The 144,179-nt window shown below is 39.2% G+C and overlaps 5 protein-coding genes across 11 annotated transcripts in view; all 5 read right to left on the bottom strand.

The window, feature by feature from the left end:
- Positions 1 to 614, bottom strand: part of cxcl8b.3 (chemokine (C-X-C motif) ligand 8b, duplicate 3) — a 65,848-nt gene extending 65,234 nt beyond the window's left edge. Inside the window, exons 1-2 of the mRNA XM_082162510.1 lie at positions 399 to 614; positions 12 to 150 (exon numbers count right to left, since the gene is read on the bottom strand). Coding sequence (XP_082018636.1) covers positions 12 to 150; positions 399 to 462 — 203 coding nt within the window. The 5' untranslated portion in view covers positions 463 to 614. The remainder of the gene's footprint in view (positions 1 to 11; positions 151 to 398) is intronic.
- Positions 615 to 7,222: 6,608 nt separating this feature from the next.
- LOC309493334 (growth-regulated alpha protein-like) lies at positions 7,223 to 8,575 on the bottom strand. The gene is made up of 4 exons (XM_082162508.1): positions 8,429 to 8,575; positions 8,216 to 8,342; positions 7,665 to 7,733; positions 7,223 to 7,526 (listed from the first exon to the last, which is right to left on the bottom strand). The coding sequence occupies exons 1-4, from the start codon at positions 8,496 to 8,498 to the stop codon at positions 7,493 to 7,495; spliced, it is 300 nt and encodes a 99-aa protein (XP_082018634.1). The 5' UTR covers positions 8,499 to 8,575; the 3' UTR covers positions 7,223 to 7,492.
- A 9,710-nt stretch (positions 8,576 to 18,285) lies between these two features.
- On the bottom strand, positions 18,286 to 19,574 carry LOC309493335 (interleukin-8-like). The gene is made up of 4 exons (XM_082162509.1): positions 19,416 to 19,574; positions 19,203 to 19,329; positions 18,712 to 18,780; positions 18,286 to 18,552 (listed from the first exon to the last, which is right to left on the bottom strand). Exons 1-4 carry the CDS (start codon positions 19,483 to 19,485, stop codon positions 18,519 to 18,521), a joined length of 300 nt encoding a protein of 99 aa, XP_082018635.1. The 5' UTR covers positions 19,486 to 19,574; the 3' UTR covers positions 18,286 to 18,518.
- Positions 19,575 to 24,253: 4,679 nt separating this feature from the next.
- LOC309484368 (protein mono-ADP-ribosyltransferase PARP14-like) lies at positions 24,254 to 49,421 on the bottom strand. Of its 2 annotated transcripts, none has more exons than XM_082150598.1 (15): positions 49,179 to 49,420; positions 48,896 to 49,023; positions 36,729 to 38,231; positions 36,087 to 36,320; positions 35,741 to 35,962; positions 35,593 to 35,650; positions 35,268 to 35,414; positions 35,106 to 35,165; positions 32,935 to 33,111; positions 32,655 to 32,837; positions 31,707 to 32,122; positions 30,880 to 31,117; positions 30,612 to 30,748; positions 30,067 to 30,247; positions 24,254 to 25,980 (listed from the first exon to the last, which is right to left on the bottom strand). In XM_082150598.1, exons 1-15 carry the CDS (start codon positions 49,345 to 49,347, stop codon positions 25,700 to 25,702), a joined length of 4,134 nt encoding a protein of 1,377 aa, XP_082006724.1. In that variant the 5' UTR covers positions 49,348 to 49,420; the 3' UTR covers positions 24,254 to 25,699. The 2 variants fall into 2 exon arrangements, with proteins under 2 accessions (XP_082006724.1, XP_082006725.1); XM_082150599.1 differs by lacking the exon at positions 24,254 to 25,980 and adding an exon at positions 29,759 to 29,886 and having other exon boundaries at positions 49,179 to 49,421.
- Positions 49,422 to 50,206: 785 nt separating this feature from the next.
- Positions 50,207 to 141,622, bottom strand: LOC309493214 (B-cell receptor CD22-like). 6 transcript variants are annotated; one of them, XM_082162360.1, is made up of 11 exons: positions 141,577 to 141,622; positions 93,102 to 93,137; positions 92,698 to 92,946; positions 92,291 to 92,548; positions 91,813 to 92,063; positions 74,465 to 74,719; positions 53,502 to 53,763; positions 51,654 to 51,905; positions 51,268 to 51,546; positions 50,590 to 50,685; positions 50,207 to 50,466 (listed from the first exon to the last, which is right to left on the bottom strand). In XM_082162360.1, the coding sequence occupies exons 1-11, from the start codon at positions 141,605 to 141,607 to the stop codon at positions 50,423 to 50,425; spliced, it is 2,013 nt and encodes a 670-aa protein (XP_082018486.1). In that variant the 5' UTR covers positions 141,608 to 141,622; the 3' UTR covers positions 50,207 to 50,422. The 6 variants fall into 6 exon arrangements, with proteins under 6 accessions (XP_082018486.1, XP_082018485.1, XP_082018487.1 ...); XM_082162359.1 differs by having other exon boundaries at positions 50,590 to 50,706; positions 51,274 to 51,546; XM_082162361.1 differs by lacking the exons at positions 91,813 to 92,063; positions 92,291 to 92,548; positions 92,698 to 92,946; positions 93,102 to 93,137; positions 141,577 to 141,622 and adding exons at positions 75,033 to 75,290; positions 75,445 to 75,480; positions 77,301 to 77,368 and having other exon boundaries at positions 50,590 to 50,706; positions 51,274 to 51,546; positions 74,465 to 74,742.
- Positions 141,623 to 144,179: the final 2,557 nt, after the last annotated feature.

Raw genomic sequence — 144,179 nt, 5'->3', positions numbered from 1 at the left:
ATCACACTCACATGATCTGCACATTTTTGCATTTTGCTCCTGCAGGAATCGTCTCTATGTTCTGAATTAGTTTGGGATTAATTGGTTTTCCTGAATATATTCGAATACACGGGCAGCGCAGCTGTGGAGCCATCAGTCTAGCAGCGAAGACTTCATGAAAAGAGAGAAATAAGAGTGAGCAATAATTCTTTCAACACAATTTTAGAGCTTATTTACAGCATAACTGAATTCTGTTTGCATCACTGATTATTATTTGTAACAATCTGTATTGTATGAAGTGCTTCATAAATAAAGGTGATTTGACACATGACAATTTTCAATCCTTTAAAAAAATAAAGACTTAATATTATCAAGTACAATGATATTGCCAATGACATGCAGAAAATGCCTCTGCTTACCTTCTTTTGTGGACAGCAGTGCCATGCAGGTCAGAAAAAGAAAGGCTGCTACGGTGAACTTCATTGTTGTGAAATTTCCCACCGAGCAAACAACGTGTAAGTATAGGCTATATAAGCAGTAAAGCTGCCGGAATTCACTTTACCGTCTGTTGATAGTGTTTGCACATAGTTTGGCAGGACCTTCTCTTTTAAAGTACCGCACTACTGACATCATGCTTGCTTAAAGTGATTGTGCAATAGGTCTTTCTTCAGTTAACCCAAATTCTGCTGAAGGCACCCATGGAGATTTAGCTTTAGACTCATTTAAGCCTTTGGCATTTTTCACAGATGACAAGCATTTTCAGCAGAAAGAAGAAAAAGATCAAATGGGGATTGTGAATTGATGAAAAGCCAATAAACATAATGTACTATACACCTAAAGAGTGGATTTCGACAGAAGACATTTGGAAATGTCTGCAAACATGGTATGACATTTAACCACAGCTAAGAGATGGACTGATGTTTTGGAAAGTCAAGCACAATTAGCACAATTTATTTGTAAATGTAAAAGTTTACGTTATATAATAGATTGAATTGCATATTATAATGCAATGTACACATCTTTTGAAATATGTAATAATGACAATTAATTGTAAGGAGCATCCATTGGCCCAACGTCGGAATCCAACGGTCTGGCGAAGGTTTAATGCGTGTATGTCTTTTCAGCGCTCCAGTGAAGTTCACTTAATTTATTGGAATTTAGTTTTAGTATTACTTTAGCTCTATGCGTAATCTGACTCCAATTTCAATGATAATCATATTTAGATTGTGTTTCTGATTAGAAAATAATCATAAATATTGATTATGAATTAATTTAGATATTTGATTATTCTGGGTATCTCATAATTTCAAATATTCGTTCATTACGGACCTAGTGTCACTTTGAGACGTCACGTCGCGAATGTGCGCTCACGATCACAAACTAGCCAGTCCTGAAATAGTCAGAGGGTGCAGTGCAACTATTTTACCCTAAGCGGCCGCTCACTACTGACCCATAGGTGTAATTTTTTATAATAGTTGCAGCATACAACATGCTAAGTCAGGGAATAGTCAGAAATCAGAAGGTCTTCCTCAGATGTGCCCCATGCTCCATTCAAAGTGCCTTCAGTTTGATCTATCCTGGACAAAGATTTGCGGAAACACCACTTTTAATCTACTAAAATGAATGATTTCTGAAACTTCTCAATAAATCAAGATGTAACATTTATTTGTCAGGTAAAAATGTATCATGCCAATTACAGAAGTAGCCTAAATGATTAAAAGCCAATTCAGAGAAATACATGACATAATTTACTCAAAGACGACTCTAAAAGTAAGTAATGTTAATGTTAAATAAAAAAAAATTAATGCCGCTATACTGTAAGTGGAGTGTGATCCTGAAAAATAATTATACTTTTACAGGCTACATCACTACTTCTCTCTTAAAGAAAGAGAACAGTACATCACCTTGTCCAAACTCTTCCCTTTCGTTCAGTCACTCCGAGTTACGTCAGTGTGGGTTTCGCGAAATGGGGGTTTCGCTTAGAAGCCTATCACCTTCGAGTTCTAGAAAACGAGCTAATGGCAATGGAAATGCCATGGGTCTGCGGAATTTGCATAGCATAAATCCGCCCGACCGCGTGGGTATAAAAGGAGGACGCCGGCAATCTCGCCATCATGTTTTTGCTTCGGAGCCAAGAGTACCTCTTCACTCCCTACAAGCCTGTTCTGAGTTCTTCGTGGTTCTACGAGATGAGCGGCTCTGCAGTGTATTGGTGTAACGGCGCGTTCCAGCGAGATCACATTGCCTGCTGCTGATCTGTGTAGTGATCTGCCATCAGTGTGTGCGTTTCTCCTCGGGCGCTTCAACACTCTGCGGAGTATTTCCTCTCATTCACAAAAGATCTTGCACGTGGTACGTCTTTTTAAAGATGTCTCGCCCATGCACTTCTGGATGCAGTCGGCCCGTTTCATCCTCTGATGGGCACAGTCGCTGTCTAGTGTGTTTGGGCTTAGATCACGCTCAGGCAGCGTTTGTGGATGACTCATGTTGTCATTGCGGGAACATGACCATCGCGGTGCTCTGGTTGAGACTCGATGACCTCCGTAGAGGTAGAGTCCCCTCTGCCACACCCCAATCTATCCCCTCCGCCGAGTGGTGGTACTTTGGTGGTGGCCAGGGTGACCTGAGGGTGACGGTGTGGAACAAAGCCCAGACGATGCTTCCTCGGGCCACACCCCCCTCTTGCGCACCGCAACCCGCGAGCGTTCAGAGTGAGATTGCGGGTCAGTCTTCGGACGCTCCCCGGGTCTCATTCGCCGCTCCAGATGATGAGACCATGTCCATCGCCACATCATAAGTCGGGCTGGAGTCTTCTGGAGATGAAGACTCGGCTGTGCTGCCTCCTCCAGAGTCCGATCCAGAATTGACAGCCATGTTCTCCCGGGAAGCCGCGAGCATCGGGCTGGAGTGGAACCCTCCGCCCTGTCTCGAGCACTTGCGGCTGGATGATTGGTTTTTGGGGCCCCAATTCTTCCCGGAGGTGCATGAGGAGGTCACGAGGTCCTGGAAGTCACCATTGTCTTCCCACGATCGCTCGGCAGCCTCCTCTGCCTTCTCTTCCCTTGATGGGGCCGCGACTAAAGGGTACACTGATCCCCCCCCGTGGAGCGCTCTGTTGCGATGTAGCTGTGTCCTCAGAGCGCTTCAACCTGGTGTGGTGATCCTAAGCACCCCTCCAAAGGCTGTAGATTTTCGTCTACCCTGGTGGCAAAGTCTTACAGAGCTGCGGGGCAAGCCGCCGCCTCACTGCATGCCATGGCCATCCTGCAGGTCTACCAGGCCCGGATGCTCAGGGATATGGACGAGGGTAGAGCTGACCCAGGGCTCATGCAAGAGCTGCGTGCCGCCACCGACCTCGCTCTCCAGGTAACGTAGGCGACACCCAACACTTTTGCACTAGCGCACAGCTGGCCACGGGGCCCAAGAGCCTTCTTGCACAAGTCCTGTGCAAGATCAGGGAGGACGAGGAGCGGGTCCTTTTGGTTGCGCCTCATTGGTCCAACCGGATTTGGTTCTCCGAACTGGTGCTCCTCGCAACAGTCCCTCCCTGACCAATTCCTTTGAGGAAGGACCTCCTTTCTCAGAGACGGGGCACCCTCTGGCACCCACATCCCGATCTATGAAACCTCCATGTATGGGTCCTGGACGGGACGCGGCAGGTTTGAGTACCTGACCACCTCAGGTGGTGGCTACCATCACTTTCGCTAGGGCCCTTTCTACTAGACACCGAGAAAACCCCAGAAAATTCCTGATTGGGTACGTGCTCTCCTTCCTCCAAGAAGGGTTGGAACGAACGCTGTCTCCTTCCACCCTGAAGGTTTACGTGGCTGCCATCTCTGCGCACCACGACCTTGTGGAGTCAAAAACGGTGGGACAGCATGACCTGGTCGTCAGGTTCCTGAGGGGGGCGAGGAGACTTAATCCTCCTCACTCTCCTCTTATACCCTCTTGGGACCTCGCAGTGGTCCTATCTGCCCTGCTGAGAGCTCCCTTTGAGCCATTGTGATCAGTGGAGCTTAAATTCCTGTCAATGAAGACAGCGCTCCTGGTCGCTTTGGCCTCCATCAAGAGGGTAGGGGACCTGCAGGCATTTTCGGTTGACGAAGCGTGCCTGGAATTCGGGCCGGCTAACTCTCACGTGATTTTGAGACCCCACCCTGGATATGTGCCCAAAGTTCCCACCACTCCTTTCAGGGATCAGGTGGTGAACCTTTAAGCACTGCCCTTGGAGGAGGCAGACCCAGCCTTGGCACTGCTCTGTCCAGTACGCGCCCTCCATACTTACGTAGACAGAACGCAGTGTTTCAGGACCTCAGATCAGCTCTTTGTCTATTATGGTGGGAAGCTGAAGGGAAAGGCTCTCTCCAAACAGAGGTTGTCTCACTGGATAGTTGATGCCATTGTCTTGTCTTACCAATTGCAAGGTTGACCATGCCCCCGAGGGGTGAAGGCACACTCCACCAGGAGTGTGGCTTCCTCCTGGGCTCTAGCACATGGCGCCTCGCTAACAGACATCTGCAGAGCTGCAGGCTGGGCGACACCCAACACTTTCGCGAGATTCTATAATCTCCGCTTTGAGCCAGTGTCCTCTCATGTACTCGCTTCCACTAGCCGGTAAGCAGGACCTGCTCGGTGTCATCGCTTGCTGCGCCATTCCACTCTGACTGGACTGGACACGGACTGGATACGTGCGCTAATTCACTCAGATGAGTTCTCCTTAGACCCTGAGTTCCTCCTACACTGTTGATGCCATCACCAGAGTGAATGCCCGGTTGGTCAGCCCTCATGATTGGCTAGGTGTTCCATGCGCATGGTTCCCCCGTTGGGCGACCCCCACATGTGTATTTCCATGGTAAGCCTCCTCCGAGCACGTGTTTTCCCTCGGCAAGTTCCCTCTTGCCATCTCGAGGTTGAAACATTCTACCCTGCGGGCTGGACACCTCTGAGTTTTCCATATGCATCCCGCTCTCGGGTTATATGTGTATTCTAAGTCCTCCCTTCGGGTAGGTGCTGTGTTACATATTCCACCTGGGATAGGCCACCCAGTGTACCTTGGTATTCCTGCGTTAAGCCTAGCCCTTCATCCGTGCTAGTCTCACGAGAGGGAGCTCAGTCTTGCGCAGGGCACTGGAAGACAGCCGCTGTGGTGTGAATGAATTGGAACCCCCATTTCGTCATTCACTGACGTAACTCGTAGTGACTGAACGAAAGGGAACGTCTCGTTTACGTATGTAACCCTTGTTCCCTGAGGAGGGAACGGAGACGTTATGTCCCTCTGCCACAACCGCTGTACCAATGGAACGGCCTGGAGCTCAGTCTTGGCTCCTCAGCGGAAAACATGATGCGAGATTGCTGGCGTCCTCCTTTTTATACCCACGCGGTCGGGCGGAGTTACGCTATGCAAATTCCACAGACCCATGGCATTTCCACTGGCATTGGCTCGTTTTCTAGAACTCGAAGGTGATAGGCTTTTAAGCGAAACCCCCATTTCGTCATTCAATGACGTGACGTCTTCGTTCCCTCCTCAGAGACGTTTTTTCCTTTTTATGTTTGGTATCATTTTAAATGTCTCAGTGCAATTGGTAAAATGGTCTTAATTTCATTGCAATCATTGGTATTATGAGAAAGATCGAAAACTTAGGAGAATTCTGTTCTCATTTTTGGAGTGTGTCTCTTCAAGATATCTGATAATTCTCTCCTCTCCCCCGAAGCCAGGTGTACATGGGGTATACATGAATAGAGCCAAAACGACTCTAAAAAATATTTGTACAATCCTTTTGTTCTGGTCTGCATAAGGATAAGTGGCAGAGCAGTATTTGGGAACCTGTAACCAGAAAACCCCCCATGCAGTGCTGTGTCAGTGTCTTCCTGAGGCTAACACTTTGAACACACTCACACACACCACTGTGTCTCTGTCAGGTGCATTTCTTACTCTTAGAGTCATGTTTTTGAGCAATTGATGTCATGTATTTATTATTTCTGAATCGGATTTTAATTGTTTACTTGTGTAATTGGCATGATACTCTTTTACGTGACAAATACAATTTTATATTTGATTTATTTTGCATTATTCTGAAATTGTTATTTCTAGTATAGATCAATGTGGAGTCTGGCGTTACCTCAAATCTCCATCCAAGATAGATCAAACTGAAGGCACTAATGAATGGAGCATGGAGCACATCAAGGAGACCTTCTGATTTCTGTCTATCACTGACTTACTGTAGCACTTTGCAGCTCGCGACTATTAAAAATTACACTTTTTGTTATGAGTCAGCAGAGAACGACCACTTAAAGGTAAAATAGTTCACACTGCATCCTCTGACTATTTCAGAACTTGATATTTTATGTCCGTGAGCTCATGATATTCGGCCGACATACAGTCTCAAAGTGTTACTGGGTCCCTTAATGAACGAATAATTGAAAGTATGAGATACCCAGAATAATCAAAGATCTAAAATTAAATCATAATCAATATTTTCTAATAAGAAACACAATCTAAATTTGATAATCATTTGAAATTGGAGTCAGATTAAGTGCAGAGCTAAAGTAAGATTCAAAACTAAATTCTACAAATTGAGTGAACTGAAAAGACATACACATTATACTTTCGCCCACAACGTTGGATTTCGTCGTAGGGCCAATAGATGGCCTTTACAAGATTTCTCATTTTGTGTTCTGTAGAAGAACGTCTTTTACGGGTTTGGAATGACATGATGGTGAATAGCTCAGGGAATAATACTGAATTCATGTTGTAATCTACAGTAACCTGGTAATGTTTTGCGAGATGACAAAATGGCACAATAAAAACCAATTGTTAGAATATTCTTCACACTAAGAGAAAATGTTTTCTTTTAAGAACTGTTCACTGAAAGGTTCTTTGGGAGCCAAAAATGGTTCTTCTATGGAATCGCTGTGAAAACCCATTGGAACCTTTATTTTTAAGAGTGCATTAAATGAGAGCAGATGCCATGAGATTCAATAACTTGAATGGCTTAAGATGTATGCATGTGTTACGTATTCCATTTTTATGACATATTTATGATGCTTTTGAAAGCTTTAAAGTCAGTCTCAGTTCACTGTAACTGCATGCAAACAATTTTCAGATTTTCTTATTTTGGGTTGACATGACATGACATGATGGTGAATAACTTAGGGAGTAATAATGAACTCATGTTGTAATCTACAGTAACCTAGTAATATTATGAAAGATGACAAATAAGCACAATAAAAACCACCAAAAATATCCATTTTGAAAATTAAAACATCTTTTATTGCTAGTATAAGTGTCATCATTAAAAAACAATGCAAAACTATGATCAACATATAAAACTATAATTTAGTGAGACAATAATAAATATGATTAAAAGGTCAGAAAAAGTTACATAAAAAAAAAATAATTCACAGTTTATTAAACAAAAGCATGTTTTCACATTCGATACTTCAATTATCACCAAGAGATGATAAATTAGAAAATTCTATATTACAGTAGTAATTGTTGAATTAATCATTTCCTTTAGTTGCTCTTTGTGTTGTTCCTCTTGTTAAACCTGCAAACATGAAGAGACATACACTACATTACAATCTGAAGGATGAAAGGTGTTGCAATGTCAAAGTTATAAGCATGATTTGATTTCACTTTTAAAAAGCAGATAATAAAAGCAAAACATTATCATAGACAAACTTACTCTTCCTTGAGTGAAATCACCCAGTCTACACTAGGATTGAGACACATAATTCCTTTCTTCATTGTAGCACTGTAAGAAAACAAATGTATGATTATTTAAAATCTATTATTATTTTGAAAGACCACTGTAAGGAAAGAATAGGTGACATTCTGGTAAATCATGATTTTATCGTTAAATTATGTTCAACCCCCCAAAAAATTGACATTCTACATTTCTATGACTTTTTTTCTTCTTCCGTAGAACACAAAAGTAGTTATTTATAGCAGAATATCCAAGCTGCTCTTTTCCATATAAAGCAAGTTATGATATAAATATAAAGCATCAGTTATGAATTTTCACATGCTACCAGCCACTCTAATGATCTTAAAGACCTTTTAATATGAAGGCTTAAATCATTCAAATTAGTGAAAAAAGCATCAACAAGTGTCCACCACACAGGTGAACTCATGATATGATGAAGAGAAGAAGAAGAAGAAGAGTGTGGAACCTTGACAGATGGAGCAATAATGTGTCTGTATTTGAAGTGTTGTTTTAGTAAGTTTCACACTCACATGATCTCCTCCTTTTCGCAGTGTGATCCAGCAGGAATCACGTTCAGCGAGAGTATTCTTGAAGAACGAATTGGTGGGTTTGAACGTGTTTGAATGCACTGGCAGCGCCTGCTCATGTAAGGCATTCCTGCAGTGACAGAGAGAGAGAGTTGGGGTAAATATCTGCAAATGAATTGATTTAAAACACCATTATGAATGTTATATTCTGCTTACCTTCTGTTGTGGACAGCAGTGCAGCGGTGCAGATCAGAAACACGAAGGCTGTTACGGTGAACTTCATCATTCTGAATCAGTGTTGTGCAGAGAAATGCCAGTAAACGTGTGAAGTGAGCGTCTGCTGTAGTCTAACACAGGCCTGCACTCTCCCTTTTATAGAGAGAGACTCCCATACGTCACGAGAGTGTTGCGCAAGTATCTGACTAATCTTCTCTTCCAAGGAACTCTCACTTTCTCGCTCTCTCTGCAGTGGCTATTATTCTATTGTCATTTCCGATCAAGCCAGCAACATGATAAAAACTTTGCTGAGACTTGCAGTTGCACACAATCTAATACAGTCCTTCTGTCGTCTGATTAATTGTTCATACTATTTTTGGTAAGTTAAAGGCCTTTTAGTGTAATTGTAAAAATGTCCAGCTTCAGCTTGTGGTTCTTTTTTTGCTGTGAAATCTTTACTGATTTTTTATAAAGTAAAAGAATAAGAATAACTAAGCAACTTAGCTTTACTTGAACTACAAACATAGCTTTGATCATAAAACTAAGCATTTAAATATCATCATATTATAAGACATGTTGGGAGATATCAAGTGAAAACTGATATTTATATGCATTTTATGTAAGTCTGCGATACTGTTATAAAGATCTCATTAATTTACATTACAAGCTTTCAGAATTTCGAAATAATGTGAATGTTGCGCTCACGTGCTATTGGAATTATCTTAAATACAAGTTTCCGAGTTGAAAATTGGACGTGAATACCCTTTCAAGTAGAATTTTTCTACTGGGAAACTGGGATCATTTTGATACCCGAGTCATAAACTCTCCTATTGCATTTGAGTCTTTTGACCCAGAAAAGGTAAATTTATTTTTAATCCATATGAAATCTTGTAAGTGTGTTAAGACTGTCAAAATAAACATCACTTCTTTTTTTCAGATTTATAAACAACCTTTTAAACTAAATAGTTCGCGTCCGGTTTGACCTGAAAGTGAACTGTGGCTTTACACATGAAATTATTAGTTAGATTTGTCTGAAATTACTTCTGTAAAATACATCTAGCCTCTTTCCTAAGCTCATACACACATTTGTTCCTTCCCTCTGGTGCTGCGTTTTGTTTAGAAACATACTGTATTCATGATTACATACAATAATTCTGAAATTAAATTAAAATGACAGAAACAAATGAATGTCTAAATGTGTTTCTAGAGCAAAAGGGCATAGGACCAACATTTAAGAGTAATAATGATGTTGTTAGAAAAAAAAGAATATGTAGGTTTCATAAGATCTGGATCCAAAATTGGATATGAACGATCAGACGATACTCTGAATGCGAATGACAAGTATGTGCATCTGCAGGAGAATGACTGAAATCTCGAGGGGAGTAGAATGGTGGATGTGGCTGTAACAACATGGACTTATCGCACTGCAAATAAGGAGGATTAGACTGACTCAGCTGCGAACCACGGACATTAGCAGCTCGGCCAGGAACGTGTTGCGGTGAGTCATTCGCACTATTAGGAGGTTCAGTATACTGAGATGTTGACCGGCCTGAATGTAATTGGCTACCACTCAGTCCACCTGCTCTATTTAGACGATTAGTAAGATCTTAAATAAGAAGATGGCACGTACTCAGATTGACCTGGATTTCGATCATCCTGGTGAGGCCAACATACTTATAGCCATCGGTGTAGAAGATACCCCAACTTCCGCACTAAGAGATTGCTGTGAAGGTGATGAAACATGTAGTGGAACTAACATAGGGGGACTAGCGATTATATCTGAGATGCGTTTCACATCTTGCCGCTGCTGCTTGCTCTCCTCTCTCATTTCACGAATACACACGAGAACATCAGCATTCATTACCGTATTAACCTGCTCATCTGCAAATGTGAGGTGCCTCTGAGGATGACTAACCTCATAGTCCTGAGGATACAACGGCTGTCGAGTAATTCTGTGTGGCCGAACCACCTCATCCTCTACCGTTCCCTCTCTGGGTCTGGATGATCTATGTGATGCAAATAATAATGTTTTCTGTGGAAAATTCCTTTCCAAATAATAGGTCTAGTCCTTCTTTCTGCTGCACGCTGAGAGACTGAACAGAGGAGTGGTGATACAGAGGACACGAGAGAAGTTCATTTTCATCATTTTATCTGGAAGGATAAATCTGCCAAAAAAAGGAACTAAAAAAACTAAACGGTCAGCATTAGTTTAGTGGCGTAATGCATGAAGAAAGATTTGCTAATAAATAAAAATTCAAGACAAGTTTCAGCACATGTGTGTTTAATGGACGCCACTATGACTTCCATGCAGGAGGAAAGTCATTTGATGACAGTCAATGAATCTTCTAGTATTACATTAATCATTTATGCACTTCAGAAAGAAGTTCAGTGGAAGATATGCAAGTAAAAAAAGGATGATTTTAAAATCACAATTTTCCCAGGCATCAAAATATAAATAATCTCAGCTCTTTATGTTTTTCTTACTTGCTTTTTCTTTTCTTACTATCACAAATCAGTGGCTCAAACTATATATATATATATATATATATATATTCCAAACAGAGTTGTATTGACATTTTTGCAATGGGAGACAACATATGTTTGCATTGAACACATGCATTTTTCACAAGTCTCTAAGAATAGAATAGAATAGAATACATAGAACAGAACAGAACAGAATATAACAGAACAGAATAGAACAGAATAGAATAGAATAGAATAGAATAGAATAGAATAGAATAGAATAGAATAGAATAGAATAGAATAAATCTTTATTGTCCACCAGGGTGGACATTTTTCTTTGGCTCACCAAACATACTGTAAGGACGGATTTCTACTAAGACCTGCAATAAAACAATAAAACTCACTAATCTGAAGAAGAGATCTATGGGACAGAGAGCACAACACAACTGGCCCAATCTCATCTCTTCCCCTTCATGCTGAGTTCCTGACTCTCCCCCACAGGTCTCATTCATCATGCAAAGCTCACGAACCTACTGTCTCAGGCTGTTTTATGAGAGGTCAAAATAAATACTTCTGGTGCGAATGGTAAAGGAGTTTCATTCCCGCAGCAGCAGAACAGTCAGAAAAAAGAAAACAATGCCTGTTCTTCTGATGTGGGAGATGCCCCAATAAAGATCATTGATAACCATTTATCTTTATCCCCCAAACTCAGGCGTGACCACTTGGGGCACGAGAAAGGGTCCAACGAAAGCTGAATAAATATCTGGGTGCTATATGTTTATTGTTCTTTTGTTCCACTTGGGTATTTAAAGGGAATTGGCAAACCACTCAAGGAAGGAAGCATCTGTAAACAGAACTTCCCACACTGTTGCTGTGTGTCTCTATTGCCAGGTATGCTGACTCTTTTAAACTATTTTTGATATTGCATTTTGAATTATGTTTGTATTTTATGCTGATCAGTTATGTATTGTGAATTCTGTTTAATCCTTTTAATTGATGTTTAACTCTGCCTGGCAAAATAAATGTTTCATCTTGATTTATTCTGAAGTATTCTGAAATCATTATTTTAGTAGATTATAAGGAGGCTGGTGCTACCGCAAATCTTAGTTAAGGTTGGTCAAACTAAAGGCGCATGTATGAACGGAGCAGTAGGCACGTCATCTGAAGACCTTTTGATTTCTGTCTATCACTGATTTAGCAAGTTGTACGGAAGTGGCTAAATAAACTACAGTTTTTTTGTACGAGTGAGCAGTAGGCAACCGACTTAAGAGGTATTAGCTAACCCTACATCCACTGACTAAAGTCAGAACTGACAAGTTTGTGTCCGGGAGAAACACGATCCGGCCGACGTGATCTCTATGCGGCATTGGGTCCATAATGAATTAATAACTAAAAGTATGAAATGCCCAGAATAATCAAAGATCTAGATTAAGAGCTTTTGATCAGCTGTTAAGACAGAAAATCAGTAAAAATTAAAGAGTCATTTCAATCTGGAGTCAGATTTAATTATTTATGGAGTCAGAATTAAAATTAGAAATCAACTGTTTAATAAATTAAAGTGATTTTTCTAGAAGCGCCCGAAAAGACATACACGCTTCTCTATGTTCTGAATTAGTTTTGGATTAATTGGTTTTCCTGAATATGTTTGAACACACGGGCAGTGCAGCTGTGGAGCCATTAGTCTAGCAGCGAAGACTTCATGAAAAGAGATAAAGAGTGAGCAATAATTCTTTCAACACATTAGACTTTAGAGCTGATATACATCAGAAGTGCAATTCAGGTCAGAAAAAGAAAGGCTGCTACAGTGAACTTCATTGTTGTGAAATTTCCGACCGAGCAAACAACCGGAATTCACCCTACAGTCTGTTGATAGTGTTTGCGCATAGTTTGGCAGGACCTTCTTTTTGAAAGTGCGCCACTACTGACATGTTTGTTGAAAGTGATTGTGCAACAGGAGCTTCTTCAGTGAACCTGTACATACTGTAAGTTGAAGGCTTCTTACGTGTACAGCGCATTGCCAAATGCAAAAAGGTTCATCCAATCGGCGAGCATCTCATTTGGCCTGTCAAAGTTGACATGTGGAATTATTTGGAGCAGAGAATGCAAAAAATAAGTACGAAAATGGTTTCCAGGTCAATGTCAAACATGGTAGATGACATCTAGGCACAGAAGTGATGGATGGATTGATGTTTTGTGAAGTCAAGCACAAGTAGCACAAAATGTTAAAGTTTACATTATATAATATATGAAATTTCATATTATAATCTTTTGAAATATGTAATAATAACAATTAATGATAATAATAATAATTTGTTATATTTATATCGCTTATATACTTTTATCAGCACTCAAAGCGCTTTACATTTAAAGTGCCCCTATTATGGATTTTTGAAAATGACCTTATGATTCTTATTTAGCAGATGCTTCTTTCCAAAGCGACTTAAAAACAGAAAACATCACAAGCAAATTTGTCATGAGAAACAACAATATTAGCAGTGCAAAATGCCAAGTTTAAAGTATAAGGCTATTAGATTATACACAAGCAGGAGCAGATAATTGAATAGGTGTTGGATATTGGTTGTCAGTTATGAGGTAACAGTAAGTCAAGATACAAAATGAACTGAATCTGACCACCATGAAGGGTGATATTAAGGAGATGTGCACTACTAAAACATGACTCATAATTACTACAAACACATACAGCAAAGTTCCGCCTCAACTCCCAAGCAGGCCAAACCAAACAGACTATCTAATGCAAACGGTACAAACCAGAGCCACGAGCTGTCCAGAAACTCTCAACCCTTCAATGTGACTGGCTGAAACCTACACTGCTTCCAGGACTCATGCAGGTTTTTAATCTTTATTATAGATCAGCATCATTGACACATTTTAAAAAGCAAACTTAAAAAGCCTTTATTATTTTAAAGGGCTAAAGCATTAAAACACCAACGCGTATCACTGGCTTTCATCAGGGTGTTGGTAACAAACAAACAGAATCAAGCCATACTTATAGTTGCATTGATTTCAGGTGTGCCACTCTGGCACTTGCAACACAATTTCTTTGCCACTAGAGGCAGTAGTTCAGGGGCCTGTACCATGAAGGTAGCTGAACAAACTCGGGGTTACAGGATTAGTTTTGAGTTGACAAAACCAAACCGATGCAATCAGGCTTTATTGGTACCATGATGCAGCTCATCAACTTTCTCTGTCAACTCAGGCTTTGATCCTTAAGCTATGATTACTCCACGCGCGTGTGCACATAAAAGAGTGACGTCGACACTGAACAACCAATCGCGGGTAGAGCGTGAGCGATATTTTTTCCCGCGGAGGAGCAAGAGATTACGATGAATTTAAATATATATTTCAAGCTCGAAACAATACGGTCTCTGCTGCCAAAGCAAGAGAAGACTGTTGGAGAAAGATTGCTGATTGTTAATGTGTAAGTTAAACAAATACGTTCTATATTTATGTAAAATTATGTATGTATGTGTAGCCTATATGTGTAATATAGCCTATAGCCTATTTTTATAATATATAAAAAATGATACATGCAAATTTTGTATATATTATAAAAATAGGCTATAGGCTATATTACACATAGGCTACACATACATATATACATAATTTTACATAAATATAGAACGTATTTGTACTACTAAGAAAGCTAGGGAATCTTATCATAAGATTAACAGAATAATAATAAAGATTTAAAATAATTCTTCACATGTATTATATTGTATAGTACATTTGTGCAATTTGCTTTTTGAAAAAAATAAAATAAAATGTGTTCATGTGATGTCACCCTATCAATATATCTTACCGGCAATTTTATAAAAGCCCTCTTTTATGGACATGGCCGATAAATGTCCGGGGAACACTATTAATGAAACTATTCATGTACTCCTGCAGAGCGAGGACCACCTTACGAATGGTTCGACAAACCGTGTTTTCCCCGAGCTTCTGTGCGTCACCCACCGTGCAGGAATGTACCACTTGCAAAAAAAAAAACGCAACGCAATATTTGCGGTACAGTAAGTGCATGAATTCGACGTGTTAAATTCTTTATGTGCGGCTCAAGAAGTTCGCAAAGATAAGACATTCCTTCCGCGGAAAATCTGTATCTTTCATACAAGTAACTATCAGGAAAGGCAAGGGGATTTTGTCTGGCTAAAAACTCTTTCTCTACGAAGTGCTCGTCAAACAATTTGCGCTGAGATGTCCACCGGATTTGGAAGAAAAGGTGAAGTCATTGTAACAGACACTGGGAATAAGTTACGTCACCTATATGTTTCTTTGCTCTCAGCTGATTGGTCAAACTTCAGTCTGAGATCTTGAATCCAGAACATAACCTGCCCCGGAGCAGGTTAGCCGTGCAGCATAAGATACCATGGCAACGAACACCGATTAAAGCCAAGCTACTTTCATAGTACCTAAAACCCAGGGTTGGCGGAAACTAAACTGAAACATAGCTGGCTAGCCACCTAAACCGGCTTCATGGTACAGGCCCCAGGTCATGTCTAATACCAGAGGTTAAAACCAAACAAGACCTAATGAGATATCTCCAAGTGGAAAAACAGGAGTGACACTACTGCAAACATCCAATGTACTCCACACAATATGCACCAAAAGTCAATAAACCAGTTCCACATCATAATTCTTAATTCATAGTCAAGATGGTTCTAAAACAACATGAATAGTGTACAAAAATGGCAAATGGGTCTATTGCATTCAAAAACTAGTCATCATTTACGAACAGCAATATACTGTCCCTATAGAGACACAACAATTATAAAAAGGGTGAAAGGTCAAAATAATCATTGAGACCTGGATAACTAGTGGCCCCTTAAGGAATAGATCCAATATGTTTCCCTCTGTTTAAGGCGTTTGATTATATCCCCACCCCTGGCATCAAGGCGAATAGCCTCAATGCCCACTACTCGTAAGGTCGAATCCCTCCCATGTTTTGCGTCTATATAATGTTTGGCCATTGGATAATTCATATTTCCAGTCCGGATGGCATGCCTATGCTCAGCTACCCTGTCTCTTAGTCTCCTTTTAGTGAGGCCTATGTAAAAGCATCCACAAGTACACTCTAATCGATAGACAACATGGGTAGTATTGCAATTTATAAAACTTTTAATAGTATAAGTCTTATTGCTGAAAACATCCATAAATGTAGCAGTTTTAGCCATATTCTCACAATAATTACAATTACCACAAAGAAAGTTTCCCTTGGGTTGACGAAGCCAAGTTTCACGTTTAGGAGCAGGGAGGTAACTTCTTACTAACTTGTCTTTAATTGTAGGGGCCCTCCTAAAGCTGATCCCAGGGGGTTCAGTGAATATTTCCCGTAAAGTCGGGTCACATTCAATAATGTTCCAGTTTTTCTTAATGATGTATTTAATCTGGACAGCCTCCTTGCTATAATGAGTGACAAAGTAGGGTTTCTGAGTTGACACTCTTTCGGGTCTAGACTTAAGCAGGCTCTTCCTTTCAAGTGATTGTGCTCTATTATGAGCTTGAACAAGAGTTAGGATATCGAACCCAAACTCTTGTTCACTCCTGTTTTTCCACTTGGAGATGTCTCATTAGGTCTTGTTTGGTTTAACCTCTGGTATTAGACATGACCTGAACTATTGCCTCTAGTGGTAAAGAAATTGTGTTGCAAGTGCGAGAGTGGCACGCCTGAAATCAATGCAACTATAAGTGTGGCTTGATTCTGTTTGTTTGTTACCAACACCCTGATGAAGGCCAGTGGTCCGATACGCGTTTGTGTTTTAATGCTTTAGCCCTTTAAAAAAATAAAGGCTTTTTAACTTTTGCGTCCTACTGAGTGCCTGGACCTGGATTTTTTTCCAATTCTTTTTTATACTTAATTATCCATTTTTAAACTAATATAAAGGGTTTAATTTCGCGATTCAAATAAAAAATGGATGTGACGATTTCCAACGTAGGCTATTGGATGAAGACGGCGTGCGAAGAAGGTGGCAAGGTGCATGTCAGAGCTAGAAGTATCAGCCAGGTAAGAAAATATTAAGTTAATCTAAAGGCAAAGTCTTTCATTTCTGTTTGCATCTCGGAAAGTCTGTTCTGGGATGCTTTTAATATCATCATGTTCAAACTTTTCTCCTTCCTTATCTGTGCATCTCTCTCTCCCTCCTCCCTTCCTTTCCCCTGATTCAAGTCACTTAAAGTTCACTGAGAATGTCTATATATCACATATTATGCATCTCGTGAACCTATTGTTTTTTCCTTTTTATGTTTGGTATCATTTTAAATGTCTCAATGCAATTGGTAAAATGGTCTTAATTTCATTGCAGTCATTGGTATTATGAGAAAGATTGAAAACTTAGGAGAATTCTGTTCTCATTTTTGGGGTGTGTCTCTTCAAGATATCTGATCATTCTCTCCTGGGGTATATATGGACCCAAAACTACTCAAAAAAAAAAATTTGTACAAGCCTTTTGTTCTGGTCTGCATACATAAGGGTAAGTGGCAGAGCAGTATTTGGGAACCTGTAACCAGAAAACCCCCCATGCAGTGCTGTGTCAGTGTCTTCCCGGGTCTTGCACTCGGAACACACTCACACACACACCACTGTGTCTCTGTCAGGTGCATTTCTTACTCTAGTATAGATCAATGTGGAGTCTGGCGTTACCTCTCAAATCTCCATCCAGGATAGATCAAACTGAAGGCACTAATGAATGGAGCATGGAGCACATCAAGGAGACCTTCTGATTTCTGTCTATCACTGACTTACTGTAGCACGTTGCAGCTCATGACTATTAAAAATAACACTTTTTGTTATGAGTCAGCAGAGAGCGACCACTTAAAGGTATTATTTGAGGTATTATAAAATAAGGTATTACCTTATTTTTGCAGTTCACACTGCATCCTCTGACTATTTCAGAACTTGCTATTTTATGTCCGTGAGATCGTGATATTCGGCCGACATACAGTCTCAAAGCGATACTGAGTCCCTTAATGAACGAATAATTGAAAGTATGAAATACCCAGAATAATCAAAGATCTAAATTAAATCATAATCAATATTTTCTAATAAGAAAAACAATCTAAATTTGATAATCAGATTAAGTGCAGAGCTAAAGTAAGATTCAAAACTAAATTCTACAAATTGAGTGAACTTCATAGAAAACTGAAAAGACATACACATTATACCTTCGCCCACAACGTTGGATTCTGTCATTGGGCCAATAGATAGCCTTTACAAGATTTCTCATTTTGTGTTCTGCAGAAGAACGTCATACGAGTTCGGAATGACATGATGGTGAATAACTCAGGGAATAATATTGAATTCATGTTGTAATCTACAGTAACCTGGTAATGTTTTGCGAGATGACAAATAAGCACAATAAAAACCAACAAAAAATTCATTGACAATTAAAACATCTTTTATTGGTAGTATAAGTGTCCTCATTAAAAAACAATGCAAAACTATACCAACATATAAAACTATAATTCAGTGAGACAATAAATAAAATAAAACATATATTCACAGTTTATTAAACAAAAGCATGTTTTCACATTAGATACTTATCACCAAGAGATGATAAATTAAATAGAAAATGATATATAACAGTAGTAATAGTTGAATTAATCATTTCCTTTAGTTGCTGTTTGTGTCGTTCCTCTTGTTAATCCTGCAAACATGAAGAGACATACACTACATTACAATCTGAAGGAAAAGTGCTGCAATGTCCAAGTTTAAAAGTATGAATTAAAATGATTCATTAGCATGATCTGATTTCACTTATAAAAAGCAGATAATAAAAGCAAAACATTATCATAGACAAACTTACTCTTCCTTGAGAGAAATCACCCAGTCTTCACTAGGATTGAGACACATAATTCCTTTCTTCATTGTAGCACTGTAAGAAAACAAATGTATGATTATTTTAAATCTATTATTATTTTGAAAGACCACTAAGGAAAAAATACGTGACATTCTGGTAAATCATGATTTTATGGTTAAATTATGTTCAACCCCCCCCCAAAAAATTGACATTTTCTCATTATTTTCTCACCCTAATGCTTTTCTACATTTTTATGACTTTTTCTACTTCCGTAGAACACAAAAGTAGTTATTTATAGCATTTATATTATGAAGGCTTAAATCATTCAAATTAGTGAAAAAAGCATCAACAAGTGTCCACCACACAGGTGAACTCATGAAATGATGAGAAGAAGAAGAAGAAGAAGAAGAAGAGGAGTGTGGAACCTTGACAGATGGAAGCAAGAAGCAATAATGTGTCTGTATTTGAAGTGTTGTTTTAGTAAGTTTCACACTCACATGATCTCCTCATTTTTGCAGTGTGGTCCAGCAGGAATCACGTTCAGCGAAAGTATTTTTGCAGCATCAACTGGTGGGTTTGAACGTGTTTGAATGCACTTGCAGCGCCTGCTCATGCGAGGCATTCCTGCAGTGACAGAGAGAGAGAGTTGGGGTAAATATCTGCAAATGAATTGATTTAAAACACCATTATGAATGTTATATTCTGCTTACCTTCTGTTGTGGACAGCAGTGCAGCGGTGCAGATCAGAAACACGAAGGCTGTTACGGTGAACTTCATCATTCTGAATCAGTGTTGTGCAGAGAAATGCCAGTAAACGTGTGAAGTGAGCGTCTGCTGTAGTCTAACACAGGCCTGCACTCTCCCTTTTATAGAGAGAGACTCCCATACGTCACGAGAGTGTTGCGCAAGTATCTGACTAATCTTCTCTTCCAAGGAACTCTCACTTTCTCGCTCTCTCTGCAGTGGCTATTATTCTATTGTTATATCCGATCAAGCCAGCAACATGATAAAAACTTTGCTGAGACTTGCAGTTGCACACAATCTACTACACTCCTTCTGCTGTGAAATCTTTACTGATTTTTATAAAATAAACATAAGATGAACTTTAGTGATATTTCAAGATGAACATTTACAAGACTGATGCAACTAAGTTTTACTTAAAAATACATACATTTAGTTAAAATGTGAGTAAAAAGATCTATCATGCTTTTGAGGAATGTTTTATTTGTTCATCTCTCAATCATTATTGTGTTGATACAAACTACAGAGCTTTGATTATAAAACTAATCATTTACATATCTAATTATAAGACATATTGGGAGATATCAAGTAAAAACAGGTATTTATATGCATTTTATGGAAGCATTTTGATGCCATAAACTCTATTTTGACCCAAAAAATTCAATTATACATTTTTTTAATCCATAATTTTAAGTATGAAGATGAAATCTTTTAAGTGTGTTAAGATAAATATCACTTATTTTTTAACAACCAATTGTTACACCTTTTGCGTTCTGGACCGTTTTGACCTGAAAGTGAACTGTGGCTTTGCACACTTTTTTCATCTATTAGTTTGGTATTCTGTAAAATACATCAAGCATCTTTCCTACGCTCATACACATGTTTGTTCCTTTCCTCTGGGTCTGCGTTTTGTTTAGAAACCTATTTGTGAATGCACACAATCATTTTCACGAATACACACAATTATTCTGAAATTAAAATAAAATAACTAAAACAAACTAATGTCTTAATGTGTTTGGTGTGTTTGTAGAGCAAATGCACATAGACCAACATTTAAGAGCAATATTGATGTTTTTTTAGAAAAAGAATGTGTAGGTTTCATAAATTGACTTCCATAGTATGAAAAATGAAAAATACTATGGAAGTCGATGGGGTCCATCATCTGTTTGGTTACCAATATTCATCAAAATATCTTCTTTTGTGTTCAGGAGGAGAAGAAAGAAATGCATGCAGGTTTAGGTCTGAACATCTTCAGGGTGAGTAAATAATGACAGAATTTTCATTTTTGGGTGAAGTTATTATGAATGTTTTATAAGCTTATACATTCCACTGGTCCAAACATACATTAAAACATATATATGTATATAATTCTGAATGATTTGCTTTTTATTCTACTCTAACATAAATATTGGTAGTCTAAACAGACATGCTTGGAAAAACCTTTTAAAATGATATTTTCAGGCGATTGGTTTGTTGCATCTGCCAAACTTCAGTTAAGCAGAAGTTTTGTTGCTTGTGTCAGTTTGCTCTTTCATCAGTCCCTTTTAGGAAAAACATTGCAACAATGCAAAAGTAGTGAAACTGCTGATGACTAATTGAAATAGTCCAAGCAGTTAAAAAAAAGAGAGAAAATGTCAGAGGTGAATGTGTCCTTAAAGGAAACATGACATTTTCAGATGTGAATTTTGGCACTGCACAGCTGTACAATCAGGAATTGGACGGGAATTTGATCGTGGTTGAATTCAGCAAAGTGTTTGTACTGACAAGATCAGCTCCGGTGTCTTTTGTATAATTTTAAATCTCAACATCAAATAACAAAGTTTGCACAGACAGTGCCAATTTCTGCTACACAGTTCATGAGTAAGTGGCGGAAAATGTGTAAACAGCAGTTTCATCATCTTTCCACTGAATAACTTCTCTATGGCCAATACAGATAAAAGGGAACTTTCTCACCACCAGTTTGTTTATTGCGCTCTCTGTTGGGAGAACTCCAGACTTCCAGAGTGGGACGAGTCTGATGACGGACATATCAGGAATCTAGGCATGTGAGAACAGATATCAGAGATAAGATATCAGAAAATCATGTTCAAGACGACTAGATGCGTCACTAAATCACACGCTGCCTACACCACTAACTGCAACACAACGGAAACATTATCTTATCTACATCAATTATTAGTTTACCCACAAATTAAAGTTTAGTCATGTTAACTCACCCACATCCAAATATAGATGTTGCTCTCCCATGGAAAACAAAAAGCTCGGCACAGCTTTAATCCTGCTCATCATTAATCAAGCAAGTATATTGCTCATGCCTGGGTGAAGTTTTGTTTAAGTTCAGAGACGTGCTCCAGAAAAAAAGTTTGCGGAGAGGCAGAAAGCATACCCTGTTTATTTTCTTTATTTTACAAAAGCACAATGTTTTGTTTCGATTGTAAGTGGACACATAAAAAAATAGACATTTAACAGTTTATTTTTCAGCTGTTTGACAAACACACTGTCATAGCAGCTAAAAAAGACAAAAGATAATTTAAGAGTTAAGAGCCCAACTAATGGAAACACTAATGACTGTTATGGTGACTTCAAATGAAACACATTAGAGTTAAACCTCTGTTAATTCTCAATAAAAACATTTGTAGAAGTCTGACAGAAAGTCAGTCTGGTTAGTAATAAGTGAAGCTGGTAATGCTGTTTGTGGAGTTGTTTAATCCTCCTCTGCTGAGATCTTCAGAGATTTATGTCTTCTTTTCTCTTCAGTGAATTTCATCTAAGACTGTGGCTGAAGTCAGTTGTAGTTGTGTTTCTGCTCGTCTCTTTTTCTGTTCTCTTCTCTTCTTCAGTGATTCTGCTTGTTAACAGGCCTATTAAGGCTGAAATGACTCCATATTTAATATACACAGGCTTTGTGGCTCAGATAAGGTCCAGTTCTGGTTTATTTCTTTGCTCTTGGCTGACATGTGGCATTGCTATGGCCTGCTTGTGGCCCAGATCTGGCAAACAGGAGTGGGCCACCCAAGGGCCATCATTCCACGCTGCATGTGGGCCAGATCCGCATTCCACAAGTGCCAGATGTGGACCGGATCTGGGCCGAAACAATGTTGTTATCTGGGAAGTTATCGCGAGAACAGATTTAGATCAGGCATACTACTAGCATACTAATAGGGTCCAAAGCTCGGACTCATCTCTTCAATAGGACTCATTTGTTCACCACACCGGTTAGACATTTTGTCCGACTTGATACAGCGCCGACGCCACGTGACTGTGACGTATGCCATCAAAGTACCGCGAGAGCGATTCGAGAGTAGCCGGAGAACTCAGCCAGCGCAGCTTCTCAAGAGCGGCTGCACTGGGCTGCACCAGCTCTGATGACGACACAGCTGTTCCATGATTGGCCGGATTCACCGCATGACAACGATCACGTGTGTTTCGTGTTTATTCAAAAACATTTAGTTCCTCTAAAGCTCACAAATCTATTTATAAAATGTATAACAGTAAACACTCTTTTCATGTAGTTGCAATGTTATATTGTGCCATGTTTATCAAATTGAAACTGATTAAAAAAAGTAGACTCCACTTCATTGATAGTAGCTTATGTTGAACGAAAATGTCTCTGAAACATCTGTGTATTATTTGGCAAATATTGCATTTATTTCACTTTAGCTGTGGTGGTAAAGTATGCAAACACCACATGAGTTGTCACTACGGGAACCAGAAAGTGTCCGACTTCATGTCTCCGTTTGCAGCTCCTCCCCGCCTGCTACTCCCGCCGATCGGTTACATCCAGCCGCAGCCTATGTCGAACACACCTAATGTCACGCAGTACCACAACATCCAATAGGAAAATTCAACTGCAGTAGCCACCGTTCAACCTGAAGAGGGCAGCACTCAGACGTTTTTACACCATATATTGTAGAATTAAAACACTTTAAACCCAAATGTCAAAAAAATTACTCGAATCAATGAACAGCACTAATAAAGTGCAAAGTCTTACAAATCATTAACTCAAAAAAGTTGTTTTAGGGTTTAGTTACCCTTTAAATAACAAACTAAGATCAATTTTATTTTTTTAAAAAAAGGAACACTTAAACTTACATCAACATGATAAAAACTACCTAAAAATGACAGAAAACCTCTAAGGAAAATCTTTATTTCAAGGGTGATAATTTGGTTGTTTAGTTTGCCTCACGTCCCATTAGACTTTATGGAGAGGGCGGGTTTTATGACCTATACTGGGACAAACCACCTGGGGGCGATCGAGACGCTTTGGCTTCTCTTTGCAGACTTTATTGTGCTGCACCAGAGAATGTCTAATAAGGGGAAAACTTCCACTCTCAGTAAACTTCCGGCTTCTGAACTGGTTGCAGTTCCACTCTGGGTCCATATGAGGGCACTCACAGGACGAGTGCAGAATGAATGGAGGTCTATGGAGCTATACCCCTCAAAATCCACTTTTCTCAGGATATAATTTTTTGTCTAGTAATTTGAATGTTGTATTCGAAAGGAGATGCAAAGAAATTACACATTGCTGTCATACACATCGTACGACCAGAGATACTGCTTACAGCAATCCAGTCAGTTTGTTGCTTTCACGCTCTGCACTTTCTTTTCTCTCGAGAAATAGGACAACCCTTTGCCCACTATTAGAACAATTTATCATTGCACACCTGCGAGGCATTTTTCTCCTTTTTCAATTTTTATTGATATTTAGCACTATTGAGCGGGACATTTTTTTTTTTTTTTGGTGGCAATACTATACCATATCCATATGTATCCTGTATTTCCTAACACAAGAATAACACAACAAGTACTCAAATTCAATTTATTTTCCGTGTAAATTTCATAGTACATACATAACCATAGGCAGATAAAAGTGCCAGCAACCAAAAAAAAAGTTTCTGCGCTGAAAAAAAAAAACGTGGGCGAAAAAGTCTGCCTTAACATTCTGGTCCCGCTTCGGATTCCACGATGCCATCAAGTGGTATCTCTGGTCGTAATCAGTCCTTCACTGACCATAATTAGAATGCTAGCGTGTTATGGGCAACAACAACTCAACCTGTTAGAAATTGAAAGGACATAAGTACTCGTTCATTCAACTTTCGACCTATAACCCATGTTGAACTTGCAAAACCTACAATCAAATCTGAGATTTCTCAACGGCAATCGGGTGAAAGAGACAAATTTAGCCGTCTAGCTCCATAGACTCCCATTCATTTTGCACTCATGGTCGATCGCCCCCAGTGGAACTCTGGTGGAACTACAACCAAACTTCGGTACAATAGGACTTAATAGGGAGTGGCCAGGCTCTCCGTAGACGGGCTCTGGCGGCATGCTTGTAGTAATGAGAAAAAATGTAATTTTGACATGAACATTTTATCGTTCTCGATAAAGATCATTTTATTGTTCTTGTGCATGTAAGAATAATAAGCGACTCAACTTAAACCAAAGTGCTGTAAGGACAGGAAAGCAAAAACTAATCACAATTCAGTATGCAAATATCACAACAACATCATCGCCATTGGATGGATTTAGAATTGTAGACATTTTGAAAGTTTATAAGTCAATAGATTAGGCTTCCTCTATAAAATAGAGGCTGATCAGTCTGTTCTGCAGTTTAAGCTAAATTAATGGCAGAAAATGAAATAAAAATAGACACTGAGTTAAATAAAACAAGAAAACAACTCCTGTTACAATAAAGACTTTTTCTTGGGTTCATCCATGTTGCCCTTAAGTATTGCACTGCTGTGACAGCAACTTAATATTGCGCAAACTCCTACATTTCATTCGAAACAACGTCAATATGTTTCATAATGATAATGAGTGCCTGAAGGGGACATGGGAACTGAGAAAGAATAGTTGACATTTGTCAAAACCTTTTTTTTTTCTTTTTTTTTAGTAGTGATTAATAGATTGCCCTGAAGCTAAATATCACTTGAGTGGTTTGCACAAGTCAGAAAATACCTGTGCGATTCTCTGAAGTATTTCATCTGAGTAAATGTTCCATAATCCATAAACAGCTTTGTCAATTAATATTGCACTTTTTCTGCTCTTATATCATTAAATTGTGTAATTTGAATTATATTGGTGGTCACTAAACACTATAATGAGCATGACATAAAGCTTAAAGATGTATCTATCTGCTATGTGATAACTAAATGTAACCTTTGAATAAAAGTGATTATATTTAAATGTAAAGCAACTAAGTAAATAGCAATGGTTTATAGATCATCCAGAGCTCATCCGGTTGACTTGAAGTTCATTTAAATGTGATGAGGTAGTCTGGATAAGCCTGGCAGTCATGGAAAACCACAAACATGGAAGGATTTTGGATGTTATCCACCACGCTGTCATAATTGTGGTCAGGTGCGAGGCGAACAGGGGGCGTCTTCATGCCCGCCTGACCCTGAGCGTAATGACCCGTAAGCACACGAGCCACAAACATGAGCTGAGTCCCGTCTGCTGCAGGAACCGCGTAGGTAGGATTGGCAGAATAGCTGGCGTTCACAGCAAAGTACGTCCCATGACCATAGACAGTGGCTGAGAACAAATAAAAAGTCAGTTAAAAATCAGTTGACCGATTAGTCTTCAAATTGAACAACCAAAGAGATCCTCAGCTGATTAGTTGGCTAGATTATTAAACTATAAAGAGGAAGTTCATCAAATAAAATAAACATAATGTTCACCCAAAAATAACAATTCTGTCATGACTTGCTGTTCAATTAATAAAATCCTAAATTTGGGTTTGTTCCTCCCACAGTTATTGCATGACTTCAGAAGAATATAAGTGAGTCATATGGATTATGGTGCTTTTTGTCATTTCTGTCAGGACCACTATCGTCATATATGATTGACAATTAGCATACAATTTGGATTGGCGGTATGGTTCCGTTCTGGGCGAGAACTCCCTGCGCATCCATGCAGCCTAGCATGGATAAGAGCAGGGAGAGCAGCAATAACCCCCCTTGGGGTAAACAGAACAGAACCAACATGAATGTATTGCAGATATCCTTAATTCAAGATTTTAAAGTACGACATAATTCGAGAATTTATTCTGATTCGAAGGGAATCAGAATGCCAAATCCTGACTGATGAGAGGAGGAGCTGGGGATGGAGGAGGGTAATTCGCTCCTGAGAAACGCGATAGTTGCGGATAATACTGAAGCAGCTTATATATGTATACGGTGATAGGCGTCGTATTCCTATAGGTAGATGTGGATCAGCTGATAGTCAGCTGATGCGAGCTTGACTAACGTGACCTGCCAGAACTAACGCTACGCTTGATTTTTTGACCTTGACAGTCTTAACTTTTTTGGAAAAGAGCTGCAATTCTTCAACAAGAACACAATAAATAAATAAATATATAAGTAAAATATTTAAATAAAATACTGGTCTCAGGTTGTTGCTCACATGGACAACTAATCAGTATTACAGACAGAACACCAGTACTATCTGCAAGTTTTTATTTTTGCAGAGACAAGTATTGTGTAAAGCGTCTTGTCAGTGAGTTCGCCTCACTCTCGTCACGTGATAAATGAAATCTGACTCCTGCTGCTGGACTGTGCTGCGCTTCTTCAAATTTCATTTGAAAATGAAAATTATTTTTATAATTTGACCTTGATATATAAAAAAGTAAAACATATTATATCCATATTGTGTTCATATATCGCCCCCCCAGGTCAACTGGGAAGCTTTGTAGAGGAGCTGGATGTGCTGCTGTCCTCTTTCCCTGAGGATGGCACCCCATTTGTAGTCTTTGGTGATTTCAACATTCATCTAGAGAAGCCGTATGCAACAGACTTCATCTCTCTCCTAGCCTCATTCGATCTCAAACGGCTCATCACCACAGGTACTCACAAATCAGGCAACCAACTGAACCTGGTTTACACACGCACAGACATCACATTTACATCACATTTACATCACACTTACATCACATTTACATCACATTTACATCACAGACAACATTTTGGTGAAACCTCTAAAAGTTTCAGATCATTTCCTCATTACTTTCAATCTACAACTTCCTACCCGTGCACCACCAACCCCCCTACCCCTTTCAGACGAAACCTGCGCTCACTTTCTCCCTCCCATCTTTCTTCTGCCGTGTCATCTTCTCTTCCCTCACCCTCACAATTCTCATCTCTGGATGTGAATACCGCAACGGACACCTTATGCTCCATTTTAACTTATTTTCTAGACAATATCTGCCCTCTCTCCTCCAGGCCAGCACGCACTACTCCCTCTAACCCCTGGCTATCTGAGGTTCTTCATGAACACCGGACCGAACTCAGGGCAGCGGAGAGGAAATGGCGCAAATCAAAAGACACATCTGACCTGAGTATTTATCAATCTCTCCTCTCTTCCTTTTCTGTTGATGTTCATGCTGCAAAATCTTCTTATTTCCACAACAAGATCAACAGTGCCTCCAACACAAACACTTTTCAAGACATTCAACTCTCTCCTCTGTCCACCTCCACCACCACCCATCTCCTCTTTAACGGCCGATGATTTTGCTAACTTCTTCACCAACAAAACAACAACTATCAGCAGTCAGTTCTCAGCTCCACATACACAGGAACCCGTACCAACCTCTCCCACAGACAATAACCTTCTCTCCACTAACCGAGGAAGAAGTTATAAACTTCTCCTCTCCAGTCATCCTACCACTTGCCCTCTAGACCCTATCCCCTCACACCTTCTACAAGCCATCTCTCCCACACTTCTTCCAGCACTCACACACATCATCAACTCATCCCTCCATACTGGCACTTTCCCCACTGCATTCAAGCAGGCTCGGGTAACTCCACTGCTTAAAAAAACAACATTAAACACATCACTTGTAGAGAATTACAGACCTGTCTCTCTCCTACCATTCATTGCGAAAACACTTGATGAGCTGCTTTCAACCAAGTAACATCCTTCTTGTCTCTGAACAACCAGCTGGATGTCAACCAATCCGGCTTCAAGAAAGGGCATTCAACTGAGACTGCATTATTGTCGGTCACAGAAGCCCTACGGATCGCAAACGCTGCTTCCAAATCTTCAGTTCTCATTCTCCTGGATCTGTCTGCTGCCTTCAACACTTGGCATCACAGGTACTCCTCTCCACTGGTTTATCCAAAGCACATCAACTGACCACAGAGGTTCCTCAGGGTTCAGTTCTTGGACCCGTCCTCTTCTCCGTCTACACCACATCACTGGGACACATCATACAGGCATGTGGTTTCTCTTACCATTGCTATGCTGATGGCACACAGCTCTTCCTCTCATTTCAACCAGATGACCCCACAGTAGCTGCACGGATCTCAAGCTGTCTGGTGGACATCTCGGAATGGATGAAGGAACATCACCTGCAGCTCAACCTGGCAAAGACTGAGCTTCTCGTCCTCCCTGCCAATCCGTCGCTACAGCACGATTTCACTATCCAGCTAGATTCATCATCAATCACCCCATCAAGGTCGGTCAGAAATCTTCAAGAAATATTTGATGAGCAGCTGACCTTCACAGACCAAATTACAAAGACAGCTCGATCATGCAGGTTTGCACTGCACAACATCAGGAAGATCAGGTCTTTCCAAACTGAGCATGCAACACAACTTCTCGTTCAGGTTCTGGTTATTTCTAGGCTTAATTACTGCAATGCTCTTCTGGCTGGACTTCCATCATGTGCAACTAAACCTCTACAAATTATTCAGAACACTGCAGCTCGTCTTGTCTTCAACGAGCCAAAAAGGGCCCCCGTCACTCCTCTGTTCATCTCTCTGCACTGGCTACCACTTGTTGCTCGCATCAAGTTCAAGGCATTGATGCTTGCTTACAAAACTACCACAGGCTCAGCTCCCTCCTACTTTCACTCGCTCCTACGAGTCTACATCCCTACCAGAAGCCTTCGATCGGTCAACGAGCGACGGCTCGTGGTTCCATCACAGAAAGCCACAAAATCACTTTCCAGAACATTCTCATTCACGGTCGCTGGCGGAATGCTCTCCCCACCCTCATCCGGAATGCAGAATTCCTGACAACATTCAAAAGACAACTGAAAACTCATCTCTTCCGTGAGCACTTAACCTCATAAAAAAATAAAATAAAAAATAAAATAATCCTTTTCCTTTAATCCTCCCTTGTCTGGCATATGCTACTCTGAGCAATGCCTGAACTTTGTATTTTGAGCACTTCTTGCGTTGTTTTTGTCTCTTCATGATGACTCGCTTATTTTAGTCCTAATTTTTAAGTCTCTTTGGACAAAGGCATCTGCTAAATGACTAAATTTAATGTAAATGTAAAACAGACAAAATAAAAAGACAAAATAAAAGTCCTGCTTAGTACACTTATTGGCCAAACAGGAAATCGTACATCCTTAAAAAATGGTGATTTATAATTTCCATTTTTGGATGCTTATGTCCAGGATGCAGTGAATATGACAGAGCACCCTGTGCGTCAGTGCTGTCAAAATAAAAGTCCCAGTTATCACTCTTATCGGCTAAACAGAAAAACCTATGTAATTAAAAAATGCCAAATATCAGCCTTGGTGATAAAAATCATCGCAAACAAATACTGACACAATTCCGGATTTTGGGTCAACTATTTATTTAAATTAATGAACCTTAAAAAAAAAACAATTACCATTTTGCCCAGCAAAACTGCGATTAAAGTTTGTCTTCATGATGGATGAGCAGGACGCCTCTGATGTGCCGTGATAAAGGATCTTCTCTCCTGCTCCGACAGGGAGACCGTTTCTGTTCTCCAGCTCTTTTTTACGTCCCTCATATAACCGCCGAAGATTCATGTTCTGGATGCGCTCGATCTATTGAAACACATTTGCACACAAACAACCATGAACAAATATATTTGATGGACATTACATTCATATCTCTTGTTCTTCAATCTTCATAGAAGCACTGTGAGGACTATACTGCCATACAAAATCAAAACATGGTACATTATAGACAAACACTTTCAAAAGGTTTTAAATAAAACAAAATGTATATATAGATGATGATGATGTTTAGTCCAGTAATCTAGCCTTGTTGAAGACACTCTAACCCAGAAATACAAGTTTTGGCATGTTAAGATATGATTTTGTTTAGACTTAATGTGGTTCTTTAAAAGGTTGTTATGTCGTTCAGGATGGTTTTTGTTAAAGCACACTTTGGTGTTGAGTGTCAAACCTTGAGCACTGTTTTTGGAACGGTCTTCTTGAAGTCTGCCTTCACGATCTGGTACTCCGTAGATTGCTGATCTAAAGCAATCACCTTTAACGGGTCACTGTGACTCATGTTGTCCCAGTTAATGGGCAAAGAGAAATCTGAAATGCAAAATATTGAGGGTTTTGATTCAGTTTGATTATTTTCAAGGATGTTTAATGTCATACTATAGATGTCAATCAGTGGTTTTAATCTGAGTTCATATTTTCATATTTCATGAAAGCGTCCTCACCTGAAAGGTTCTCCAGTCGTTTGAGAGACGTCACCTGTCCTGAATCACATGCTGTGGCCTCCATCTTACTCAAATCCACAGTCCATTTCACACCCTGTGCATCCATAATTCCATCTTTCACATCTCCTCTCTCAAGCTTATAATTCACCTCTACGGGCACCTTCTGCCAAACGCCCCGTGGTCCCAGAATGCACCATGTGACTTGAGTGAAGAGGGATGCCTGGTCCTTCTCTCTTACCTTAGAGTTTGAGAGAAAAATTTGCACATTTATTTATTTTGTAAATTTGTAAAGCCATGGTTTTAAGTTAGTAAGTTTATTAATATGTGACTTTTATATGCATATCATGCTCAGGTGATTTGCTCAAACTTACATTTAAATGATATATGCACTATATTTAATTATATTGTATGCAACTTATATGCATTATATGCTTAGGTGATTGTCTATAGTGCTAATTTAATTTTAAAGGGTAACTAAACCCTAAACCAACTTTTTTTTAGTTAATGATCTGTAAGAATGGGGCTTTATTAGTGCTGTTCATTGATTCAAGTAGTTTTTTTTGACATTTGTGTTTAAAGTGTTTTAATTTTACAAAATATGGTGTAAAAAACGTCTGAGTGCTGCCATCTTCAGGTTGAACAGTGGCTACTGCAGTTGAATTTTCCTATTGGAAGTTGTGGTACCCTCTGACGTCAGATACGTCACAGATGCACGCCCCCTCTCCACTGGGCTCTGCCTACTTTTCCAGCATTTTTCAAATATTGCCAGTGGGTGGAGTCAGGCTCTGACCAGGGGTTTAGTTACCCTTTAATGTTGTCTTTCTCACCTGTCTGCGAAGTGCATCTTGTATCAGTCTAACCACCTCATTCACACCATCCTTCAGCCCTTTCACTTCCCATCCTCCAGAGCTGCTCTGTTCCAGCTGCAGGTGTAGTGAATCGACTTTAGAGAGCAGCTGGTTCATCTCATCCTGAGTGAGACGTTCAATCTCCTCTGCGTGGAAAGTATGTTTGGAGCACTGGCTCTCATACGCCCGCAGAAGTTCTCTGCAGGCGTCAGACACTTCATTATCTGTGTGACCAATCACTAGATATGATGCTGTGTTCTCTGTGACTGGCAAAGCTCTGACTAGAGAACTCAAGTCAAGAGAGTGTTGTAAAGAAAATGATTGTGATCTGCGTGACATAGTTGATCCACTGCGCCCTCTGGAGGTTACATTTGTTGGTACAAGTGGTGCAGGAGCTGAAAAAGGTGAAAGTGCAATATTGTCAATATAGTGATGAAGGAATGACGTATTTTGGTAGGCCAAAACTAGGAAACGAGTTAGCATTTTAGCACTTTCCATATTTAATTCAATTCAAACTTCCAGGGAATGTTTTTAAATAAAGTCTGAAGAGTTGTCAGAAGCTTGATGATGGTCATGTTGAGGTCGTGTGACTGTGGTGTAGTGCGTTTATAGTCTAGCAATTGTATTTAGGCCTCAAAATCCATTAAAAGTAGTGTTCATTTGTGAAGATTATCATGATGAATGAAACGTTTAATAAATGTTTGTTGGTCACAGAGCTTATTTTCTGAAATAATCCAAAAGCCAATGGAAAAATCCTATTTGCTTTTTGACGAGGAAACCAGGGTGATGCTAATGTCTGTGTTGACTTACAAAAATATGAGTGTCTCACTGTAAAAGCATTAACAAAAACTAAAATATATTTATTTAAATGCATAACATGGACATATAAACTGTTATTGCCTCTGCATGGCACAGATTTATCCTCACCTGTCAACTGTGTATTACCACCAAAGATTTGCTGCGCCATCGCTTTAAACTCCAGGAAAACATTAATCTTCAGCAGAATGATCCGAATAGTTCGGAGATATTGAAGATTAGCTCCTTGAACACCGTCCTTTACTCCCTCTAGAATAGACTTGGCCACCACTTTTGGATCCAAACCTCCTTGTCCTGCAAGTATTTTTTTTCCAGCAAATCATACACCAAACTGACTTAAAAGACAAATGGTTTATTATTTTGCATTATAAGTAAAAATGAAGCTACTGACCAGCACAGATAGCAGGAATGGCCACAGACTGGTAGCGGCCATGTTCACATTGAACCACTATTTCTTTCGCCAAGGTCTTGATAACACTGGCGTCCCTCTCTCCACAAACATGCATGATTGTCTTACATGGGAATCCTCCTGGCGGCGTCGTAAAGATCTGTCCACTCGCTACCTGAGCTGGAGAACATATATAAGGGGTAGGGTTAGATGACATGTTGCATATCATTGCTGCCTTTTACATCTAAAGATACATCTATCTTTCATCCAAAGAGAAATCACATTTTGCACACCACACACAAACACACGGATAAACACACACTGATCAGCCAAAACATGACAATTCACGGGTAGAGCGATTGTTTGATCATCTCCTAACAAGGCCACATATTAAAGGGATAGTTCACCCAAAAATGAAAATTCTGTCATAATTTACTCACCCTCAAGTTGTTCCAAACCTGTATGAATTTCTTTTTTCTGCTGAACACAAAAGAAGATATTTTGAAAAATGTTGGTAACCAAACAGTTGATGGACCCCATTGACTTCCATAGTAGGAAAAAAAAATACTATGGAAGTCAATGGGGTCCATCAACTGTTTGGTTACAGACATTTTTCAAAATATCTTCTTTTGTGTTCAGCAGAAAAAAGAAATTCATACAGGTTTGGAACAACTTGAGGGTGAGTAAATTATGACAGAATTTTCATTTTTGGGTGAACTATCCCTTTAAGGTCTGAGTAGATTATATTAGTAAGCAAACAGTTATCGTAATCAATGTGTGAATGCAGGAGAAATAGGCAGGAATAAAGATCTGAGTAACTTTGACAAGGGCCAAATTGTTATGGAAAGGCATATATATATGTATTGCATATTTAGGGGCCCAGCACCTATTGCAATCGTTAGTGTTCTTCTTGTTCTTGTTCTTCTTTTTCTTCTTCTGCTCTTGAGTCTATGGCAGCCCAAAGAACTGTTTGTGGGAAAGTTGTGAAATTTGGCACACAGATAGAGGACAGTCTGATCTGTCCTCATAGCCAGTTTGAAGTCTAACTCAAAACCTCCAGTGCCACGGACTGTCCAAAGATGCTCTCATGTTCACCCTCCTGCCGTCTGGTAAACGATACAGGACACTGTATGCCCACACAACAAGACTCAAAAACAGTTTCTACCACACAGCAGTAGCACTATTGAACACCCCACTCTTTACATGGACCTAGAGATCGTAAACATTTCCTCACATATTGCCTCTTAGTGACATCTTTTACTGTGCAGTATTTTATTTTATTGTGTAATGTCCTATTTATCGCAGTGCAATACGACAACTAAACTATTTTAGCACTTGTCACTTTCTGTTTTATTACACATATTTTAATGTTTACATTTATGAACATTTGTTTTATTGTATTGTGTTATATAGAGTATTGGCATCTGGAGGTTGTTCCACCAGAGTTTCATTGTACATGAATTTCACACAACATCAATTTGGTAGCAGTACCACCTTTTGATCAAAAGTGATAAGAAATTCAATCATTTTACATGTGATTGTATTTGTGAATTTGACTAAAATAATCTAAAAACGTTTTATTTTTTAAGTATATTTTTTTTTATAATTTTTATTTTAGAGAATATATTTCATTTATAATCTAGGCTAGGGTTCTTTAATGTATTTACATTTTATATAGATATATATAACTTGGCCAACATTTTTTTTACACATTTGGTTGTCGCAATTATGCCACTGACTGTACATCAAACCATCTAAATTGGCCAATTTATTCTTTAAATATGTCAGCGGAGCTTTTAAAACAATCTGAAGGTCTAAAATGTCACCATTTCTTCACTTCTGCACTTCTAATTGTTTTTGCAAACAGGTTTGGTTAAGGGTATGCAGTTTCTCCTGCTTTACTAGAATCACACCGTCTCCAATGAAGGCATGAACTTCTGTTTTATGTGGGTTAGAAGATTTTTTATTTAATTAAATTTTTTTGCGAGAAATTGGCTTCCACAGTAAACAAATGTGGATATTATCTACCGATACTATAAAACTTTTTGATAAAAAATACTTCAGATATTTACACACAAAGGCCTTTTAAACTGCATTCAAACATACAGTATTTGAAAACTCTTTTAATAAAATAATAAATCAAAAGCTTAAAAGACTGTGGTTTATTTTCTTACCTCCTGTCAGTTGACCCTGGACATGAGGTCCTGCTTTGGTGAGGATGTCTTTACACACTCCTGTGACAGATTAGGTCAAAAGTAAACACTATCTTATGGTTGAAATAGTTGAATTTGATATCAAGAATCCTTTGGTTATTTAGAAATCTGAATCATGAATACCACTTGTCTGGAAGTCCTTAAAGTCAGTGGTGTTCACGATGGCATCAGTAGTCTCATTGGTGATGTCACCAAACACAAGATGGAGTTCAATCCTATCTACTGGCATGATGATCTCATCAAGGTCAGAGGTCAGTGAGTGAAACAGAGCTGTGGTGACAGTGAAAGACATGCAGATGAAGAAACCATTTAGACTTTTTGCAGATTTGTTGAGTGAACTTATTTTTCTTTGCTCTTATATTTTCTAATAAATTATTGTTGATAAGTGGAGAGAAGGGCATAATAGCATGGATCAATGAATGCAATACATAATTCTTGAATCTCTTGCCTTGTCCTGTGTTGTCCACCATTTTTGCACTCAGATCCGCACAGACTGTCTGGAACATCTGCAAAATATTTCCAAAATAGGTTTAGGAATAAACATCGCTGCAATACACTTAATTGCATAGAGGGCTTATAATATGTAGATTGCTTACTTCCTCAGAATGAGCGTAATTAGGCATTATGGCGATACAAATGGTCTGCAGGCAACCAGTGGATCGAGATAAAAATTCACAGATTTCATGAGTAAGAATATTAACGGCATCTTTGACCAGTATCGACAGCACTATGCCAGGTCCTATTACTGGCAGTGCAACTGAACCCCAAGAATTCTGCTCACATAGCGCAAACACTCGGCCAAGTCCGCAGCGAAGTGCCTGTAACAAAATATATAATATTGATGGCAAAACTACTAAATCTTTTCTGTAAATCTCATCCATTCAATCATCCGTTCAGTCAAAACACATCTTAACCCTATTTAAATGTCTTACTACTTCTTACTTTTTCGCTGTTGTGGTTTTTTCCTTTGGGCACACATTCTACGAAGAAAACCTTTGAGCATCCCAACGCTGGTGTGGCATCCACCTCCAGCACGTCTCCAGGCGTAAGTGTGCGCTTTCCCTTGGCATTGTTGAAGTTAGTCTGAAGCTGCTGTCCTGCTTTTTTCAACAAGGATGATCCAATCAAGGTTGAGGTCATGTTTGTTTTTATCATTGGAGCAACAAACACATCGGCCTGTATTAATGACACAAATCATAAAAAATTTGTAGTGCTGTTGAGAGGTATAACAAAGAATTACTGGTCTATTTTACTCGTTAAAGAGATACTTCACGAAAAAATGTAAAATTCATTAATTCACTCACTCTCATGCCATCCCATATAAGAGTATAAGTCCTTTAGATGAACACAAATTAATATTTTTAGAAAATTATCTATCTGTGCGAGTCTGCATGTGTCTCCTAAGATCTCCTAAGCTGATGCTTGAGAACCACACAAAAAGAAAATGACGGTAATCCATTTGACTCCAGTTGATGACTCAATGTCTTCTGAAGCAGAACTATATGTGTTTACTGGGCCTAAAATTAAAAGAATTAAAGAATTAAATATGATGGAAGAATAAAAAAAAAATTGGGTTAGCCTTACCTGTTGTTGCTCAAGACTACCAACCACAACTTTAATGTTTATCTCATTGTCATAATCCAGAGAGTATTGGGCAGATGCAGCAGCTGGCAAGCTCAGAAAAGGCATACTGTTCATGTATATGGGCACGTTACCACTTTTACGCCCATCATCGATGGGTAGTATGCAAACCATATAAGAAGTTTTCACTAATTTCAAAGTCTCTGTACCATCACTTTGAAAGAATTTTTGAACTCCAGGTCCTTTCACCTCAAATCGTTTAGTGACAAGACTCAGAAGAAATGACTCAAGGATGTCCTTCAAACTCTCAACTTCGTAACGAGGTCCTGTGAGGTGGACGCATGGGGAAGGCAACCTCGTTGACTTTATTTCCACACTGCTCTTCTTTACACCGGCCATCGACAAGATCTCAGGGAAGTGGTCTGCCATTTCTGGCTTGGGAAGAGGCAGGGAGTCATGATGTTTCTGATGGTTTCTTTTGTATTCTAGCACAATGTCCTTCAGCCTATTAACTTCAGTAGTGTAGCCCACCAGTTGCACTTTGGGGTCAAAACTTGATTCATCCAGGTATTTAAGCTCCACTTTGACACCGCCACGATTGGCCTGCTTCACAGCTTCACTCAAATCCTCATTCAGCATATTAAACGCAGATGATTTCTGAGTGTTTTCCAGGCGCACAGTCTCCAAACACAGGTCTCTCTGCACGGCAGCAGCCGCCTCATCTAGCGCTCCATCGGACAAACTCAACAAAAGGAGATCTGAACCTAATGTCTCGAGCATAACTGGGCTGCGGAGGCTCTTCTGAAATCGGTTTTGGAAGTGCTGTATACCACCACTTGATTCCAAGAAGGTCACAAGAGGACGATGTGATGGGATCCTCTTCTCTTTGATTTCTTTTGCTAAGTTTAAAAGCTCCTTTTTGCCTGCTTGGACCTCTTTTTCAGGACCCTTCAAAAGGAGAATGCCCGTTTTTTCCTGAGCAATCTGAAGTGCAGGCAAATTAGACTTTATGTACGACTCAAACTGTTCTTTGATGAGGGTGAATTGCTTCTCAGACACATAACACTCTTCTTGAATCTGCTGTTGATCATGCAAGCCACTTACAAATTTTAAAATCTTCTCCACTTGTTTTCGCTCTCCAACCACGACGGCTAAACACGTCTCTTCTTCACAATAGATTTGTAAGCCTTCACCAGAGAGGCAAAGGTGTTGTTCCAGAATTTCAGATTTGTCCCTATCAACCTCAAAGTAGATATTATAACGTGACTTTAAAGTCTCGAACACTTGGTCGACCCCAAATTCCCAATTCTTCAGGGACATGTCCTCAGCTGCTGGATCCCTCCTCACCACCACCTCTTCAGAGTCAATGTGGATCTCAAAGGTGCTGTAGAGCGCAGACAGAAGTTTCTCCAAGTCTGAATTCGGCTTTTTACATTCGCTGAGGTAGCGTAATAGATAAAAGTCCAGTTTAAAAACCTTCTCCATAATTTTATCACTTGCACATTTCTAAAAAAAAAAAAAAAGAACAAATGATAAAGACATGCATTCATTGATTGTACAGAATGCTTCATAATGAAGATGCAAGGCAAGGAAGTATCACTTCCCATTAGTAATGGAAAGTCAGATTCATTTCCGCAAACTGGTTCTTGCGGGCAGTTTTAATGAACCGGTTAAAAAAACGGTTTGTGTACACAATCACGCAATGACATCATGTACAACCAATGAGGTAAAACACAGATATTTAAAGCATGTAAAGTGAATAAACTAGTCTTAATCAACTCACCTTTTTACATATACCACGAAAAACCATAAAAAAACTTTTATTTTGCCCCCCTCATACAAGTCAACTGCTTGGTTCACTTCACAGTAAAATCTCCAGTGTTGAAATCCTGATGTTAAGGACTTTTAGAGTAAAGAGTTAATTTTCTGGTGTTGAATTTCAAGGGATTAACACTGCTAGTGTAAACTGCACCCTCTGGGTGGTGAAAATATGTGGAGTTAAATTAATAACACCGAGAGAGTGTAATTAGTTACATCCGGGACATTTACTCGCTGGGCGCGACCAAACTAGCTGAAACTTTTTTCAAAGACGCCATTTTCTTTGACTCGCGGCTGACTCCAGCTCCTTTTTCGCCAGCTCCTTAAAAAATGTTGGATGGTTGTTAACCCCTCCCCCTCGGTGCTTTTGGCCGTATTTCTTAAAGGAACAGTTGTATGTGAATTACAAGCCTGTGGATCGGGCAGCATTTTTCATTTAACAGTGAAAATAAATAGCCTACTCCTGAAAAGATTATCTTGTCTGCCTCTATAAATGGTGTAAGCTATGTGGTAAATAATTATTTTGTAATTACTAAATGTTTGTTTTTTTAAAGTATGGAGAAACGTGACATTATGTTTCCAACTGAGATTTAATATAATGTAATTTCTGTTCTTTATTAGAAGTTATCCATTACTCCAGTCTAACATATGCATACATATACATATACATACACATACATACATATACATACATATACACACATACACACACACACACACATACAGATATACATATACTGTATATACACACATATATAGACATATACACATATATACACATACACATATACACATATACACATGTATACATATATATATATATATATATATATATATATATATATATATATATATATATATATATATATATATATATATATATATATACATACATACACACACACACACACACACACACACACACACACACACACACACACACACACACACACACATATATATATATATATATATATATATATATATATATATATTTATATATATGTGTGTGTGTGTGTGTATACTGGACAAAGCATACTGGAGGTGCCATTACTTTAGTATTTCACAAGTTCTCAAAAAAACAGGAACGTAGAGGCATAGATTAATTCATTCTTAAATGAAATCTTGCATTACAACATATTCTGATGTGTTATTATTGAAATATGGTACCCAGAATATGCCCCACCATTGCAACTTTATGTGCCGATGCAGCATACTGGAGGTGTCATTACTTTATTATTTCACAAGTTCTCAAAAAAACAAGCACGTAGAGGTATAGATAATTCCATTCTTAAACGAAATCTTGTATTACAACATTTTCTGATGTGTTATTATTGAAATATGGTACCCAGAATATGCCCCACCATTGCAACTTTATGTGCCGATGCAGCATACTGGCGGTGTCATTACTTTAGTGTTTCACAAGTTCTCAAAAAAACAAGCATGTAGAGGTATAGATAATTCCATTCTTAAATGAAATCTTGCATTATAACATTTTCTGATGTGTTATTATTGAAATATGGTACCCAGAACATTCCTCCCCATGCAACTTTATGTGCCGACAAAGCATACTGGCGGTGTCATTACTTTAGTATTTCACAAGTTCTCAAAAAAACGGGAACGTAGAGGTATAGATAATTTCATTATAAAACGAAATCTTGCATTACAACATTTTCTGATGTGTTATTATTGAAATATGGTACCCAGAATATGCCTCTCCATGCAACTTTGTGTGCCGACGAAGCATACTGGAGGTGTCATTACTTTAGTATTTCACAAGTTCTCAAAAAAACAAGCACGTAGAGGTATAGATAATTTCATTCTTAAACTAAATTTTGCATTACAACATTTTCTGATGTGTTGTTATTGAAATATGGTACCCAGAATATGCCTCTCCATGCAACTTTGTGTGCCGATGAAGCACACTGGAGGTGTCATTACTTTAGTGTTTCACAAATTCTCAAAAAAAACAAGCACGTAGAGGTTTAGATAATTTCATTCTTAAACGAATTCTTGCATTACAACATTTTCTGATGTGTTATTGTTGAAATATGGTACCCAGAAAATGCCTCTCCATGCAACTTTATATGTCGATGCAGCATACTGGAGGTGTCATTACTTTAGTATTTCTCATGTTCTCAAAAAAACAAGCATGTAGAGGTATAAATAATTTCATTCTTAAACAAAATCTTGCATTACAACATTTTCTGATGTGTTATTATTGAAATATGGTGCCCAGAATAAGCCCCACCATTGCAACTTTGTGTGCCGACGAAGCATACTGGAGGTGTCATTACTTTAGTGTTTCACAAGTTCTCAAAAAAACAAGCATGTAGAGGTATAGATAATTTCATTCTTAAACAAAATCTTGCATTACAACATTTTCTGATGTGTTATTATTGAAATATGGTACCCAGAACATGCCCCACCATTGCAACTTTATGTGCCGACAAAGCATACTGGAGGTGTCATTACTTTATTATTTCACAAGTTCTCAAAAAAACAAGCACATAGAGGTTTAGATAATTCCATTCTTAAACGAAATATTGCATTACAACATTTTCTGATGTGTTATTATTGAAATATGGTACCCAGAATATGCCTCTCCATGCAACTTTGTGTGCCGACGAAGCACACTGGAGGTGTCATTACTTTAGTGTTTCACAAGTTCTCAATAAAACAAGCATGTAGAGGTATAGATCATTTCATTCTTAAACAAAATCTTGCATTACAACATTTTCTGATGTGTTATTATTGAAATATGGTACCCAGAACATGCCCCACCATTGCAACTTTATGTGCCGACAAAGCATACTGCAGGTGTCATTACTTTAGTATTTCTCAAGTTCTCAAAAAAACAAGCACGTAGAGGTATAAATTTCATTCTTAAATGAATTCTTGCATTACAACATTTTCTGATGTGTTATTATTGAAATATGGTACCCAGAATATGCCCCACCATTGCAACTTTATGTGCCGATGCAGCATACTGGAGGTGTCATTACTTTATTATTTCACAAGTTCTCAAAAAAACAAGCACATAGAGGTATAGATAATTCCATTCTTAAACGAAATCTTGCATTACAACATTTTCTGATGTGTTATTATTGAAATATGGTACCCAGAACATGCCCCACCATTGCAACTTTATGTGCCGACAAAGCATACTGGAGGTGTCATTACTTTAGTATTTCACAAGTTCTCAAAAAAACAAGCACGTAGAGGTATAGATAATTTCATTCTTAAACGAAATCTTGCATTACAACATTTTCTGATGTTTTATTGTTGAAATATGGTGCCCAGAATATGCCTCTCTATGCAACTTTGTGTGCCGACAAAGCATACTGGAGGTGTCATTACTTTAGTATTTCACAAGTTCTGAAAAAAACAAGCACGTAGAGGTATAGATCATTTCATTCTTAAACGAAATTTTGCATTACAACATTTTCTGATGTGTTATTATTGAAATATGGTACCCAGAATATGCCTCACCATGCAACTTTATGTGCCGATGCAGCATACTGGAGGTGTCATTACTTTAGTATTTCACAAGTTCTCAAAAAAATCAGGAACGTAGAGGCATAGATGAATTCATTCTTAAATGAAATCTTGCATTACAACATTTTCTGATGTTTTATTATTGAAATATGGTGCCCAGAATATGCCCCACCATTGCAACTTTATGTGCCGATGCAGCATACTGGAGGTGTCATTACTTTAGTATTTCACAAGTTCTCAAAAAAAAGGGAACGTAGAGGTATAGATAATTTCATTCTTAAATGAAATCTTGCATTACAACATTTTCTGATGTGTTATTGTTGAAATATGGTGCCCAGAATATGCCTCTTCATGCAACTTTGTGTGCCGACAAAGCATAGAGAAATGCGTATGATTAGGCTACATCGTTTTATTTTATTTTGAATGGTTCTGTTTAAAAGTAAAGATTTCTGTAAATAATAGATATATTTCAGTTTTGTTTAGGTCTGTGAGGCTAGTAGGCTACCTTATACGCTGAGTTTCGGTTCATGGATGACAGCTTAGCTCCAGTTCAGGTTCATGGATGACAGCTTAGCTCCAGTTCACTCCGGCGCCTCCATGTCGTGATTATCTATTTTCTGATATACATTTTATTTAGGCTATTAAATCTAGGTAATTGGTTGATGAAAAAATTGATTAAAATGAAGATACAATTAATACAAAACAAAATTCGTTTAGAAAGGCTTTGTGCTTTCTGTTTGAGGTCTCTGTAAGTTTTAAAGTCTTTTAGTGCCGCATTCAGAGCACTTTTGTCCGTAATGGAGAACGGTCACGTAACATTGTTTTTTTCCTCATAAATGCAAACACAGAAAATAAAAGACAAAAGACATTTTTTTAAAAGACAAACCATACATTTTGGATTTTTTTTTTATGGATTTAGGCTATAGCGTTTTCGAAAAAGAAATTACGGATTTATAGCGTTTTGAAAAGAAAAGAAATTACTTTGAATTGATCATCAACGATATTGTTGTTTGATTTAATAATCATTGTTCAACATGTTCAGACTGAGGCAAAAAACAACAACATTTTAACAGGATAAGTTAATAAAATAAATAAATAAATAAAGCACTTTAATTGGAATGATTTTAGTGTCTGTGATTTATCGCGGGCACGGGTCGGGTAATGGGTCAACACTAAAGTAATGACACCTCCAGTATGCTGCATCGGCACATAAAGTTGCATAGAGAGGAATTTTCTGGGTACCATATTTCAACAATAACACATCAGAAAATGTTGTAATGCAATAATTGGTTTAAGAATGAAATAATCTATACCTCTACATGCTTGTTTTTTTGAGAACTTGAAAAATACTAAAGTAATGACACCTCCAGTATGCTTCATCGGCACATAAAGTTGCATGGAGAGGCATATTCTGGGTACCATATTTCAATAATAACACATCAGAAAATGTTGTAATGCAAGATTTTGTTTAAGAATGAAATTATCTATACATCTACATGCTTGTTTTTTTGAGAACTTGTGAAACACTAAAGTAATGACACCTCCAGTGTGCTTCGTCGGCACACAAAGTTGCATGGAGAGGCATATTCTGGGTACCATATTTCAATAATAACACATCAGAAAATGTTGTAATGCAAGATTTTGTTTAAGAATGAAATTATCTATACATCTAAATGCTTGTTTTTTTGAGAACTTGTGAAACACTAAAGTAATGACACCTCCAGTATGCTTCATCGGCACATAAAGTTGCATGGAGAGGCATATTCTGGGTACCATATTTCAATAATAACACATCAGAAAATGTTGTAATGCAAGATTTTGTTTAAGAATGAAATGATCTATACATCTACATGCTTGTTTTTTTGAGAACTTGTGAAACACTAAAGTAATGACACCTCCAGTGTGCTTCGTCGGCACACAAAGTTGCATGGAGAGGCATATTCTGGGTACCATATTTCAATAACAACACATCAGAAAATGTCGTAATGCAAAAAAAAAAAATTAAGAATGAAATTATCTATACCTCTACGTGCTTGTTTTTTTGAGAACTTGTGAAACACAAAAGTAATGACACCTCCAGTATGCTTCGTCGGCACACAAAGTTGCATGGAGAGGCATATTCTGGGTACCATATTTCAATAATTACACATCAGAAAATGTTGTAATGCAAGATTTCATTTAAGAATGAATTCATCTATAGCTTTACGTTCCTGTTTTTTTGAGTACTTATTAAATACTAAAGTAATGACACCTCCAGTATGCTTCGTCGGCACACAAAGTTGCATGGAGAGGCATATTCTGGGTACCATATTTCAATAATAACACATCAGAAAATGTTGTAATGCAAGATTTCATTTAAGAATGAATTCATCTATACCTCTACGTTCCTGTTTTTTTGAGAACTTGTGAAATACTACAGTAATGACACCTCCAGTATGCTTCGTCAGCACACAAAGTTGCATGGAGAGGCATATTCTGGGTACCATATTTCAATAATAACACATCAGAAAATGTTGTAATGCAAAATTTCGTTTAAGAATGAAATTATCTATACCTCTACGTGCTTGTTTTTTTGAGAACTTGTGAAATACTAAAGTAATGACACCTCCAGTATGCTTTGTCGGCACAGAAAGTTGCATGGAGAGGCATGTTCTGGGTACCATATTTCAACAATAAAACATCAGAAAATGTTGTAATGCAAGATTTCGTTTAAGAATGAATTCATCTATGCCTCTACGTTCCTGTTTTTTTGAGAACTTGTGAAATACTAAAGTAATGACACCTGCAGTATGCTTTGTCGGCACATAAAGTTGCAATGGTGGGGCATGTTCTGGGTACCATATTTCAATAATAACACATCAGAAAATGTTGTAATGCAAGACTTTGTTTAAGAATGAAATGATCTATACCTCTACATGCTTGTTTTTTTGGGAACTTGTGAAACACTAAAGTAATGACACCTCCAGTGTGCTTCGTCGGCACACAAAGTTGCATGGAGAGGCATATTCTGGGTACCATATTTCAATAACAACACATCAGAAAATGTCGTCATGCAAAATTTCTTTTAAGAATGAAATTATCTATACCTCTACGTGCTTGTTTTTTTGAGAACTTGTGAAATACTAAAGTAATGACACCTCCAGTATGCTTCATCGGCACACAAAGTTGCATGGAGAGGCATATTCTGGGTACCATATTTCAATAATAACACATCAGAAAATTTTGTAATGCAAGATTTCATTTAAGAATGAATTCATCTATACCTCTACGTTCCTGTTTTTTTTGAGAACTTGTGAAATACTAAAGTAATGACACCTCCAGTATGCTTCGTCGGCACACAAAGTTGAATGGAGAGGCATATTCTGGGTACCATATTTCAATAATAACACATCAGAAAATTTTGTAATGCAAGATTTCATTTAAGAATGAATTCATCTATACCTCTACGTTCCTGTTTTTTTTGAGAACTTGTGAAATACTAAAGTAATGACACCTCCAGTATGCTTTGTCGGCACACAAAGTTGCATAGAGAGGCATATTCTGGGCACCATATTTCAACAATAAAACATCAGAAAATGTTGTAATGCAAGATTTCGTTTAAGAATGAATTCATCTATGCCTCTACGTTCCTGTTTTTTTGAGAACTTGTGAAATACTAAAGTAATGACACCTGCAGTATGCTTTGTCGGCACATAAAGTTGCAATGGTGGGGCATGTTCTGGGTACCATATTTCAACAATAAAACATCAGAAAATGTTGTAATGCAAGATTTCATTTAAGAATGAAATTATCTATACCTCTACGTTCCCTTTTTTTTGAGAACTTGTGAAATACTAAAGTAATGACACCTCCAGTATGCTGCATCGGCACATAAAGTTGCAATGGTGGGGCTTATTCTGGGCACCATATTTCAATAATAACACATCAGAAAATGTTGTAATGCAAGAATTCGTTTAAGAATGAAATTGTTTATACCTCTACATGCTTGTTTTTTTGAGAACTTGTGAAACACTAAAGTAATGACACCGCCAGTATGCTTCGTCGGCACAAAGTTGCATGGGGAGGAATGTTCTGGGTACCATATTTCAATAATAACACATCAGAAAATGTTGTAATGCAAGATTTCGTTTAAGAATGGAATTATCTATACCTCTACGTGCTTGTTTTTTTTTTGAGAACTTGTGAAATAATAAAGTAATGACACCTCCAGTATGCTGCATGGGCACATAAAGTTGCAATGGTGGGGCATATTCTGGGTACCATATTTCAATAATAACACATCAGAAAATGTTGTAATGCAAGATTTCATTTAAGAATGAATTAATCTATGCCTCTACGTTCCTGTTTTTTGTAGAACTTGTGAAATACTAAAGTAATGGCACCTCCAGTATGCTTTGTCCAGTATACACACACACACACACACACACACACACACACACACACACACACACACACACACACACACACACACACACACACACACACACACACACATATATATATGTGTGTGTGTGTGTGTGTGTGTGTATATATATATATGTATATGTATATATTTATATATGTGTATATGTGTGTATGTGTATATATGTGTATATGTGTATATATGTGTATGTGTATATATGTGTATATGTCTATATATGTGTGTATATGTGTATATACAGTATATGTATATCTGTATGTGTGTGTATGTGTGTATATGTGTGTATATGTATGTATATGTATGTATGTGTATGTATGTGTATGTGTATGTGTATGTATATGTATGTATGTATGTATGTATGTATATGTATATGTATATGTATGCATATGTTAGACTGGAGTAATGGATAACTTCTAATAAAGAACAGAAATTGCATTATATTAAATCTCAGTTGGAAACATAATGTCACGTTTCTCCATACTTTAAATGTATTGTATGATTATGACATATAATATTATGCATACATGTAATAAAGTATAAGATAAAATACCATATAAAGGTTAAAATAAATTTAAAGAGGCAACTATGGGCCTTTAATTTGACATTTTTATGAAGTAGTGACAGCACAGAACATGAAGAATATGAAAATCTTCGGGAAATAGCGGTCCACGACAGGCCTAAACCAGCCAAGGTACCAGCACAAAAACACACTCAGCAAAATTATTGTTTTGACAAAATAACAGAAAATATCAAGATGTCATTTTTTACAATATACAATATATATAATGTCAATATTACACACTACTAGTCCCAGGCCAACCTTGTTGTCAAGCTTAGCAGGTGATTTCCTAGAACTCAGTGGCGGTTCTAGGGAGGGGGGGCCAGTGCCCCCGTGTCAACAAGTTTGGCCCCCCCTCTGGCCCCCCTAAATTTGGAATCGTAAAATCACACCAAACAACTGCGCATTTATTCAGTTGCGGCGCCTTCATCTATAGGCTACACTGCAGCACGACGTATATTCACATCAAATGTTAAAGCAGAGGAACGTGACACTGCAGTTCACAAAAGTTCATTATTTGCATGTGCTTTAAAGCCTTGCCGGTTAAACGTCATTCGCTGCTGATGCGCTGTTCAAACATGCGCTTTACTGAGCGCGTAGGCTACACTCGACGCGTACATGCACTAAAAGCCTATTACTGGACTAAGTTATCTTTTGAGTCTTATATTGCGCTAATACTGTCAAATACAGACATTGTTTACATAAACAAAGTTGGTTATGTCTAAAGTGAAAGCAAACAGAGAAAATTAATTCAAATCTGATTGTCATATGCGTGTATATTAGACGCGTAGCGTGCAGTTCTGAGACAGTAGCCCTAATAATAAACATGCTGCCGCTTGTCCTTAAAGAGATAGTTCACCCAAAACCAAACAGTTGCTGGTCCCCATTGACTTCCATACATAGTAGGAAAAAAAAATACTATGGAAGTCACAGGGGTACATCAACTGTTTGGTTACTCACATTCTTTCAAATTACGTTTATTTTCAACAGAAGAAAGACACTTATTCGGGTTTAAAACAACTTAAGAGAGTAAATATGACTTTTTTGGGGGAGAACTATCCCTTTAATGTTAATAAAACAACAAAACACACAGAGGAAATCATTCACTGCTCTTGACTGAGAACTTTAAGTCTGTTGTGTTTTATTTTCATATTTGTTCATTTAATTACTTTCTCATACTGTTAAATACACCTATAGCTGAAAAAATAAAGCAGTTTATTTCATTTGTATATTAAGTTGTGTATGTGTAATATGTATTTCTGTTCTTAATTTTTAATAACAAAGAAAATAATGACAAAGATTTTTATCTTCGCCTTTGGCCTAAATGTCTGCCATTCTTTTTTATTTTGTTACCTATAAGGCTTTGATTTTAAAATAGGGAAATTAGTTTGGCTGTAATGTTCAGTCACTTGCAAAATAGTAAAACCAACATGAAAAAAGAATTGTGATAAAATCGTGATTTTCCTGAAAAAAAAAAAAATCGTGATATGATATTATTGCCTTATTGCCATATCAATATTTTATATAACAGAAATTGTTTTATTAGCTTAGCTAATATAATTTATTAGCTTTTTCTAGAGATTGCAGTCATGCATGACATGGTGAAAAATGACTTGAAATAATACTGAAAATAGGTTAAGATGAATGTTAAAGGTGTGCCCCCTAAAAGCACAAGTGGCCCCTGCCTGGCCCCCTCAGTTACTGTGGTCTAGAACCGCCACTGCTAGAACTACTCAATGTATTTATAGTAACTACGCAGAAGGTTGGTGTCTCTGGGCAAACAGGTTTGACTACATTGTATTAGCAGAAAACAATGTAGAGCGGGCATATAAATCTAAGCTAAATATCTGTTTGTTTTATGACTGTGCCACTTACCTGATTAGCAGATGCTTTAGGCTGTTTGCTGCTTTCAGCAATATTGTCACAGCTTAATGAAACACGGAGCTCTTCTCGTCCATGTATATTGATGGCATGATCCTCTCGAGCTAGCACTCTTTCCTGGGCTTTGAATACAAATGCATGTTGATGAGTATAAAGAGCTAAAGAACTGTAATAATTAGAAATGGAATATTATTATTACAGTTGTTTTGACAAGGTTATAAAAGTACAGCACTGATTGAAACAAGGTGTAAAAACTGCAGTAGCAAAAAACACTTACCTAGTTTGTTCATAAAACTTATCTTGTAGGTGTTGTCACCCACTTTGCAGATCTCACACTGTCCTCCTCCTGATCTTCTCTTGATGCTAAAGTATGTGTGTATTTGTTTAACTTCCACATCAGAGAGATTATTCGCCTCAAAAAACACAGTGTGCTGGTAGTTCTCCATCTTTAATCTGTTGTTGTGTTGGGCTTTGACATGAATATAGGTGCTCTGACATACTTTCACTTTTGCTTGCTTCGGCTCATTTTACAGACTGTGGTTTCCCTTGCCACTCCTCCAGCTTCCTCTAGATGCTGGTATGTGGCACAAAAACATATATCTCTACCATGACCATTATTTACTTTTTTTTTTCTTTTTTTTTCTAATAATCCAATTACTGTAAATATATTTATAAAAAAAAAATGGTGTTATTTGCGTTACATATAGGATTTTAGTTACCCACAACAGACTGGGCCATCTGACCCATCAGAGCTGAGTAGACCAGTCACAACAGACTGGGCCATCTAGCCAATCAGAGCAGAGTAGACCAATCACAATAGACTGGGCCATCTAGCCAATCAGAGCACAGTAAACCAATCACAACAGACTGGGCCATCTAGCCAATCAGAGTAGAGTAGCTCACGAAAAGGAGGGATTTAGAGAGACTGATTCATCCATCGAGTCTTTGAGAATCATTGTAAAATGTGGTGATGTGCAATGTATATTATGAGAAAATGACCTGATGATCTGAGGCATGTAAGCCTGTTGTATGAGACTTCAAAACAAAATTAGGAAACTTTAAAATAGCATAATAGGGTCTTTAACCTAATTTTGTGCCACTTCACCCAACACCGACGTGATGATTTCAAAAATATATATATACTTGGGAAAGATGAGCAATTCTCTACTATATTTTGAAGATGTTTGCTTCTTTATTAAACAGGGCAGATATTCAAGACATAGAAAAACAAATAAAGACTTAATGTGAAATTAAAATGATAGCTTCATATTAATTACAAAATAATTTCTGCAAACAAGGAGGATAAACATTTGACAATTTACTTCAACATTCAGAACATTGAAAAACAGAAGAAACAATATGATAGAGATACAATGATACAACACAGCTGCAGTAGCTCAGGCAGAGTTATTTGAGTTTTTTTTGTTTTTTTGGTCAAATTCAGACACATTATGAATATAAGTGAATAATGTTTAAAAAGAGAAAAACAGAATGGGATTCATTCATCAGGACAGCCGACTTTCACTCCTCTCTTACAGCATACTGATTGATCTCGTCAGACTGAGCTGTAAAACACAAAATATTGAAAAATGTACATTCTAATTATTCATAACGATAATCGATCTGGTTAAATTAATCTGTGGGAGAACAGATCAGAGAGAGAGAGAGAGAGAGAGAGAGAATCTCACCATGAGCTCTGTAGCATTTGACTCCTATAATGACGGACACGAGCAGATATGTAGAAGCTGCCACTAGAAAACTGAGCAGTTTGAGAACTGAGAGGACTGGCAATGGAGCGTCTGAACCTGAAAAAATAAAGAACCAATTAAATTCATCATCGTCAAAACTTGTTAGATTTTCTTATCTATAATTAAAAATGATGTACCGTCTAGTCTAGTGCCACCAACTGCTCAGATTTGACTTGCTTCTGTTTTTTATTTATTTATTTATTTTATTTTATTTTATTTATTTTATTTATTTTATTTATTTTATTTTATTTTATTTTATTTTATTTTATTTTATTTTATTTTATTTTATTTTATTTAATTTTAATTTTACTTTTACTTTTAATTTTAATTTTAATTTTTATTTTTAACCCTTTCGATAAAAAACAAATTCTTGTGTCATGTAGGTCTCAGTGAAGCCACTGATTTGAATTTCTGCTCACTGACTGCTATTTTGGAGTTTGATGAATTTTATCCAACATATTTTATACTTAAAAGCATCATACAATTATTCTTTAATGCACATATTTCAAAGACTTTTAATAGCACTTTGTTTTGTTGAAGTATAAAAAAGATACACTGATCTCAGTGGTAATTTTTCCATGGATGTGAATCAGATTGATGTGAAGGAGAGATTCTCACACTCACCTGAAAGCGTCAGTGTAACTTCATCACTGGTGTGTGTGTATCGTGATCCTCGCGTCTCTCTTCCACTACAGCTGTAATTACCTGTGTGAGATTCACTAACTGAACTGATTCTGTATTCCTGTGATTGACTGACATGAATCTCTGAATCATCTTTATTCCAGGTGTAGTTCCAGCTAGTGACGTCTGACTCCTGTATGTCACATGTGAGAGTGACCGTCTCTCCTCTGAACACTCGTCCATCAGGCTGAACACGCAATACAGCTCTGGGTCTCTCTGTGAGACATTAACTGTGTTTAATTTACCTGACAGAACATGATACTGTTGATGGATGACATTAATCTGAATAATATTACTCTTATTAAATCAGATTGGCACATTACCTCTGACTGTTAGCGTGACTCTATGACTTTGTGTTGTGGAGTTGTTTTCTCTTATTTCACCACACCAGTACTCTCCTCCATCAGACACTCTCACATCTCTCAGTGTTTCAGTCTCATCACCAGATTTTATTATCTGGAAGTCTTTGTACCAGGTAATCCCCTGTCCAGTTGAGCGTCCCACGTCACATCTCAGAGTAACTGTGTCTCCAGTGAACACTGAACTCTGGGGCTTCACAGTTACTCTGGGTTTGTCTGTAAATATTTCATGATCTTGTGTTAATATACAGCCTTCAGTCATCATCTATCACTGCTTATGACTTATATCATTTATACTTAATGCGTCTTAATTTTACCTCACCCTTCAGCTCATTATGAGTAATGTAATTGTATGGCTGTTTTATGATCTAACATGAAAGCTCTCATACAGATGTATACAGATACAGATCCTGAGAGACATGGCTTGTAAAATCGGGTGCTTACTGTAACTCAGTTCAGTCTGTCTAACATGCAGCATCTAGAAATGTTCACTAATAATGTCGGTGTGTGTGTTTGTTGTGTGTCACCATTGTTGTGTTTTGTGTCAAGTATTTGTTGTCTGTGCAACATTAAATGATGCTTATAAGAAAAAAAAAAATCTTGTTGCAAGATGACATCACATCTTTTAAAGATGTATTTCAGTAGTTGCTTCACTTGTGAAAGATCCATCTACAAACAGTTTTGAATTTTAAATTTTCAAGTTATTTTTAAGTCATTTTAAAGTTATTGGTAAATATTCATATTCTTGCTAAGAATAGTTTGACTACACTGTACATTTTTTGATGTTCATTTTCTTTAATTTTAAATTGTACTCAAAACTCTGTAAAATTACAAATAATATCTGTCAATGTAAAATTCAGCTGTTATCTTAGGTATTGTGACATTACAGTTTTTCTCAGTCGCTTTGGTACATTTCTCTAATCATCCTCGACATTTGCATAACAGTAAATGCATTTCTCAAAACAATTTGTACAAATAGCAAAACACCATGGATTACCTGCAAAAGCCAGTCTCTTGCTCAAAATCCTTAGTTCATCACTCAAAAGTAAATATCTGTGTCAATGAACATGTCAGTGCCATCGTAGCTGACAGTCATTGACTTTTTTTTAAGATAATTTTTTTTTACAGTGCAACTTAAAATCAGCCAAATAACTTATTTCTGACTTGTCTAGATAATACATTTTAATAGGATCAAGGTCCAAGATCCCATGCAAATGTTATTATGGTGACTATGGTCACGGCATCCAATAGCCGTGCACATAGAGGATAGCTTGTGACTAGCTCGCACTCTATCATCATTTCACTACTAAAGAAAGACTAGCAATCTTGATTTTTAATTTTATTTTAGCTTGACATATGCAGACATGGTTTAACTAATGCAATACTGTCAACAGAAAGTTGGCTCCCGCTACTCGCCTCTTCCAACACTAGCTCAAACAATCCACCAAAGGAAATAAATAATCCACCACGTGGCACTGAATAACCAATAAGAAATATAAAATAATGAATGCTCCTACAGTGACTTCAAAACAATTACAGTGGTAAACAGTTACATTTCTCATAGCAGCATGGTTAAAGACAACTTTATAATGTGAATTCACAGTAAAACAAGAGCAGTAAATTGCTGTGATGTTTGCATCATTTACTGATTTCACAGTACATTTCTAACTAATTTAATACTCTTTGATCCTGCATTGAATCATGTAAATCCTGACAATTACCATTACCTTTACAGTGTAAGATAATGGACACTTTTTGGGCTGAAATACAATCTGAGCAAGATCCTGATGTCAGTCAGTGATGATCACTCACCCGACACAGTCAGAGTCACTTCATCACTCCAGTCAGAGCAGACTGATCCTCTGCAGCCGCTACACATGCACTTCTGTGTGAACTCTGCAGTGATCTTGAACTCTTTCTCTGTAGATGTGTAATCTCTATCATCACACTTCCATCTGTATGTCCATCCTTCTCCCTGTAAGTCACATGTGAGAGTGACAGTCTCTCCTCTGAATATCTGTGATGGTTCAGGCTGAACAGTCAGAACAGCTTTAGGTGCCTCAGGTTTAGATGTCTCTGTAAGAACTGCACAAACAGAAGTTATGATAAAACATCCGAAAGAAACCAAGATAATTGAATAAAAGAAGATAATGAAAATGTATTTCTCATCTGTCCAGTAATAGTGCGATACAATTAAAATAACAATAACGGTTCTGTTCCTCTTGAAACATCATGCCCTGCTCGCTGAGAACAATAACCTCACTTTATTTACAACCACCTTCTTTTCTTCTGTGCAAATAAAATCCCTTCTTAACACGTCATCACTTCTCAGTGTAACTGATTTCTGCAGTGAAGAGGATCAGACTCACGTGATACAGTCAGTGTAACAGCGTCACTGATCTCTGACTTCTGTCCATCACTTCTTCTCTCTCCTCTACAGGAGACGCTGATGCTACTGCGAGATTCATCAGGTTTGAAACTGAATTCTCTGTCAGAGCTGATGGACTGAGATGATCCGTCTATAAACCAGCTGTATGTCCAGTCGTCTTCAGTTCCTGGTATTACACACCTGACAGTGACGGTTTCATGTTTGTCAGGCTCTATAATCACTACAGCCTTTGGTCTCTCTATAACATCACATAAACAGATGTAGTTTAAACATGAAGCAGCATCTGTGACATAAACAACAAACTCTCACTGTACTCGACACACGGCTAAACACTTTCTCTTTCTGTTCCACTGTGTAATGTGTGTGAAGACTTGAGGAAATGTATAAATCACCTTGAGTTTGTCCAGGCTGGATGTTTGAAATCAGCACTACAAATCAAAAGAGACAAAACACATTAATTTTTTGTTGTTGCTTCATTCATTTTCATACATAAATGCATTTAAATCAGAATTTGAATAATTTATGATGATTATAAGGTGGCAGAGAAATGATAAAACAGGTTCATTAACAGAACACTTGTGTGCTTATATTTTTAAATGTAACTAAGACATGTAAAAATAAACAATTCTGATAAAAACACTGATCAAGTGTTTATGCTGAGATCTCTGTTGTGGCGTTGAGCAGAACTGGAGAATCAACACACACCAGCTTCATCCTCACAACTTCATTCTGGAGGAAATACAATATTGATTTACAATATCAGTCTCTCCAAAAAAAGGCTTAATTTGTCTGCTGATTATATGCAATTATTATTTTTTTTTTACACCAATTCACAAGATCCTTTCAGACAAACACTGTGTTGTTGGGTTAGTATGGAGTTCTTACAGAAGTAAATGCTTTAGAAAAACTACATTAGGATCAATGCGCGCACAATTTTGTGTCCAAGTGCATTATTCCCTTTTAATTTGATAAATTCATGACATTTCACTTTATTCCATAAAAACTATTTAGTTTGAATTCATTTTTAGTATATTAAAATAATAAATATTACTTTATGTTTTGGTATCTTAAACCCCCAAAATGTCAATGTTGTGCAACCGTCCGTAAAATGAACAGACTAAGAAAACTATTTAAAATGGTGTTTTAAGAGGAAATTCACAAGAAAATACTATGGCAAAATTGAAACCTTTCATATAAACAAATTGTATAAATATCAGAAGTTTAAAGCTGTTAAGAGAATTGAAAAACCTTTGTCCTCAATTTGTATATTCTCAGATATCAGGGTGACAACATGGGTCTTTTATTATGAAGAGAAATAAAAGTAAACATGATAATGAAACATCCAAATGATCCCAATTGATCCTTGAGGCAGAGAGAAAAGGTTTGTAAATCCTTCTTTGAGGACATGGCACATTTTCCATTTTAGAGGGTACAACCAATGTAAAACTAGGAAAAAGCTATTTTAAAGGTACAATATGCAAGAATATTTTGCCGCTAGAGGGCGCTACATTCCAAACAACAACGGCGTAGCTTGATGACGATGTGAAGGAGCGTGGAATGATGGGAACTGTCGTTTTAAACTCCAAATCTGTCAGACGGGAATCGAAAAATCATGTTCATGGATGAAGTAAAGTTCTATTTTTATAAATGTTGCATTTAATGACATGCTTTTTGTGGCGAGGAGGGCGTGGTTCAGCGCGGTCTGTGATGGGAGAGAGAAGAGACGAGCAAGTAGGTCAAGTGCAAATGACGAACACCTGTGTCTTATTGCAGTATTTTTGGCGTGGAGAGACCGCTTATAAGCCGCGCTGGAACGAGAGATAGACTGGAGAGAACTGGACGCAGAGGAAAAAAACCGGTGGATCCGAGCTCTCATTTTTTAACTGTTTTGTGCCGTCGCGGTTGCCACAGTGAATGCGCGGCTTTTGTTTGTTTTGCTTTATTTTAATAAAGTACGAGTCCCAGTCACGCGCCGACCCCGTCTTCTTCCTTCCTGACTCTTAAACCTCATCACACTTTTATTTCATTAAAATGAATTAACCGCAAGAAAAGTAAGGTTTAATACTAAATTGGTTATCATAGATGTTACTGTATTTGTTGAATTCATTGTTGTGATAACGCTGCGCAGTTTTACGTGTTCTAAACAATTGTTGTAAAAGTACATTCGATCATACCCACATCATTTGCCAAAATACTGATTAATCTTTATGTATAACACATGCTATATTTATTTACATGGCCATAAACACCAGACGTGATAAACAATGTCAATAAACTAAATACAAATCTAAAGCAATAATACTTTCCTTACATAAACATAACTATTACCGAATGCTACATTTGGAAAATATAAAATTAAGCATGCTTTGTTGACAGAACCAGCTGCAATCAGTAAAGAATAATTGTGTACCATAACGACAGTAAGAAACAAGCTAAAGTTTGTAGCTTGATAGACGCTACAACTACAACTTCCGCATTTGTCCAGGACTCCACGCAGTACGAGCGGAAACCGAGGGTAACGCGGATATGACGCAATTGACTGGCGACTCCCAGCTCACCCCTGCTCTAACGCCCCGTTTCCTTGGTTAAAATCGCAATTTTCTCACGATTTAAAAATAGTTGGAAACATTTGGGATATTGTAAGTTGATTACTTAAAATATATAACACTGGCCTTGAGATTTTGGGATATTTTAATGCAAAATTCTTACATATTGTACCTTTAATCTTAACTTCTTTATCGTTTTTAAAAATTCTATGAATGAACTTGCTTCATTTTCTATTCCATCAGCTCAACTTTGTCCATTTCTATTATATCAAATCAGCTCTATATATTCTTCCAGATCTATATAAGTCAATAAGTGGAGAGTGAAGAAAACATCTACAGTATGTTCAAGAATAGTTAGCTAATGCTGTCATGACAGAGCTGAAACCACAGTGTGAAGATCTCATTTTGGGCATACCATCAGTGCTTCACACGGGAAGTGGCTTCATCGTGGTCATTAACGTCACTGGTCAGAGTTTGAGACTGAAGAAACGCAAGCCATCATCTACACATCTACTACTAAACTCTTCAACAACTCCAGGAGTTTCCAGAACAACAAAACCTGACATCAAATCAACATCTGAGTTTCTGAGATCCACATCACAATTAAAGACTAAATGTAGATAGTGAAGATCTATTGAAGAAAACAAAGACAACTTTACAGAACATGACAGCATGTTCGATTCACACATGAACCATAACTAAACTGAACGACAATCACAGTAATGATCAATACACTGATCTCATTCAGCACATCAGGTGTTTTTCACTTTCACACACAGATGAATGAACACTGATTCACTACATAATTATACAAAATTCACAACTGATGCATAAATGAGAAAATAATACTCACAGATCATTAGAGGAAGTGAACTGAGCTCCATCCTGACCTATTAATGACACGCTGTCAGACACAGTCAGTCTTATAGACTCAACACTTCCTGAACTTAAAGAAGAGAGTCAGAGCAACAGAGAGGAATTAAATAGACACAAAATATCTGATTCGATTTAGTATTGATTCTAACAGCATCTGACAGCCTCTTTAGCTCAAATGTGTGTGTTTTTATTTTATTTTATAAATTTTTTTGGTGCAAGTTACAGGTAATAATGCATGTGTGCATCCTGAGGTTAAAGCAAAACACACATATATATATATATATATATATATATATATCTCAGATATATAAGTCAACAAAAATATTTATACTTAAAATACCAATAAAACTGCACTGGATATAATACTTTGTAATACATCTCTGGTTCACAAATACATTATTTCTTCACTCTTTAGAAGACATTTTTATAATGTTTATAATAAACATTATAAAATAAATACATTTTATTTTAATAAAATGTTATGAATTAAACAGTTTGTAAAGTTGTCAACACTGGATTTTTTAAATTATTTTCATTATACATATCAACTGCAAGGGGGCGCTGGCGAGCACCCTTCTTAAACCTACTTCACAGTCATGTGCACGTGATGGACATTTTATACCCAAAAGAGCATGACAGACAGACAGACAGACAGACAGAGGGGATTTTATAAATGGGGGGGGGGGGGGGGGGGGGGGGGGGGGGGCACAGGGGGACCAAGAATCAGTCGGGGGGGGGGGGGGGGGGGTTGGCACAGGGGGACCAAGAATCAGTCAGGGGGGGCCAATCAGAAAATTCAACTGAAAATAAATACTGGTTTAGAAAATATTAAGCACGATTTCCAAAGTCGTGTGCAATGCCAAGTGCTCTAATATAGATGGTATAAAATTGTGTTTTGCATGGATTAGATAACACGGTTCTGTTCCAATAAATAATACATAAAAATCATGACTTTACCTTAAATCACATATAAAAAACAACTCATTATTAAGTATAGAACACATACCAACATCACAACACCATTCAATCTCAAAAACGTTGATTGCATTCATCATCTTGTAATAATTAAAATCAACAAGAATTCTTGATTTAAACATATTCTTAAAAACTGATACAATATGTTGCCCATTTCTCTGTTCTATTTCATTTCTTCTGGAAATATAAATTGCTAATTTGGCTTGACCAACAATAAAGTTCATTAATTGACACTTATATTTCTGTAGTCTACTATACTTGAAGCCAAATATAAAACATTGCTTTGTAAAAGAAATCCCTAATAAAGAGAATAAAAATTCTAGAAGATCAAAGAGTGGAGAAAGTCTGTCACAATTCATAAAACAATGAAATATTGTTTCTCTCTCTAAACAGAAAGGACAATTATCATTTACAGTGGGATTCAATTTCGTCACAAAGGCGTTTACAGCGATTGCACCCTGCAGTATTCTCCACTGGAGATCGCCTGCTCTTTTAGTCAATGGTGGTTTGTATAGTACTCTCCACTCTGGTTTTAATTCCTCTACCACTCCTAGTTTGTCTCTCCATACTGTGTCAATTCTGTCTTTTAATGTATGTTTATTTATTACCTTCACAATACATTTGTATAAGATCTTTCCTTTAACTGTACAAAAATCAACATTTTCATTTGCATTCAAACACAACAGAGGACTATTATGTGAGGATTCCTCAAGATCAGGTGTACTTCTGATGTCTGGGAAGAGGTCATTAGCATCAGGGACAATATCACCCATACTGTAACTCTCAAGTAGAGCTTTTTCCTTGGAGTTTAAAACCCCATCCAGTTTGTTCAGAAATCTTCTAACAAATCTCACTGATCTTATTCCCAGATGTATAGCAACAGTTTCTGCATTTTTTAGTCCAGGTCCGGCTTTTTCAACAATATCTTTCAATTGCAATAGTTTCTTTGACACAAGCAAATTTTTTAGTCCTGGAAGGTCAACTCCTGTCACATCAAGGCGACTTCCAAACACAACAGGTTCCTCAAGCAACCAAAAGAGAGATGTGGCTGACTCTGTCCATTTATGTCTAAAAAGTCTCCACACTTTAAAAAGACTTCTATAAAATGAAGGTAGTCTAGACAAATCCAGGTGAGTATAGTCCGTTAAAAACAGTGCAGCATGAAGTCCCACTCCGTTCACCCCAGATAAAATAGTCTGTGCTAATGGTCTCCACACTAGATTCTGATTCTGGGGACCCATCAGCAGTCGCTGAATGAACTGTAGCCTAAAAGTTGCTCCTCTGCTGACCAGATTCACCAAGCCTTGACCCCCTTCATCCCTTGGCAGGAAAAGAACACTTTGAGGTGTCCAGTGCAAATTGTCCCAGAAAAAAATTGACCATTTCTGCTTGAAGTTTTGGTAACAGTCCCAGAGGCGGATCGACACAGGCAAGTTTATGCCATAACGAGGACCCCACCAGATTGTTGATTATAAGCGTACGACCTCGATAAGACAATTTGGGGAGTAGCCATTTCCATCTCTGTAAACGTCCTTTGATTTTTTCTAGCATACAATCCCAATTTTTTGTAACAAAGTCATCATTCCCTAGAAAAATTCCAAGATATTTGAATCCGCCTTTCTTCCAAACTAAACCACCAGGCAAACTGGGAGGACCTCTATTCCAATCGCCCATTAAAAAGGCCTCACTTTTTCCCCAGTTAACTTTTGCAGAAGACATTTTTTTAAAACTTAACAATAATCTTCAACTTTTCAATATCATCAGCACCAGATATAAAAACAACTACATCGTCTGCATAGGCAGAAAGGTGCAACGTGATATTACAGTATGGTATAGTAAAACCACTCAACTCATTTCTTAATTTATGAAGCAGAGGTTCAATAGCCAGGGAATATAGCATGCCTGACATGGCACATCCCTGTCTAACTCCCCTCTGAATCCTATACGGAGCACTCAAACCACCATTGACTTTGAGAACACTCTCAATGTCACGATACATGGCCTCAATCATATTTATAAAAAACTGACTAAAACCAAAAGCTTCTAAAACATCTCTCAAATATGCATGCTCTACGCGGTCAAAGGCTTTTTCCTGGTCTAACGAAATTAGACCACTATTTACACCAAATAGCCTTGCAACCTCCAAAACATCTCTAACCAATGAGATGTTATCGAAGATTGACCTATTGGGTATGCAATAATTCTGATCGGAATGTATGACTTGACCCAGAACTTGACTTAACCTTGTAGCTAAAGCCTTTGATAAAATGTTATAGTCTGCACATAAAAGAGATATCGGTCTCCAATTGCTTATGTTTTGGAGATCTCCCTTCTTGGGCAAAAGGGTAATAACAGCTCTTCTACAGCTCAACGGTAACAATCCTTTATTCAAACTGTCATTAAGAACTAAAAAAAAAATCTTCACCAATCACTGGCCATAAAATTTTATAAAAATCAACAGGAATCCCATCAATGCCAGGAGTCTTTCCATTTTCCATCCTCATCATAGCGGTATATAATTCATTTTGTGACAAATTTTGTTCAAGCAAAATGTTAGACTCTTCATCAATCTTTGGAAGATCATTAAAGGGATAGTTCACTTTGAAATAAATTTTTGGTATGTTTTAGCTTACCTCAAGGGCATCCAAGATGTAGGTGTCTTTTTTTCCACAGTAGTTTCAATTTTGATATTTTTAGGTCAAACCGTTCTTGTCTGTCAGTCATATAATGCAGGTCTATGGTCATTATCTCAAAACACAAGCACAGAGTCCAAATTAAAACAATTCCCCGTCGTCCAAATTAAACAATTCCCCATCGTAAGTACACATTGATGGCCTAAGACACGAAACGAGCGGTTTGTGTGAGAAAACGAACAGTATTTATATCGTTTTTACCTCTTATACGCAGCCATGTCGAAGTGATCTGATCTGACGTGTGCGCAGACTGGTGCATAGATATATACACACTAGATGTCTCCTTGTCTACGGCAGTTCATTGGAACGAATGTCTTTAAGGCGACATCTAGTGTGTATATCTATGCACCAGTCTGCGTACACGTCAGATCAGATCACTCGGACATGGCTGTGTAAGTGGTAAAAACGATATAAATACTGTTCGTTTTCTCACACAAACCGCTCGTTTCGTGTCTTAGGCCATCAATGTGTACTTACGATGGGGAATTGTTTAATTTGGACGACGGGGAATTGTTTTAATTTGGACTCTGTGCTTGTGTTTTGAGATAATGACCATAGACCTGCATTATATGACTGACAGACAAGAACGGTTTGACCTAAAAATATAAAAATTGAAACTACTGCGGAAAAAAAGACACCTACATCTTGGATGCCCTTGAGGTAAGCTAAAACATACCAAAAATTAATTTCAAAGTGAACTATCCCTTTAAGAAAAGTGAAGTCATTATCTTCTCTTTGAGACAATTCACATTTATATAGGTTGGAATAAAAACCAACAGCATGTTTGCGTATCTCACTAGGCTCAGTAAGCTCTTTCCCTGTATCCGAGCGTAATGAATGAATAATACGACTTTGGCCGTTTTTTCTTTCCAAACTGAAAAAAAATGTAGATGGTGCATCCATTTGTGAGATACTTTGAAACCGTGAACGTATTAACGCCCCTTGAGCTTTTGTACCCAACAAATCTGCAAGCATTTCCTTTTTGGATTTACTGCTTTCAAAACAATCTCCGTCACCTGTAGAAGCTGTTGTATTTAAAAGTTCTATAATTTCATTTTCTAAAATCTTCATTGACTGGGCCATATCTTTAGTGACATTAAGAGTGTACTCTTGACATAACTGTTTAATGTGGACCTTGCCACAATCCCACCATTGTTGTAAGGAAGTATAAAACTGTTTTTGTTTCTTAAAATTTTCCCAAAACAAATAAATTTCAATAAACTTTTTATCATTTAAAAGGGATGTATTAAAATGCCAGTAAGCACTCTTTAAATACACAGAATTAATAAAAATATTACAAACAACAGAACAGTGATTGGAAAAACCTACAGGAATTATTTTACATTCTCTGGCCAGATTTGCTTGATGATTAGACACATAGAACCTATCTAGTCTTGCCATAGAGATAATATTATCTCTACTATGTGCCCAAGTATACTGCCTATTCTTGTGATGCACATTCCTCCAAACATCACATAAATCAAAGGTTCTTAACAATTGCGTGAGCGCTTTTTGTGAGGCGATATGTGGCTCTAAGTGATTCCTGTCCAATTTATCATTTTCAGTAAAGTTAAAATCTCCACCGAGGAAAAATAATTCTTCTGTGCTTAGGTCTTTCATAACAACACTAATTGTATCAAAAAAAGCAATTCTTTCAGCCCCTTTTGTGGGGGCATAAATATTTTAAAAAGTCATTGTAGTGTTTTCAAACTTAGCTTTAACTTTTAAAAACCGGCCTTTAACTATTTCTTCCATTTCACAAGAAATTGGCAGGGATTTCTTTGAAAACAGAACAGCTACTCCTCCACTATTGGAAGACATATGACTCAAAAAAAAAAATCTCCATCCCATTCTTTTTTCCAGTCTACCTCATTATTCAAGTCACTATGTGATTCCTGAACAAAAGTAACATCAATATGTTTTTGTTTAATAAATTCAAACAAACACATTCTCTTCTGACCGTCTCTGGCACCATTTAAATTGAGAGTTCCAATTTTAAAATCTCTCATAAAAAATGATGTTTTAAAAAGACAGAGATAATTAAAAGAAACAGTCAGCAAGGCAAAGACTTCTACCAGAAAGAAGAAATTATACCATATCTTGTTTTTCATCATTAAGATTTTGCTTTCTAAGTTTACTCAGAATTTTCCTAAGACGGAAAACTTCTTTGTCTGCAAAAGCACCTTCTTTCATTAGAATCTTTGCATCATTAATGAAAGTTGAGCGATCAGGGAAGTAATCTTCAACCTGAACTCCAGGTAAGCCTTTAGTCTCTTTCAGAAATTTGCTAATGTCCTCAACTTTATATACTGTGATCTGATTCTCATTTTCATTTTGCGATGAAAGATAAGAACAATCAGAAATATTGGAATCTGAAGAATCACTGTCATTATCTGGGACTAAACTTTCAACCTCATTTTTGTCTTTTTTTATTTGTTTAAAGACTTTGCTCTGGTGGACTTTTTTTCTTTTATTTGGAACTTTGAAGATTGACTCGGTTTCCATCTCATTCAGCAACACCCTCACTGACCTGTTTATCAGTTGTCATTTTATCTGTATTGATGTCACTGCTCGAATTAACAGTGTCAAAAATCATAAGATCAGATACAGGGACCAGACCTGCAGTAACCTCAGCCATAGTGGGTTTATTCCTAACCGACCCAGCAGAACCTGACTCAACAGCAGCAGCAACAGCAGGGGCCACAACATCCTCTGTGACAGACACAGCTTCAGGAGGATTACTCTGAGTGTTTGTCTGTACAGTAACATTTTCGTCCATTTTATCAGGACAAGCACGTAGCCTATCAAATGGCCAATTCTGCCACAGCCAAAGCATTTCATTATACTTTCAGACGTTGCATAAACTGTATAGTTAAAGTCCTCAACTTTAACATTAAATGACAGGTTCAGCTCATCAGCATTGTTTTTCAAAATCATATAGACATGACTCCGAAAAGACACTACATGTTTCAGCAAGGGTGATTTACAGCTAAAAGCAATTTTCCTAATGGGAGAGACTATCTTACCAAAGAAAGACAATTCTTTAGCAATACTTGCATCAGAAACAAAAGGAGGAACATTCGACACAATAATCTTTCTAGAAGGGCTACTAAGCGGCAGAACAAGCGTAAGCGCATCATTAATCACGACTCCCGTTTGAACAAGTTCATTAGCTTTTTCGATCGCATTTAAAAATATAACACTGAATTTACACAAAATCTTAATCCCATGACGCCGAGTTAGACCATCACTACTCGTAACACCTGAAGCAGCCATGCTTCCCGGCAATAAAGACGCCGGGAGCAGACTCCCACAACTTTCTCTAAAGAAAACTACTCCTCATACACAAAATAACACACAAAAACATAAACAAACAAAACACAAAAAAAGTTAGAAAACACACTCAGGTGTCACTCACCACGCACTCACTCCGCAAACGCTCGAGAGAGAGAGAGAGAGAGAGAGAGAGAGAGAGAGAGAGAGAGAGAGAGAGAGAGAGAGAGAGAGAGAGAGAGAGAGAGAGAGAGACTCTTAGATAGGCTACATAATAATATTTCATATATTCTTCTTGATTTGTCAATTCAACATACTGATGTCTGTCTTGTTTTTGAAATAACAAATGCGATTAATTAATGGGCTCATATTTCCTTAAAAGTAAAATGTTGGAAAATTCAAGGACTGAAAATTCAAGGTCCTCCGTTTTTGGTATAAAGAGCCAACATTCAGACTTCAAAAAAGTAATTAGAAAAATTAGAAAAAAGACATTATAATTCTGCAAATTTATTTCATTACAGACACTGACCCAGTGCATCTCAGTGCATTCACAGTCAGATAATACCGGTCCTCAAACGCCTGTCAGACCACTGTAAAATGACACTATATCAAAAACGAACTCAAATCAATGAATCACGCAGACAACCCTCTCATTTACTGAGGCTGCAACAATCCTACAAGTGGACAAAAACAGCACAGACAATTATCAACATGCAACAGAAAGTCAAACTACCAAATTATTATTGGACAAATTTATAATTAACATGTATCCAGAAAATAAAATAGGCATAAATCTGGCACTAAGTGACATTACCAACATATTCCACCAATCAGCATCCATGTGCAATTTGAAAAAATCATCAAAAAAGAATCCATAAAACACCAACGAAATGTGTTTTGACAGTGAGTGAAAACGTATTCGACAACAGCACGAAATCTTTCCAATCAAAAACACAGATCCTGACAATGAAGAACTCCGCCATCAATATCATGAAGCTCTTAAGAGTGTACAAACAAACTCTAAGAGCAAAAAAGGAAGAGCACACAGAACAATTATTTCAAGCAATGGAGGAGTCAAAATAAAAAATACCAGTAACTTCTGAAACAATTGGAGCAACAGGGCCTTATAGAGCTCTTCCAGGGTCAGCACTCCTGCGAGATCATTATTAACCTCCTCTGACACCATGCATGCTATTTGTTGCCTGTGTTTCTGTTTATTATTGTGATTTATAGCTTTAGTGCTGAGAACCGTGTGAGAGGCGTGTCCTAGCAATTATCTGTAGACCTTTAACACTGATTGCCAGCACCTGTGTGTTTGCTTCTACTTGTGTGTGTTTGTCATTATAAGATCAGTTTTCCATTTGCTTCATTATGCCCTGAAGAAGGCTCCATGTCGCTACGCATGGGCTTTTTAAAGTTGTCCAGTTAGGACATGTCATTTTTGTAATAAAGACATTTTAATTAAGGAGTGCCTCGGTTATCAGAGAATTCTTTCTCTACACTGCACCTTTGATAGACTGTCAAGGAAAACGTTCTCCACACAACACCCTGACTTTAACTCATTTCTATAAAGATTTTGATAAAAATGAACTGCTCTTCCCCGAATACCAGCAGGATCTGACAATAACACTCCATCTTCGGACGCAATGCATGAATAAAACGTTTCTCACCATTCTTTTTTCCCGATTGAAAGAGTATTTGGATGCCGCATCCATCTGATCAATGCTTTGAAAACGTCAACGGACCAGAGCCCCCTGTATTATATGCCCCAGTAGATCAGCTAACTGAGCTTTCTTCCTTGAGCAGGTTTCCAAATAGCGAAGCTCGCCAGTAGATTGAGCCAAATTTTGAGATTTTTTCTAAAAACTCTAAAGAACAAGTCAACTCCTTAATAACGTTGTGAGTTTACTGTTTTGTCTTATTTGTACCTTACCAACATCCCACCACCGTTGTAATGAATAAAAAGAAGACTTCTTTGTTTTGTGAACATGACTCCTTAAAATAAAAATATATATAATTTAACAGAAACGAAGACCAGGAGACTCGGTTGTATCTTCAGCAGGATTTTTTATTGAGAAACACGAGCTGTCGGCTGCAGTCATCAAGTCTAACTAAGGCAGTGTACACTGTAGTTTATATAGATTTTAGGAGGCAGTGCTTAGAAATTGAGACAAGGCATCTGGGTGACGATCTTAAACAAAGCATGCAAATGAAGTATCCAGGTTTAGGAACCCGCCCTAGACTCTAGAGTGTTACCAATCCTAATCCAATCAGCATAACTATTCAAAGACTGGGACACGGGCTCCAAGAGCCATTAAAGACAAAGGGTGAGAGTCTCAGTAATCTGACTCATTTAACTTAAAGCAACAACATGGAACTTTTCCTCTGCGGTCGCCCTACAGGTTGGAAGCGGAATTGTCCATTACCGCTGTCGTAAAATGATTTACGGTTACTGTATATGAAGCATGCAGATTTTTTTTCATATGGGCAATGATAATATTATTAATCTTCCCCCTTTCATAATTTATACATGTTTAGTAGACTAAACATTTTAACTCAAACATTTGAATTTTGCATGTCGATTGCAATGCTCAAATCTGAACGAGAATGATAGCGATAGCATCCTAACCATCTAAAACTACCATGTTAGGGTTTACTAGCTACCAGATTGATAATTCGCTCATCTACTAGCTGATTCATGAAGATAAATAAATGGAGGACCAGATAGTTTCCGTAACGTAGCCAGGCAGAGAACCGATTAGAAAAACTAAAGATAGTATGCAAGCAATTTACAGTTACTTACTAGTTCAACAGCATGACGGCCAAGTCAGCATCAGTCTGGTAACTCTCCTCCTCCATAAGCTAACGCCAGCGAGCAAACGCTCGACCAATATTGATCCTCGTCCTGCCTTTCAGTTTATCACTCTCCCTTTTCCTCTTCCGACTCTACTCCGACAAAACCTTGGACTTCTTACGTTTCGCTGCTGCTTCAGCCATGACGAAAACAGACGTACGAAAACAAACGCGCTGGTTGGTCACATTTGAGGAAGTGGTGGGCAAAGTGACGTATGCCGTAAAGCAGTCGAATTTTGTAGTTCTTTTTGAGCGCTGGTTACTACCCGCACCCCGAAGTTACATAGTGCCAGTAAAAGCGATACAGACCCCGTCAGGCTCTGGCAGACGTCTCATTCAACCTATTGTAAGTCGATGTACTATCACAAGGGTCTTGGAAATATATTATGAAGGTTGAAAAGTTACATGTTGTTACTTTAATAGAGAGAATGACTGGCAGGAATCTCTTGCTGGAAACTTTGCTGAAGAGAATTATTCATCTGATATCATCATCATAACCTTAAATGCTAAATTCAATGTACTCTACCTTAGTTTTTCATTTTATGTTAAGTAAGGATGTAAGATTTAAGATTTAAGATCAGCAATCTTAAATTTGTAATCCCACATATTTAAAATGCCAGTATGCGCTTTTTGGTTTTATAAGCTTAAAGCAACACTAAGGAAAATGTTTTACCTTAAAATAATGTTTCCAAAATCATATCAGTGGTTCATCAAGTCGTAACAGGGTGAAAGGCACTTCTGGATTCGCTTTGCGGTCCTTTATCTGATATAACCACTCTATGCAAGTTTGCCAAACCGGGTCGCATTTCTGTAGTTCGAATGAGACATAAGAAAACAAAAAATTTGACTTGCTTTACGTCAAGCGTTACAATAGTCATTATTTAGTTTTTCTTCGTTTCTGATGTCGCAATACATCATACTTTCATGAAATCATGCAACATACTCTACTTTGTCTGTGGACATCGTTCATTCCAAAGCCGGTGCTGGATAAACAGCGAGTGTGCGTGCGACAGTAGTCTGCGGGCGGCGAAATTATTTACGACAGCGGCAATGGATAATTCCGCTTCCAACCTGTAGGGGGACAGAAGAGGAAAAGTTTCTTAGTGTTGCTTTAAGATAAACTTACATTGATCCTGTCAGACTTCTGACCTGTAATGCAGCCTGAATCATAATCATACACCGTTCGCTCGTTGGCCAGAGGAGAACTGGCCCCGACTGAGCCTGGTTTCTCCCAAGGTTTTTTTTCTCCATTCTTGTCACATGATGGAGTTTTGGTTCCTAGCCACTGTTGCCTTGGCTTTTGGCTTGCTTAGTTGGGGACATTTAATATTCAACAATATTAGTGATCTGCCTTACTTAAGGTGGATAATGACGCAATTTTCTTCTATAAACAAACTTTGTTGTAGGGGAGAGCCGGGACGATTGAAACGGGGGACGGATGAAACACTGAGATTTCCTTGAAAACCACTCACGTCATGTACGTAAAATTTCGTTAGCACGTACAGCACGCAATGCCTACCATACCCGCGAAAATATTTCTTCTTTACGTCGTGCCGTTTTGGAGTTAAAGCCGCAAAGCTGTTTTTGAGTGCGGTAAGTGAATTCTTTTGTGCTGTACTTTTTTTAGTTTTTTAGTTTAAGGGCAAAAGAGGTTTAAATGACAGGAGGCGCTGTCGGGTTTCAACCGTCCCGACCTCGCATCCTGCCAATTAAACCTGGTCATAGCCTATACTGTTCATAGATTCATATAATTTTCCTAGACTTGTGTTTCTTTTAATGCAAATTAATTTTCAATTACGCAACACATGCTATCTCTGTAATAATCATCAATTGTCCAATCTTCAATCTTCAATAAATGTCATTTATCGTCTTCTGGTTGACCTCGTTTTCTTCATAATAACAGGCTATTCAACTAGCAAACACTCAATATGACTCAAGGAAGAAATGTAAGAAAATGAATTGTAAACGGATTTGTGCATTTGTCTATCTTCGTCAAAATAGCCTCTTAGAAAGATTACAAAATGCGCATAGGCTTATCGCCTATTGTTTATTGGGCGACATAACAAAAATGGTTAATATGAACCTTTAAATTAAAATAAATTACAAAATTTGTTTGTAACAATATGTACATAATTATTTGTCAGGTATTGTTCACAAAAATAAGCATTAGATGAATAGTTGCCGTTTAAACTGTTATGTTTCATCCGTCCCACCCCTGTGTTGCAATTGAAACAAAGCACAACTACCGTTCAAAGTCAAATTTTACTTAAATCATTCTATATTTGTATCGAATAACACATGATACTAAGAGAACACATATGTGAGTTGTTAATCCCAAAAAAAAAAAAAAAAATCTATCTGTAACCTTATCTTAGAAAACGACATTTATCTGAAAAGTGTTTCAACTGTCCCGGCTCTCCCCTATTATTATCATGTTATCACTGTGAAGCTGCGTTGATACAATCGGTATTGTAAAAGCGCTATATAAATAAAGGTGACTTGACTTGACTTGAATGCACCATACTGTGATCTGTAAAATTTATTTGAAAATGCTAAGATGGTAATTAAAACTATAAAATCTGTCCAACCTGGCTAATGACATAACATTGTCACGTGTGTGAACCCAAGTGTACTGTCTCTCATTACCATTTAAAGGTGCAGTATGTGATATTGACAGCTAGTGGTTGAAATGGGTACTGCAGTCCAAATTTTGTTTCTCCCGCTCCTCCTGCTCAGACTCGACGCTCATGTGGGTTTCCAGATTGAGGACACGCAACAGGAACGAGCGCAATTGACAATGGAAAGCAAGGAGACTTACACACTGTAAATTGAGTTGACTTATTGATTTATGATGAGTTGATATTGAGTTTTAATATGCTCCCATTCATAGAGATTTTTAGATGGGTGCAGAGGTTTTGTAGGTCAGGTAGAATCTGCGATCTCTGACCCAGTTTGTTCACTGGCTTCCATGGCTGCAATATGCTGTGTTTTCTGGCAACTGGCAACTTGTGGTGGCAAAATACTATTGGGTAAATTGGCAATGTGGGGTATTGCACAGACCAAAACAAAAACAGATATTACGACACAGAACGCATATTTCAAAGTAAAATAACTGGCTGTAGAAGTGTTTTTCAGAGAAACGAGTATATATAAACTCAGCATGTTTCCTAAATAACTTCAAAACATATTAAAGGAGAACTCTGTAACTCTAGCGAACTCTAGTCACTTCTTCGCTGATTTTCCCTTTTGTTGTCGCATGTTTTCCCCACGAGCTCCCCCTACAGCTGTGGGGGGGCGTATATTTCACAACACAGTCGTAAAAAACTCACTTGCGGCGGCCTCCTCCCCCTCTCTACCGCTGCTCATGTGCGTTTGTTTTGATCGGAGCAAGCCAACTGTATCGCGTGGAGCTATGTCTACCGAGGTGGGTAATCTGGTAATACATCATACATGCGTGTGTGTTTATGTCGAATTGCCGTAAAGCAATTTGTGTTTCGCGCTCGTTCTTGTTCTAGTTCTCGCTTCTCACGAGACTTCCAATTTCACTTTGCCGGGACGGCAGTGCGCAAGTTGCAAGGTTGGTTTTCCGCCTGGGAACGCTGGGGGGAGCGGGGAAAGTCACCAATATCACCAGAACAGGTTGTTTAACCATCCAAATGATTTCTAGACAGTTTTATTAAGTTAAAAAAGTTACCAAGTTCTCCTTTAAGGTATTTTTATGCTTTAGTAAAGTCAAAAACTTACGTACAGCACCTTTAAACATTTCCAAATATCATATAAATCATATATTTTTTTAAATATGAATGAGACGTTTACGTTAAGCCAACTGAGGCTTAATGTGATTTCTATCTAAATTGAGCTCAGTACAATTGAAATCACCGCCTAGGAACAAAAAGTCTTCAGGGCAACAGTTTTGTGGAGTCGAACACAGAATTTCTGAAAAAAACATTCTTTCAACTGGTGCAGTTTGAACATGAGGGGCTTTCGCACCGAAGAAACCTTTTCATAGTTCCTAGAACTATTGACAGAAGTACCCGGATGTCAGCGTGTTCGCACCGCAGGAACTAGGAACGATTTTAGTTTCCTTTTGGAGGAACTAATAAACCACTGTACGCTGATTGGTCGAACACAGGCGAAAAACCAGCACTGTTGAGAAAACACTTATTTAAAGTGAAATGATTTGTGTAAATGCAGTGATCATGCTGTGTTTGGCTGTTTTCACTTTTCAGTGATAATCACATGGCTAGAAGCTGATCTGTGAATATAAATTATGTACTGGCAGATTTTTTTTGTTGTTGTCTTTTTTTACTTTTTTTTTTACAATGACCAGCACAAGCACTCTGTGACCCAAAACCAGTGACTTTAACTTAACTTTGTGTCACTTTCCCAACACCGACATCAGTGATGCTTTTTGAAGATATTTGAGCTTCTCCACTATTTGTTGAAGATGTATGCTTCTTTATTAAATAAAGCAGAAATTCAAGACATATAGTGAAACAAATAAAGACTAAAATGATAGCTTCATATTAATTACTAAATCATTTTGTCAAACAATGAGGATAAACACTTGACAATTTACTTCAACATATTCAAAACAGAAATAAAGAAAAAATACGACAGAGAAACGATTAGTGAAGCTGCAGTAGCTCAGGCAGAGTTAATTTAAGCCTTAATTATGTCAAATTCAGACACATTATGAATATAACTAAATCATGTTGAAAAAAAGAGAAACAGAATGGGATTCATTCATCAGGACAGCAGACTTTCACTCTGTTACAGCATATTGATTGATCTCATCAGACTGAGCTGTAAAACACAAAAGATATGGAATAAGGGTTAATTATTCATAGTGATGGTAGATCTGGTTAAATGAATCTGTCAGAGAACAGATCAGAGAGAGAGAGAGAATCTCACCATGAGCTCTGTAGCATTTGACTCCTATAATGACGGACACGAGCAGATATGGAGAAGCTGCCAGTAGAAAACTGAGGAGTTTGAGAACTGAGAGAACTGGCAATGGAGCGTCTGAACCTGAAAAATTAAACAACCAAATAATTTCATCATCATCTAAACTTGTTAGATTTTCTTATTTATAATTAAAAAATAAGGTACCCTCTAGCGCCACCAGATTTTACTTTTCTTCTGTTTCTTAACTTTTAAACCTTGCGATTAAAAAAATTATTGTGTCATGTAGGTCTCAGTGAAGCTATTGATTTGAATCTTTGCTCACTGACCGCTATTTTGGAGTTTGACAAATATTATCCAACTTTTAAACCGACATTTATTTACAGTCATCAATCATGTCTGTCACTGTTCATCATTCATATTTTATACTTAAAGGATCATACAATTATTCTTTAATGCACATATTTCAAAGAGTTTTAATAGCACTTGTTTTGTTGAAGTATTAAAGAGATACACTGATCTCAGTGGTAATTTTTCCATGGATGTGAATCAGATTGATGTGAAGGAGAGATTCTCACACTCACCTGAAAGCGTCAGTGTAACTGCATCACTGGTGTGTGTGTATCGTGATCCTCGCGTCTCTCTTCCACTACAGCTGTACTGACCTGTGTGAGATTCACTAACTGAACTGATTCTGTATTCCTGTGATTGACTGACATGAATCTCTGAATCATCTTTATTCCAGGTGTAGTTCCAGCTAGTGACGTCTGACTCCTGTATGTCACATGTGAGAGTGACCGTCTCTCCTCTGAACACTCGTCCATCAGGCTGAACACGCAATACAGCTTTGGGTCTCTCTGTGAGACATTAACTGTGTTTAATTTAACTGACAGAACATGATACTGTTGATGGATGACATTAATTTACATAATATCTGAATCAACATGCACCAATGCTAAAATGTTACTCATTTGTTTACAAACAAGTATTCATTACTTCAATGAGCTCATTGTTTCTGCATTCAATTATTACATTGTTTAACTTAAAAAATGTTTAGCTAACTGTGACTTTGTATATGTACATTTCTGAAATACTTAACTTACTTGGATGACATTAAGTTTCATAATATTCCTATTATTAAATCAGATTGCCACATTACCTCTGACTGTTAGCGTGACTCTTTGACCTTGTGTTGTGCGGTTGTTTTCTCTCATTACACCACAACTGTACTCTCCTCCATCAGACACTCTCACATCTCTCAGTGTTTCAGTCTCATCACCAGATTTTATTATCTGGAAGTCTTTGTACCAGGTAATCTTCAGTCCAGTTGAGCGTCTCACGTCACATCTCAGAGTAACTGTGTCTCCAGTGAACACTGAACTCTGGGGCTTCACAGTTACTCTGGGTTTGTCTGTAAATATTTCATGATCTTGTGTTAATATACAGCCTTCAGTCATCATCTATCACTGCTTATGACTTATATCATTTCTATTAATTATATTTAATATACTTTTTAAATATTTTTCTCTGTTATTGTGAGTAATGTATGCTGTGTTACGTTCATCAAACACAAGAGGTTAAACTTTAAACTTTAAACTCTCAGAATGAAAGTACATGACGACAAATCCAGTGCTTCAAAGAATCAAATGATCCCTTTTTAATAAATTGATCTTAAAACTATAATAAAAAATATCTTTGTAATACCATTTTTACAAAAAATGTAAACATTAATCAACATGCAACATTTTTTTATAGTTCAAATGTCTTTCATAGTTTTGTGCTATTATTGTTGTTGAATGATTATTAATGGACAGATTGCATTATGCATACAGTTGTTTCTATTTAAAAAAGAACTTAAGTTACATTAACATTTATGTTATAGTTAACAAATGCATATATTTGCATTTTAGGGTGTAAAAAAAAAAAAAGAAGAAAGAAAGAAAGAAAAGAAAAAAAGGTACATCTGTGATTTCCAGGGTACAAATCATATCTTTTAACAAAGATATGTTGATCAAATGTTCATAATAATTATTAGCGCAGGCAGAAGGCTTGATCTGATGTTTAATTAAACAACAATTTGTATGGAATAGAAAATAAATTGATGACACATTGTTATTGAAAATGGCTTGGATTCATCTTTAGGAATCAAGCCTAAACTTTTACTCTAATTTTGTTAATAATAATAATTGAACACAAAGCAAACATTATAATATACAATCTGAGCATTATCCTGATGTCAGTCAGTGATGATCACTCACCCGACACAGTCACAGACACTTCATCACTCCAGTCAGAGCAGACTGATCCTCTGCAGCCGCTACACATGCACTTCTGTCTGATCTCTGCAGTGATCTTGAACTCTTTCTCTTTAGATGTGTAATCTCTATCATCACACTGCCATATGTATGTCCATCCTTCCCCCTGTAAGTCACATGTGAGAGTGACAGTCTCTCCTCTGAATATCTGTGATGGTTCAGGCTGAACAGTCAGAACAGCTTTAGGTGCCTCAGGTTTAGGTGGCTCAGGTTCATGTGTCTCTGTAACTGAACAAACAGAAGTTATGATAAAACATCCAAAAGAAACCAAGATAAGTGAATAAAAGAAGATAATGAAAATGTATTTCTCGTCTGTCTAGTAATAGTGCAATACAATTAAAATATCAATAAATCTAACGGCTCTGTTCCTCTTGAAACATCATGCCCTGCTCGCTGAGAACAATAACCTCACTTTATTTACAACCACCTTCTTTTCTTCTGTGCAAATAAAAGCCCTTCTTATCACGTCATCACTTCTCAGTGTAACTGATTTCTGCAGTGAAGAGGATCAGACTCACGTGGTACAGTCAGTGTAACAGCGTCACTGATCTCTGACTTCTGTCCATCACTTCTTCTCTCTCCTCTACAGGTGACGTTGATGCTACTGCGAGATTCATCAGGTTTGAAGCTGAATTCTCTGCCAGAGCTGAAGGGCAGAGATAATCTGTCTGTAAACCAGCTGTATGTCCAGTCGTCTTCAGTTCCTGGTATTACACACCTGACAGTGACGGTTTCATGTTTGCCAGGCTCTATAATCACTACAGCCTTTGGTCTCTCTATAACATCACATAAACAGATGTAGTTTAAACATGAAGCAGCATCTGTGACATAAACAACAAACTCTCACTGTACTCGACACACGGCTAAACACTTTCTCTTTCTGTTCCACTGTGTAATGTGTGTGAAGACTTGAGGAAATATATAAATCACCTTGAGTTTGTCCAGGCTGGATGTTTGAAATCAGCACTACAAAACAAAAGAGACAAAACACATTGATTTATTTGTTGTTGCTTCATTCATTTTCATACATAAATGCATTTAAATCAGAATTTGAATAATTTATGATGATTATAAGGTGGAAGAGAAATAATAAAACAGGTTCATTAACAGAAAACTTGTGTGCTTATATTTTTAAATGTAACTAAGACATGTAAAAATAAACAATTCTGATAAAAACACTGATCATGTGTTTATGCTGAGATCTCTGTTGTGGCGTTGAGCAGAACTGGAGAATCAACACACACCAGCTTCATCCTCACAACTTCATTCTGGAGGAAATACAATATTGATTTACAATATCAGTCTCGCCAAAAAAGGCTTAATTTGTCTGCTGATTATATGCAATTATTATTATTATTTTTATTTTTTTGACACCAATTCACAAGGTCCTTTCAAACAAACACAGACTGTGTTGTTGGAAGTTCTTACAGAAGTAAATGCTTTAGAAAAACTACATTAGGGTCAATGACATGACGCGCACAATTTTGTGTTCAACTGCATTATTCCCTTTTAATTTGATAAATTCATGACATTTAACTTTATTCCAATATAAAATATTCAGTTTAAATTAATTTTTAGTATATTCAAATAATAAATATTACTTTGTTTTGGTATCTTAAACCCCCAAAATGTCTATGTTGTGCAACCGTCCGTAAAATGAAGAGACTAAGAAAACTATTTAAAATGGTGTTTTAATAAGAGGAAATTCACAAGAAAATACTATGGTAATATTGAAACCTTTCATATACACAAATTTTATAAATATCAGAAGTTTAAAGCTGTTAAGATAATTGAAAAACCTTTGTCCTCAATTTGTATATTCTCAGATGTCAGGGTGACAACATGGGTCTTTTATTATGAAGATAAATAAAAGTAAACATGATAATGAAACATCCAAATTACCCCCATTGACCCTTGAGGCAGAGAGAAAAGGTTTGTAAATCTCTCTTTGAGAAAAATAGATACTTTCAAGTTTGGGTAAGTTGGCACATTTTCCATTTTAGAGGGTACAACCAATGTAAAACTAGGAAAATGCTATTTTACTTTATTATGTATATATGTATGTATATATGTATGAACTTGCTTCATTTTCTATTCCATCAGCTCAACTCTGTCCATTTCCATTATATCAAATCAACTCATTCTTCCAGATCTATATAAGTCAATAAGTGGAGAGATTGAGGGTGAAAGAGGAAGAGTGAAGAAAACATCTATGTTCAAGAATAGTTAGCTGATGTCATGACAGAGCTGAAACCACAGTCTGAAGATCTTATTTTCCATGTAATCATTGCTTCATATGGGAAGTGGCATCATCGTGGTCATTAACGTCACTGGTCAGAGTTTGAGACTGAAGAAACACAAGCCATCATCTACACATCTACTACTAAACTCTTCAACAACTCCAGGAGTTTCCAGAACAACAAAACCTGACATCAAATCAACATCTGAGTTTCTGAGATCCACATCACAATTAAAGACTAAATGTAGATAGTGAAGAAAACAAAGACAACTTTACAGAACATGACAACATGTTTAATTCACACATGAACCATAACTAAACTGAACGACAATCACAGTAATTATCAATACACTGATCTCATTCAGGTGTTTTTCACTTTCACACACAGATATCATGAACTACTGATGGATTTGATACTCAAAGTATTAGCAGCATGAATAAAAAAACAGACCGAATACTTAAAAAGATGTAATACAGATGAACACCGATTCACTACAACATTATACAAAATGCACAACTGATGCATAAATGAGAAAATAATACTCACAGATCATTAGAGGAAGTGAACTGAGCTCCATCCTGACCTATTAATGACACGCTGTCAAACACAGTCAGTCTTATAGACTCAACACTTCCTGAACTTAAAGAAGAGAGTCAGAGCAACAGAGAGGAATTAAATAGACACAAAATATCCGATTCGATTTAGTATTGATTCTAACAGCATCTGACAGCTTCTTTAGCTCAAATGTGTGTGTGTGTTTTTTTAGTTTAGTTTTTTTAGGTGCAAATTACAGGTAATAATGCATGTGTGCATCCTGAGGTTAAAGCAAAACAGATTAAAACGCCTCAAAATTCAAATGTTATGAAATAAAAGTCAACAAAAATATTTATACTTAAGTAGAAATACCAATAAAACTGCACTGGATAAAATACTTTTTGTAATACATCTCTGGTTCACAAATACATTATTTCTTCACTCTTTAGAATACATTTTTATAATGTTTATAATAAACATTATAAAATAAATACATTTTATTTTAATAAAATGTTATGAATTAAACAGTTTGTAAATTTGTCAACACTGGATTATTTTTTATTATTTTTTATTATACATATCAACTGCAAGGGGGCGCTGGCGAGCACCCTTCTTAAACCTACTTCACAGTCATGTGCGCGTGATGGACATTTTATACCCAAAAGAGCATATGACGTGTGTCATTTGGGGGAAGGCCCTATATGAGATTTATGTATGATGAGAGAGAGAGAGAGAGAGAGAGAGAGAGAGAGAGAGAGAGAGAGAGAGAGAGAGAGAGAGAGAGAGAGAGAGAGAGAGAGAGAGAGAGAAAGAGAGAGAGAGAGAGAGAGAGAGAGAGAGAGAGATGTTCTTAGATATTCTTAGATACATAATAATATTTAATATATTCTTCTTGATTTGTCAATTCAACATACTGATGTCTGTCTTGTTTTTGAAATAACAAATGCGATTAATTAATGGGCTCATATTTCCTTAAAGGTCAAATGTTGGAAAATTCAAGGACTGAAAATTCAAGGTCCTCCATTTTTGGTATAAAGAGCCAACATTCAGACTTCAAAAAAGTAATTTGAAAAATTAGAAAAAAGACATTATAATTCTGCAAATTTATTTAATTACAGACACTGACCCAGTGCATCTCAGTGCATTCACAGTCAGATAATACCAGTCCTCAAACGCCTGTCAGACCACTGTAAAATGACACTATATCAAAAACGAACTCAAATCAATGAATCACGCAGACAACCCTCTCATTTACTGAGACTGCAACAATCCTACAAGTGGACAAAAACAGCACAGACAATTATCAACATGCAACAGAAAGTCAAACTACCAAATTATTATTGGACAAATTTATAATTAACATGTATCCAGAAAATAAAATAGGCATAAATCTGGCACTAAGTGACATTACCAACATATTCCACCAATCAGCATCCATGTGCAATTTGAAAAAATCATCAAAAAAGAATCCAAAAAAACACCAACGAAATGTGGTTCGACAGTGAGTGCAAACATATTCGACAAAAGTACGAAATCTTTCCAATCAAAAACACAGATCCTGACAATGAAGAACTCCGCCATCAATATCATGAAGCTCTTAAGAGTGTACAAACAAACTCTAAGAGCAAAAAAGGAAGAGCACACAGAACAATTATTTCAAGCAATGGAGGAGTCAAAAAAATAAATACCAGTAACTTCTGAAACAATTGGAGCAACAGGGCCTTATAGAGCTCTTCCAGGGTCAGAGATCATTATTAGCCGCCTCTGACACCTTTGATAGACTGTCAAGGAAAACGTTCTCCACACAACACCCTGACTTTAACTCACTTCTATAAAGATTTTGGTAAAAATGAACTGCTCTTCCCCGAATACCAGCAGGATCTGACAATAACACTCCATCTTCGGACGCAATGCATGAATAAAACGTTTCGGTAACACTTTAGAATAATGGTCCGTAGTTAACAAGTAGCTATGCAGGATGTAATAGGTAGTACTGCATTAACACCGAACTTAATACTATTAACTAATATGGAAGCAATGTTAACTAAGCAGTAAGTAATATCTAATTTAGTACAAAGGTAGTTCCTTGGTAGGTATTTGATTATTACTAAAGAAATATATCCTCATTGAGAACTACTTGTGAACTAAGAAAGAATAACCAATGAATTACTAATCACAAAAGTAACGTCTAAAAAGTGAACAATTGTGGGGGTTTTTTTTTACTCTTAACATGGTCATAACATTTCAGAAGCTTGTGCCTCGAATGGGTTCTTTGTGGAAACCAGTTTATGAATATTATATTCCCCCAAATACATTAGCTACATGTTGAGATTGTGACTACTACTCTTGCCAAAAGATGGACGTATGTTTATTTCAAACTTAAACATAGAATAATACTAATAATGATCATTTGTTTTTAATTTTTTTAAATTAGGAAGTGATTTAAATAAACACTCATGATTGGATTAGTTCACTATTATGAGCTCTATTGAGTGTCAGTTCAATGTCTCAGACTCCAAAGACCTACCTTTATGTTACAGTACAGACAAGGTAACGCTTGAGTAATTAGTGAGGAGTTAACATGTTTTTCACTTTAAAATAATGGGCCACATCACTAGTAGTTCCTGCGGGATGACAAGGTAACGTTTGAGTAATTAGTGAGGAGTTAGCATGTTTTTCACTTTAAAATAATGGGCCACATCACTAGTAGTTCCTGCGGGATGACAAGGTAACGTTTGAGTAATTAGTGAGGAGTTAACATGTTTTTCACTTTAAAATAATGGGCCACATCACTAGTCAACGTGATCTCATGAGAATACGTGTGTATTTTTATGTAAAGTGTAGTTCTACCATACGTACATTTATTTACGTTTTATACACACAGAAACGTATAATACTGACGTATTTACAGCACTAACATTTACGTATTGACAGCACAAAAACGTAATTTATTTACGTATAAACAACTTTACCGACGTACAAATTTGTACGTATTCCTATTTAACTTATGCATATTAAAATCGTGGCATTAATGTTTTGACTCTATTGCATTCAATTGTCTTATCAATTACATTTTCAATCGCATTTATTACAGTTTAACGTTACTCATAAATAATAACATTTCGCTCTGTTCGTGCCTTCTGCTGCAAACTCGTTTCGGAGGATTAGCCTATATGGTGTTAAACAAGAATACACTTTAAAACCTTAAAAATACCTTCTTTAATCGTTTAACCATTTTGTAATACTTGGTTTATTTACCGTGAGACACAAAACAAAGGCGTTTTCTCCTATAGACCCATAATACACTAAAACACAACATAAATTCACAAAAGACATCAATTTTATTAGCTTGATGTAATCCAAATCTTTATAATCCATGTTGTTAGCAAGAAATAGATCCAAATTCAGCCCTTTATCCAGTGATCTTTATCTCCATTTCTCAGCAGAGACCGTAAACTTCAAATCCCGCGCTCGTAGTGAATTCAAATTCAACAATTGCACCCGAAGCGTTACGACATGTTTTACGGCAGTGATATCAGACGCTCATTGGCTCTCGCATGCTTCGTCACAGATTACGACATGCCGTGTTTAAGTTGGTGTACTACATTTGAATTGGAGAAGCGCGCGCGCTTTCACAGAGCGAATAGCGAACCGAAACCGGATTAACATTTTCATGGATTAATGATTTAAATTCTGCTCTGTAACGTTACCTCATACAAAACTATTATACTGCCAGAGAGGACTGCGACACAACGTCATGTGAACGACTTTTGGTACCGGTTTTGACATTTTCTCAATAAATAAATTATTGTAATTATACGTGTCTGTCTGTTGTTTTCCTTTATAATTGTAGCCTACGTAGTTTTAAGAAATTGTTAGGTTTAGGGGTAACTTTGGGGTAGGATTAGTGGCTCAAACTATGTTTTAATGCTATATTGTTAATAAAACTGCCATTTCCCTAACGTTACACATATCTGTCCATTACGTTTTATCCTTTTAATATTGTCTATAAAATGGGTAAGTTATGTTTAGGTGTGGGAGTAGGGTTAAGAGATCTTACATTTATAATCTATAAAATGGTAAAAGGGAAATTATACAATTCGTAAATAGTTTGTTTTTTAGCTGTAAAATCGTAATAATGTTACGTTTAAACGTTGCAGATACGTCCATATTATACGTTTCAGCATATATCGAAACGTACAAAAAAGTACGTTTTCTATCTTTGAAAATGACGTATTAATACCTAACGTTACGTATTAACAATGAGACCAGGCTGCACTAGTTCCTGCGGGATGGCAAGGTAACGCTTGAGTAATTAGTGAGGAGTTAACATGTTTTTCACTTTAAAATAATGGACCACATCACTAGTAGTTCCTGCGGGATGACAAGGTAACGCTTGAGTAATTAGTGAGGAGTTAACATGTTTCTCACTTTAAAATAATGGACCACATCACTAGTAGTTCCTGCGGGATGACAATATAACGCTTGAGTAATTAGTGAGGAGTTAACATGTTTCTCACTTTAAAATAATGGACCACATCACTAGTAGTTCCTGCGGGATGACAATATAACGCTTGAGTAATTACTGAGGAGTTAGCATGTTTTTCACAAGTAATACAAGTTATTTAATTTTATATTTGACACATACTGTACAGGCATTCATTTCTGTGAGGCACTAGTAATATTATAACGAACATTGTAAACTGGAAGATGTGGTTTTGCGATTATTGCAACATAAATGCAGCCAATTTCTTCATTAAGGATGCAAATTGTTTTTGACAAGAGAACATCAATGTTTATATTCATATCCTAAAGAGAAGTCCTCCTCAGGCGGCTACTGTAACATAAAGGTAGGTCTTTGGAGTCTGAGACATTGAACTGACACTCAATAGAGCTCATAATAGTGAACTAATCCAATCATGAGTGTCAGCATCACTTCCTTATTATTTAAAATTGTAAACAAATGATCATTATTAGTATTATTCTATGTTTAAGTTTGAAATAAACATACGTCCATCTTTTGGCAAGAGTAGTAGTCACAATCTCAACATGTAGCTAATGTATTTGGGGGAATATAATATTCATAAACTGGTTTCCACAAAGAACCCATTTGAGGCACAAGCTTCTGAAATGTTATGACCATGTTAAGAGTAAAAAAACACACACAATTGTTCACTTTTTTAGACATGTTACTTTTGTGATTAGTAATTAATTGGTTATTCTTTCTTAGTTCACAAGTAGTTCTCAATGAGGATATATTTCTTTAGTAATAATCAAATACCTACCAAGGAACTACCTTTGTACTAAATTAGATATTACTTACTGCTTAGTTAATATTGCTTCCATATTAGTTAATAGTATTAAGTTCGGTGTTAATGCAGTACTACCTATTACTTCCTGCATAGCTACTTGTTAACTACGGACCATTATTCTAAAGTGTTACCAACGTTTCTCACCATTCTTTTTTCCAGATTGAAAAAGTATTTGGATGCTGCATCCATCTGATCAATGCTTTGAAAACATCAACGGACCAGAGCCCCCTGTATTTTATGCCCCAGTAGATCAGCTAACTGAGCTTTCTTCTTTGAGCACAGGCTTCCAAATAGCGAAGCTCGCCAGTAGATTGAGCCAGATTTTGAGATTTAATTAACTCTTTTTCTAAAAACTCTAAAGAACAAGTCAACTCCTTAATAATGTTGTGAGTTTACTGTTTTGTCTTATTTGTACCTTACCAACATCCCACCACTGTTGTAATGAATAAAAAGAAGACTTCTTTGTTTTGTGAACATGACTCCTTAAAAACATATATAATTTAACAAGTTAGTATTTGTAGGAAACTCAGAAACAAAGACCAGGAGACTCGGTTGTATCTTCAGCAGGATTCTTTATTGAGAACACGAGCTGTCGGCTGCAGTCATCAAGTCTAACTAAGGCAGTGTACACTGTAGTTTATATAGATTTTAGGAGGCAGTGCTTAGAAATGGAGACAAGGCATCTGGGTGACGATCTTAAACAAAGCATGCAAATGAAGTATCCAGGTTTAGGAACCCGCCCTAGACTCTAGAGTGTTACCAATCCTAATCCAATCAGCATAACTATTCAAAGACTGGGACACGGGCTCCAAGAGCCATTAAAGACAAAGGGTGAGAGTCTCAGTAATCTGACTCATTTAACTTAATAGAGAGAACAGGACTGGCAGACTTGTCAGACTTCTGACCTGTAATGCAGCCTGAATCATAATCATACACCGTTCGCTCGTTGGCCAGAGGAGAACTGGCCCCAACTGAGCCTGGTTTCTCCCAAGGTTTTTTTCTCCATTCTTGTCACCTGATGGAGTTTTGGTTCCTTGCCACTGTCGCCTTGGCTTTTGGCTTGCTTAGTTGGGGACATTTAATATTCAACAATATTATTGATCTGCCTTACTTAAGGTGGATGATGACGCAATTTTCTTCTATAAACAAACTTTGTTGTGGGGAGAGCCGGGACGATTGAAACGGGGGACGGATGAAACACTGAGATTTCCTTGAAAACCACTCATGTCATGTACGTAAAATTTCGTTAGCACGTACAGCACGCAATGCCTACCATACCCGCGAAAATATTTCTTCTTTACGTCGTGCCATTTTGGAGTTAAAGCCGCAAAGCTGTTTTTGAGTGCGGTAAGTGAATTCTTTTGTGCGGTACTTTTTTTGACTGACAAGTTGGATTCATTGTTTCATGTGCCATTGTAATGATAATATGGCAGGTGTATTAGTACTGCAACACAACCTTAAGTGTGAAATATCAGAGTTTTTTAGTTTAAGGGCAAAAGAGGTTTAAATGACAGGAGGCGCTGTCGGGTTTCAACCGTCCCGACCGTGCATCCTGCCAATTAAACCTAGTCATAGCCTATACTGTTCATTCTTTTAATGCAAATTAATTTTCAATTACGCAACACATGCTATCTCTGTAATAATCATCAATTGTCCAATCTTCAATCTTCAATAAATTTCATTTATCGTCTTCTGGTTGACCTTGTTTTCTTCATAATAACAGGCTATTCAACTAGCAAACACTCAATATGACTCAAGGAAGAAATGTAAGAAAATGAATTGTAAATGGATTTGTGCATTTGTCTATCTTCGTCAAAATAGCCTGTTAGAAAGATTACAAAATGCGCATAGGCTTATCGCCTGTTGTTTATTGGGCGACATAACAAAAATGGTTAATATGAACCTTTAAATTAAAATAAATTACAAAATTTGTTTGTAACAATATGTACATAAGTTATTTGTCAGGTATTGTTCACAAAAATAAGCATTAGATGAATAGTTGCCGTTTAAACTGTTATGTTTCATCCGTCCCACCCCTGTGTTGCAATTGAAACAAAGCACAACTACCGTTCAAAGTCAAATTTTACTTAAATCATTCTATATTTGTATCGAATAACACATGATACTAAGAGAACACATGTGAGTTGTTAATCACAAAAAAATTAAAAATCTATCTGTAACCTTATCTTAGAAAACAACATTTATCTGAAAAGTGTTTCAACTGTCCCGGCTCTCCCCTATTATTATCATGTTATCACTGTGAAGCTGCTTTGATACAATCTGTATTGTAAAAGCGCTATATAAATAAAGGTGACTTGACTTGACTTGAATGTGCACCATACTGTGATTTGTAAAATTTATTTTAAAATACTAAGATGGTAATTAAAACTATAAAATCTGTCCAACCTGGCTAATGACATAACATTGTCACATGTGTGAACCCAAGTGTACTGTCTCTCATTACCATTTAAAGGTGCAGTATGTGATATTGACAGCTAGTGGTTGAAATGGGTACTGCAGTCCAAATTCAAAATATTGGAGAGAGTTGTTTCTCCCGCTCCTCCTGCTCAGACTCGACGCTCATGTGGGGAACGAGCGCAATTGACAATGGAATGCAAGGAGACTTACACACTGTAAATTGAGTTGACTTATTGATTTATGATGAGTTGATATTGAGTTTTAATATGCTCCCATTCATAGAGATTTTTAGATGGGTGCAGAGGTTTTGTAGGTCGGGTAGAATCTGCGATCTCTGACCCAGTTTGTTCACTGGCTTCCATGGCTGCAATATGCTGTGTTTTCTGGCAACTGGCAACTTGTGGTGGCAAAATACTATTGGGTAAATTGGCAATGTGGGGTATTGCACAGACAAAAACAGATATTACGACACAGAACGCATATTTCAAAGTAAAATAACTGGCTGTAGAAGTGTTTTTCAGAGAAACAAGTATATATAAACTCAGCATGTTTCCTAAATAACTTTAAAACATATTAAGGTATTTTTATGCTTTAGTAAAGTCAACAACTTACGTACAGCACCTTTAAACATTTCCAAATATCCTATAAATCATATATTCTTTTAAATATGAATGAGACGTTTACGTTAAGCCAACTGAGGCTTAATGTGATTTCTATCTAAATTGAGCTCAGTACAATTGAAATCACCGCCTAGGAACAAAAAGTCTTCAGGGCAACAGTTTTGTAGAGTCGAACACAGAATTTCTGAAAAAAAACATTCTGCAGTTTAAACATGAGGGGCTTTCGCACCGAAGAAACCTTTTCGTAGTTCCTAGAACTATTGACAGAAGTACCCGGATGTAGGTGTGTTCGCACCGCAGGAACTAGGAACGATTTTAGTTGTAGGAACTCCTTTTGGAGGAACTAATGTAGCTCCTACTTCAGAGTAGGGTCTAAACCACTGTACGCTGATTGGTCAAACACACGCAAAAAAACAGCACTGTTGAGAAAACACTTATTTAAAGTGAAATGATTTGTGTAAATGCAGTGATCATGCTGTGTTTGGCTATTTTCACTTTTCAGTGATAATCACATGGCTAAAAGCTGATCTGTGAATATAAATTATGTACTGGCAGAATTTATTTTTTGTGTCTTTGTTTAAATTTTTTACAATGACCAGCACAAGCACTCTGTGACCCAAAACCAGTGACTTTAACTTAATTTTGTGTCACTTTCCCAACACCGACATCAGTGATGCTTTTTGAAGATGTTTGAGCTTCTCCACTATTTGTTGAAGATGTATGCTTCTTTATTAAATAAAGCAGAAATTCAAGACATATAGTGAAACAAATAAAGACTAAAATGATAGCTTCATATTAATTACAAAATCATTTTGGCAAACAATGAGGATAAACACTTTTTTGAATTTACTTCAACATATTCAAAACAGAAATAAAGAAAAAATACGACAGAGAAACGATTAGTGAAGCTGCAGTAGCTCAGGCAGAGTTCATTTAAGCCTTACATATGTCAAATTCAGACACATTATGAATATAACTAAATAATGTTGAAAAAAAGAAACAGAATGGGATTCATTCATCAGGACAGCGGACTTTCACTCCTCTGTTACAGCATATTGATTGATCTCATCAGACTGAGCTGTAAAACACACGAGATATGGAATAAGGGTTAATTATTCACAGTGATGGTAGATCTGGTTAAATTAATCTGTGGGAGAACAGATCAGAGAGAGAGAGAGAGAGAGAGAGAGAGAGAGAGAGAGAGTCATATAAAGAGAGAGAGAGAGAGAGAGAGAGAGAGAGAGAGAGAGAGAGAGAGAGAGAGAGAGAGAGAGAGAGAGAGAGCGCATCTCACCATGAGCTCTGTAGCATTTGACTCCTATAATGACGGACACGAGCAGATATGTAGAAGCTGCCACTAGAAAACTGAGGAGTTTGAGAACTGAGAGAACTGGACCTGAAAAATGAAACAACCAAATCATTTCATCATCATCTAAACTTGTTAGATTTTCTTATCTATAATAAAAAATAAGGTACCCTCTAGCGCCACCAGATTTTACTTTTCTTCTGTTTCTTAAAGGTATAGCGGAGGATCTTTCCAAATTTTAGATAAGACCCGCCCTCTCCACTTTTTGAAAAGTTTGATTGATTCACCAGAATGATTGACAATTAGGAGGACCAATAGTATAGGTTACCCACCAGGAAGTAAAACATCCTCCGCTATACCTTTAACTTTTAAACTTTACGATTAAAAAAAAATATTTTGTCATGTAGGTCTCAGTGAAGCCATTGATTTGAATCTTTGCTCACTGACCGCTATTTTGGGGTTTGACAAATATTATCCAACTTTTAAACCAACATTTATTTACAGTCATTAAACATGTCTCTGTCACTGTTCATCATTCATATTTTATACTTAAAGGATCATACAATTATTCTTTAATGCACATATTTCAAAGAGTTTTAATAGCACTTGTTTTGTTGAAGTATTAAAGAGATACACTGATCTCAGTGGTAATTTTTCCATGGATGTGAATCAGATTGATGTGAAGGAGAGATTCTCACACTCACCTGAAAGCGTCAGTGTAACTGCATCACTGGTGTGTGTGTATCGTGATCCTCGCGTCTCTCTTCCACTACAGCTGTACTGACCTGTGTGAGATTCACTAACTGAACTGATTCTGTATTCCTGTGATTGACTGACATGAATCTCTGAATCATCTTTATTCCAGGTGTAGTTCCAGCTAGTGACGTCTGACTCCTGTATGTCACATGTGAGAGTGACCGTCTCTCCTCTGAACACTCGTCCATCAGGCTGAACACGCAATACAGCTTTGGGTCTCTCTGTGAGACATTAACTGTGTTTAATTTAACTGACAGAACATGATACTGTTGATGGATGACAATTTTCATAATATTCCTATTATTATATCAGAATGGCACATTACCTCTTACAGTTATCGTGACTCTATGACCTTGTTGTGTGGAGTTGTTTTTTCTTTTTACACCACACTTGTACTCTCCTCCATCAGAGACTCTCACATCTCTCAGTGTTTCAGTCTCATCACCAGATTTTATTAGCTTGAAGTCTTTATACCAGATAATCCTCAGTCCAGTTGAGCGTCCCACGTCACAGCTCAGAGTAACTGTGTCTCCAGTGAACACTGAACTCTGGGGCTTCACAGTTACTCTGGGTTTGTCTGTAAATATTTCATGATCTTGAGTTCATCATCTATCACTGATTCCTATCATTTTTATTAATTATATTTAATGTACTTTAATACTTTTCTGTTATTGTGAGTAATGTATGCTGTTTTACGTTCATCAAACACAAGAGGTTAAACTTTAAACTCTCAGAATTAAAGTGCATGAAGACAAATCCAATGCTTAAAAGAATCAAATTATCACTTTGTAATAAATTGATCTTAAAAGTGTAATAGTCACCTATTCTGCCTTCATGTACAGCTTTTTAAGTGATGGTAAACTTGCTTTGCGTGTATTGGTTTTTCCTTCACATGTAAAAAGAACTGTTAAAACTGATGCCTGTGGTGTAATCATGGATTGTTATAAGGATTTTTTCTTTATGTATTTTATTTATTTTCTTCATTGTTAAACCACTGGATTGGTTTTAAAAGGAGAGTGGGAAGTGACGTAAGGGGAGTTTTTTTGTTGTTTCTTTTTTCCTTCTTACCGCGGTGGACATTTCGTTCAATCCGGACACTTTAGGTGGTTTGAATGAACATTTAATCTGCTGGGACATTGGGATTTTGAGGGTTAAATGTGTGTGGGAAATTTTGATGTGGTTTGCAATGTTTGTTTGATGTGTCGGAGTGCGGCTGAGCCTCCAGCTTCGAATATTTGTGTAGGTTGCCCGACGTGATATAAACCTGGTGTATCTCTAAATACACGTTGTTAAAACTGTCATATGGATTTTTTTCATTAATGTATAATTTTTTTTTAAGAGTATATAGGTTCAGATTGATTGTTTACTTGGTTTATGTAGAGGTTGTTTAACGAAAGTAAGTTTTCCACTGCTGTAATTTCCCCAGTAGGTATCAGATCCGTCCGTTACCTTATATTGTGCATGATGTACTTTTCCCTTGCGGTTTTAATGTAAGGTGAATTGTTACAGAGTGGTGGCCCGTACGGGGATCTGGATTAATTAGTTTTGGTATTGTTGTTAATGTATACCTGCTTGTCCTACGGTAAAATAGTGTTAAGTAGTTGACTCTGGGTTTTCATTACAAATACCTTTGATTGCCTACTGTTAAAAAAAGAAAAAAATATTTAGTAGCTTACTAACGTTTCATAGTCAATACATATACAGTCAACTGTTCATTGTACATTCACTCATGCACATTAGTACATTGCCTTTATACACACAGTATTTTAGCTCGCTTGATCTTCAGAGTGGGTACTGGCAGGTGGCCATGGATGAGGAAAGCAAACAAAAAACAGTCATGATCACACACCTAGGCCTGTTCCAATTTAAGGTCATGCCGTTTGGTCTTAGGAATGCTGGTGCCACCTTTCAGCGGTTGATGGAAAACGTTCTGGGGAAGGTGAAGGGCAGAACCTGTTTTGTGTACATAGATGGCATTATTGTCTTCTCCAGGACTCAGGAGCAACACCTGGGTGACCTGGAAGCAGTGTTTAAAAAACTTCATCAGGTCCATCTAACTCTCAATGTTGCGAAATGCCACCTCCTGCAAACTCAACTCACCTTCCTCGGACATGTGGTTTCAGGTAAAGGCGTGGAGATGGAAACGGAAAAGGTGAAAGCAATTACTGCTTATCCAGCACCAACAGATCTGAAGAGTCTCCAGAGATTTCTGGGGTTGGTGGGCTGGTATCATAAGTTCATCCCTCGGCTGGCAGATATTGTTGCCCCTCTTAATAACCTCAAGAAAAAAGGGGTCAAGTGGGAGTGGAATGCACAGTGTCAGGCCGCCTTTGAACGCCTTAAATGGCTGCTGCAGTCCCCACCAGTGCTGGCTCAGCCAGAGCCACACCTCTGGTTTTCAGGTGCACTGTGACTCCAGTGATGTGGGTTTGGGGGCTGTGTTGATGCAGACAATTGAGGGTGAAGACAGGGCTATTGCATTTGCTTCAAGAGCTCTCCATGGTGCTGAACTGAGGTACTCCACCTCAGAAAAGGAGTGCTTGGCTGTCGTGTGGGCAGTGGAAAAGTGCCGTCATTACCTTGAAGGAGAAGCATTTGACGTATACACAGATCATAGTGCACTGGCTTGGGCATTCAACTGTCCTAAAACGTCATCACGGCTCACCAGGTGGACTTTGCGGCTACAGGCATTCACCTTCCGGGTGCATTATAAAAAAGGGTGCTGTAATGTAGTACCTGATGCGCTGTCCCGAGTCCATCTTCCACAGGATGGGAGGGTATGTGTGGCGGTCACAAAATCTTACTGGTCTGATCTACCCAAGTCGCTTCAGGACATTGAAAAAGCTCAGCAGACAGATATTTTATGCCAAGATCTTGGACACACCATCGGCCAGCACTCACCTGGACGCCTCCATTATCAACAACAGCAGGGGGTGTTATACCGGGGTGTACCGTCTAAGTATGGCGGATTCAATTACCAGCTGGTTGTTCCCGCTGTACTAGTTCCAGAGTTTCTGTCTTCCATGACGGTCCGTTGGGTGGTCACCTGGGAAGGATGAAGACCCTCCTGAAGATCCTGGAAGTGGCATGGTGGCCAACAGTTCGCAAGGATGTTTGGAGCCATGTCCGAATTTGCCATATCTGTCAACAGTACAAGGGTTCAAATGACAAGCCAGCTGGCTTTCTTCAATCTACAGAAGTCAAAGCACCAGGGGAGATGATAGGAGTGGACTTTATGGGGCCATTCCCTCTCAGCAAAGCCCGGAATTCAGTTTTAATGGTAGTTGTTGACTATTTCAGTAAGTGGGTGGAACTGTTTGCATTAAAAGGATGCCAAGACACCAAAGGTCTAACAGATTCTGAAGAATGACATCTTTACACGCTGGGGGGTACCTGCCTTCCTTGTGTCCGACCGGGGGCCCCAATTCACTAGTAATTTATTATCCAGCTTGTGTGAATCCTGGCGTGTTACCCAAAAGCTCACGACAGCATACCATCCCCAGACGAATCTAACATAGAGGGTCAATAGGACGTTAAAGACCCTGATCGCATCCTTTGTAGGGGAACATCATCAGGACTGGGATCGGTGGCTGCCTGAGTTCCGGTTGGCTATCAACACAGCCGTGCATGAGACCACTGGTGTGTCCCCTGCTGCGCTGGCTTTGGGGCGTAACCTTAAAGGCCCACTAGAACGCCTTATTCACAAGCCTCCTGCACCTAGCACAACTACATATCACACCCTACACTCATATGCACTACTACTGAATGAGGTTGAAAGACATGTTGGGGTGGCAAAAGCCAGACAAGCCAGGTACTATAATGCACAACGCAAAGATGTACACTTTGCTGTTGGGGATATGGTCTGGGTTAGGTCACACCCGCTGTCTAAAGGGGGGGGGGGGGGGGGGGGTAGTAATAGTCACCTATTCTGTATGCTTCTTTATTACATACAGATACAGTATATTGATCAGATGTTCATAATTATCAGTGCAGGTAACTCAGGTAACGTTAACTATCATTTGAATAATAATACTCCAACACAAAGCAAACATTACAATATACAATCTGAGCATTATCCTGATGTCAGTCAGTGATGATCACTCACCCGACACAGTCAGAGTCACTTTATCACTCCAGTAAGAGCAGACTGATCCTCTGCAACCTTTACACATGCACTTCTGTGTGAACTCTGCAGTGATCTTGAACTCTTTCTCTTTAGATGTGTAATCTCTATCATCACACTGCCATATGTATGTCCATCCTTCCCCCTGTATGTCACATGTGAGAGTGACAGTCTCTCCTCTTAATATCTGTGATGGTTTAGGCTGAACAGTCAGAACAGCTTTAGGTGTCTCTGGAAGAACTGAACAAACAGAAGTTATAGTTAAATTGACTCAACCTTTCCTAAACCCTGCATAAATGTCACTGCACAAAAGAAGATATTTTGAAGAAAGTTGGGGCCCAAACAACACTGACTCCCATTGACTTTCAATGTATGGACAGAAAAAAAACAAAGTCATGCAGGTTTGCAACGATACGTTCACCACACATTCTGAGGATAATGTATAACATGAAGAGGATCAGACTCACATGATAATGTCAGTGTAACCGCATCACTGATCTCTGACTTCTGTCCATCACTTCTTCTCTCTCCTCTACAGGTGACGCTGATGCTACTGTGAGATTCACCAGTTCTGAAGCTGAATTCTCTGTCAGAGGTGAAGGGCAGAGATAATCTGTCTGTAAACCAGCTGTTTGTCCAGTCGTCTTCAGTTCCTGGTATTTCACACCTGACAGTGACGCTTTCATGTTTGTCAGGCTCTATAATAACTACAGCCTTTGATCTGTCTATAACATCACATAAACAGATGTAGTTATTTATATTTATATTATTATTTACAACCACCTTCTTTTCTTCCGTGCAAATAAAAACCCTTTTTATCACATCATCACTTCTCAGTGTAACTGATTTCTGCAGTGAAGAGGATCAGACTCACGTGATACAGTCAGTGTAACAGCGTCACTGATCTCTGACTTCCGTCCATCACTTCTTCTCTCTCTTCTACAGGTGACGCTGAGAGATTCATCAGTTCTGAAGCTGAATTCTCTGTCAGAGCTGATGGACTGAGATGATCCGTCTATAAACCAGCTGTATGTCCAGTCGTCTTCAGTTCCTGGGATTTCACATCTGACAGTGACGGTTTCATGTTTGTCAGGATCTCTAATCACTACAACCTTTGGTCTCTCTATAACATCACATAAACAGATGTAGTTTAAATATGAAGCAGCATCTGTGACATAAACAACAAACTCTCACTGTACTCGACACACGGCTAAACACTTTCTCTTTCTGTTCCACTGTGTAATGTGTGTGAAGACTTGAGGAAATATATAAAATCACCTTGAGTTTGTCCATGCTGGATGTTTGAAATCAGCACTACAAATCAAAAGAGACAAATTGCATTGATTTATTTGTTGTTGTTTCATTCATTTTCATACATAAATGCTTTTAAATCAGCATTTTAATAATTTATGATGGTTATAAGGTGGAAGAGAAATAATAAAACAGGCTCATATTTTTAAATGTAACTAAGACATGTAAAAATAAACAATTCTGATAAAAACGCTGATCGTGTGTTTATGCTGAGATCTCTGTTGTGGCGTGAGCAGAACTGGAGAATCAAAACTCAAAAAAATAAGCTGTTGAACAAACTTGATTAAATTAAGGAAAACTTTTCCACGAAAATGAATTACATTTTTCCAACAAAATCTAATTTGTTTGAAATGATTTATTGTAATCTTGTTGCATGAACGTCTCGGTTACCAATGTAACCCCCGTTCCCTGAAGGAGGGAACGGAGACTTAGTCGATCATACCGACTGTATGGGATAACGCCTAGTGAGCCCAATCACTCTGATTACTCTTAAAATCAAGCCAACAAGCTTTGGCAGGTGCGTAATCAACGCCCCGCCTTACCCTGCGGGTATAAACACGGAAGTGGATGCACCTACCAGTTGTTTTTCGCTGAGGAGCAGATCGTGCCCCAGTCAGCGGTGGTCCAGTAGAAGTGGCAAGGGGACTAAGTCTCCGTTCCCTACTTCAGGGAATGAGGGTTACATTGGTAACCGAGACGTTCCCTTTCAGTCGGGTAACGTTCGACTTAGTCGATCGTACCGACTGTATGGGATCCTCTAACACACCACTATTACTGCCACCTTCCAGTGCCTAAACACAAAGCTGCAAGAGCCTCCGCATGGGCGGACGGTCAAGCTTAGGTCAGGAAGTCACTGCTGTTCCACAGGACCACAACCAGTCAATGACGGCAGAGGTGACTCTGTCGAAGGAAGATACGAGCTTACGTAGGAAGCATGCCGTAGAGAAATACACATACGGGATCACCGTAGGGGTCACAACGTATGGGCCCCACCTAACACAAGTTTCACAAGCACTCTTTCTCTTTAGATGTGTAATTGCTATCATCACACTGCCATATGTATGTCCATCCTTCCCCCTGTATGTCACATGTGAGAGTGACAGTCTCTCCTCTGAATATCTGTGATGGTTTAGGCTGAACAGTCAGAACAGCTTTAGGTGTCTCTGGAAGAACTGAACAAACAGAAGTTATAGTTAAATTGACTCAACCTTTCCTATGGCACTGGAGAAGTCTCCGAGAAGGTAAGAGCTATGTTAGAAGGATGACCCCTTGCGTTGCTCAGGAACCAGACGATCAAATTGTACCCCCCTCAGAAGCCGCACCGTGACGTGCCCATGAGAACATCGTCACCCAGAAAGGTGGAGCGGAACCGCACCCCACAATTCTAGTGCAGGAGGGAAGTGACAAAATGACCGAACATCTCAGGGGTTCTTATTTCTAAGAATGCCAACGAACCGGTTCTACTTCGGATCACAAGCAGGCCTCCAGTGTGGAGGGGACTCACGCAGAAGTATTAGTATCCACAGCTCTTTCAGAGGTAGATACTGAACCACCACAACCAAACTGCCGTTTAGGGCTCAGTGCGGGTGCCATCGATGCCCATCTCTGAGTGACTCAGAGGAAGTCAGAAGGCTCTCGAGGAATAAGTCTAGTTTGGCCGGAACGGGGCAACTGAAGACTGTTCCATTCTGACATAGCTCCAAGCTCACCGGGGAACGCCCTTAGCGTGAACCCTGGCGTCAGTTCGTTCCGATACAATCACTATCCCCAGTGAGTAGCAAAAAGATAGGGGAATACCCAAAACAGCACGGATGACCCAGTGCATCCCCGAGAATCCTCCCTACTGACACCTAGGGGGATGGGGTTTCCACTCTCTTATGGCGTTTGCTATCATGAGGCCCTGAGGCGGCATGATTGAGCAGGCCAGAGTTCTACTGTGGAGAAGTGTACCCAGCTTCAGCCCCATCGGAGGTAGTGGCAGGCGAGTTTGGACCAGCGAGGAAGCCCTTGAATTATCCTCGCTGAAACTCTAGGCGAAAAGACGCCAATGTAGTCTGACACGCCCAAGTCTGTACACAGCTAAGGGTTTGGTAGCACACCACGTGAGTGTGCTACTCTGCCACGGCCACTAGCGAATCTGGTCATAAAGTCAATGTTGAAGCGGTCAACACATGGAGGAAACCATCCAGGATGGCTGCATCTCACACCTGCCCCGGGAGCCTCTGAAATTAATCAGTGGGACCCTTTCTCACCCCAACACTGACCGGACATGTCCCCTGAGGAACATGTAAACCAAGTTCACCTCCAGACTAAGAAAGGTTCCTCTCTGTTTAGGAAAGGAACCCCTCTCAGTTGACCTGTGAATCCCACTGGCTATGCAGCACTCGTAGGGTAAGGAACCGTACCGAGACCTCCACCCCAGACGCCAGGCACGGGATGACCCATGTCTCGCAGAAGAGTGGAGCCTAAAGTACTGATCCAGCAGGTCCTTCGTTGCAACCACTGAAGGACCACAGTTTTACCTGCTGTGTGAAAACCGCAACCCTCACCAGTGGGAAGCGATGACCACGCTCATCACGGTACTACCTGCACACATAGTGACACAGGCAGCACTGGACCGAACGGGTGCCAGACAAACTGAATCGCCTTAGCCGAGTCTAAAATACACGAACCAATCGAGACAACTGCTACAACTGACCACCCCAAAAGGCTCAGCGTACCAGACCTACTCAGAATGAGGCAACAGTTCGGAGGCAGAGACCTAGCTTCAGAGAGCCCATAGGCGGCCAAAAACCAGGTCTGCCTCCTTAGTTAGCAGCAGAGTGCGTGAGAAGGCATGATCGGGTCTTTGAACGCATTACTGCTAACTAATGAAGCTGAGTCTCTAGCATAAGGAAAAAAGCTGAAACAGCCAGGAACACCTCACGGTTCATCAACAGAATTCCAGATACCATCAACTACAACATCAGTAAACAGGGACTCTACTCGGAAGGCCCGTAGGCGGCCTGAGACTGAATCATGTGTACATGTAAGTACACTTACCCGTTTCCCTCGTTTCAGAGGATCTCAAAATAGCGTGAGACGCCCAACAGATACCGAATCGCCATAATGAGGGCTGGTGATACAGACATGGCTGTTGGTGTCAGGCTCCTGGGTTGCACACCTACAGCTCACCTCTGCTAATGCTCAGGTATAAAGAAATTTGCTCTCTCTTTGAAAATGTAGCTTTTACGAGGAGCCAGCGGCGGAACAGACATACACAAACAAGACTCCCCCGGTCCTCCACCGAGAGGAGTGAATGAACCGGTACCATCTCCAAGAACAAAATCCCATCCCTGGGCGGCCCACCTCACTAGCGCTTGCGCTTGTGCTTATCACCTGGCTTGGCAGCACCTGAGGTGGGCAGGGCGCTACGCCTGCGTCTGGATCCACGCTGAGCCCCGGGTGAAGGCTGCCGCACGTGCTCAGCGGGAGAAGAGGCGGAAACAGGGGGACGCCCTCGGCGATAGGCAGGCGGAGGATCTACCCCGGACGGCCGGGTGGAGGCAGCAGCAGGCCGTCGGGGAAGGATGTGCCGGATGGCCTCCGTCTGCTTCCTGGACCTGATGCAACGCCATGGCATGCAGCGAAGATGCGGCCTGCCCACAGGCCTTGTAAGCTCTGCCCTCCAAAGCAGACGAGAACTTACAGGCCTTAGAGGGGAGACGAGGGTCTCCCTTCCAGGAGGTAGCGGTCGCTGGACACAGTTGCATCGCAACATACCGCTCCACTCGGGGGATCGCCTCGTAACCCTTATCCGCACCTCCATCGAGGGTAGTGAGGGAGGAGGAGCTACCAAGCCTGTTTCTGGCAGAGAAAGGTGCCTTCCACAACCTAGTGAGCTCCTCATGCACTTCAGGAAAGAAAGGTACCGGAGCGGCGGGCTGAGAACCAGACCGGCCCGCTCCAAGAAACCAATCATCCAACCGAGACGGTTCCGAGACGAGAGTATTCCACACGAGCCCGACCGCCTCGGCGGCCTTCTTGAGCATAGCCGTCACTTAACGGAAGCGAGTCTCGATCTTAGCACCGAGATGATCATATCCCTGCAATGAGGACATGAATCATCCACAAGAGTCGCTTCAGCGTGCTGAATGCCCAGGCACGTGACGCAGCTCTCGTGGCCGTCAGAGGACGACAGAGACCGATCGCACCCAGAAACGCACGGATGAAATGGCATCTTGAAAAAGACACACAAATCACAACCGTGTTTGCTCTTTTAGAAATGGGACCCGTCACAGGGGAACAACCGCGGCAACACTCGAAAGCGAAGCACTCACTACTTCCGCCCTCAACCGCGTCAACAAAACACTCTTACTAAGAAGAAAATGCTGTGGAAGCAGCTGAAGAGAGCTTCCGTAGCTCGCGACCACCGCTGCAACTGCTTGTAAACATCGACACCAGGAGAGTCTTCCAGAAGAACACCGGCACACTCGTTGTATAGTCACTCGATCAGAGACCATCAGAATGAACCGATCAGCTCCGAAAGCGAAAGACAACTGGTAGGTGCATCCACTTCCATGTTTATACCCGCAGGGTAAGGCGGGGCGTTGATTACGCACCTGCCAAAGCTTGTTGGCTTGATTTTAAGAGTAATCAGAGTGATCAGGCTCACTAGGCGTTATCCCATACAGTCGGTACGATCGACTAAGTCGAACGTTACCCGACTGAAAGACAACTTAAATTCATTTAGTCATTCCTGCTAGATAAAGTTTTGTCAGGTTGACTACATTTAATTTTTGCCCTGCCTAAAATCGCCAACATTATAATTTTAGCTAATTTGACTCTACAGTTATTTCCAATGAGAGAAGCTACTAGTGTTCAATCAAATTAACACCATTTTTTACAGAGTAATATTGAATATTACTTGTGCAGGTCTGCAAAAGAGGTTTCATGCATGTATAGTGTATACTGAGTGCCCACAGCCCTAAACTAAACACAGTCGCCACTCTTCTGCATAATAGTAACCAGAAAATTCAAAAACATTACAGAAAGTCCTCTAAGTTTCTAACATAACTGAATATTAAACACTAACATTAACTAACAACATCTTTCCTTTAAAATAACATAAAATAACACTTTAATCCCTAAATTTACCCTCCTAATGCAGTCCCTTGCAAAGCATGCTGGGAACTACAGATCCACTGCCCAGTTAGTTGTCAACAAAAATGATTCCAGTAGTTTTCACACAAATTAAGTTTTAAATATATTAGGTTGATTGAACACAAGTAAATTAAGTTGTGACAAAATATTAAACAATCGTGTTACTTTAGCTTATTTTAATTCATTAAATTTAACAAGAGGCAAAAATAAATTTTTCCTCACAACTTCATTCTGGAGAAAATACAATATCTCCAAAAAAGGCTTGGGTGCTTTCACATCTGTAGTTCGGTTCATTTGGTCTGGACCAAGGGCGAAAAATTATACTTTGTGGCATTTTTCAGGCGTTTTGGTTCCTTTTCACACCACACTGATCCTCTAGTCCGAATCAGTTTATGAGTTGATAAAATGAACCAAAATGCAGTCACATGACAACATCCACATCACTTGTTGGCCAGATGTGTCTTGAACGCATTTCCATAACTGCACTTCGTTTGGTCAGAATTAACGTGCGGGAAAATTCCAGCAGAACTCCCGGAAGTAAACAAAGGCAAGGCAAGGCAAGTTTATTTATATAGCACATTTCATACACAATGGCAATTCAAAGTGCTTTACATAGAAGAAATTAAAATAATAAAAAGAAATAAGAATAATTAAAACAGTTTAGAAAAATAAAATGAAATACAGTACAGTACAGTCGGACGAACAGTGGCACAGTGCTCATTCAGTAAATGCATAGCTAAACAAAAGTGTTTTGAGTCTGGATTTGAATGTGACCACTGTAGGAGCACATCTGATCTCTTCTGGAAGCTGGTTCCAGCTGCGGCTGGCATAATAGCTAAAAGCAGACTCACCATGCTTAGAGTGAACCCTTGGTATTTCTAGCTGATATGATCCTAATGATCTGAGTGATCTGTTGGGTTTATATTCAGTGAGCATATCTGCAATGTATTGAGGTCCTAGGCCATTGAATGATTTATATACCAGTAATAATACTTTAAAATCAATCCTAAATCTAACTGGGAGCCAGTGTAGAGACCTGAGGACTGGTGTGATATGTTCATATTTTCTGGTTCTGCTCAGAATCCTAGCGGCAGCGTTCTGTATGAGCTGCAACTGTCTTATGGTCTTTTTGGAAAGGCCAGTGAGGAGTCCATTACAATAATCCACCCTGCTGGTGATGAAAGCATGCACAAGTTTCTCTAAGTCTTGTCTGGAAACAAAGCATCTAATTCTTGCAATATTTTTTAGATGATAGTATGCTGATTTAGTTATTGCTTTGACATGACTACTGAAACTAAGGTCTGACTCTAGTGTCACACCAAGATTCCTGACTTGATTTTTAGTTGTTTGACCCCTGGAGTGAAGGTATGCGTTCACCTTGAGAACTTCATCTTTGTTTCCAAATGCAATGACTTCAGTTTTATCTTTGTTTAACTGAAGAAAGTTTTGGCACATCCAACTGTTGACTTCATCAATGCATTGGCACAGGGAGTCAATTGGGCTGTAATCGTTAGGCGATAGGGCTAAGTACAGCTGTGTGTCGTCTGCATAGCTGTGGTAAGCAATTTGGTTCTTTCTCATTATTTGGCTCATTGGGAGCATATACAGGTTGAACAGGAGTGGCGCAAGAATTGAGCCTTGAGGGACTCCGCATGTCATGGATGTCCACTCAGACTTATGGTCTCCTATACTCACATAATAACCTCTCTCATCTAAGTATGACCTGAACCATTTTAGGACTATCCCAGAAAGCCCCACCCAGTTTTCCAGCCTGTCAAGAAGTATGTTATGATCGACAGTGTCAAATGCAGCACTGAGGTCGAGTAGTACCAGCACTGATAATTTGCCTGAATCAGTATTTAAGCGAATATCGTTTATTATCTTTATGAGCGCTGTCTCTGTGCTGTGGTGCGGTCGGAAACCAGATTGAAAATTGTCAAAGTATCCATTCGAGCTTAAGAATTTGTTCAGCTGATTGAAGATAACTTTTTCTATGATCTTGCCTATGAAAGGAAGATTTGAGATCGGTCTATAGTTGCTTAATATGGTCTTATCCAGATTGTTCTTTTTCAGGAGGGGCTTGACAACTGCAGTTTTCAGGGAGTTTGGAAAACTCCCAGAGAGAAGTGAGGCATTTACCACTTCTAGAAGATCTGCTTCTAAACTGTTTAACACACTTTTAAAAAAAGATGTGGGAAGTGTGTCAAGAGCGCATGTTGATGTTTTAAGGTGCTGTACGGTTTCTACCAAAATTTTGCCATCAATTTTATTGAAATCAGACAAAGTTACTACTTTTTCAGGTGGTCTGATCTGTCTGACCCCAGCGCAACTCAATGATGTGCTGATCACCTGTCTGATATTATTGATTTTGTCAGAGAAGAAAGAAGCAAACTCACTGCACTTGCTGTTTGAGAGCATTTCACTGGGAATCTGGCTTGGGGGGTTTGTCAGTCTCTCTACAGTAGCAAAAAGAGTGCGTGTGTTGTTTAAATTGCAGTTTTATAATATTTGAGAAGAAAGTCTGTCTAGCTTTGCCTAGTTCCATATTGAAAGCATGCAGGCTGTCTTTGTAGATGTTATAATGGACTACAAGCTTTGTCTTCCGCCACATGCGCTCTGCTTTTCTGCATTGTCTTTTCATATTTTGCACTGCTGTTGAGTTTCTCCAAGGTGCTTTTTGTCTGCCACTCTTCTTCCTGACTTTCACAGGAGCAATATCATCAATTGTCATCAACAAAGAGGTGGAAAATCCGGCAGACAACACGTCGCGGTTTACTATGGAGAGACGACTGCGTGGGCTGATTGTATCCTTGGTCATATTTTATTATATAGTTTGTCGACACTGCACTTTAGACAAACAATAATATTTGATAATGAAGCGACGATGCGGCTCGAAAATAATGTTAATAATTTCTATAAGTCTCCGCACCTCCTCACAACTCCAAGTTTGTCCGCGAGCTGCCATGCTTAAAGTGCAAACTGTCAACAAACATTCTCCTCATCACATAATGCACAGCGCAGCTGACTATGGCAACTGGTTTAGTCCAAAAATGCACAGTTCTTTGGCAGTTGGTTCTGTTCGAGGTCGGATCACATTCTCACCACAAACGAACCGCTCCAGAGTTCGTTTGAAAGCGCTTGTTTGGTCCGCTTTTGGTACGCACCCGAGTGCGATTGCCGCTGTTACGTTATTAAGAGCGAAGTGAATAGTGTTTGTGCTTTGTTGCGTTTATGCTCCTGCTGTTCCCTTTGTTTACCCTAGAGGCTCCGTGGTGTTCCGCTGGCTGCTGATTGTGGGTTGGGCAACCTCTATAAAGACGCCCTGTTTGACGTCCGGTCGCTCTCTCGCTCTCACTTCCCATCCGCTTCTGCCAGCAGACGGAGCGTAGTTTTTTTTTTTTTCATGTTGTTTAGTTTAGGCTTAGTTTAGTGCAGCAGTTAGAGGACCCAGAAGACTCACAACAAACTTGTCTTTTGTTTTTGGTCGGGAGGTAGGCAAGTTTTCACTTTCCTTGTAGTTATGTGTGGTAAGGTTTTTTTTTCTGTTTGTTTTCTGTTACTTTCTTACCACCATGCTCTGTTTATGTCAAACCATTATAATTCATTAAATTAAGTTGATATGCTCTGTCACTGCGTCTCTATGGTTTTTGTATGTTATGTAGTACCATTTCAGTTTATTTGATGGTCTCGTAACAGCCGCATTAACACCTGCCCAAACGAACCGCACCAATGGGGAAAACGAACTCTAGTGCGATTCAACCGAACTAAATAAGGCAGATTATATGCAATTATTATTATTTTTATTTTTTATTTTTTTACACCAATTCACAAGGTCCTTTCAAACAAACACAGACTGTGTTGTTGGGTTAGTATGCGGTTCTTACAGCAGTAAATGCTTTAGAAAAACTACATTAGGGTCAATGACATGACGCGCACAATTTTGTGTCCAAGTGCATTATTCCCTTTTAATTTGATAAATTCATGACATATAACTTTATTCCATAAAAACTATTTAGTTTGAATTAATTTTTAGTATATTAAAATAATATTACTTTATGTTTTGGTATCTTAAACCCCCAAAATGTCAATGTTGTGCAACCGTCTGTACAAATGAACAGACTAAGAAAACTTTAAAAGGGTGTTTTAATAATAAGAAATTCAAAAGAAAATACTATGGCAAAATTGAAACCTTTCATATAAATAAATTTGGTAACACTTTACAATAACAGGGCATGAATAATTATGTACTAATACCTGAATTAATAGTTACTTCAACTTGAACTCATGATTAGTGAAGATATAAACTAATCATGAACCAACGAAGAGCGATCCTTAACTACGACAGGAGTCATAATGATTCATGCATGAATAACAGCAGCCTTAAACATGTTAGTACATGTCTGATAGTTAATGCATTAATTAACGTTTAGGGGTAAACTAAATCAATCAGGCTCCGTAAGAATATAAAATAAATATTTTGACTTTGAAATACATTTAAACAATGTATTAGTCATAATTTAAACTACTGACATCAGCAGTTTCATCATAAACATTACTGAAAGGCACAGGATTAGTTTGCCATTAATTTGATCCTCCTTATCAAACATGGAAAAAAATACTAATATACTAATAATTTATCTTAAAGGGTCCGTGTACTTTTTGATCATTTAATTTCCTGTTTGGAATAACGAGAAATGAACAGAGGTGGGTAGTAACGAAGTACATTTACTTCGTTACATTTACTTGAGTATTTTTTTGGAAAAATTGTACTTTTAAGAGTAGATTTGAATGTGGGTACTTATTACTTTTACTCGAGTACATTTCTAATGAAAAAACGGTACTTTTACTTCGTTACGTTGGGCGACGTCCTTCTCGTTACTTTATTTTAATGCAATATGTGTTGTTAAATGCGTAGTTTATTCCAAGCGCGCTGTATCTTTTTTTCTGGGCTTGAGCGATGCTCAATTCACAAATGAATCACTCTTTTGAGTCGATTCTGTTCAAAGACTTCATCAAACAAGTTGGCAGATCTGTCTAAATCGGTTCGCGAATCAGTTTGAATGATTCAGTTCCTGATTCTGTTCAGTTCCTGCACGCACTGAATCGTCTGAAGCGATTTCAATTCACACTCGACTCGGAGTCGTAACAGGAAGATTTAAGGACATCAAGAGCGTTGGATGAAGTGGCCGTGGACCTACAGTACAGTCAAGTGAGAGCAAATCTTCAAATGCATCATATATTTGCCAGCGATGAAGATCTTTATTAGTTGAACATCTTCGTAAGCTGTCTGTGAATGAATGATTCCACAGGACGATACATTCGATTTCATTTAACTCAGGTAATACATTTTACAACCAAACAGATTATTATGCCATGATAGCACTACTAGAAAGGATGACATTACCCGTTTTTTGGACATAATACATTCATTTCTACATTAAATAAGCTACCATTGTCCACAGTTTATGAACACCCGCCATCCTGCGGTAGTTTGTGTGTATTGTTGCGCAGCGGCTTACGAACTCGACTTGAAAACGAATGCCTTTGCCTGCCGTACACACAGTTAACCAGTTTAAAGATGCTTGCAGAAATATACATTTGATTATATTTTGGAGAACAGACAGAAAAAGATCCGTCGATGTACTTGTGTTTGTTTTTTTGTGTTCAGATGTTCAGTAGCAGTCATGAGCGCGAGCACATGTGAAGAGTTTTAACTCTTTCTTCTCTGTGTCAATTACATGCCTTTGAATGCAACACTCTGCAGATTCACTTCATTTCGACATTGTCTAATAATCCAAATGTAGTTGTATAAGTTACTATTATACAAACCAAAGGACAGGCAATGATTTTCGGGCTACAGATGGCAGAAATAATGTTTTTTGTTGCAAAGAGAGCCAATCTACTTATGAAAATAATAGTCATTTAAAAAAAAAAAAAAATCTAAATAATATTATTTTATATATATATGACGACTTCAGATGCAAAAGCCTCTAAGTACCATCTGAAATTTTCTTCGAAAAGAGCATTTTTATCAAGTTTGTATGTTTATGTTCAGTTATTTCACTTAAATGGCAATGAAAAGTACCTATTAATTGTCATTAAAAGTGAAATTACTGAACTTAAATATACAAGCTTGATAAAAATGCTTGTTTTAGAAGAAAGTTTCAGATGGCACTCAGAGGCTTTTGCATCTGAAGTCTTCATATATATATATATATATATATATATATATATATATATATATATATATATATATATATATATTGTATAAATATAAATGAATATATATATATATATATAAAATAGAGGCCTATATGATCCGAAGTAAGTTACTCGCTACTTGAGTAGTTTTTTCATTGGATACTTTTTTACTCTTACTCAAGTAACTATTAAGATTATTACTTGTACTTTTACTTGAGTACAGTTTTTGGGTACTCTACCCACCTCTGGAAATGAAAACCAGCTCGTTTATTCGTTTCTTAGTGTAGTTTAAAAAACGAAAAATTTGATTTTGGCTCGATTTTTCATTTTTTGTTTGTGGTTTACAAATCGGTTTATGGGTTCGATATTTCATTTGCACATGTGGGCGGCGCTAAAACGCCCTTTCATCTGATTGGTCAAAACGCTCCGCCTTCTGTAAGCTACGAGCTTTTCTTTCTGTCAGGCAGAACAAGAGTCGGTATGAGTGCGGCACTGATAAATGCACCTTAATAAAATAATGTCTGAAACCACCACTCACTGTTAACTACGCACAATATTTGAAGCAGAAATATGTTGCTGGTCACGTAATTCATACTCCTGCGACTTGCAAGCGACCCCAATAATGTGAGCCACAGTATATGACACATTATTTTAGCATGATGTATTTCCCATTGATAAATACAGTGCAAATAGTTAAAATATCTCTTTGGATAAAAGGGAAGTGGAAATAAAAATCAATAATAGGCTGAACTGTACCATGATAATATGTCCGTAATATTAGATGTCCGTAGATGACATACCCATAACTGTTACATTAGAGTTATGGGATAACACAGTTTGTACAGTATAAAAATCATTATATCTAAAGTTCCCATTAAACATGAAAACCCAACAACCCAATGGGAATATATCCTTGTTGTGTAAAACATCCAGAGGTGGACAGTAACAAAGTGCATTTACTTGAGTACTGTACTTGAGTACACTTTTTGAGTATCTGTACTTTACTTGATTTTACTGTACTTGAAACTGATTTTCATTTTCAACGTTGGGTTTGGTCTTCTAAATGTGAATTTTGTCATTGTTTTGGAGCACACTAGCTTATAGATAACAGTAAGGCTACTGTAACATATTCATACTAAAAGCCCAAAAACTTTAAATATGGCACTATTTGAGGGAACAGCCATTTGGGTGTCCTAAACCATTGTGGACATTATTGAGTGCACTTATTCAATCTCACATTCAATCCCACTACTGGAACTGTGTTCTAGAAATAAATTTGATATTGATATGAGGGTAGGAAGGCAGGCAGAGATTCAGAGTTACTGTAATTACACACAACAATGCAACAATAATAAAACAATGCATTGACATTTACTTTTGATACTTTTAAAAACGAGTACATCTGTACTTTTACTTAAGTAAAAATCGGTCTTTACAACTTTGACTTGTAACGGAGTAATATTTGACCAGTAGTACCTGTACTTTCACTCAAGTAAGGAAGTTGTGTACTTTGTCTACCTCTGAAAACATCTGTTCATAATCTGTGATTACACAATTCCAATACGAACAGCACAGGGAGGCGTCTGGAATAACTATGCACTGATCAATACGCATTTTTAAGCCAGCTAATTTTACAGTAGGCTCATATTCAAAATGTCCTTCTCATATAACGCCAACGACCGCACAAATGGGCTTCCTTTGTGAAATATAGCAGACCACAGTTTTAAATAACAGTTTAAAAAAGGTGGTCTGCTATTTTTCTCAAAGGAAGCTCAGTCAGTCAGTCAGTCAGATAGATAGATAGATAGATAGATAGATAGATAGATAGATAGATAGATAGATAGATAGATAGAAGTTTAAATGTGTTAGGCCTATATACATTTAGGAACATAAGCATTACAAACTACAATAGCCTAAACAGAACTGGAACCTTTGTAAGATATGCGCTCATCTTCACAAAAACGACATGCAGGGTTTTTAAACATCTCGTGTGGAGAAAATATTGTTTGTTCTGGGCAGTATGGCAAGCCATGGCAAAAAGCAGGATAACTTGTAGGCTATAGTCTACTTGAAAGGAAAACAAATTTGCAAAGTAAAAACAGAGTTTGTGTTGTTTAGTCATATTTTTTTTCTAGTAGGCTACTTAAAATATAGAGCTCATGACAAATAAAAGTTCAAGATGGACAAACATTAAATGCAAAAACCAGTGTGAATAACAATATCTTAAAATAAACTAGAGAGTGGATACACAGATATGGCCTATTTATGATTGAAATTAATGCATTTATTTGTCATTTGATGCACACTGATGCAAACAGGGAAAGAGAGTAGAAAACACTTATTATCCTGTCGCCCCCTCTAGTGGACAGCATTAAGTATTACGGCCTTCAATGCTCAGATAATGCAAGTCAATGGATTTTTTGGGAAAGTAAGTCTGACCAGATAGAAAAGATATAAGCGAGTTAGACCAGTCTGAAGGTCTGAGCTGAGTTTGGTGAAGCATTAAAGTTCTAGGCGAGTCAATTTCTCATAATAATAATAAATAATAATAATAATAATGTTAAAATATGATGGCTTTCTTAAGCCAACATAATAAAGAAAACTCAGAGAAACATCGACCAATTCAGTATGTAATAAAATTTTATTAGTTTTATAATAAAACTAATAACATTTTAAAGGTATGCCGTGCTCTTCAACCGACATGATTTAATTAATCCCAAACCTGGTAATTTTGTCAGTATTAATGTACGTTCACTGATTCTAGCTTCTCTCTTTTCTGTCTCTATCTTTTCATGTGAACTGAGTAGGCTACACATGCTTAAATCCATAAACAAACTTTATTTCTATTCAATTTTCATAATTATTTATAGCCTACATATGTCACACACGCCTACCTGCCTTTTGATTCACAGTTTTTGATTACAGTTCAGCCTATTATTGATTTTTATTTCCACTTCCCTTTTATCCAAAGAGATATTTGAACTATTTGCACTGTATTTATCAACGGGAAATACATCATGCTAAAATAATCTGTCATATACTGTGGCTCACATTACTGGGGTCGCTTGTGTAACGGATGTGGAAGGACACACTCACAAATGGGGTTCAGCTTGAATTTATCTTTTTTTTGGAAACAACAAGAAGAAAGACAATTTACATTGGCTGATGACAGACTGCAGACATTCATATGGATCACAGCGTCGACACTTGAATTAAGACAGACACAATCGTCACGAGAAATGAATCCGTGCTCGCACGTGTGACGCACATGGAAATTCAATACATCTTAATACTCTCAACAACCGTGTTTCTTTCCACAGGCCATTTCCCTTCTGAACACTTAACATGCCCCCCAAGGCATATGCCTGTAAGTGCAATACTCCCACTGTCTAGTGCAATATTCTCGAACTCAGGTGATATTTATATTTATATTATTCATACTACTCAAAATACTGTAAATATGTTCATAATCTGTAACATGCACTAGACTCCCACTGTCTAGTGTAATATTCTCTAACTCAGGTGATATTTATATTTATATTATTCATACTACTCAAAATACTGTAAATATGTTCATAATCTGTAAATGTTTATTCAGACTAAACCCAACTGTGACCCTACTTTTTTACTATTATACTTTTTTTATTATATATATATATATATTATTCTTAGAATTTGTATTACTATGTTTCTTGTTGTATTTGTATTTGTATATGTGCACTGGAAGCTTAAGTACCAAGAAAAATTCCTTGTGGGTGCAAGCACACTTGGCAATAAATCTCTTTCTGATTCTGATTCTGATTCTGATATATGTATGAAATATATTGCGTCGAAAAGATTCACTTGAAACGTATCATTTTCACAATTAATTTGTTAATGCGTCAGAGCATGAAAAACCATACATACCCACAGCGTCGACACTTGAATCTGCTGCGGTACGGCAAGAGAAGAGCGACAAAATCCAATATCTCTAGTACCATTAATAGCCACAGGAGGGGAGCCTTCTAACACCAATAAATATAACCAAATGCCTTATTTTATGAAATTCACACAATACTCTTTAAATCAAATGTTATTTTTAACCCTGTTACATCCACCCCCACTGAATTACATAAAATATATGCATGGCCAGGGGAATATCAACAACGGAACACTTTTCCTTCAGTTCACAATAATAAACTTCACAATACGAAAGGAACTCCTATAGAAGAACAGTCAAAAACCAATTATCCCTTAAGGACGAAGTGATGAGAGAGTAGTGCTAAGCTCTCTCACCAGCTACTGACAGCAGAACATCTACATACATTCCGCAATATCCTTCCATAGTCTATTCACCATTACAATACCAAAACAAACGAAAAAAATTTTGAGATACATAAGGTGTACTCAAAGATGTGAAGGCAACCCATTTCTTCAGGTATGTGCTTAATCTGAACTACTGCTTTTAGACTATAAAACAGCCTTAACACTATTTTAGACAATATGCCAACAGGCACGAAACCAAAAGTCTTGTTCTAAGCAGAGAAAGCCCTAAACAATGACTTGCAAACAGCTTGAACATTGTGTTTTGTATCCTGAACCACAGCCTGTGTAGACATTACATGTATTAATCTTTCAACAGGTCTAACGACTCGACCAAAACGTGTCCTAACCTGTGTGACTGAGCTAGAACTTTGCGGTACACTCTCAGTGTCAGCTACATGTGTGTTGGTAGGAGTTTGAGAGGGTGGCTGGGCAGACAAGACTGTCTCAGAATCAGATTCATGTGAATCTGAACCGCCTCTTGTATCTCCATCAGAAACAGATGTTCTTACATCTCTTGACATGTCAGATACATGGCTTTTTGGTGCAGAAAGGAAGGCCTCAGCTACAGGATCTACCAGAACTCCACTTGGGGTTTGATCAGACTCATGATGTGATCCCTCAGGCAGCTCTGAAACCCAACTTATCATTCTGTTTCTGGTATCAGATTCCTGAACTGACATCATACTCACAATTAACGTCAGCATCATCACATGAGGCTATCACCTTGCCTCTCGTCATCACTGAGTCATCCATTGTAACACATCCTCTGTGTGCTCAGATACTACCGCATCTCCTCCTAAAGACTCATCCTCCACTGCACACAATGACAGGACTGAAGATGACCTCTGGCAAGAAGTGGATACACCAGAAAGTTGATCAGACTGAGGGTGCTCAACGTTCACTGGTAAGAAATTCACCAACATCAACAGGTTTCGATGATCCACTTTTTCCTGACCTGTGGCTGGATTACGGATCCTGTAAGTATGAGTGTCTTGTTTACGATCCACAACAGTGTAAACTGTTGACTCCCACCTGTCAGCAACTTTCTTCTTACCCCTTCCGGTTTTATTCGCTAAGAGCACCTGGTCACCTGTTTCGATGAGTAGTCCTTTTACCCTTCGGTTGTACAACTCTGCATGTCTTTTCTGTTCTTTCATTGCATGTTCTTGTGCGATCTGTAACGCTTCTTTCAGATCTTTGACCAGAGTGTATACGAACTTGTCACAGCAGGTCACATCTGGATCATTCAAGACGGAGCGAAACAGAATGTCAATGGGCAGACGGGGTACACGCCCGAACATCAAATAAAAAGGAGCATATCCTGTCGTCTCATGGATTGTGCAATTATACAGAAATGTCAGTGTCTGCAACCGTCTCGGCCAATCTCTCTTCACATCTGGTGACAAAGCCCGAATCATATTTCCAGGGGTTCTATTAAAGCGCTCCACACTTCCATTACCCATTGTGTGATACGGTGTTGTGCGCGACTTGTTCACTCCAGAGACCCTTAGAAGCTCTCGTATAAATTTACTTTCAAACTCGGACCCTGGTCGCTATGGATGCGTTCTGGCAGGCCGTAGATGCAAAAATACCTGTCCCATATTATCCTGGCAACCTGTTTGGCAGATTGATCTCTACACACAAAGGCTTGTGCTAGCCTCGTAAAGTGAACGGTTATCACCAAAACGTCAACAGACTTGTTAGTAGAGTCTTCAGCTGACCAGAAGCCTATGCAGACAAGCTCTAACGGTCTACTTGTTGAAATGTTCTCCAGGGGTGCTCTACCAGAAGGATCAATCGTTTTGCTCACAGTGCAGCGATGACACAGGCGCACATAGTCCCTCGCATTTCGCTCCATGTTCAGCCAAAAGAAGCGCTGCCTTGCAAGGCTAATACTCCGCGACTGACCTTGGTGACCACAGTCGTCATGGATTCCTTTCAAGATCACACTTACTAAAGACTCTGGGACCACAAACTGAAAGCGTTTTTTCCTTGATAGTTAGATACCACTCCTGACAACAAGTTTCTCCCAGTGCCTCAGGTATCGAAGAACACTCAGTGATTCCTTTGACCTCTCTCTTCTTGAAGGCCTACGCTGACGCTCAACATAATACAAGACTCTTGACAAAATTTTGTCTGTGAGCTGTTTTTCACGCAGCTCCTGTTCTGAATATGTTGGCAAAGTGTCCTGCCCTTCTGACATCAACTGAGGTAAGTGATCAATGACAGACATTGCTCGTGCTCTGGCACCGATGTTCCACTCAACATGTGAGTTCAATATAGCAGAGACATCTGCATTCGAGACAGTTAGAAGGTCTCTGGTCTGCTTTATGTCTGGTCTGCATGACTGGCCTAGATTAATGACACTCAGCCTCCTAACTGAATCACAGGAACGTCTGAATGCATCCTGCACAGAATCTGTAGACATCCCTCTGGAACCAGCCAGTAGTGCTCCATATGGCTCTTTGAGCAGTCTCTGCGTGACATCAGTTTTGACAAATGGAACCCTGCTCAGGGCATCAGCGACTATGTTCTGGGGACCAGGCACATACTTTATGTTGTTAAGTTGTAGCTAGCCAACTTAGCCACCCAGCGTTGTTTGCAGCAATCAAGTTTGGGTTTTGTAAGTATATGGGCCAAAGGATTATTGTCAGTCAAGACAGTGAATTCATGTCCTCTGAGCCAATGACTGAATTTATCACATACTGAGCATTTTAAGGCCAAAAACTCCAAACGATGTGCTGGATAATTTTGCTGCGACCGAGAAAGGGACTTACTGGCGAAGGCTACAGGCCTGGCTTTTGTCTCCCCGTCTGTGACCTGAGAGAGCACAGCTCCAATACCGTCTAAGGAGGCATCCGTTGCCAGTATGAAAGGGCGATCAAAATCTGAATGGGCAAGGACAACGCTCTCGACCAATGATGTTTTCAACCGCTCGACTGCCTGGTCATGCGCTTGTGTCCAGTCACTAGATTTCAGCTTCCTATTCTGACGAGCATGACCCAACTTCCTCAGATTCCTTGCTGTCGTCTTTTGACCCTTCAGAAGATTTGTCATGAAGGTAAGAGGATCAGACAGCAAATGCGGAGAAATAGTAATTTTAATGAAGAAATCTTGCCAGAGAGTTCAAAATAAGACAAAGTTCTCAAAGGGAAACACAAAACTACAGCAGTAGTAAAAAAAGTTCAAATAAGGTCTCGGCTAGTTGCAAAATTAAACTGAAGTCATCCCGGGTGTAGAGAGATAATCAGATGATGGCTCCGTAACGAGTAAAGGAGCAGGCTGAGGTTTCCCGAGGGAGAGTAGAGGCAAGCAGCGAATCTCCGACTCAGATGAACTTTCATATAGACATTCGGCTCCACAAACAGCTCCCGACTTGACAAGACTATGACATGACAGGACACGACAGAGACAGAGATTAAATTGACGTTCTGCAGTAGAATGATAATTCAATACTCAGGCAAAGACAGGTAGAGAGAAGGGAAGAGAAATAGGAACGCTAATCAGAGGAAAAGGGGATTCAGGTGAAGGGAGTGAGCAATGACGAACAGAAAAGGATAGACAGCTGAGAAAAATAATGATTAAATGAGGAGGTGTGTGCATGAAAGAGGTGTGTGCGTAAATGAGGAAATAGCGCTCAACGAGTGAATGTGTGTGTGAAAGAAACAGGATCATGACAGTGCCCCCCCCTCAACGAGCGCCCCCTGGCGCTCCCGAGGGGGAGGGTGGGCGGGACCGAAAGAAATCATCAATGAGTGACTGATCCAGGATGTCTCGAGAGGGTACCCAACTCCTCTCCTCAGGACCATATCCCTCCCAGTCTACAAGGAATTGTTGACCTCGACCCCGGCGGCGAACATCTAATATCTTTCGGACCGTGTAGACAGGAGAACCCTCGACATGAATAGGGGGAGAAGCAGAGCGCGAAGGGGGACGAATGACTGGTTTAATACACGACACGTGGAAAACGGGGTAAACGCGACGGAGATGACTAGGAAGCTTAAGCTGGACTGCGACAGGACTGATGACCTTAGACACACGAAAAGGTCCAATAAAACGAGGAGCAAGTTTGCGTGAAATAGATTGAAGGGGAAGATTAGCGGTCGATAACCATACCCTTTGCCCACAAACGTACCGGGGGCTTTTGACACGACGGCGGTTGGCGGCTCTACGAGTCTGTCTTCGGGAGCGACAAAGGGAGGCTCTTACTCTCATCCAGGTGCGCTTGCAGCGCTGAACGAACTTCTGAACGGACGGCACATTAGAATCAGCGCTCTGAGACGCGAAAAGGGGAGGTTGATATCCAAGACTGGCTTGAAACAGTGATAGACCAGTAGCGGAGGACGGAAGCGAGTTATGAGCATATTCCGCCCAGGGAAGTTGCTCGGCCCATGATATGGGGTTACGAAACGCGAGGGAACGTAAAATTCGACCGATAGTCTGATTGGCCGGACGAGAGACTTACGGAGGCTCCGATTGATCGACAAAACTCCTTCCAAAATTGAGACGCAAATTGTGGACCCCTGTCAGACACGACGTCAGAGGGGAGTCCGTGGAGTTTGAAAACATGTTCAATAACTATTTGGGCGGTCTCCTTGGCAGAGGGGAGCTTAGGAAGAGGAACAAAATGAGCAGCCTTAGAAAAGCGGTCTATTATGGTCAAAATAACGGTGTTGCCACGTGACGCTGGGAGACCAGTAATAAAATCAAGCGCGATATGAGACCAAGGTCGCGAAGGAATTGGTAATGGTCTTAAGAGCCCGGCTGGGGGTTTATTGCTAGTCTTGGTCTGGGCGCATTCAGGACAAGAGGCAACAAACCGACGTGTATCCCGTTCGCAAGTGGGCCACCAAAAGCGTTGGCGAACAGAAGCCAAGGTGCCCCTAACGCCGGGATGGGCAGTAAGTTTAGAAGAGTGAGCCCACTTTAACACAGCTTGACGTGCGGAGACGGGAACAAAAAGTAGGTTACTAGGACACGACCGCGGAGGAACAGCTCGAGTAAGGGCGCGTTTAACTAGCCTCTCAATTCCCCAGATGGCAGTGCCAACCACACGACCCTCTGGGAAAATGGGAGAATCTGAATCGACGACTTCAGAGGGATCAAAGAGGCGAGACAGCGCGTCAGGCTTTACATTCTTAGAACCCGGACGATAAGAAATCGTAAAATCAAAACGAGTAAAAAATAATGCCCAACGTGCCTGACGAGCATTTAGTCTCTTAGCTGACCGGATATATTCGAGATTCCTGTGGTCAGTCCACACAACGAACGGTACGGGAGCACCCTCTAACCACTGACGCCATTCTTCAAGAGCAAGACGAATAGCAAGAAGTTCGCGGTTTCCCACATCATAATTGCGCTCCGAGGGAGACAACTTGTGTGAGAAAAACGCGCAGGGATGGAGCTTATCATCAATGGGTGAGCGTTGGGAAAGGATAGCCCCAACACCCACCTCCGACGCATCTACCTCAACGACAAACTGCTTAGAGACGTCGGGAAATAATAGAATGGGGGCTGACGTGAACAAGGTCTTTAAACGATCAAAAGCGTTCTGAGCGGGCTCTGACCATTTAAACCGGATCTTAGATGACGTTAACGCTGTTAAGGGGGCAACGATCTGACTGAAGTTACAAATAAAGCGACGGTAAAAATTAGCAAAACCCAAAAAACGCTGAAGAGCGGTTCGTGAATCTGGGACTGGCCAATCAGTGACTGCTCTCACCTTGTCAGGATCCATACTGACCCCGTCTGCCGAAATAATCGAGCCCAAAAAAGAAACTGATTGAGCGTGGAATTTGCATTTCTCGGCTTTTACAAACAGTTTATTCTCGAGCAGACGCTGAAGAACACGACGGACGTGCTGGACGTGCACCTGGAGAGAGGGAGAAAAAATGAGAATATCGTCGAGGTACACGAATACAAACACATTGAGCATGTCCCGGAGGACATCATTAACCAGTGCTTGAAAGACAGCTGGGGCGTTGACCAATCCGAACGGAAGAACGCGATATTCGGAGTGCCCAAGAGGAGTATTAAACGCAGTCTTCCACTCATCCCCCTGTTTTATGCGGATCAAGTGATAGGCGTTACGAAGGTCGAGCTTTGTAAAGAACTTTTCTCCCTGCAAGACTTCAAAGGCCGATGACATAAGCGGCAAGGGATAACGATTCTTGATGGTTATGTCATTCAGACCTCGATAATCGATGCAGGGCCGCAAAGATCCATCCTTCTTCTTAACAAAAAAAAACCCTGCACCGGCGGGAGACGTAGAAGACACAATAGTGCCGGCGTCTAAGCACTCAGATAAATACTTCTCGAGAGCTTCGCGTTCAGGCGCAGAAAGGGAATACAACCGTCCGCGGGGAGGCGTGGCACCGGGGAGAAGGTCAATGCTACAATCATATGGACGGTGAGGAGGGAGAGAGGCAGCCCGTGACCGACTAAAGACCATCCTGAGATCAAGATACTCCTTCGGGACCCCAGACAAATCACCTGGTTCTTCCTGGATAACAGAGACAGAGGAAACAGGAGGAAGAGCAGAGGTTAAACATTCAACATGACACGAGACATTCCAAGACAAAACAGAATCTTTAACCCAGTTTATCTGAGGGTTGTGCTTTGCAAGCCAGGGGTGACCTAAGACTAAAGGAAAATAAGGAGAACGAAAAATTAAGAAGGAGATGGTCTCATGGTGGTTACCAGAGACCGTGAGAATCAACGAGGAAGTCTCACGTCTAACTCTAGGAAGGGGACTTCCATCAAGAGCAAAAAGAGGCGTGGCTTCATCTAGCTCCTTCAGGGGAATACCTTGTTCTTGAGCCCACCTTTCATCGATGAAGTTCCCCTCTGCGCCCGAGTCTATGAGAGCTCTGCAGGAGATTGATGAACCAGGCCAACGAAGGTGAACCTCAAAGGTAGTACAGGAGCTTGGTGGAGAGTCCGGGGAAGTAGCGCTCGCCAGTAGCCCTCCTCTCACTGGCGAGCCCCGGCTTTTAACGGGCATGACGACACAAAGTGGGTGGCAGAAGCGCAGTAGAGGCAAAGACGATTAATTACTCTTCGTTCTCGTTCCTTGGCAGAAAGATGAACACTGCCGAGTTGCATGGGCTCGGAGTCTAGGGTGGCGGAAGAAGCAGATGGTGAGATGGGCGTTGCAGAAGACAGGAGGGCAGACTCCATTCCGCGGGCTCTGCGGCGGAGGTCGAAGCGTTTCTCTATTCGAATGGCGAGCTCTATCAGCGGGTCCAGGCGAGTAGGGACTTCTCTTGCCAGTATCTCGTCCTTGACCTGAGCGTTGAGCCCGTCTAGAAAACGTGCTAGTAGCGCGGGCTCGTTCCACCCACAGGTGGTAGCCAGAGTGCGGAACTCTATAGAAAAATCCGCTACAGAACGTCTACCCTGGCGCAGTGAGGACAGTATGCGAGAGGCTTCCTCACCATAGACCGAACGGTCAAACACGCGGATCATCTCTTCCTTGAAGAGAGAAAAGTGATCGATGCACTCTGCCTCTGATTCCCAAATCGCCGTGCCCCATTCATGAGCCCTTCCAGACAGGAGAGAAATGACGAAGGCTATGCGGGCTCGATCCCTGGAATACGTTGAAGGCTGGAGAGAGAACACAACTTCGCATTGTGTTAAAAAGGACCGGCATTGGGTAGGCTCACCGGAATAGCATGGTGGATTATTGATGCGAGGTTCAGAAGAGATCTGAGCATTAGGTGAAACAGGAGGATCATGTCTGAGCCGGTGAAGCTGTAGCGTGAGATCATTGACCTGAGCAGCGAGGGAATCGACGGCGTGACGCGCAGCAGCAAGTTCCTCCTCGTGCCTTCCAAGCATGACTCCTTGGATCTCAACCACAGACCGGACAGGGTTCTCCGTAGCTGGATCCGTTTGGCCTGAGTATTCTGTCATGAAGGTAAGAGGATCAGACAGCAAATGCGGAGAAATAGTAATTTTAATGAAGAAATCTTGCCAGAGAGTTCAAAATAAGACAAAGTTCTCAAAGGGAAACACAAAACTACAGCAGTAGTAAAAAAAGTTCAAATAAGGTCTCGGCTAGTTGCAAAATTAAACTGAAGTCAGCCCGGGTGTAGAGAGATAATCAGATGATGGCTCCGTAACGGGTAAAGGAGCAGGCTGAGGTTTCCCGAGGGAGAGTAGAGGCAAGCAGCGAATCTCCGACTCAGATGAACTTTCATATAGACATTCGGCTCCACAAACAGCTCCCGACTTGACAAGACTATGACATGACAGGACACGACAGAGACAGAGATTAAATCGACGTTCTGCAGTAGAATGATAATTCAATACTCAGGCAAAGACAGGTAGAGAGAAGGGAAGAGAAATAGGAACGCTAATCAGAGGAAAAGGGGATTCAGGTGAAGGGAGTGAGCAATGACGAACAGAAAAGGATAGACAGCTGAGAAAAATAATGATTAAATGAGGAGGTGTGTGCATGAAAGAGGTGTGTGCGTAAATGAGGAAATAGCGCTCAACGAGTGAATGTGTGTGTGAAAGAAACAGGATCATGACAAGATTAAAAAGTGGCTTGGCTATGGCAGAATAGTTTGGAACAAAGTGCTGATAGTAATTCACCATTCCCAAGAATGATCTTATCTTCTTCTGAGAAGGAGTTGTTCCATCAAGCTCCATCAAATCTAAACTGTTTATCTTAGAGATGCTTTCAACTTTACTTGGGTCCGTAGAAACACCCGTCTGATCAATCATATGATTTTCTCATGATTTTCTGAATTCACTGATTTTCTCATTAGGTGACACTTCTTTGGAGCCAGCTTAAGATTGTGTGTGCGAAGCCTGCCAAACACCATTTCCAAGCGATCAATAGCGGTTTTCTCATCTGGGCCGAAGACAATCAGATCGTCCAGATAACACAGGAGACTGAGAAAGTTTTCATCCCCGAATATGTTGGTCATCATACGCATGAAGCTGCCAGGACTGTTGCAGAGACCTTGGGGTAATCGATTCTACTCGAAAAGGCCCATAGGTGTAGTAAAGGCGGTAAACTTGCGGTCCTCCTCATGCAGCGGCATATTATAGAATCCGGATGTCAAATCCATTGTGCTAAAGAGGGCGTTACCGCCAAGTGCTGCCAAACAATCCGCCTGGTGAGGAAGAGGGTGCGCGTCCTTCAGCGTTCTCCTGTTCAGCCAACGGAAGTCAGTGCACACACGCAGGTCTCCATTCTTCTTCCAGACCAAAAGGAGAGGAGACACATACTCGCTGGTGGATCGCCGAATTATCTCCTTCTCCTCCATTTCAGATAGCACCTGTCGCAGTTTTTGATATTGACTGGGTGCTACTCTTCTGAACGGAAGCCTGAATGGTCTGGTGTCTGAGAGGTGTATTCTATGGACAAAACCCCTTGCTTCCCCACAATCAAGATGGTCACGTGAAAAGATGTCTTCGTAACTCAGTATTAGGTTCAGCAACCGTTGCTTGCAGGCATCCGAGATATCACACGAGTCAATGTTAAGACTATCCAGACCAACTGACTTCAGTTGCTCTTTCACAGGTGACATGTCGGCCACATCAGACAAACTAGTGGGGCAGTTTACCAGAAAAGGATTGACTGCACTGATGTGATCAAGATCTTCAAGCGCAATGCACGGATAAAGATCTGCAATTTTTGCATTCCGTCTCAATAACACTGGCCTGCCTGATGTGTTGATAAGTTTCAAGGGGACCCATCCATCTCGCCACAGAGACGTGATTAGTCTAGCCACCATAACACCTCTGGGAGCTGAGTGAGAAGATGTAGGTTCAGTCATGACTGCACTTCCCGGGGACACAACAGCGGATTTGTGCAGCTTCCCCCATACTAAATACTCACGGCCCGGCTCGAGCTGGACAGCTGAATTGCATCTGACTGTTCCTATCTTCCCAGGAATCTCTTCTCCTCTCCAGCGGTCCAATCCAGCAAGCATCGACAAGAAACTTTCACACTCAGGGTCTGCTGAAGTTGGACTAGACAGAGCTTGCCAAAATCCATCGCATAATTTGAAGTATCTGAGAATGTGTTTAATGACATTAGTCCCAATTATCAGCTCATCATGTTGTCCAGGAACCACTAAGGTGGGTACTGCCATCTTTATACCATACACTTCCATGGTAACATTGAATGATGATTTAGGTTTCACACGCAGCCCTCCGCAGCCTACAAGGGTGACATCAGTTTTGAACTCACTGGATTCATCCACTGCACCAGCTGATCTCAGTTTCATCTCAGCAGACTCATTTATAGTGCAGGCCATCGAACCACTGTCCAACATTGCATTTAATGTCACCGTGTCTCCAATCTTCACTGGCGTATAAAATAGGCTGACACGTCCGCCTACAATGTGCGTGTTCTGATAAATGACTTCTGAATGATCAAGACTTCCTTTGGCTAAAAGGTATGTATTCTCAGACTCACAATCATCAATGGCTTGGGAGTTACAATGAGGACCCGAACTGCCTCCCTCCGAATATGGGTCTGCTAGTTTCCCTCATGTTGTGTCTGGGCAGAGGAGTGTTTAGGACAGTCCTTCTTTGTGTGCCTTGGGGAGAAGCATGCAAAACACAGTTTTTCTGTCATGCAGTGCGTCACCGTGGTGTGTTTGCTGTCATTACAGACTCGACAGGCACTTCTGACAAAACTGCGCTGCTGTCTAGAGCCATGCCTTGGGTTGGAAATATCACGAAATTGCACCCTGCCCATGAGCTGCTCCATCATCTCCATCATTCGAGTGAGCAACTGACTCTCAGCCTGTTGTGTGTTTTGAGACATCGCTGGGGCCGGAGTTGAGCAGGAGGAGGGCTGATGCTGTGCCAGATTGGGTGCTGGTGTAGGCTCTGGCCGGCGACGTGCCTGACCATCAGGCATAGAACTGAATGATTGGACTGGAACCGAAGGCGACTCATTCTTGGGGTAATCGTACATAACATGTTCACTGTCGAACACTGCAGTTGTGTGGCTCCGTAGATTCGCTGTACTATTTCCCCGGCTTCTAAATTCCCTCTGGTGATCATCAATCCTGCTCTGTATTTCTTTTGCACTCCATTCTTGAACAGGCTTGCATCTGAACATACTCGCCAAACTGGGGTCAGGACAGAATTTAACAAACATCCGTGTTACCTCCTCTCCTATGTTGTCAAAACGTTTGCCTTGTCTTCGCAGTCCCTCATCTGCCAGATCAGCTGCTTTGTTAATTCGAATCCAGTAGTCCACAGGATTCTCTTTGGCTCTGGGGAGAGTGGCATAAAAATCTGCGAGTGGCAGGCAAGAGGTAGATTCACTGAAGTACTGCATAAGAATGCCATAATTAACTCAGGTTCCTGCCTGACGTTGAGCATATCATCACTGCGAAGGCTGACTTTGACAACATCTCTTGCCTTTCCAGCTAGTCTACTCATTATCTCTTCGGCTTGCTCATGAACAGGGCACTTTTGCTTTCTTAAGTAAGCTTTTGTCCTGTCCACCCACTCCTCAATGCCATACTTATCAGAGCCATCGCCCCTAAATGAGTCATGTTCAGACTTCATGTGCACTGTAACTTGTGGTGCCATCATTTGTGTATGTGTACACTATTCTGTACGTGCTGGTGTCTGAGTGTAACTGAGTGAATTGGTTTGGCAATCAGCATTTGCATTAACTAAGCCAGCAGACACTAGTTATGCAACTATTGACTCGCCAATTTGCGAACCTAACTGGCCCACCATGTCTGTGAGGTGGTCAAAAGCAACTCTATCAACACCAGGTGTCGAGGTGTATGGACCCTCACCAGGAACCCGACCAACAGGAGTACCACCCGGGAACTGACTCAACCCAATACCCCTACCGTTGTCATCATATAACTGTGGTCGTCCAACCCCCCGACTAACGTCTTCACGGAAAGTACCACTTTCGGCGCTACTCAGTAACCATGTACCCCTTCCTCTAGGGAAACCCATGTTACCATAACATGATGCATCCAGATCACCATTATATTCAGGTTTCTCAGCCATAATGAAATCAAAAGTTGTGCATGAAAAAATTAAAAAAAAAATAAAACAAGAAAACAAGAAAAATATCTACGAGATTGATTATGAGAAAGCTCACTACTTGAAATTATATTTTGATCGCGATGACAGTCAAATCAGAACTACATACCATGTGTCCATGCGTTGTGTATGTAATAACTAATGTACAGTCCCAATGACAGTGTGTGAGTATGTGTATACTGTCCGTGTGAGAGACCGTGTGCGTCTGCGGCTGATTATGGATTGCTCGTCAACTGAGTCTTCCTCGGTCAGAAGGAATAGGCAAATCCAATGGTGCAGTTTTGAGAATTTATTGAGGAGGAGTCAGGTACATGGAGATGATGATGGTTTACAGGTAACAAAATAGGTGTGTTTATGGGTGTGTGTGTGTGTGTGGTTATCTGAAACAGAAAATACAATAAAATGTATATTAATAAACATATAGGCTATGGTTAAATACAGATGCATAAAGAAATCACCCGCAGTACAACCAAAAATCCACTAGTGGGAGCTCTAACACTATAAATGAACTTGCATAAATGCCATACATCTCCAAATGGTGAAAAATGCCCAAAACAGGCGAACTATAAATTAAATATAATATTTGCAGTTATTTGCAAGACAATAACTAAAGTATATACAGTAGATGGCTACTGTATATACAGTAAAAGCGAATGTGGAGCGCCGTAGCGGGCCGCAGCAGTATAACAGTAGGGAATAACACGAGTATAAAAACTTCGCCACCTGGGCTAATAACTCTGCAATAAACGCGCCATTCATGCAAAAGCCGTACTTACATCTTAAGGACGCACACAGCACTCATACACACAAGATTAGCGCAGGATTAACAAAGGATGGCAATTTTCTGCACCGTTAATGATGCTCTCATGTCACTGGATCACACCAAAGTGAAAGCGCCTAGCGCAACTGCGATCGAGCAAAACTACAAATGAACACATGCATTATGGGTAACGTAGTCTATGTCAGGGCACAGACTTTTAACAGTCCGCATCCAAAGCATTGAAGACTTGACCCTTCTGACGAACTTGACCTGCTCACAGCAATGAAGACTCGAACCACCGATGAACTCGATCTGCACACAGCAATCACGGTCGATCTGCATCAAGCTGATCAAGGGATCCACGGAGTCACGGCACCAGTGTAACGGATGTGGAAGGACACACTCACAAATGGGGTTCAGCTTGAATTTATCTTTTTTTTGGAAACAACAAGAAGAAAGACAATTTACATTGGCTGACCACAGTTGACAGACTGCAGACATTCATATGGACCACAGCGTCGACACTTGAATCTGCTGCCGTTACCACTAACTCGTATTATTCACATTAAAGCAACAACATGGAACTTTTCCTCTGCGGTCGCCCTACAGGTTGGAAGCGGAATTGTCCATTACCGCTGTCGTAAAATGATTTACGGTTACTGTATATGAAGCATGCAGGTTTTTTTCATATGGGCAATGATAATATTAATCTTCCCCCTTTCATAATTTATACATGTTTATTAGACTAAACATTTTAACTCAAACATTTGCGATTTGCATGTCGATTGCAATGCTCAAATCTGAACGAGAATGATAGCGATAGCATCCTAACCATCTAAAACTACCATGTTAGTGTTTACTAGCTACCAGATTGATAATTCGCTCATCTACTAGCTGATTCATGAAGATAAATAAATGGAGGACCAGATAGTTTCCGTAACGTAGCCAGGCAGACAACAGATTAGAAAAACTATAGATAGTATGCAAGCAATTTACAGTTACTTACTAGTTCAACAGCATGACGGCCAAGTCAGCATCGGTCTGGTAACTCTCCTCCTCCATAAGCTCACGCCAGCGAGCAAACGCTCGACCAATATTGATCCTCGTCCTGCCTTTCAGTTTATCACTCTCCCTTTTCCTCTTCCGACTCTACTCCGACAAAACCTTTGGCTTCTTACGTTTCGCTGCTGCTTCAGCCATGACGAAAACAGACGTACGAAAACAAACGCGCTGGTTGGCCACATTTGAGGAAGTGGTGGGCGAAGTGACGTATGCCGTAAAGCAGTCGAATTTTGTAGTTCTTTTTGAGCGCTGGTTACTACCCGCACCCCGAAGTTACATAGTGCCAGTAAAAGCGATACAGACCCCGTCAGGCTCTGGCAGACGTCTCATTCAACCTATTGTAAGTCGATGTACTATCACAAGGGTCTTGGAAATATATTATGAAGGTTGAAAAGTTACATGTTGTTACTTTAAACACATAGTAATGATATACAATGTGAAAAACTTAACATAATACTTAAAATACTTATAAGTACACCAATATAAATGTACAGAATAGTTAATTGCAGACAACATCAGTAATTCTTCATTAATTGTCAAATAACATTTGTTAACAGTTATAACAGAATAAACTTTTTTTTTGGAAACAACAAGAAGAAAGACAATTTACATTGGCTGATGACAGACTGCAGACATTCATATGGACTAGAAAGATAGAAATTACACATTCACTCAACTCATAATACAAATAATCGTCAGATAGTCATCGTCACGAGAAATTAATCCGTGCTCGCACGTGTGACGCACATGGAAATTCAATACATCTTATAATACTCTCAACAACCGTGTTAAAGTGCTAAATGCATTATCTATATGTTCACATATACAGTATGTATGAAATATATTGCGTCGAAAAGATTCACTTGAAATGTATCATTTTCACAATTAATTTGTTAATGCGTCAGAGCATGAAAAACCATACATACCCACAGCGTCCACTTGAATCTGCTGCGGTACGGCAAGAGAAGAGCGACAAAATCCAATATCTGCAGTACCATTAATAGCCACAGGAGGGGAGCCTTCTAACACCAATAAATATAACCAAATGCCTTATTTTATGAAATTCACACAATACTCTTTAAATCAAATGTTCTTTTTAACCCTGTTACACTTGCAAGTCGCAGGAGTACGATTTCTGCTTCAAATATTGTGCGTAGTTAACAGTGAGTGGTGGTTTCAGACATTATTTTATTAAGGTGCATTTATCAGTGCCGCACTCGTACTGACTCTTATTCTGCCTGACGGAGAGAAAAGCTCGTAGCTTAATGAAGGCGGAGCGTTTTGACCAATCAGATGAAAGGGTCGTTTCAGCGCCGCCCACGTGTGCAAATGAAATATTGAACCCATAAACCGATTTGTAAACCACAAACGAAAAATGAAAAACCGAGCCAAAATCTAATTTTTTGTTTTTTAAACTACACTAAAAAACGAATAAACGAGCTGGTTTTCATTTCTCGTTATTCCATTCCAAACAGGAAATGAAATTATCAAAAATTACACGGACCTTAAAGGTACTAATCTGTTTTGTGATATTTTCTTTTCCATCAAACTAAACCTACTCTGACTTACAACAGTTCCTGAGGAATCGGTTCCCAGAAAATTAGGCAAACAGGAAACATGAACTAAGGTCAGGGGAACGTTTGCTGGCATCAGCACAGTTCACTCTCCATCCAGACGCAGGCTGTGATGATACTATACCTCTGTTCTTCTTGAAAAGCCACACAACATTACTTAACTGGGATGAATACTAGTTGTAGTACATGTGCAGGGCTCTCAAGTTTTGAACTGAGTTCAGAGCAAAGAGGATAGAAGTACCAAGAGGCGAAACTCAATAGAACGTTCCATTGCAACAAAAGCACCCATGCGCAGAGCTGCAGCTCCGCCATCTTGGACTGAACGCAACACAGCTGTCATAGAATTGAACGATACCGGTTCCAATTCAAAAGCGGTTAAGGGAACTAAATAGTAGTTTCTAGTTTTTAATATCTCTATATAGCCTAAACTAAAACGGCGTGTTGAATAATGTACAACAAAATAATGCTTATGGATCAGTTTATAATTAAACAATTTCGTCATAGGAAGCATGAAGCTGTCAAATGGGCTACTTATTTACCCCAATAACTTTTGGGGATAACTCCCGTTTTCATACACAGCACAACTTTACAACACCAGTAACAACAGCCCATGTTCCTCATGAAATGATTGACAAATTCCTTGAAAAAGCCAAAACACAATGAGCAGTGAGTAGGTGAAAGGGACAACACATTAGTCAAGAGAGAATATTTAATAGTAATAGAAGATCATCACAAAATTAACTAATAAAATTGGTGATGGTAAGTAGATCACCACATCATTTCTGCCTGCATTACACACAACAAATCAAACATTGTGCAAGTAAAGTGCACACATTTACTACAAATAGAATGACAATGGAAGTATATTAGCTGTTCTATATGTTTTAGTCTTTAGTTTTATTATAATTTAATTAATCTTGACTGATAAAAACTTTGTACAACACATGTTACATTTGATACACAAAGAGAAAGTTAATGTACAGATTTAGATGACTTAGCTTTAAAAAAATTCTGTTTGGGCTGTGAGAGTTGTCGATTTTGGGTCCGTAATATATGATGGATTTTTTGCTGTCATTTTCTTGCAGTTATAGAGAAAAAAAATAAAAATAAATATATATATATATACTATCTAAAATATAAATAATTATATTTTTAAATTTGTACATTTAAAAAAACTCTAACTTATATAACTTATATAACTTTTTTTGTTTAACTTTCATAATTTATTCACTTCAATAATAATTTGGCAAATGTCTTCTTTAAAACAAGACCAAACATAGGTCTATATTCTAAAGCATTCTTGAATTACAACCATTTAAAGGCACACTATGCAGCTTTCCGTTTTTGTCAAACAGCGACCCCTAGAGTCGATGTGGAGTACTTGTATTTAACGTTACTGTCGTAAATACCACTCGTGCAAAGCCGTCTCTGCACTCACGGCCTGATCCCTTCCGCCCTCTATACCGGTACCTTGTTCAGTAGGATGGAAGCTGTAATGAGTGGAAATAAGGTGTGGCCCCTTTAAAAGCTGCGCACGCCCTGTTGAACTGTCGGCAGTCTGTATGCACCTCGAACACCCCATGTATGCGGGTTATTTCAGTTTGATGCTCATTCTTATCCTACTTTTGTTTATCAAGTAAAGCTATGGACGGTAGAACGGGTGACAGACAGTTACACGAGTTCGATTGGGGAATAAAGTGCAAGTTGTGAGATGCCAATCGCCTCCGTGAGTCTGTCTGGCCTCTGTAATAACTTCATCTGTGAGCTATCCCTATTGTGTATATGTGCAGTGCCGTAAAGCAATTCGTTACATCGTGAGACCTGATATCACGCGATACTTCCTGACGCTGAGGCCGGCAGCCCGCCGGCCCAAAGTTGCAAGGGTGGTTTTTCGGCTCACGGGCGCTCGGGGGGTGCGAGACGACCACCATTCAACCCGAAAAAAGTCGGGTTGGGACAGTTAAAGGGTTAATTTAGTGATAACAATCAATTAATAAAGCGGTCATTTGCCAGGTTAGGTGTTCATATATCTCTACCAAATACATAACGTTAGCAAACTTTTACTGCGGTTATGGGATAGCTTACATTAACATTACAGCACCTGTTATCGTTGACGTTAGCTCACTTTAACGTTAATAAAAACCTTTTCTACTTTACCTCTCTGGATCTTTGGGGAACCTATGAAATGCTAGTTGATTGGTTGTACTCTGGTAGTTGTTGCAGTTGATGGCAGAACACTGTTTTCTTTGTTTCCAATTATTTCCAGACATAATGTTAATGCTGTATACGGTAGTTGTGCTAACGGTAAAGCCGTTGGTTCAGTCCAAAATGGCGACAGCAGCGCCATCTAGCGATTGTTGTCAAAACTGCAACGGAGTTTTGCCTCTTGGTACTTCTATACTCTTTGTTCAGAGTGAGATTTTGGCAGCGGTGGGGGTTTGGGTGGGGATGGGGGTCTGATCTGAAAAATGACACAAATTCGTACAAATAAAAAAATATTTATTTAATTCAGCATTTCTTAGTGCAGGTGTGTGTGTGTGTGTGTGTGTGTGTGTGTGTGTGTGTGTGTGTGTGTGTGTGTGTGTGTGTGTGTGTGTGTGTGTGTGTGTGTGTGAGAGAGAGAGAGAGAGAGATAATGGTTAGTGTTGTTTATTGTAGGTGTTGGTAGCAGGCTTTGAGGCCTTCAGCACAGGGGTTGGTGGCTCCCATTTGAAACTGTGGTCCAGGCCAGCCATTTTCACTGTCATGATGGATGACAGAGTTTCATCTAGTGCCAAACTGTTCCTGGTTTTGGTTTTGTTTAGTCCAACCATGGAGAAAACCCTATCAGTGTCTGCATTTGAATGAGGGAGTACTAACACTAATGCAGCTATCTGAGAAAGTCTCCCAAACTGGCTCAAACCGGTCACCTTTGAAAAAAAGAGCCTCTATTACTCAAATGCTTTGCTTTTATGATTTCAATTAATTATGTGTATGTCATGTGGTGCCAAATATTTCTTACCTTTCTCTTGATTGAGGACATACTCCCCCAAAACTCCTCAACGTTAAAGGTGGTGGGATCTTGGGGCACGGGTTATCCATGAGCTGATACTACAGGAACTCCTCACTCACCTTGTCCTGTTCCTCTGGCCCATGGAAAGGAAGTAGTTCCTGAAATCTAAAAAGAGCACCATGTGTAAAGAACTGATTAAGGATTTGTTTTGTGACCATGATCAAATGTGAAAACCTTTGGCCTAGGATATTTCATTATATTTTATCCAGACAATGCATAGTATTAATTATTGCATTTGTCTATTTCAAAGATGTCATGGAAGAGGCAAAGGGCAAATTAATATTCCATAATAATAATTATTTCCTTTTATTTCCTTTTTCTTTCCTTCTGAATCAGAACTAATACTAAACAAGGGTCAGAATAGCTGCTGAAATTAGCAGGGATTCAACCGGCTAGCTAGGCTAGTTCACATACTCTGGTCAAACTGTTAGCTAACCTACCAGCTGCCTGGACACATATATTCCCCAGCAATGATGAGATGACTTACTATACTCATAGGATATGGTGTTCTCCCATGTCGATCAGTCTGTAGCCACTTCGGCGAGATGTGAATCAATGTGACAGCTATCCTCTTCTGTAGCTACTTCAGCGAGCATCTGAATCAATGTCGTGCTGAGCGAGCCCGTGAATCACAGAATGTGTCTTTGGAGTCAGAATGTAACGTTGTTGTTGCGGGAATATCAAAATCACCCGGATACAGCAATGATATTTTTTTATTGGCTGTTCGGTAGCTATATTATTTTTATTTGATTAGCTGGTGCGTGGCAGGGCCTTCTGAACTCTATGGGGAATTTCTCTGCGTGAGAAATACAAGGTGTGGCGTGTGAGCGTGTGAACGGGTTGAAATGCGTGTGTCTCACGCACAATGCGTGAGACTTGAGAACCCTGCATGTGTATTTGATAGTAAGTTTATGATAAATCATGAGCTGAAATTGGTAAGTAGTTAACAGTGAATTAATTATGATGTGCCCCCTCAAGTAAAGTAATGACACAGTCATGCATTAACAAGCCATTAGTTGATGTTAGTGTATGGTTAGTTAATAATGAATTAATTATGATGTGCCTCCTCATGTAAAGTCATGACACAATGATGCACTTACAAATCATTAACTAAAATATGAATAAACATACGATAAGCAATATACTTGATAAAACGTTTTTTACCATTCCTTTACATCCATGGTAAAAAATAAATAAACAAAAAGATACAAATTAAGTTCTTTTATTTTTACAATTAAACATATATGGACTTAAAAGAAAGCCCAAACATACCTGTAAAGACACACATAAGGCATGTTTACATGTAAAATAGGGCATAAGCTAATGCTAATTGAAGGATATACATTTAAACAACAAAAAATAGTTAATTACTGTACATAACCTCCTGAAAACTCCCAAATACAACATACAGATGGTGGACAACCAGAATAAGACTTTTACCGCCGCCGTTCCCGCGGCGGCAAAATTGGGATGTGTATTTGCTGCCTTTTACCGCTGAGTGTCGCTGTAATCACAGACTTTGAAAAGTGTCAGTTTATTCTCTTTATGACGTAATCTGCCGCGGCAGTAATCTGAGCTGAGGTCACAGATAAATTCAAGATAAATATTGTGGTTAAACGAATTCAAATTCATTAAATTTAAACAACGTAGACACACGTTAACATTGTGTGCCCAGTTTTTCTATAATTTAGAAAGGCTATGTCAATAGGTTACTTGTCATTTACTTCGTGTTATTTTAATGTGTTTGTAGATTTATTAACTGAAACATAACAGTGAAATAAATTAAAATAATTTACCGTAAAATTAAAACATTTTCAGGACTTGCAGTTACTAACCGATGTTAGTCGGTTTAAGCATTCTTTGTTATATTCAGAATTAAATAGGCTTACATGTTGTTATGATTATCAATTGAATTCTTTAATAAATAATCAACCACAATGCCTATTAGGCCTACTGCCGCAGAAAAAATAAACCAGTCGAATTTCAAAGTCGTTCGCGAAATGACTAGGCTATACCGGGTGGCGCAAGTGACAGGGCAAAACAGCAGCAACTGCGGCATTTTAAAAGGTAAGTTCCCTTTCAAGGGAACTCGAGCTGCGTTTGAGACGCGGTGGGAACGCTCTGCGTGATTGCGTCGTGAAGCACGTGTATAATCAGTCCAATGGAACGAAGGAACGTCATCAGTGACGTCACCGACCAGGAAGGTATAAATCACCCCTGAGATCAGACCAAACTAGCTTCTGTTGTCTTCAGCAAGCACTCTCTGTATATCTGTCCCTGTCATATTTATTGTTGTCTGTCAAGCTCAATATATATATATATAAAATGGCGAATAAGCAAGAATACAAGCGTTGTGTTGTGCCCTGCCCTCGTTTCATCACGGGTGGGGACACACATCTGCTTTGTGTTTTTTGTTTGGGAGTGGAGCATGCCCAGTCAGTTCTCGAGGGAGCTGACTGTGAGCATTGCGTTAAGCTGTCCTTGCGGACGCTCCGCTCTCGCCGGGCGTTCTTCGAGGAGGACGGTTCGGTTCGCGTTCCCCGAGGTGCGGGTCCCGCTGCTGCCGAGGCACAGCGGAGGCTTTCATCTTGGGGTTCGCATATGGATTTAGTAGCGGGGTTTGAGACGGGCCCCGCCCTTTCTCAAACCTTACCTGCTGAATCCGGTGCTTCAGCCCAGGAAGGAGCCCTCTCTGCGGCTTCTCCTTCCCAGGCTGAGGCACCAATGTTGCGGCTATCCAGTTCTGAGGAACTGGATGTCGTAGAAGTTGAACATAATATTGAAGACGAGTGTTCGCCAGCTCGTATTTCGGGGGATGAGGAGCTTATGGAGGTTTTAACTCGTGCTGTTGCCAAGTTAAATATTGAATGGCCATCTGATAATGTTGAAACTGTTTCAAAAAAGAGTCTTTTAGATGAACGTTTTTTGCCATCAAAAACACGACCTCCTCGTCGGGAACTGCCGTTTTTTCCCGATCTCCACACTGAGGTGTCGAGATCGTGGATTAAACCAGCATCTTTCAGAGTACATAGTCCACAAACACTGAACTATAGTAACATTAAAGATATTTCTCACTATGGTTATTTGACGATGCCTCCGGCGGAAGAGACGCTTGCGAGCTATCTCTCTCCCGAGTCATCGTCATCACTGAAAGCCCCGACGTTACCCACCAAGCCATTAAAAGCCACTTCTATGATGGTGGGTAAAGCATATGCGGCAGCAGGTCAGGCAGCAGGATGCTTACACACTATGTCTATTTTACAAGCGTATCAGGCTGACCTGCTGAGGGACATGGATGACTGTGAGGAAGTTAGTGCTGACGCAATTCGAGAATTGCGTCGGGCGACAGATCTATCTCTCCGGGCCACCAAGGAGACGGCTAAATCTGTGGGCCGTTCTATGGCAGCCCTGGAGCGCCATTTATGGTTAAATTTGTCTGATATAAAAGATAAAGATAGATCTGTTCTTCTGGATGCCCCGCTTTCGCCTTCGAGTTTGTTCGGCGATGCTATAAATTGTGTTGTCGATAGATTTACTGAATCTAAGAAACAAGCGGCGGCATTCCAGAGGTTTCTTCCTCGCCGATCCAGTGTCCCAGGGACTGCTAATGTTAAAGCAGAGCAGTCCCGACCGTCTACAAGCTCCTCACAACAACAGCAACAGCAATATAGAGTTCAACAAAAACAAAGCGTCGCCTCTCGGGTTCCGCCACAGTCTGGGGAGTCCAGGGGGCGGCCGCAGTTTAAGTCAGTTAGGGGTAGACAAGATCTGAGGACTGTCATCTCTAAAAAGGCTTGGGACAAGAAAAAGTCCTGACGCCCAAGGTGTCAAAAAGTTGAGGGTGGTCCCCTCGGGGGAGGGATGGTTCCGAGGAATCGTTTCTCCTCCACGCCCTCTGGGGGGCGGTTCTCTGAGGAGAGCCGCAGCGCTGCCACATCGGTTGTTCCCTGCCGGTTCGCCGTTTCAGGGCACCGAGGTGTCAGCGTCCCCGTGCGATCCTCCGAGGAGGGTCGTAGAACGGTCAGTTCGGTTGTTCCCTGCCGGTTCGCCGTTTCAGGGCACCAAAATGTCTGTTCGACTAAATCCAGAGGCCAGTCTCGAGAGGCTGGTTCCCTTAGCAGAATTTCTGGTAGCGTGGAAACTTCTACCAAATATTTCTCAGTGGGTCCTGCATGTAGTGGAAAAGGGTTACAGAATTCAGTTCGGTTCGTGTCCGCCCAGATTCCAAGGGGTTCTGCCCACAGTGGTGGACTCCGAGCAGGCTCTGGTTATGGAGCAGGAAGTAATGACGCTTCTTCGAAAAGGAGCTATAGAAAGGGTCTCTCCTCCCAGCAGAGAGTCAGGGTTCTACAGCCGTTATTTCATTGTTCCAAAAAAGGATGGGGGGTTGCGTCCTATTCTAGATCTGCGTCAACTAAACCGCAGAGTTCAGAAACTCAAGTTCAAGATGCTTACGCTCAAACAGATTGTATCACAGATTCAGTCCGAGGACTGGTTTGTGACAATAGACTTGAAGGACGCATACTTCCATGTATCGATTCATCCTCATCACAGGAAGTTCCTGAGGTTTGCTTTCGGGGGCGAAGCATACCAATATCGGGTTCTTCCCTTCGGCCTAGGTTTATCACCCCGCACTTTTACAAAATGTGTGGATGCAGCGCTGGCTCCTCTGAGACTCCAGGGCATTCGCATACTAAACTATCTGGACGATTGGTTGATTCTTGCTCAGTCAGAGCAGATGGCAGTTCGGCATCGAGGTGTCGTTCTGGCTCATATAGAAAAGTTGGGGTTACGGCTCAACTCCAAAAAGAGTGTGCTCCTCCCAGCACAGAGGACCACTTTTCTAGGAGTAAATTGGGATTCAACAACAATGCAGGCACGTCTGTCCCCTGCACGAATATCAGCGATTCTCACAGCCGTAAAAGGGGTAAAACTAGGCCAGTCACTCACTGTCAAACAATTTCAAAGATTGTTGGGGCTCACGTACATGAGACCTTTGCAGTGGTGGCTCAGGACCAAGGGGTTTTCCCCGAGGGGAAATCCGTTTCGCATGATCAAGGTCACGCAGCGATGCCTTCGTGCTTTGGTCATGTGGAAAAAACCTTGGTTCCTCGCCCAGGGCCCAGTGTTGGGGGCTTCTTGTCGACGCGTAACGCTTTCGACAGACGCTTCCCTCACGGGGTGGGGCGCAGTCATGAGCGGACGCTCAGTGTCAGGTCTTTGGCAGGACCATCAATTGTCTTGGCACATAAATTGTTTAGAAATGATGGCCGTATTTTATGCTCTGAAACACTTCCTGCCAGACCTGAGAGGCCACCACGTGTTGGTCCGCACGGACAACACGTCGGTGGTCTCATACATCAACCATCAGGGGGGTCTGAGGTCTCGACTTCTATGCAATCTGGCTCATCAGATCCTCCTATGGGCCCAAGGGAAATTACTGTCCCTCAGGGCAGTATATATTCCGGGGCATCTGAATATAGGAGCGGATATTCTGTCAAGGCAGGGGCTGAGGCCCGGGGAGTGGAGGCTTCACCCCGAGGTGGTGGAGCTTCTATGGAAGAAATATGGGCGAGCCCGAGTCGACCTTTTCGCATCATCAGACTCAACCCATTGTCCCCTTTGGTTCTCCCTCACACATCCAGCCCCTCTCGGACTGGATGCAATGGTGCAGGTGTGGCCGAGGCTACATCTGTACGGGTTTCCCCCAGTATCTATGCTCCCGGGAGTTCTGGAGAGAGTTCGCCAGGAAGGGGCTCATCTATTGTTAATAGCTCCGTACTGGCCAACCCGAGTTTGGTTCTCGGATCTGGTGTCACTTCTGGACGGCTCTCCGATGGAGATTCCCGTCAGGAGGGACCTGCTGTCCCAAGCAAGGGGCACGATATTTCACCCTCGCCCAGAGTTGTGGAAGTTGTGGGCTTGGCCTCTGAGGGGGCCCAGCTCATAGAATCTGGTCTCTCGACTGAGGTCGTTGAGACCATCCTTCAATCCAGAGCTCCTTCCACGAGGAAACTTTATGCTTTGAAATGGAAATTATTTTCTACATGGTGTAGAGATCGTAATTTGAATCCTGTTAACTGCCCTATTGGTACAGTTCTCGATTTTCTACAAGACCGTTTCTCTGCTGGATTATCTCCTTCCACCTTAAAGGTGTACGTAGCGGCTATATCTGCATATCATACCCCTCTGGCGGGTACTTCAGTTGGGAGAGATCCTCTAATTATTCGTTTTCTCCGTGGCACTTTGAGGTTGAGACCTGTATTGCACACTAGAGCACCGGCATGGGATTTGGCCATTGTACTGGAGGGTCTGGCTGTGGCTCCCTTCGAGCCCATTGAGGAGGTTTCAGAAAAGTTCCTTACTCTAAAAACTTTATTTCTTCTTGCTATTTCCTCTATCAAGAGAATTGGTGATTTACAAGCCTTGTCGGTGGCTCCATCATGTCTGGAATTTGCACCTGGTATGGTGAAAGCATTTCTTCACCCTAGACTGGGTTACATTCCTAAGGTCCCTACTAATGTTGGGGGCCCAATAGTGCTGCAGGCCTTTTACCCTCCACCATTTAATACCCCAGACCAGGAAAACCTGAATCTGTTATGCCCTGTACGGGCGTTGGATGCTTACGTCCACAGAGCTGCCCTGTGGCGTAACTCGGAACAATTGTTTGTCTGCTTCGGAGCACCTAAGAAAGGGTGCCCTGCATCAAAACAGATTATGAGCAAGTGGATAGTTGAGGCTATTTCACTGGCATATGAAGCGGCCGGACAGCCTTCACCTTTGACTGTTCGGGCCCATTCTACGAGGAGTATGGCTGCCTCTACGGCTTTAATTTCGGGAGTTTCCCTTCTAGACATTTGTAATGCGGCAGGATGGTCCTCTCCGCATACATTTGTGAGATTTTATGACTTGGACCTCTCCACTCCTGGGGTCAGGTTGCTTGCTTCTTAGTATACTCATGGTACTTCATACAGAACAGGCACATCGTCATTATGGCTGAGTGGGTATGGGGTTCCCACCGCGTCTCAAACGCAGCTCGAGTTCCCTTGAAAGGGAACGTCTCAGGTTACGTATGTAACCCTGGTTCCCTGATAGGGAACGAGACGCTGCGTTCGCCTGCCATACTTCCTGCTTGCCTTGATCGACTTGCTTCAGGCTTATCAGAAGCTAGTTTGGTCTGATCTCAGGGGTGATTTATACCTTCCTGGTCGGTGACGTCACTGATGACGTTCCTTCGTTCCATTGGACTGATTATACACGTGCTTCACGACGCAATCACGCAGAGCGTTCCCACCGCGTCTCAAACGCAGCGTCTCGTTCCCTATCAGGGAACCAGGGTTACATACGTAACCTGAGACGTTTCCTATCTGTTTATTAAAAAAAAATAATAATAAATAAAAAAAACATGGCGCAAGATCTTGTAAAAAAAACAAACAAACTTTTTTTCATTATTTGAACAAAAATGAGACTGATTGAATATGTAAAAATATAAACAAACAAAGCAGAGAATAAAACAGACTTTTAGGGAAAAAATATAGGCCTATTATGCTACAACAGAATTGGTTAACATTAACGAAAGCAAAATATGTAAAAATACATTTCAAACAAAATAAAACAAAACAAATTCGTGGCCGAGTGGTAGGCTATAACTTACGTTTCAATAATTCAGATGACACGGGTTCCAATCCCGAACAAACATGGGCTACTTTTTTATTATTAATGCAGAGAGATTTGATAGTTCTAAAATATTGCTACACCATATTGTTTTTTTCTCCTATAGCCTATATTAAATATTTTATATTTATAAAATAAAATTACCATTCATTTCCATTTTACATTAGGGACAATTTTTATCCAACAGAATGGCTGAATTTACATCTGCATAATAATAATAATAATAATAATAAATAAACACAAAAAACAGCACAAGGTCTTGTAAAAACACTTTATTTTTTCGACACATAATTTCGTTAGCTACAAAAATAGTAGCTACAATATAATTTGTTAATTTTGACACAAGCAAAATGTAAATATGTACACATTTTTTTTTAACATAAAAAAAAACGTTTTTTTATTTTTATTTTTTAAGAATTCTAACTTTAAAATGGAGATGACTACCATATCTAATATTGTAGACGTCGGTGAGCAATAGTATTCCTCGGGGAGCGTAGAAATTCGTTCACCCTGTCCTTGATCCGCTTGCCGTCACAGCTAGCCATGCGGGGGAATCTCTGGGCAACTGAATTAGTTATAAAGTGCCTTACGTTCACAGGCAGTCCACGTTTGCCTCTCGAACCATCCCAGTTTGTTGTGGATGCCCACTCTTTACTACACGATAAACACAATGCGTGCAATCACACACACTTAGAACACACATTTTACGCCATTGAATGTCACACAATAGGAAAGAAGACTTTGGAAATATGTACGTTAATATTAATGTTAGTAGGGTCGGTTGTGAGTCGGAACCCCCCCGCCTCATCTCAGGAGCTGGCTTGAGTTGGCTTAAAGTGGGGGAGGGCGCTTATTTTGCATCTGAATGATATGTGACATTCTAAAACATTTAACGCGTGACGCACACAAACACAACTGAGAAATATTTTTATCTTATCATAAACATTGACTAGTTTATATATATAAACATAAACTAGCCAATGTTTATTATAAGATCAAATGAAAAATGTTTCTCAGTTGTGTTTGTGTGCGTCATTAGTGAAATGTTTTAGAATGTCACACAACATTCAAATGCAAAGTATGCGCCCTCCCCCACTTTAAGCCAACTCAAGCCAGCTCCTGAGATGAGGGGGGGGGGGGGGGGGTTCCGACTCACAACCGACCCTACTAACATTAATATTAACGTACATATTTCCAAAGTCTTCTTTCCTATTGTGTAACATTCAATGGCGTAAAATGGCGTACCTTGCCCGCAGATCACCAGATCTCAACCCGATCGAACTGGTTTGGCACGCACTAAAAGAGTTCGTCAGACGTGAGGTTAAGCCATGGAACAAAGACGAGCTTCTTCAGGCCATAGTGACTTTCTGGAGAGATCGCCTGACAAAAACAGCGTGCAATAACTACATCGATCACCTTCAGAAGGTTTTGCCGGCGATGGTACAGCGTTGGCGCAACGGGGGTTCTACTGGAATGTAGAAATGTAAAATAGGCCTATTGAATTGTTTTAATATTTTTCTATTGAAATGTTTTGTATTTTTATATTTCATTCATTAAAGAAACCTATGCTGACCACAACAACGCGGGACTACTGTATTTCATTCTTAAATATCATACATAACGCAAAATCCAAATGCTGCTTACTGGCATATGTTAGCTAATAGCAAGTCAATGTTTGAATTAATTTACAATAATTTAGTTTCATTTATTTCAGTGTTAATGTTTGAGTTAAAAAATCCTCTACAAATTAAATTAACACAAAGTCGGCTATAAGAGTCCTTTATAGGATACGTAAAAAAGCAAAGGGCTTACAGTCTTAACATTTAGGCTACTTTGCTTAAATTCGATACATTTATTTTCAGTAGGGCCAAATAAATTTGTAGGGATGTAATTTCAGTATGCTTTACCAACGCTATGTATTCAATTAAAGTTCCAAGAGGTCTGGTCTCTATATTTCCTTCCCAGCTGACACTATATGCAAGTGCACAGCAAAAATCACAACTTGTGCTTGCTGCGAACGCAAGTTATTTAAGGTGTCTCAACTGTACACAGTCTACCCTACAGTGTGAATTCGTTACAAGGTTTCATTTAATTAAATTAATGTGCAGCAATTTGTACAAATAGAGTCTATAGGCCTACTATACTGTTGTAGCCATTAAATAATCTCATTTAGTATCATATTTGTTAAAATATTATAATGTTATTTTTTTCCATCTATGTTGAATATGAAAAGTGAACAGCACGAGTAAGATAGGATGCATTATATCGAGAGATGGATATGGAGTGGGTCAGACATGATTTTGAACACTTCATTAAGTTTTGTTTAGTAGAAAACCTTTCTTTAAAGTGAATTTCGTTTTCTATAAATTGTATCTTAATTTTAATCAATTTTTCATCAACCAATTGCCTGGATTGAATAAGTAAGAGAAACAAATATAACAGACACTAATCATGGAGGCGCCCGCGCGGTCACTTGCATTGCACGTCAGCTGGAGCGCATCTCATCCTCCTAACTTAACGAAACTCAGTGTATGCCTCACACAGACATGATAAATACATCAAATACACAAAGCTTGAAATGTCTTCAAACGAAATAATTCAAAACGAAAAAAAAGGCTACTCTCTGATTATGTCTTTATGTGCATTTCTCTCTATTCACTACAAATATGGCGATCGTCAACTTCATCTTTGCAGTCGACACTGTCAGAAAACACTAGTTTATTGATAAAAATCAATGCACGCATCACCGGATTTACAAATACACATCTTGCTTGTTGCACGCACACATATTATGTCGAAAAAACGAAATATTATGTTGAAATAAACATATTTTAGAATATTTGATTAAATGCTGATTGTTGCGCTTGTTCAATTTAATAAAATTAAAACTTTAATTGTGATAATTAAAATAATTGAAAATTAAATATTTAGTGGCCAAGTTTTGCTAATTTATTATATAGGCTATTATATGCCTATTGCCTATATTAAGTAGGTCATATTAAGACAAGGCATATATTAAGTTATTTTAGCTGTTATGAGAAAAATAAATCTAACGAAATCTAAAATCTAAATCTAAAAAAAAATTCTAACGCCAATTCAACATGCCAGAATAAAACCTGATTTTTGAACAATGCGTAACGCCACTCGGCCTGGTGTGCCAAAACACTACATTTTAAACTTCAATGTTTAATTCAAAACAATCTCAAAACGCGTTGTGACATTTTTTTAAAGCAGTAGCCTAGCCTATATACATTAAGGGCATTGAAACCAGGATCTTAACTAAAACGCGTTCCGCGTAATCTCTCAAAAATTATGCCACACTACTCCATGTATTATTATTTTTTTAAGGACTGCTTTTGAAATCACTATAAATTACTATGCAATTGTATCGCTCACGAGAGCTCTTCATTTATCTAATTCCTCAATAGAATAGTAAAAATATTCAGCGTCATTGCTCCTAATATCGTCTCTATTTTTAACTTTTGATTCTATTTTTTTCAGTTCTAAAATTGATTCTATCTTTGGTTCTATTCTGTTGTAGCCTAATAGGCCTATTTATATATATGAAAAATATGCCTATTAGGCTTAGGGTTTTATATTTAACCCACTTACATTTTAAAATACGGCAATTGCTGCTGTTTTGCACAATGTCCCTTTGCGCCACCTGGCGGTCATTTCGGGAATGACTTTGAAATGCGGCTGGTTTATTTAGCCGCCGCGGCGGTAATAGGCATTCTGGTTGTCCACCATCTGTACATGCAAACATGTCTTTAATTATTAATTCTGTTTACCAAAGCAGTCAACATTTATGAGATTAAAATGCCAGCATTACCATATGAACACAACTAACGTGCTGAGCGAGCACCGAGTGCACCACTAATGAGTGTCCAACCAGAAACAAACCCTACATACTGTAGTTCCAGGAAGAAAAGTAGCGATTACTAAGCATAGGCCTAACTATAAAAATCAGAAAATGGTTTAGATCAAATTCAATTTATTAGTGATAGTTATTAGTCTATTTTCCACGTTTGGTAAGACGGATCTGTGTAATTAATGGCTAAATCATGTGCCATTTTCAGGTCTCTCCAGAGATGCTCAATTGGGTTTAAGTCAGGGCTCTGGCTGGGCCATTCAAGAACAGTCACGGAGTTGTTGTGAAGCCACTCCTTCGTTATTTTAGCTGTGTGCTTAGGGTCATTGTCTTGTTGGAAGGTGAACCTTCGGCCCAGTCTGAGGTCCAGAGCACTCTGGAGAAGGTTTTCGTCCAGGATATCCCTGTACTTGGCCGCATTCATCTTTCCCTCGATTGCAACCAGTCGTCCTGTCCCTGCAGCTGAAAAACACCCCCACAGCATGATGCTGCCACCACCATGCTTCACTGTTGAGACTGTATTGGACAGGTGATGAGCAGGGCCTGGTTTTCTCCACACATACCGCTTAGAATTAAGGCCAAAAAGTTCTATCTTGGTCTCATCAGACCAGAGAATCTTATTTATCACCATCTTGGAGTCCTTCAGGTGTGCTTTCATGTGTCTTGCACTGAGGAGAGGCTTCCGTCGGGCCACTCTGCCATAAAGCCCCGACTGGTGGATGGCTGCAGTGATGGTTGACTTACTACAACTTTCTCCCATCTCCCGACTGCATCTCTGGAGCTCAGCCACAGTGATCTTTGGGTTCTTCTTTACCTCTCTCACCAAGGCTCTTCTCCCCCGATAGCTCAGTTTGGCCGGACGGCCATCTCTAGGAAGGGTTCTGGTCGTCCCAAACGTCTTACATTTAAGGATTATGGAGGCCACTGTGCTCTTAGGAACCTTAAGTGCAGCAGAATTTTTTTTGTAACCTTGGCCAGATCTGTGCCTTGCCACAATTCTGTCTCTGAGCTCTTCAGGCAGTTCCTTTGACCTCATGATTCTCATTTGCTCTGACATGCACTGTGAGCTGTAAGGTCTTATATAGACAGGTGTGTGGCTTTCCTAATGAAGTCCAATCAGTATAATCAAACACAGCTGGACTCAAATGAAGGTGTAGAACCATCTCAAGGATGATCAGAAGAAATGGACAGCACCTGAGTTAAATATATGAGTGTCACAGCAAAGGGTCTGAATACTTAGGACCATGTGATATTTCAGTTTTTCTTTTTTAATAAATGTGCAAAAATGTCAACAATTCTGTGTTTTTCTGTCAATATGGGGTGCTGTGTGTACAATAATGAGGAAAAAAAAATGAACTTAAATGATTTTAGCAAATGGCTGCAATATAACAAAGAGTGAAAAATGTAAGGGGGTCTGAATACTTTCCGTACCCACTGTATTCTTACGGAGCCTGATTGATTTAGTTTACCCCTTAAAGTTAATTAAAGCATTAACCATCCGACATGTACTAACATGTTTAAGGCTGCTGTTATTCATGCATGAATCATTATGACTCCTGTCGTAGTTTAGGATCGCTCTTCGTTGGTTCATGATTAGTTCATATCTTCACTAATCATGAGTTCATGTTGAAGTAACTATTAATTCAGGTATTAGTACATAATTATTTATGCCCTGTTATTGTAAAGTGTTACCATACATTTTATAAATATCAGAAGTTTAAAAGCTGTTGAGATAAATAAAAAACCTTTGTCCTGTAATTTGTATATTCTCAGATGTCAGGGTGGCACAACTGCAAACATGGGTCTTTTATTATGAAGAGAAATAAAAGTAAACATGATAATGAAACATCCAAATGACCCCAACTGATCCTTGAGGCAGAGAGAAAAGGTTTGTAAATCTATCTTTGATAAAAATAGATACTTTCAAGTATGGGTAAGTTGGTACACTTTCCATTTTAGATAAACCAATGTAAAACTAGGAAAATGCTATTTTAATCCTAACTTCTTTATCGTTTTTAAAAAATCTATGTATGAACTTGCTTAATTTTCTATTCCATCAGCTCAACTCTGTCCATTTCTATTATATCAAATCAACTCTATATATTCTTCCAGATCTATATAAGTCAATAAGCGGGGAGATTGAGGGTGAAAGAGGAAGAGTGAAGAAAACATCTATGTTCAATAATAGTTAGCTGATGCTGTCATGACAGAGCTGAAACCACAGTCTGAAGATCTTATTTTCCATGTAATCATTGCTTCATATGGGAAGTGGCTTCATTGTGGTCATTAACGTCACTGGTCAGAGTTTGAGACTGAAGAAACACAAGCCATCATCTACACATCTACTACTAAACTCTTCAACAACTCCAGGAGTTTCTAGAACAACAAAACCTGACATCAAATCAACATCTGAGTTTCTGAGATCCACATCACAAGTAAAGACTAAATGTAGATAGTGAAGATCTATTGAAGAAAACAAAGACAACTTTACAGAACATGACAACATGTATTTGGTTCACACATGAACCATAACTAAACTGAACAAAAATCACAGTAATGACCAATACACTGATCTCATTCAGCACATCAGGTGTTTTTCACTTTCACACACAGATATCATGAACTACAGATGGATTTGATACTCAAAGTATTAGCAGCATGAATAAAAAACAGATACTTAAAAAGATGAATGAACACTGATTCGCTACATAATTATACAAAATTCACAACTGATGCATAAATAAGAAAATAATACTCACAGATCATTAGAGGAAGTGAACTGAGCTCCATCCTGACCTATTAATGACACGCTGTCAGACACAGTCAGTCTTATAGACTCAACACTTCCTGAACTTAAAGAAGAGAGTCAGAGCAACAGAGAGGAATTAAATAGACACAAAATATCTGATTCGATTTAGTATTGAGTCTAACAGCATCTGACAGCTTCTTTAGCTCAAATGTGTGTTTTATTAGGTGCAAGTTACAGGTAATAATGCATGTGTGCATCCTGAGGTTAAACAGATAAAAACGCCTCAAAATTCAAATGTTATGAAATAAAAGTCAACAAAAATATTTATACTTAAGTAGAAATACCAATAAAACTGCACTGGATATAATACTTTGTAATACATCTCTGGTTCACTCTTTAGAAGAAACATTATAAGGGTTCTGCCAGACACTTAATAAATATAACTTTTTAGGGGTTCCCATCATGTGATCATTATATGGATTTAGTTCATTAATTCTGTTAATCAATTAATTGTTTTATTTTAATAAAATGCTATGAATTAAAAAGTTTGTAAATTTCTTATCACTGGATTATTTTATTTTTTTAAATATACATATCAACCGCACAGGGGCGCTGGCGAGCACCCTTCTAAACCTACTTCACAGTCATGTGCACGTGATGGCCATTTTATGCCCAAAAGAGCATATGACGTGTGTCATTAAGGGCAGGACCTATATGAGTTTTATGTATTAGAGAGAGAGAGAGAGAGAGAGAGAGAGAGAGAGAGAGAGAGATGTTCTTAGATACATAATAATATTAATATATTGTTCTTGATTTGTCAATTCAACATACTGATGTCTGTCTTGTTTTTGAAATAACAAATGCGATTAATTAATGCGCTCATATTTCCTTAAAAGTCAAATGTTGGAAAATGCAAGGACTGAAAATTCAAGGTCCTCCGTTTTTGGTATAAAGAGCCAACATTCAGACTTCAAAAAAGAAATTCAGAATTCTGACATTATAATTCTGCAAATTTATTTCATTACAGACACTGACCCAGTGCATCTCAGTGCATTCACAGTCAGATAATACCAGTCCTCAAACGCCTGTCAGACCACTGTAAAATGACACTATATCAAAAACGAACTCAAATCAATGAATCACGCAGACAACCCTCTCATTTACTGAGGCTGCAACAATCCTACAAGTGGACAAAAACAGCACAGAAAATAATCAACATGCAACAGAAAGTCAAACTACCAGATTATTATTGGACAAATTTATAATTAACACATATCCAGAAAATAAAATAGGCATAAATCTGGCACTAAGTGACATTACCAACATATTCCACCAATCAGCATCCATGTGCAATTTGAAAAAATCATCAAAAAAGAATCCAAAAAAAACACCAACGAAATGTGTTTTGACAGTGAGTGCAAACATATTCGACAAAAGTACGAAATCTTTCCAATCAAAAACACAGATCCTGACAATGAAGAACTCCGCCATCAATATCATGAAGCTCTTAAGAGTGTACAAACAAACTCTAAGAGCAAAAAAGGAAGAGCACACAGAACAATTATTTCAAGCAATGGAGGAGTCAAAATAAAAATTAAATATACCAGTAACTTCTGAAACAATTGGAGCAACAGGGCCTTATAGAGCTCTTCCAGGGTCAGAGATCATTATTAGCCGCCTCTGACACCTTTGATAGACTGTCAAGGAAAACGTTCTCCACACAACACCCTGACTTTAACTCACTTCTATAAAGATTTTGATAAAAATGAACTGCTCTTCTTCGAATACCAGCAGGATCTGACAATAACACTCCATCTTCGGACGCAATGCATGAATAAAACGTTTCTCACCATTCTTTTTTCCAGATTGAAAAAGTATTTGGATGCTGCATCCATCTGATAAATTCTTTGAAAACATCAACGGACCAGAGCCCCCTGTATTTAATGCCCCAGTAGATCAGCTAACTGAGCTTTCTTCTTTGAGCACAGGCTTCCAAATAGCGAAGCTCGCCAGTAGATTGAGCCAGATTTTGAGATTTAATTAACTCTTTTTCTAAAAACTCTAAAGAACAAGTCAACTCCTTAATAACGTTGTGAGTTTACTGTTTTGTCTTATTTGTACCTTACCAACATCCCACCACTGTTGTAATGAATAAAAGAAGACTTCTTTGTTTTGTGAACATGATATATAATTTAACAAGTTAGTATTTGTAGGAAACTCAGAAACAAAGACCAGGAGACTCGGTTATATCTTCAGCAGGATTTTTTATTGAGAAACACGAGCTGTCGGCTGCAGTCATCAAGTCTAAGGCAGTGTACACTGTAGTTTATATAGATTTTAGGAGGCAGTGCTTAGAAATGGAGACAAGGCAGCTGGGTGACGATCTTAAACAAAGCATGCAAATGAAGTATCCAGGTTTAGGAACCCGCCCTAGACTCTAGAGTGTTACCAATCCTAATCCAATCAGCATAACTATTCAAAGACTGGGACACGGGCTCCAAGAGCCATTAAAGACAAAGGGTGAGAGTCTCAGTAATCTGACTCATTTAACTTAATAGAGAGAACGACTGGCAGGAATCTCTTGCTGGAAACTTTGCTGAAGAGAATTATCCA

This window comes from Leuciscus leuciscus (genome assembly GCF_965113295.1).
Source record: "Leuciscus leuciscus genome assembly, chromosome: 2".
Taxonomy (NCBI): domain Eukaryota; kingdom Metazoa; phylum Chordata; class Actinopteri; order Cypriniformes; family Leuciscidae; genus Leuciscus; species Leuciscus leuciscus.
The sequence above is the reverse complement of the archived record's forward strand: the minus strand, read 5'-3'. Positions and strand labels throughout refer to the sequence as shown.

Excerpts from the sequence above, each read along its gene's own strand:
- LOC309493334 (XM_082162508.1), bottom strand. The coding sequence starts at position 8,498 with ATGATGAAGTTCACCGTAACAGCCTTCGTGTTTCTGATCTGCACCGCT. Across the intron at positions 7,734-8,215 it reads TGCGAAAAGGAGGAGATCAT|TGCTACAATGAAGAAAGGAA; the intron begins GTGAGTGTGAAA and ends GTTTTCTTACAG. Across the intron at positions 7,527-7,664 it reads GTGATTTCACTCAAGGAAGA|GTTTAACAAGAGGAACAACA; the intron begins GTAAGTTTGTCT and ends TCATGTTTGCAG.
- LOC309493335 (XM_082162509.1), bottom strand. The coding sequence starts at position 19,485 with ATGATGAAGTTCACCGTAACAGCCTTCGTGTTTCTGATCTGCACCGCT. Across the intron at positions 19,330-19,415 it reads ACTGCTGTCCACAACAGAAG|GAATGCCTCGCATGAGCAGG; the intron begins GTAAGCAGAATA and ends CTGTCACTGCAG. Across the intron at positions 18,781-19,202 it reads TGCAAAAATGAGGAGATCAT|TGCTACAATGAAGAAAGGAA; the intron begins GTGAGTGTGAAA and ends GTTTTCTTACAG.
- LOC309484368 (XM_082150598.1), bottom strand. The coding sequence starts at position 49,347 with ATGGAGAACTACCAGCACACTGTGTTTTTTGAGGCGAATAATCTCTCT. Across the intron at positions 35,415-35,592 it reads GGTGGACAACACAGGACAAG|CTCTGTTTCACTCACTGACC; the intron begins GCAAGAGATTCA and ends CTGTCACCACAG. Across the intron at positions 35,166-35,267 it reads TAAGGACTTCCAGACAAGTG|GAGTGTGTAAAGACATCCTC; the intron begins GTATTCATGATT and ends AATCTGTCACAG.
- LOC309493214 (XM_082162359.1), bottom strand. The coding sequence starts at position 141,607 with ATGGAGCTCAGTTCACTTCCTCTAATGATCT. Across the intron at positions 92,947-93,101 it reads CCAGCATGGACAAACTCAAG|AGAGACCAAAGGTTGTAGTG; the intron begins GTGATTTTATAT and ends GTGATGTTATAG. Across the intron at positions 74,720-91,812 it reads GTGATAAAGTGACTCTGACT|CCACCTAAACCTGAGGCACC; the intron begins GTGTCGGGTGAG and ends CATGAACCTGAG.